General features: G+C 38.5%; 2 protein-coding genes and 1 pseudogene across 7 annotated transcripts; 2 read left to right on the forward strand and 1 right to left on the reverse strand.

The window, feature by feature from the left end:
• Window positions 1–11,554: 11,554 nt before the first annotated feature.
• LOC149154129 (small RNA degrading nuclease 1 pseudogene) lies at window positions 11,555–12,532 on the forward strand (annotated as a pseudogene).
• Window positions 12,533–26,643: 14,111 nt separating this feature from the next.
• LOC149154130 (uncharacterized) lies at window positions 26,644–27,825 on the forward strand. Its single transcript, XM_089444056.1, has 2 exons — window positions 26,644–27,320; window positions 27,750–27,825. The coding sequence occupies exons 1-2, from the start codon at window positions 26,644–26,646 to the stop codon at window positions 27,823–27,825; spliced, it is 753 nt and encodes a 250-aa protein (XP_089300182.1).
• Window positions 27,826–33,362: 5,537 nt separating this feature from the next.
• On the reverse strand, window positions 33,363–81,960 carry LOC149154131 (thioredoxin-like 3-2, chloroplastic). Of its 6 annotated transcripts, none has more exons than XM_089439008.1 (6): window positions 81,455–81,959; window positions 80,287–80,361; window positions 80,067–80,133; window positions 34,326–34,343; window positions 33,991–34,116; window positions 33,363–33,754 (listed from the first exon to the last, which is right to left on the reverse strand). In XM_089439008.1, the coding sequence occupies exons 1-5, from the start codon at window positions 81,808–81,810 to the stop codon at window positions 34,015–34,017; spliced, it is 618 nt and encodes a 205-aa protein (XP_089295134.1). In that variant the 5' UTR covers window positions 81,811–81,959; the 3' UTR covers window positions 33,363–33,754; window positions 33,991–34,014. The 6 variants fall into 6 exon arrangements, with proteins under 6 accessions (XP_089295134.1, XP_089295135.1, XP_089295133.1 ...); XM_089439009.1 differs by having other exon boundaries at window positions 33,363–33,804; XM_089439007.1 differs by having other exon boundaries at window positions 33,363–33,749; window positions 81,455–81,957.
• Window positions 81,961–119,006: the final 37,046 nt, after the last annotated feature.

Below are 119,006 nucleotides of genomic sequence, written 5' to 3' on the forward strand. Positions count from 1 at the left end.
TGAGGGCACACCATTAGACCAAGATGGAAGTTAGTCTCACTAAATAGATAACACTCAAATAGGTAGGCTTTCAACAACCTATAAAACATTAGGGAGGGTTAAATAAATAAGCTCAAGTTTAGCCTTCAACCATAACTTTCCAACAATTACATTCATGGAGTAGGAGGTGGAAACTTTTTCTAGATGTTAGGCCCACTAGAAAGTGTACCCTCTAAGGCTAAAAATATTACTTGAACTAATTTTATCTAGGAACTAAGAATAGTGCACCCTTTCCTTCTTAGGGGCAAGGTTGAATTCAAAAATATCAATTTGGTGGGGCCCAATAAGAGAACATTACATTGAGAATACTCTGTGTGAGGCCCTTAAAAGTGCACCCCCATTTATCTTGATTTTAATATATTACATGAAATGTGTGGGGTCCATGAGAGCAACATATATTCTCATATATTAAGGTTTTTCAAGAATATGGTGGAGCCATTCAAAACTTTGCACATTAGATCTATATACAATACATTACAAAAGAATTGTGAATCCCATGATAACTGCAACCCACCCCCCCACAATAAAACAGCCTATGGCTGAAATAAAATTTATTATATACAACATGTAAGGTAGGAGGATGGGTTCCCATTTCTTTGACTTGGTGAACTTATCCCACATATGATGGATTTCCCATGTGGGCCCAATATTGTTAATTTATGAAACTAGAGTCAAATTCCACCTTGGACAGCTCATATGATGGAGATGATGTTTGAATTTAATTCCTCTTTTCAAGAGGACCAAAATTGACCTAAAGATCACCTCATTTGGACAAACAGAAGTTGGTTTTTGAATTTATGTACCCACACATGTACAATTGGACAGGGTGGCCTCAACACCAAATGGACCCCCATGGAAGCCTATAAATACAAGAGACCTCAACCTCATTTGATCATCATCGTGAATCATCTTCTCTTTTTTTATTGTTTGGTTTGCACATGTCCGATGGAGGAAGCTTGCGCAACCTCCGAAATTACAGGTCTGAGGCTCGCACATGTTTGGGGTTTCTATTTTTCGATCGCACGCTTGTCTCAAGTCAAGTATGACTGTAGTCGCATGCTCATGGTTCCTCGGAGAGTGACTGGGAAGCCACAGTCACTAGCATTACATCTTGAAGGGTGCGACCGAGGCTCTGAGATAATTCGGGGCAGATCTGACCATAGTAGCTCGCTTACAGTGCTTCAGAGAGCAACCAAGAAGTCATAGTCGCTCGCTCACAGTGTCTCGGGGATTTACTGGGAACACACAGTGGCTTATGAAATAACTTGATGAGTGTGACCAGGGTTCTCAACTAGGGTTTGATAGTTGACCGCAATTGACCATAGATGTTTGAAGGCTGGAAGGTTTCTCTCTACTGTAAAGTGATTCTGGAAGTTTGTTTCTGACTTGTATTGGGTAAACCTTTGTTGGATGCTTATCTATTGGGATCCTTGTACTCTCTGTTGAAAAATTTTATGACAATCTAATAAGAAGAATATTTGAAAGGTTTTCCACCTAGTGGGGTGTTTTCCCTAGTTTTTGATCAATCTGGTGTCTCTTGTGGTTGTGTTATTGTCTCCTTTGTCATTGCATCTATTATTCTATCTTAAATTATTATTTGTGATTGAAAACATTATTAATAATTGGATGCATTGCTAAATGAAGAATTGATTTGGGATGAAGTAATTGAAACAACATAGAACAATCTGAAAAATTAACATGGTTTCAGAGCTAAGGTGAAGGACAAGCCCAAAAGGAGACAAGCATTGAATCCATTACCCTTGGAAAGTTGAAGGAGCTTATCTAGTCAAAGTCAAGATGTCTTCCTCTACCTTCAAGGAGCATGAGAAGTTGGGTGACTCATCAAACTTTGTTGCATGGAAATTCAGGTTGGAGATCATAGCTGACAACAATGATGTATTGGAGTACATTCAAGGAAGAGTGCCCGAGCCTCTAGAAAATGCTTCTTCTTCCATCAAAAATAGGTACAAGAAAGGTGAGTCCAAAGCAAAGAAAATTATAGTTGATGGTTTACAAGATCATTTACTTGCATATGTTGGGAATTTAAGGAATTCCAAAGACATGTATGATAAGATAGTTGGCATGTATGAAATCAACAATTTGAATGAGATCATCTCTTTAAAATATCAACTCAAAGACACCAAGATGAACAAAGGAGAAGTTGTACAATCCTATATCATGAGGATATCTCGCCTTAGAGATCAATTGCAAAGAGTTGGAGAATATGTGCCTGACAGGGAATTAGTGATTGTGACTCTTAGAGGTCTCCCTCCTATTTGGGAAACCTTCATTACTATTATAAGCAACAACAATGTCCTTTTGTCATTTGATGAAATTGTTGGAAATCTTACACAAGAAGAATCAAGGATGGTATCAAGAGGTAGAATTTAAAAACATGAAGAGGGAGAGCTCGTTGCATATATCACTCATGACAAAAAGAAGAAGAAAGGAAAAGGAGTTCTATCAAGAAATTATCCTCCTCAAAATGAAAAAATAAAGAATGATAGAACATCATCTCATATTGAATGTTATAATTGTCACAAGAAGAGTCATTATGAACAATATTGTCCTGTGAAGAACAAAGGACCACACTACAACACTAGAAGCGACAACTATAAATATAATAATCAGAGGAGAAAATATGATCAAAGGAATGACCACCATAGAAGATATGGAGGAAGAATAAGAGATACCTCAAGTGACCGTGAATAATATTTTCATCCTCAAAATAAGTCAAGATTTCCTAGGTATGAAATTAATGTTGTAAATAAAATTGAATATATTCTCGTTTCTTCCCTTACTAGTTCTTTTCCTCTAGATTTGTGGGATAGTTGGTTGGTTGATAGTGGGGCCACTCATCACTTCTCTGGATATAAGGAAGTTCTATCTAATCTAGTAGAGAGGGAGACTAAGCTAAAGATTATCCTTGGAGACAACTCCACTCATCCCATGAAAGGTTATGGATTCGTCAAATTTCATTTGAATTTTAGGGAATCAGTTTTATTGCATGATGTTATGTATGTGCCAGGATTAAAGAATAATTTGGCATCTATATCTGCTTTGGAAGATAAAGGGATGAGGGTTTCCTTAATCGAGGGAAACATTACGTCACGGTCTACTAGTTCACTTATGAGAGATGCATTCACATTGGGATCAAGATTTGAAGGACTCTATAGAGTCACTAGAAGACCACTTCTACCATTGGTTCATAATACTAATCATATAAGTGAGTTATGGCACCAAATATTGGCTCATCTACATTATGATGCTCTTTTGAAATTAAAGAAATTGGTATCTGGTATTCCCGATGTTCAAGCCCAACATGATGGAGTATGTCTAGGTTGTGTGAGTGGAAAGAAGACAAGGGGACCATTCCCCTCTAGTGAGAACAAGACAAATGACATCCTCCATCTCATTCATTTTGATATATGTGGTTTGATGTCTATCCATTCTATTGGTGGTCATCTCTACTACATCACCTTCATTTATGACTTCTCAAGAAATACATGGATATACTATGTGAAGCACAAGGATGAGGCCTTAGAAATTTTCAAGGAGTTCAAAGATTTGATCGAAAATCAAACAGGGAAGATAATCAAAGTACTCAAGTCTGACAATGGTGGGGAATACAAGTCAAATGAGTTCATAGCATTTTGCATTAAAGAAGGAATCAAAAGGGACATAATTGTGCCCTATATACCTTAACAAAATGGATTAGTGGAATGGAAGAACAGGTCTATATTAGAATTTTCCCATGCCATGCTCCATGATCAAAAGTTTCCAAAGTTCCTTTTGGTAGAAGCAATGCATGTTGTTGTATATGTTCAAAACAATGTGCCTCCTCAAGAATTGGAAAACAAGACCCATAAATAAGTGTTCACAGGTGTGAAGCCCAACATTAGCCATCTTTGTATCTTTGGGTGCTCCATATTTTTTCATGTACCGAAGGACAAAAGGAATAATTTAGAAGCTACATGAAGGAAATGTATGTTTGTTGGTCGCTGTGAAAATTCTAAAGAATATAGAATATATATTCATGGTCAAAGGAAGGTTGAAATTAGCAAGGATGTAGTATTCGATGAAAATGCAGCTCTTGGAAAGTAAGAGGCCTTCCTCCACCTCCTCCGAAGAAGAAGAGGAATGATGATAGGGATATTCTAGATGGTCCTTCTGTGCCCGAGTCTGAGACTGATATTGTTGATGATCCCATGGAGCCTATGGATCCCTTAGATCCTCCTCCAAGTGATCCTCCTACTAGGAAGAGACCACTTTGGCTTTGTGACACTCTACAGGATGTTGAGAGACATGTTCTCGTTCGAAGATCATTTAGAGAAAGGAAGCAGCCATGCAAGTACCAAGGATATGTTGCAGCCATGAGCACTATGATTCAAGCCAAACCTTCCACATTTGAAGAAGTCGTAAAAGAACAAGTTTGGAAAGATGTTATGGCCGAGGAATATGAATCAATTATGAAGAATGATGTATGGTATGTTGTGATGAGACTAAAGGGGAAATATGTGGTGACTTCAAAATGGCTATTCAAGATCAAGCATGGAATTGATAGTAGTATTGAGAAATACAAAGTTCGTGGCTCGAGGATTCTCACAGAAAGAGGGAGAGGATTATGATGATATATTTACACTTGTGGCTAGATACACAACCATTCGTTCGATAATAGCCCTAGTCGCAAGTCAAGGATGGACTCTTCATCAGATGAACATAAAGACTGCATTCCTTCATGGCATGTTATAAGAAGTGTTAGAAATAATACTGAGAGGGGAGGCAAATCAGTAATTGTAATTCAATAACTTTTCAATTCCCAAACATATTTATATACGCTACTTCATTGAAGTGAACTTGTGTGTGTACGCAATTGTGATTGAAGAAAACCAACGTATACCTAGAGAACTTATGATTTAGTAAAATTATCATGTGTTGATCTTTAATCAGTGCATCAGTATCTTATTATACAGTAACTATGTGCAATAATAAAATAATAAACCATCACACATAAAAAACACACATGAACACCAAGATTTAAGGTGGAAACCCAATGCGGGAGAAAAACCACCTGCTGCTATCATCTCTGTCATCTTTTAATATAAAGAAAAATTGTTTACAATCTTATATTGGTGCAAACTCATACTAGTACGCAGGCACCCACCTATAGAAGGCTACAACCTTCTCTCGTTTTCCAACTTCTACTAGAAGGGAGCTACAACCCCCTAGCTCTTGCACTAGCCGATGTGTTTACTAGTACATAGGTGCCGGCCTACAGAAGGCTACAACCTTCTCTCTTCCTCCAGGGACCATGTTTCATTAATTTTCAAACTGGATGCTCCTGGTACACAAAAATACAATATGAAGGCCTCGTTTCATCAAATTTTCATACTGGACCCATCAAAAACTTTGAAACTCAAACTGCATCAACCAAAAATCAGTTAATCTGAACAATCAGATCACTGTCACTAGAACACTGTGCTGAACCTAAAAACCTGCATCATCATTCAGAACCAGCTGCAACCTCAAAAATCATACATCAGAATGCATACACTACTTTAATAAACCCAACCTACGTGTATACTTCCTTTAACAAAACCTGCATATACCTTCAGAACTACTAAATCATAACAACTTCTAAATTAGATGTGTACCAACCAATAATATTCTGAACATCTAGTGCCAAGTTGCAGAGATCTAGACAGCCAACATCAAAGGTAACCCTTCTCACTTAATCAATAAATCAATCAGACACAAATTCCTTATGCATTCAGTTTTACATTCAGATCTAAGAAGACTTCATTGACAGATAGCAGTAAAATAGCAGCACTGATCAGATAGATCAATCATTTTTGAACAATAGGCTTTTCCTTTTCATACGCTACTTGGAAGAGTCGAACCTGCATGTACAAGCGCCTTTACCAAGGCGAACCAGCGTATAGATCTACAAATATTATGTAAGGACCACGATTCAGACTATTTACATTTTTTTTATTTTTTTTTTTAGTTAACAGCAAATACAACCATAAATGAAACGCATTGAAATTTCAAATTTATTTAGCACACACATTTCTGACACTCATTTCAGGAAAACATATCATAACATACATTTACATATGTTTAACTAAGATCAATAGTAATGAAATACATGTGTATCGTTCACCAGAAGGCGAGACTCTGCTTGCTCTGCTGTTACTGGTATTCCCTTGTAGTCGGTCACCTCCGCGAGTGAATGATGACGCACTTGATCCAAATGCGAAGACCCACCGGTTAACCTCCCAGCCTACTCCTTGGGTACTCTTCTTCCCCGCGGACCCCTGAGCTGCAATGGGGTTGTACAATGGAGGAAAGCACTAGCTGGTAGAGGAGAGCACACCTTGGCTCAAGAGTCCCCTCTCTAAAATCTTCTATCTCACCAAACTCACTATAGCTTCGTAATAACTGCTCTGACATCATCTCCTCCACTCAACCATAGGGTTCCAAAAGTCCCTTCTCCCATGGCTTGCCCCTTCTTTTATAGGAGTCCTCATAGGTGACACTTGTCATGTCATGCATAATTAATTATTTTTTTATAATTCAATAGCTTGATTATTCACCCACCCATGTGTCATTCTCACATCAAGGGTCTCCCAAAATTATTTACTTAAATTTTTATTTAAAACTAATATTTTCCTCACCTCAACAAGATTCTTATTTCTTCTCCTAGTTGTCTCTTTATTCCCCCCCCCCTTTTATTCCTTAATTTGTGTTCATTACTTGAAGTCAATTAATGAGTCAAGATTTTATCCCCAATCTACTCCCTAATTTAAATCAGGTTATCTCCTAGATGGATATTCTTATGTTGTTTGTTGACACATGGAGCTTCTCTACATTTCTCTAAATTTAATTTATTATTCTCATTTTAATTCACCTTCCTCCTTTCTTAATTAGGTTTAAATTAGTTTAGGATTAATCTTTATCCTTACCATTATGTTTGTCTTTCCCCTTTTTCCTAATTAAACCACATAACCTTCCTAGTATTTTCCAAAATGGGAAGGGTAGAGTTTTTAAGGTACTCTATTTTAATTCTTCCTATGATCCTCCTTATTCCAAGTTTTATTTTTTATTTAATTACATTGGTTTCTAATCATCATTTACCCTTGATGTAAATTTACCTAGTTTTCATTCCTTGCTTATATTTATTTATTATTATTTATTTTTAATGATTCCAGGGATGCCAAGTTTGGTTGTGCCCTTCAAGAACTTCCCTAGAAGTTCCAAGGGTGCCACACCTAATAGCTTATTTGTGATGTCAAGGGTGCCAGTTTGGTTGTGCCCTTCAAGAACTTCCCTAGAAGTTCCAAGGGTGCCACACCTAATAGTTTATTTGTGATGCCAAGGGTGCCAAGTTGGTCGTGCCCTTCAAGAAATTCCCCTGAAGTTCCAAGGGTGCCACACCACTTGCCCTTCAAGCATCCAGTGATTACGAGGGGAAAGTATAGTGCAACGTCATAGACCACTATCATCTCTTATGTTGCCTGCTATAGTGAGACTAATGGTGTCGGGGATCAAGGAATCCGCTTTCATGCGCGCCCCCCGGTAAAGTCCTCATGAGCGACCCAACTTTGGAACCTGCCCTCATGGCATCGTGATCTTCAAGGCGAAGGTGTTTCAACCCTTCCAGCCCAAGTCACGGCGGGAGTGCTAGTGGGTGAGATCAGTGACTCTGTCCCACCCCTCCCATGTAGTTCCATCCACTTGTACAACCCCATCACCCATATGTGAGTCATTCGGTCAAGCAACTAATCTGTGCCTGCAACCATTAATATATCATCAGAATATAGTTAAACGTGTATGGCAGATTCCAAGATCGTCTTAGACTTTCAAAGATAAAGTAATATAAATTTTCATCAAACCAGGTGTCATCGACATGTCATATGTGAGTGCCTCTGATGGTTTCCTGCCATACTCAATAATCATCAGTAACAAGGTTTCTCAATGTTAGTCAATTATCATAATAGCATCATTAACAATTCCTGGTCATTCACATCATTGTCCATTGTAAGTCTGAACTAAAGGAAGTAGGTAACATAGGGGACACATCCCTCATGGCTATCATCAATAATCATCAATGGAAACATACATATTCATTAAGCTATCAACATTGTAACATCGTAGAAATATACCTATCCATAAAATTTATCCTCATTATGCTTTTAGTAGAGCGCATACATATTCTTTACTACCCTTGTCATAATTTCAAATAGAGACCAACTTAACTATTTAATATTGCAATCATCAGAATACTAATAGATAAGATACATAACCATTCATGCTACCATAATATCAATGGAAAGCATTCATAACATCACAACCATGAATATCTCAATCGCTAATAATAGTGTCATGGGTCCAGATCCTCAACCTGAGGTCCTCGAAGAATAGAGTGTCTAAGATAATGTCGTATTAGGGTCAGGAAACTAGAGTGGGCACTACATACTCCCCCTCTTAACAATGGACTTCGTCCCGAAGTCCTTAGAACGTAAAGGAGAAACGGCGACACATAATCTTAGGAACCCTTCCTGAAACTCTTGCCAACCTTCTAGTGGGCAGGTTAAAATTTTCCCAAGGTATCTATGACACGAATTTCATTATAACTGAAGGACTATATGTGGGGAACATTGCAACCCACTTTTTGTATAAATGTACAAAACATACATTATAGATATTATTAAAATTAATAGTTAAAGGAAGCATCATACATAAACTTTTCCAACAAAATCATCATAATCAAAATCACAACTATTTAAAGCAACAATTAATAACACCCACCTTCCTTCAAATGACAAATTGACTAATTTAGGAGAAATCTCTCTAGTTTTATTCATTCAATCATGCAATTAAGATAGCAATAATTTTGCATTAACTCAAATTCATAGGGGATGCTTATGCCTTTTTCATAGGAGGAACTACCCACCTTAAGCTTGGACTTCAATATTTGTAATGGTCAATAATAATTGTGTTAATTATTGTTTGATATTTCACCTATGACGTAATCCACCTTTGTTTACCATGTTCTAAATCTTCAATTTTGTTAGGAACTACAATTAGTACTTTGAAAATAAATGTATGCCACTGCTTGCTAGGGGGACCTAACAATGCCTACTACACCTTCTTAGAGACTTGATTTACCTTCGTGATCCATGTTCTGAAAGTTCAATGTTGTACAACTACCATTTGCACTTTAAAATAAATGCATACCACTCCTTTCTAGTGGATACCTAATGGTACACACTATCTAGAGATAAAAAGATGTTAACTACATAGAACGTAATCATCACTTGCAATGAATGAGTAGTCCAAACCTTCATCCCTTCAAACCCAGCTACCCTACTTCCTTTCGCTAAGGTAAGCGAGTGAGGTTATCTGGGGCCTATCTTCATTTAATCCTACTGAATCTAATGATAAGGAGTGCAATATTGTTGCAATCTTTAAAGGTGTTGTGATTATTAAGGCTCTTAATTTTCTCCAAACCCTAGAGTTTTTTTTTTTTTTTTCAAAATAACGAATTCATAATGTTCTCTCTTCTCAGAAAACGTGTTGAATGTCATGTGCTAGACCATGGAAGTAAAGCTATAACCTTGTCCTCCAAACCTATTGGAGTTCATCGACAAGAACATCCTTAAAAAACAAAACCATGTGAGCAAAAGCAAGAAGGATTTAAAGCAGAACAAAACCGTTTTTAATATCTAAGGGTAAGATGAATGCAGCATATATTCAGATGCCCTCAAAATTCTGGAAGGCTCACCAATTCAAAAGCCACCTCAAGTTCACAAAGCACAATGTGCAAAGTTTATATGAAATTCTCGAGATCATCTAGGACAAATATACTGAAACAAATAATGAGGAATGAAAACTTTAAAAGAATATTAATGTTCAAGAGGAAAAATTAATTGTGTTTCATATGCTCTGCCATCTTGATCCATGGACTGCTAGACGACAGTTGTATGTAAAGGTGTGTAAAATCTCTTCTAATTGATCTAAATCCACAAAAATCTTCTCTTTCCATAATTCATGCATCCCCTCACAGAAAAGCATCTCTTCCAACCCAAAATAACTGCATATAGGCGCATTTGAAAAGGCATTCCCAACCTTTCAGTTGTCCATGTCCCATAAAGTTCATAGTGATACACTTTTCCAGCATGCAACAAATTTCCAAGCCAATCAATGTAATCGGGAAGAGGGAAGCCTCTAAAATTAGAGCTAGGACATGAAAACAAAACTGCAGCATTTTGGGACCCATGAGGAGTTAACAGAACATCTGCCTCTGCTACCAGCCTAACTTGCTGACAGACCTCGAGTGGTCCAGGTTCAATTACTTTTACTGCTAGATGCATTTCTTTTTCAAGCAACTCCTGCATTTCTTTAAAATTAGCTATATTTCTTGAAGAATTAGGCCGATTGCATATGATAACATCCAACAAAGGCCTTCTAGCATTCATACAAGGAGTTTTTACAGTGTGCCAAGACTTTCTGTCTCAACCAATCATGGGCAACTTCATTAGGAATGTAGGCAGCATTAGTCAATCCAGCAAAGGTTATGGATCCTTAAAGCAGATTGGAAATTCATCTGCAACCATGGGATGAAGATACTCCACCTCCATTTGCGATGCAAAACCTTAAGCAGGCCCTTAGGCCACATGCTAATGGATGTTGGGTCATAGGGGTCTGTAAACCAGCAAAAGGTAGAATTTTTCAGTGAGTATAGCTGAGACATGAGAATGGCAGGGATGACCTTCTCAGACTCATGATGTGGATTGGGTCCAGCATTCCCATGAGGCATCAAAGTGAGATCTGCTACCATTTGCAATCCATGAATCCACCAAGCATGCTTTATTTTCGGATACCCACTTGTCCCTGGTTTGTCTTTTCTAGGGGCCTCTACAACCTTATTATTTCTACAACGTTTCAATCAGCGTCTTTGAAACTGTGGCTACAGACGGTGTGGCCTTCTCATTATTTTGAGGAAAGGGGCACTGCAGGTCCGCGCTACCCTAATTTTATTTTAAGGACAACAATGGCGGAATGCGCTGTCAACTTTACAGAGGAAGACAAAGAGATTCTTGTGAAAATTGTCAAAGTGGCTCAAGCACTTCAGATCAAAGGCTCGAAAGGAGATTGGCAGGAATTTTTAAATTTACATGATAGTAAATTTGGTTCATCAGTTTGTGACCCTGGAAAAATCATGGGATGTTCTGGCAGGTTTTGTGAAGACATTTACTACCAAGGAAGACCTTAAGGTGGTTACTAGAATCATGAGGTGGAAAAAGCGCAAACTTAAGCGATCACGTGTGAAGGAGTCTTTAGACACTTCTCCTGAGCAGAGCAGGATCTTGTACGTCTAACTTATAATAAACAGCGAAATTTTGAAAGGCTATATTCATTTCCTTCCTATCATAAGGAATGGTTGGTAACAAAACTAGGGAAGGTATCAAATTCGAGCAGTCCAGACAGGCTAATATCTATAGATTGTGAGATGGTCCGATGTGAAGATGGATCAGAAGAGGTGGTGAAAGGTTGTGCGGTCGATCAAAATTTAGAGACTGTGATGGATCTGCTTGTGAAACCATCAAAACCTGTAGTTAACTACCTGACAGAAATAACAGGAGTTACTGCTGAGGATCTCGAGTGTGTAACCTGTAATTTGAAAGATGTACAGAAAAAACTCAAGAAATTACTCACGCCAAAAACAATTGTAATAGGACACAGTTTGCATCACGACCTAAGAGTATTGAAGGTAGACCATGCTAGGGTTATTGATACAGCATTCATATTCCAGTATCAGGATAAGCCTAGTTGTTACACCCCTAGTTTAAGCAAATTGTGTAAGGTTGTGCTAGGATATGACTTACGAGAGGAAGGAAAGCCACACAATTGTTTGGATGATGCCATTGCTGCAATGAGATTGACCCTTTCCAAACTAGAACGTGGACTTAATGATCCTCTTGACATGGGTGATTTTGAAGTAAACGAAGCAGACTTTTCAAAGCTTTGTATTCATAAAATACCCATTGGTACTTCTCGGGATAAACTACAGAATCTTTTTCCAGAGAAATATTCTGTTGAAATCCAGGCATTCTCTCGTGTCAAGAACAAACATTGCACAACATTTGTTGTTTTCAAGACTATGAAAGATGCAGATGAAGCATTTGAAAATTTAAAGGGGGAGTTGGAAAAGGACTCATATGGGCGTCCTCAGAAATGTGTCTCATTTTGTGCAGGTGGTTCAAAGAAAGGATCAAACATTGATATCATTGTACGAAAAATGCATGTCTTAAAATATGAAGCTCCGGATTCTCAGTTAGATGAGCGCAAAAATGATTTAGTTCTTTTGACAAGGAAGAGGCCTAGTGAAAGCATTGACTATATATGTAGCGCAGACACAGAAGAAGAGGCATTACAAAATAGCAAAGCAATGTCTCGGCTCTTTAGGATGTATAGTCATTCCGTATAAAGCAATGAGCCATACTAATGTGAGTCATGTCATATTATAGGCGGCCACAAGAGCGAGTTTTTCCAGAAGTCATAGGGGCCACTTTTTGTTATAGCAAGCCATCGTTTGATTCATATCAAATAAAAGTGTTGATACGTGAGCCATTGCAAAGTGATGCAACAAAAGACAGAGAGCCTATGTGGGTTTGTTTGGACCACCAAAGGATGTTGAGTAGTGTACCATAAATTACAGTAGTCCAAACTATGTGTTACCACTAAACAATACTTTTGAACCATATGATCTCAATAATATGTATAATGCGAGCTTCTGAGAATTATACAATCCACAGATCATGTGATCTACAAAGATATGTCGTAGATTCCAAAATTATGAGAGCTACTACAGGTGTGAGCCAAGAGTGAGCCCATAAACATATATGACCTGAAATATGGTCAAAGTAAAGAGTCTTTTACAGATGCGAGTCTTCGAATAGACTGAGCCATCGAGACATATAACAAAGTTGCAAGCCAACTCTCCGAGACAGATGCCAGAATTTATTCCGAGACATATATAATTATATGTAAGCCAGAGATGCATCAATGAGATACCACTGCACCTCTGTCAATGTGATACAGACAATGAACGGACTTCTTGAGTGTTATCACAAAATTTTCCAGCCCAGAATACGAATTGTCCCTAATTTCAACAGAACGAGAATCTCCAAGGTTTTTCGATCCAATTGAGTGTGATCTTTAGCTATTTCAGAATTTAGCAATAAGCACCCAGTAATAAAATTTCAACATTGGGATATCAATGTTTACATTTTAATCCAATGGTGAACATTCCAGCATTTTTTTTTAATTTGTGTTCATTTTCCTTTCACGGTTCGCTACAGTCATGACCCGTGTCATCTTGATGGAACGTTGAGGGCGGCCACGAAATGTGTTAAAACGAACAGGGCAGACTTCTTGTTCCTGAGATATCTTGTTAACTCACGTTCTAAACCTTAAGAAAGTTTACAATTCAGCCATGTTGTCTCAGTCGAATTGCCAGAAAGTCGGCTCGTTTTTCTAATATCTACGGGTATGCCAGAGAAAATTCAGGCCTTCTAAAATAGGGGTTTATGCCTTGGAGGGAACTGTGAAGTTTTTATCATACCCGTCTATCAGAAGATCGAGGGAAAGTCCATGGAGATTCTGCAGTTCGCAGATAAAAAGATGGGTAATGTGATCAATAAGCTTGACAGTTGTGTGCCTCCGGCACTGAAATCACGGTCTAGTGAATTTTACGGGGCGGCAAAAGGGCGCCCGAAGTTACCAGGTCCGTCGTCACTGAATTTCGACAAGTTGGGCCAGTGGAAAAGGTCAAAGAAGTGGGGAAAACTCTGTATGCCAAATCTGAACCCTCCGCCAAGAACTTGTATAATAATTACGAGCCTGTTGTAGAGAAATGGTAAAGAGGATTTTGTATGAGCTGCACAGCAGCCCAGTTTTACTTGAAGATACTGGTCTAGGCCTTGCAGAAGAGTGCTCAACACTAGGTGACTGTCGGACAGGGACAGCTAAAGTCACTAATGTTTATGACCTACCTGCTAAGAGAATGATACACAGTTGGCCCCAAAATATGCTTTAAAATACCATATTGTTACAGAAACCCAATTTTTTAATAATGAATACAATTTAATTGAAAAGCACATACTAACATCATTTTCCTAGGTCCGAGAGTTTGAACTTGGCTCTGATACCAAGTGTAAGGACCACGATTCAGACTATTTACTTTTTTTTTTTAGTTAACAGCAAATACAACCAGAAATGAAACGCATTGAAATTTCAAATTTATTTAGCACACACATTTCTGACACTCATTTCAGGAAAACATATCATAACATACATTTACATATGTTTAACTAAGATCAATAGTAATGAAATACATGTGTACCGTTCACCAAAAAGCGAGACTCCGCTTGCTCTGCTGTTACTGGTATTTCCTTGTAGCCGTTCACCTCCGCGAGTGAATGATGACGCACTTGATTCGAATGCGAAGACCCACCGGTTAACCTCCCAGCCTACTCCTTGGGTACTCTTCTTCCTTGTGGACCCCCGAGCTGCAATGGGGTTGTACAATGGAGGAAAGCACTAGTTGGTAGAGGAGAGCACACCTTGGCTCAAGAGTCCCCTCTCTAAAATCCTCTACCTCACCAAACTCACTATAGCTTCGTAATCACTGCTCTGACATCATCTCCTCCACTCAACCATAGGGTTCCAAAAGTCCCTTCTCCCATGGCTTGCCCCTTCTTTTATAGGAGTCCTCATAGGTGACACTTGTCATGTCATGCACAATTAATTATTTTTTTATAATTCAATAGCTTGATTATTCACCCACCCATGTGTCATTCTCACATCAAGGGTCTCCCAAAATTATTTACTTAAATTTTTATTTAAAACTAATATTTTCCTCACCTCAACAAGATTCCTATTTCTTCTCCTAGTTGTCTCTTTATTCCCCCCCTTTTATTCCTTAATTTGTGTTCATTACTTGAAGTCAATTAATGAGTCAAGATTTTATCCCCAATCTACTCCCTAATTTAACTCAGGTTATCTCCTAGATGGATATTCTTATGTTGGTTGTTGACACATGGAGCTTCTCTACATTTCTCTAAATTTAATTTATTATTCTCATTTTAATTCACCTTCCTCTTTTCTTAATTAGGTTTAAATTAGTTTAGGATTAATCTTTATCCTTACCATTATGTTTGTCTTTCCCCTTTTTCCTAATTAAACCACATAACCTTCCTAGTATTTTCCAAAATGGGAAGGGTAGAGTTTTTAAGGTACTCTATTTTAATTCTTCCTATGATCCTCCTTATTCCAAGTTTTATTTTTTATTTAATTACATTGGTTTCTAATCATCATTTACCCTTGATGTAAATTTACCTAGTTTTCATTCCTTGCTTATATTTATTTATTATTATTTATTTTTAATGATTCCAGGGATGCCAAGTTTGGTTGTGCCCTTCAAGAACTTCCCTAGAAGTTCCAAGGGTGCCACACCTAATAGCTTATTTGTGATGTCAAGGGTGCCAGTTTGGTTGTGCCCTTCAAGAACTTCCCTAGAAGTTCCAAGGGTGCCACACCTAATAGTTTATTTGTGATGCCAAGGGTGCCAAGTTGGTCGTGCCCTTCAAGAAATTCCCCTGAAGTTCCAAGGGTGCCACACCACTTGCCCTTCAAGCATCCAGTGATTACGAGGGGAAAGTATAGTGCAACGTCATAGACCACTATCATCTCTTATGTTGCCTGCTATAGTGAGACTAATGGTGTCGGGGATCAAGGAATCCGCCTTGATGCGCGCCCCCCGGTAAAGTCCTCATGAGCGACCCAACTTTGGAACCTGCCCTCATGGCATCGTGATCTTCAAGGCGAAGGTGTTTCAACCCTTCCAGCCCAAGTCACGGCTTGAGTGCTAGTGGGTGAGATCAGGGACTCTGTCCCACCCCTCCCATGTACTTCCATCCACTTGTACAACCCCATCACCCATATGTGAGTCATTCGGTCAAGCAACTAATTTGTGCCTGCAACCATTAATATATCATCAGAATATAGTTAAACATATATGGCAGATTCCAAGATCGTCTTAGTCTTTCAAAGATAAAGTAATATAAATTTTCATCAAACCAGGTGTCATCGACATGTCATATGCGAGTGCCTCTGATGGTTTCCTGCCATACTCAATAATCATCAGTAACAAGGTTTCTCAATTTTAGTCAATTATCATAATAGCATCATTAACAATTCCTGGTCATTCACATCATTGTCCATTGTAAGTCTGAACTAAAGGAAGTAGGTAACATAGGGGACACATCCCTCATGGCTATCATCAATAATCATCAATGGAAACATACATATTCATTAAGCTATCAACATCGTAACATCGTAGAAATATACCTATCCATAAAATTTATCCTCATTATGCTTTTAGTAGAGCGCATACATATTCTTTACTACCCTTGTCATAATTTCAAATAGAGACCAACTTAACTATTTAATATTGCAATCATCAGAATACTAATAGATAAGATACATAACCATTCATGCTACCATAATATCAATGGAAAGCATTCATAACATCACAACCATGAATATCTCAATCGCTAATAATAGTGTCATGGGTCCAGATCCTCAACCTGAGGTCCTCGAAGAATAGAGTGTCTAAGATAATGTCGTATTAGGGTCAGGAAACTAGAGTGGGCACTACATATTAACTCACAACTTCATAGCTATTCCAAACTTTAGACATACCTAGATCATGACATTTAAAGAATAAAACATGTGTAAGCAATCAAATCTAGCCCAACCAATATCAAATCGTTCAATGATAAGTCATTTCAGGTCTCATGATCCTGATCCAACATTGAATTCAAGGTGCACAAAATATTTCAAATTATATCATAATCATATCCCATGCAACATCAAATATACTTCAGATAGAAGTATTCCTGAGAAACCCTTTCACTTGCACACTTGGCCTTTTATCTTCTCCTCCTTATATAGTTTTGGCCTTCCTCAATACCTGGGACCAAAACCACACTTAGGACCTATGGTATTCTTGGACGGGATCAAATAGTCATTACTTCGCCCAATATTGTTTGCTAATACCATGGTATTGACCCTTGGTATCCTTTACTCTTGAATTTCCTAGATTTTCCAACCCATACGCGCTTTTCCTCTTGTAAAAGTGTGTGCATACGTATAAGCTCCTTTTGTTGTGTGAACTTGCGTGTATATGTTGTTTTTACAAGGTGAACCTGCATATACAGCTTAAACTATCTGAAAACATCATTTTCCTTCAACTTCTTGATTCTGATCAATAGACCTTTGTTCCAACTTCCTGTTCTTTTGTACCAATGCCCTATTACCTCTGAATTGACCTATTACACCGTGAGTTTCCTTTTATCAAATCTGAGCGGGTTTGTGAGAGATTTTCCATCAAGGACAACACTTGTATCATAATGCCAACAAGAAGTGTCTGTTACGTAGCCACGGGGATTTGAAGTGGAGGATTGAAAGACTCGTGTTTGCATGTTGAAGAAGGAATTGTATGGTTTGAAGCAATCCCCCATAGCATGGTACGCATACATAAACAGTTATTTGGTGAAGTTGGGACTCACAACAAGAAATTTTGATCCCAACCTCTAATTCAAGGTAGTCCAAGATATGTCGTTTATTTCGTTTTATATGTTGATGATATATTCTTGATAGGTAGTGAGCCTTTGATGATCAATTGCAAGAGGGAGATAGCCTCTGATTTTGAGATGAAGGACCTTGGACTCTTGCACTACTTCATAGGCCTTGAGGTGTGGCAAAGACCCCGTGAGATTTTCCTTTCACAAGGAAAATATGTTGCGAAGTTGTTAGAGAGATTTGGAATGACAGAATGCAATTCCATGGCCACACCAATGGAAATGAACTTCAAGATGTTATGCGGAGAAGTTGCAGGACCCAATTTGGTGAATCCATCCGAGTATAGACAATTGATTAGGGCTCTGATGTTCCTTGTGAACACTCATCCAGACATATTTTATGTAGTGAAAACGTTGATTCAATTCATGACTCACCCTGTCCATGAAAATTGGATCACTTCCAAACACATTTTGAGATATTTGTATGGGACGATCACACTTGGTCTGAGATATCCTACCAGAGATGTTCGACTTCATGATGGATATATTGATACTGACTAGGAAGGAAATGTTATCGACAGGAAGATTAAGTTTGTATGTTGTTTTAGTCTTGGATCTTCCACCGTCGAGGCAGAATATATTGCTGCTAGCATGGCTAGCTGTGAAGTAGTTTGGTTAAGGAATATTTTTGGAGAGCCATTTGAGCGGGTCCTAGATACTACAGTGATATATTGCTAAAACAAGAGTGGGATCTGTCTAGCATAGAATCTTGTATTTCATAACAAGGCCATGAACATAGAGATCCAATATCACTTCATTAGAGACATGGTGCATAGAGGAGTCGTTAGACTCCATCACATATTGACTGATGAGAATATTGCATATATCTTTGTTGAAAGGGAATTTCTTGGTCTTCGGAGAGCAACATGGACTGATGGACATGACCGCTCCTGATAATGGGCAGTGTTGATTGAGGACACTGAGCCTGCTCTTCTCCCCTGTTGAGATCCCAAGGTGAGAAATTGAGATAGAGGAATCCTAGGGTTAAGGGATCTCTGGACAATGAGGCATCATACCTATCTGTTACCCATAGGGTTGATATGCTTCTCCTCTATCTACTTATAGGGTTGGAGATGTTGATAAATCTAGGGTATTAGCATTAAGTGATTTCTGTTCAATAAGTAACTGCTTGTGAATGATTTTTAATTTCCTTATATTAGAATCTTATTCTTCTTAGATTATTAGTGTTCTTCTTCATCAAACAATAACTAATACATGAACATAAATATACAAGAGACACTCAATGTAGGCTATCATCTAGGGCCAAAATTGTTGAAGAAAAGTGTAACTAGGTTTGGTTTTCATCACAAATTGTAATTATAAAGAAGAAACAAATATTTATATTATTCCTTGAATCATGGGTTTCATGAGAAAGATGTGCTTGCCATAGGTCAAAGACTTCTTCTTGATGTCTTTAGGATTTATTAATATAATTACAAAGTGATGTTACACATGTCAAACCCCTACTCCAAGACATTGTCACTATCTCACATACAGTCAGCTCAACAAACACATTTATCTTCATAAGGATATGTCGGCTCAATTCAAAGGCCTCATGTAGGCCTACTAGACACACATAAGTCACTATAACCATGAACGTGATATCACCTCATAATGACAAGAAGGCTCTCGAGTATCTTTGTAATTTATGTACGAATCTCAGTGAGGAAGATAAGTCTTAAATACATCCATCACAGTTTTGTACTAAGGTTATCTTTGTCTCATATATATCCATCAAGATTTCGAATCAAGGTTATTTCAATCCCATCATTTGTGCGAAGAACCAGTCACTATCCTAGGACAAGACTCTTATAGAAATAAGTCTTGTTAAGCTTGGATCTGAGATAGAGAAGAATTGAAGATAAAGGAGTTATGTTGTCATGCGAAGAAGATTATCAGTAGCCTTGGACTGTGGATTGTATTGCGAGGAAGGAGACAAAGGCTCTCCTTAAGGACTATGTCAAGGTAACAAAAGGAGACCGAGACTCTCCTTACAACAGTGCTACGACAGTAAGAAAGAAGAAGAATCTCAGAGACATGCGAAGAAGGATGATTGTGAATGAATGAGATAGTGACAAGTCTTGAAAGTAAGTTTGAGTTAAGGAATTTTATCAAGCGTCTTGGTATTCTTCAAATAGATATCTATAAGAAGAGATTGAAGGGATTTCCTCTCAAGAGCAGAGGTTTTTCCCCGGCTTAGAGGCTACATCTTGTGCACTTGTATTTTGTTGTTTTTCTTGTTTTGATAAGTTGTTTGATGATTGAAGAACACACTAACATAAATAAGTTAATTCTAATCAAAAGACATCACAAGCAGTTATCTCAGAAAGAAGAATCATTAATGTTAAAATTTCCCTAGATTCTTCAACATGGAATCAAAGCTATGGTTCATACAGGGCATGAAGAAGATCAACTATACCATGAATAGGCTTGTAAAGAAGTGCTCATCATTAAAATTTAAGTGGAACTTATTCAATTTGTAGGCTATCCTCAGTCTTGGATTCGTCTACATTGTTGGTAAAGTATTACCTCAGTCTAGTAACATATACCAACTCAGTGCCACATGACCAATTTAGGAATTTTGGAGTTGATCTCATTATACAAAGGATCTCAAATATCTCTGAAATCCTTGGTAGTAATCACAGTGAGTAAGTTCAAAAAGATATCACAATCTCAGAAGGTCTTTGTTCTTTGATGAATAATATAATGAGGATCTCGGTGCAGGCATACTAAACACAGTCTCAACATAATAAACGCACTCTTGGCATCCTAGACGCAATCTCTATCTCATCTTAACATAATGAAAAATATAAGGAGCACATCACATTCTCAGCATCCAGTCTTGATCTCGGTGATACTCTCTCAGCGTACTTTGTTCCGGCATAACTGAGACCACACAGTAATACATGCTCAGCATACCTTGTCTCGACATAAATGTGATTCCACATAATCATACTCTTGGTGCATACTTTGTCTCGACATATTGAACAGATGCCGCATATCCATCATGATGAAGACCTTAATGGAGGAATAAAATCATAGTCTTGGCCTTGGCATTCTGAATGCACAACTGTAATCACAGTCTCACTGTCTTGGCATTGTTTGATGAGGATCACACAGAAGTACACAGTCTCAACATATGTATTATGAAGAGGATCATATACTCTCGACATAATTATGATGATAAGGGTCTCGGTGATATCCTCTGTCTCGACATACAAGAAATCGTGTAAACGCAGTCATGATCTTAATAAAGGCAGAGCTACAAATCTCAGTACGGCTCTCATGGATAGATAAATATCTCAATATAGATTTTGTTGGTATAATGGTGATCTCAATGACTCCAGTGAAGGTGTAGCAACTCTCAGTGAAGCATGAAGTCCTGGTGATAACACAATATGCTAAGTGTTGCATACCACTTCATGCTAGGTCTCAGTGCCATGTCAAGCATATCATAAAGAACTGATAAGGAGTCAAAATACCTTAGGAGTTAAGATGATAAAGCAGTTTCGAAAACCATAATAACATACAATCTGGAGTAGTTTTTGTCATGCTTGGTGTTGGACAGTGCAGGAAGGATACTAGTGATGGGAAGCTCAAGAAAAAGAAGCATCAAGGTGAAAATCTCCTCTTCACATGCCAAGTAAGTATCTTTCATGTTTAACCAATTTTTGGTTTAATGACTTTATTTTTCAAGGAAAATGAAAAATGGAGGAAAGTCATAGTCCTCGTGAAAAAGGTCCTTGCATAGAATAAGGAGGATTGCCATAATCCTCATAGAAAAGAGAAGTTGTTGATGTCTATGGAAAGGTCTCTAAAGGTCAAGAAGTTCTTGAATGCATCAATATACTCGTAGGATTCATATGAAATCACTCAAAGGTCCTCCCATGCCTATGTAGCAAGAAGGGGAGACACAAAGAGATATATGAAATGCTAGAAGATATATTCTCTGAAATTATATCAAAGAAGGTCACATCACTTATACCTACACAAAAGAAATGGTATCTAAGAACAAAGGAATATCTTCATGAGATCTCAATTGCGAGATCTGGGAAAGATGATAAGAAAAAGGGTACCTCATTCAACAATCTGTGGCCTCAAAGCTAGATAGAGAAAGACAGTATAAGATTCAATACTATGAAAAGAATGTAAATAGAAGCTCATATCATTGGAAATATGGAGGAAGATAAATAAAAGGGCCAAAGAAAGAGGGAGCAACAAATCTCTCATAAAAAGGGATCCTATTATAAGTTCCTAAATCTTTTGATATAACCATAAGATTAAGATGCATCGTAACATCATGAAAGTATTAGGAGCAAGAGCTCGTGGCATCACCATGGGAATCATGAAGGAAAAAATCCATGGCATTCCAACATAAAGGATATAGATCTGGGGAACCTCATTGGACATTGAAGGAAAGAATGAAGTCATCTAGGACAAGGTTCATCATACATCAAGTCAAAAAGGAAACATCTACCAGATGAGGATATGCAAGTTCCTCAAGATTCTCTGATGGAATCCTCATCATAGGGCTCACTAATATAGAGAGGAAGCAAGTGTTTCAACAAGAAGCCCAATTTATGGAATCCATGAGATGATGATATGATGACAAAAAGCAGATCAGGGGATTGAAGATCTTTTCAATCAAGGGATCTGCTAGAATAAGCCTCGATGACCTAAAGGTACAATAATATATGTATGTTTGTGTTTAATATTATAATGACATGTCATATGGTTTCAGGTAACATAGATCATTACTTCTATCTTGAGAAGCATGATCAAGAGAAAAAGGATCTCCTCATATGAAAGGATGCAAGAAGATATAAGACACACCAGATGAAATCAACATAATGTGTCCTCATATGAAGTATGAGGTGGCTGATCACAACTAAGAAACTCTGATTAAAATCACCTAGGAATGGAACGTGTAAGGAAGGAAGAGATCATGAGATATGCAACCCTGATGAAGGCAATCAAAATCCAAAATATCAAGAAGATTTGACTAGGAAATCTCCCAGAAATATATGAAGACTCTGATGAAAGTCTAAAAAAGATGAAGACCATTGACAATGGATATCTTTGGGAGATGTGTCAGTATGTGTGCATGATTTTGATACCTACAAGAAGATGTCATGATGAAGAGCCATCTCGTAAGGTATGATATAATTTAATATGATGTTTGCTTTCTCGAATAATATTTGGATGAGTTCATGCAGGGCTACTAGAATAAGACTTGTAAGTACAAGTACAACCAGCATTCATGCGGTGGATGGAAACCCTGGAAAGAAGCATGAAGAAAAAAGAAGTAGCCATATGAAGAAGGTTCCAAATATGTAACAAGAAGGCCACTCTCCATGAAGAAAGGAATGACATGACGGAATAAGGAGGAAAGTGATCTATGGTTGTTTCCCTACAAGGAAGAGGCTCAACTAAATTTCACGACATCAAGGAGAGAAGTTGATCAAGCCGTTGAAGGACCCATGAAGAATAACTTTCTTATGTGTGGAATAGTCCCTAGCTAAGAGGGAGATCTGACAAGTTCCGGATTAAAAGGGATCTTGGGCAAGTTTTTGATCAGAGGAAACTTAGGCATATCTTCCCCAGTTGAGAGGGAGAGATAGACACAACATTCTTGCCTTCACTTGGGAAGAAAGAATGGATGATTGGGTAATCAACTGACATCTGATGCTCTTTGAGGATGTGTAGGGAATCCAAGATAAGAGTAGGAAAGAGGACTGATATTATTTGAGGGTTGGGAACCCAAGATAAGAATAGTCCTAGAAGGTCATACTCAGTGAACACTCGGGTGGGTATGTACCTTGAGAGACAATGATGAAAGTGTCTATAGTGATTGGTTTGGCCAACATTGTGCGTTGATCTAATGAGAGATAGAGATGTCAGCCAAGGCCTTGTTGTGGAAACAATGTTGGTTACTATGATACTGTTATGAAACCAGCTCACAAAAAGATAGAAAAGATAGATCAACGCCTTAGAAATAAGCCTCTTCGAGGGGGCAACCTCATTTACATTACACAAATGAACAACTCTTAGATGATACAAATGACAAGACCTCCTTTTTATATATAGGAGTCTAAGGAGTCATAATATAATCAAAGTTGACATAACAATAATGATGTAAGGGTATAATAATAACAATAATGGGCTTCTATGGGGCACAATAATAACAATATGGGGACTACATGGGCACAACAATATAATAAAGGGGTTGTACTAATAATAATAAGGGGTTACACTAGTAGTATAGGGACCTAACATGCCCCTCTTCTTCAAAAAGTGTTGTCCTCAACGCTTGAGTAGTTCTTGATGCTTCTGTATAAAATTCTTGTCCTCCCATGTGGAATCTTCAGCGGGTAAGTTCTTCCTCTTAATGAGATACTCTGAAATTGATCGATTTCGTAGCTGTCAGGTTCTTGTTTCTGTGACTGCTCCAGGTTCCAATATGATTTTTCCTTCCTGGTCAAGTTCTGGCAATATTGTTTGAACTGGGATCTTCTACAACTTTTGAATGAGTGGCCACACTTCTTCGTCCTTCCTCCATTCATCCCTTGCTTCGTTTATCCAATCTTGTTGGATAATAGAAATAGCACAAAATAATGCTTCCACATCCTCATCCTTTCTTGAGAGTGCATCTGCAACAACATTTTTCTTCATGTTTTTCTAGATGATTTCAAAGTCATAACCCAACATATTTGTGACCCATTTTTTTGTTGTTCTAAAGATAATATTTGTTCTAAAAATTATTTAAGAATATCATGATCCATTTTTACCTTGAAGTGTCTTCCCATTAGGTAAGGTCGCCATTTCTTAATTGCATGTAGTATTGCCAACATTTCCTTCTCATAAATAGATTGCTTGAGATGTAGCCGTAAAAATACCCAATCGCCTACATCAAAACTTCTTTCACTGTGATGTTGATATGCCTGTTGTTTCATTCGATTCTGCAACAAAGTGGCGTTATCCTTTAAAAGTTGGAGAACTTTTTGTTGATGCTCGATGTGATCTTTCACTGCTTGAATCTTTTTCTTCTTGATATGTCCTTCCATCTTGAGAGTTTGAGGAGTGGTAATTTCTTCCAATGCATTACAAGATATGGTCGGATTCATTCCTTGATGCTCGATGTGATCTTTCACTTCTTGAACATTTTTATTCTTGATATGTCATTTTATCTTAATAGTTTGAGGAGGGGTAATTCTAGCCAATGCATTACAAGATATGGTCGGATTCATTTCTTCTTTCCCGATGTGATCGTTCACTTATTGAACCTTTTTCTTCTTGATATTTCCTTCTATCTTGAGAGTTTGAGGAGTGGTAATTCTTGCCAATGCTTTACAAGATATGGTTGGATTCATTTCTTCTCTCTCTGGGGTTGGTTCCTAGTGTATATCCTCTTCTTTTGACATTTCTTGATCATTTTCTTCCTCCTCTTCACAATCAATGTAAAATAATTTCTTCTCAGCACACTTATGACATTTAATGTATTTGTTATCACAATTGTAACAAAGCCCTTTTGCTCTCTTTTTTCCAATTGTTGTGGTGTCAACCTTGTAGGTTCTAGAAGGCTAGGAGAAATAACGCTTCCATCTTTATAGTTGTGAGTGGTAGGCTTCTTGGTTGCCATAATTTTGCTTTCCATTTTTCTTGCTAACCTGAATGCCTTCTCCAATGAATCAGGTTCCCTAATGCCTTCTCCAATGAATCAGGTTCCCAAAGGCGAACCTCATGTTGGATATTATCCTTTAAAGTCCCTATGAACACATCAATCCTATGTTCCTTTGTAATATCTTTTACCCTTATGTTCAATTTTTGGAAGTCCTCAATGTGCTCCATCATTGAACCCTTTTGTTTGAGATTTATCAATTAGCTAAAAAAGGTGTTACTTTTTGTATCTTCATAATGTGCTATCATTTCTTTCGTAAAAATTGTCTAAGTGACAATTTGTTTACGAGAGTAAAGCCATCGATACCATACAAACTGATTTGGCTCCAAATATAAAGTTGCAATATGTACCTTTTGTGTGTTTTGCACATTATGGAGATCGAAAAATTATGAACAAAATGGCGGAGAAAACCAAGGAGAACAAAGCAGAGAAGAATAAGGAAGCCTTTGTGTGACCAAATGCAAGACAAAGAGCAAACAAAAAACGACAAAACAAAGCAAGCACTTCCCTCAGAAACACAAGCAACGCCTTTGAGGTGTTAGAATCAGACATGGAGTCAGAGGACAACATCCAGAGATTGATTTATTGAAAAAATGCCAACCCATAGCCACAACAGGAACAAAAGAACCTATTTCTAAGCCAACAAGCAACATACCACAAACTCAGGGACCAACGGAAGGTTTAGAAGAAGATGCAGAGATGATAACCAACGAAATAGGGCTTGAGGATATGGAACTAAGCGATATGCTCGAACAAGAAGGTATGGATCTACCAAACATGGTAGAAGACTGGAAAAAGAAAGGTATGGAACATATTTCGGAAGAGGAGGTAAACAGAATCAACAACTTATTCATAGCAAGACAACAAGCAAAGATGGAGTCGCAGAGAAAGAGCCTGGGTACAGCAAAAGAGCTAGGGGTAAGAATGCAAGGACTACATCAAAACTCCACCAACTCAAAGCACCGGAAAAAAAGAGGAAGAAGGACTAACAATGAGGTGTTACAAGAGCTGGGACAGATGCTCCTAAATTCAGGTAAGATGAAAGCCCTTGAGGCGTTCACATGAACCTCCTAAATTGTTTTCATTATGAAAGTACTTTCATGGAATGCTAGAGGGCTAAATAGCCTAAAAAAACAGCGTTTATTAAAGAAGAAAGTCCAAAAGGAACAACCAGACATAGTGTTTCTGCAAGAAACTAAATGTTCCAGCAAAACAATGGCCAACATTAGTAAAAAACTGGGTAAACGAATGGACTACCTAGAAACAGCAAGTAGTGGATGGGAAGGGGGCATGGCCATTCTTTGGAATCCACAGGTTATACAACTCGTTTCCTCTGAAGCGGCCAGATCTCATATTTCAATAGAAGTCCAAATAGTAGGGAATCCAGAAACATATATATGCACAAATGTCTATGGCCCTCAGAAACTAGAGGCCAAATTACTATGGCTTAGCACTCTATCCAATTTGCAGCTAAGATATCCTCAGGCAAAAGCTATCTTCGGAGGAGATTTTAACATGATCACTGCGCTCACGGAAAAGAAAGGAGGTATTAGAATGCTCAACAGGGATACTGAAGCTTTCAAAGACTTCATTAACTCGGCCAAGCTGGTAGACGTCTTCCCCAAGAGTGGAGCTTTTACTTGGAACAACAAAAGAGGAGGTGATAGGCAAATCGCCTCTCGACTAGACAGATTCTTAGTAACAGAAACCATTCTCCTAGAAGGGATCACTGTGGAGTCGGACATACTGCCGAGTGGAGGTTCAGACCACTGGCCCATAACAATGATTGCGGCTATCCAAGGCACACCTAGGAATAAGCCATTTAGATTTGAAAAGTTTTGGCTCAGTCATCCGGAGTTCATTCCGAAAATTGAACAATGGTGGAATGAACCGTTAGGCATAAGAGGAACAAAAATGTTCATTCTACAAGCTAAACTGAAATCATGGAATCAGGAAGTCTTTGGTAACATATTTAAAGAAAAAAAGAAACTGGAGGAGCAAATGGAACAAATTCACAAGGAATGGATCCAAGGAAATATTAACCAAGATTCGATGAATATAGAACAAAAACTAATGCAAGACTGGCAGGCCAGATGCCAACAGGAGGAAGTGCTATGGAAGCAAAAATCCAGGATACAATGGCTTAAGGAAGGTGAACAGAACACTAAATTTTTCCATAGATCAGCCATTGATCACAGAGGGGCTAATAGAATATTAAGCATTAAAGATGAACAGGGAACCTCAGTTCAGACTCATCAGGAAATCTCGAGCCTTCTAATAAATCATTTCAGCTAGATTGCTAGGGAACCTGAGATTGACAGAGAGGAAGCTATTAAAGAACTTGTAACTGCTATCCCCAAGCTCATCAATGAGGATCAAAACAAGGCTTTAAATTGAGAAATTACCATGGAAGAAGTAGAAGAGGTTGTGAAAGATATGCCAAATGGTAAGGCACTAGGGCCGGATGGCTTCACCATCGACTTCTATAAAGCGTGTTGGGAAATCATCAAGACAGAGGTTTGGGAAGTGGTAGAGGATTCCCGTCGATCCTCTTCCATCCTCAAATCCCTCAATTCTACGTTCCTCACACTTATTCCTAAGGAGGAGGAAGCCAATACTCCGTCGAAGTTTAGGCCAATTACACTGTGCAATGTTTTGTACAAGATTATTTCTAAAGTCATAGCCAACAGACTAAAGCCAATTCTTCCAGGAATCATTTCGGAAGAACAATCAGGCTATGTAGAAGGGAGACAGATTATGGACAACATCTTGCTCGCTCAAGAGATGATTCACACTCTCCGAACTCAGAAAAAAGCAGGCATGCTAATGCAGTTGGACCTATCAAAGGCTTATGATAAAGTAAACTGGAACTATCTGGAGGCTATTCTAGAAGCCTTCGGCTTTGGAAAACAATGGGTAATCTGGATCTTAGCCCTGGTTAAATCTACCAGATTTTCAATCCTGGTTAATGGAGCTCCGACAGCCCAGTTTACACCCTCCCGAGGTTTACGACAAGGGGACCCCCTTTCTCCCTTTTTGTTTGTTATTCTAATGGAAGGGCTAAGCCGGCTAATCAGCAAAGCAAAAGAGGAGGGAATTATTCAGGGACTCCAACCCTTGCCCTCAAGCCCTGCAACTACACATCAGCAGTTTGTCGATGACACAATGCTGCATGGGGCGCCCTCGGTCAAAGAAGCTCTTGGCTTCAAAAATATACTCAATCGCTTTAGTATGGCCTCAGGTATGGAGCTTAATCTAGCTAAATCTTCTATTTTCTTTTTCAATACGCACCTTGCTGTCCAGAAGAATCTCTCTAACATCCTAGGTTTCAAAAGATGCAATCTTCCTTCAAGATACCTCGGCATTCCACTGACTGACAAACCCTGGCAAAAATTGCATTGGGAAAGAATTATTGCTAGCCTAGAGAAAAGATGTCATCATTGGACGCACAGATCCCTTAACTTTGCAGGCCGTCTAGTCCTCACCAAATCAGTCCTTCAGGCTGTGCCGCATTACATGCTCTCCATTCTCCCGGCACCTAAAGGTGTTCTTCAGAAAATCCGTTTCATCCAAAGAGAGTTTCTTTGGTCGGGCAATTCAGGGAAGCAGAAGTGGTCTCTAATGGCATGGGATAAGATATGCAAACCCAAACACCTGGGTGGGTTAAATCTGCAGGACCCCCTCACAGTCAACCGTGCATGTGGAGCCAAATTATGGTGGAGGTGGCTAAAGGAACCCAATTTACCCTGGGCCAAACATTGGAAAGCTAAATATGCTAATAACTACAGCCTGCAAAATTTGATTAGGATGCAAGAAACCCCTGACGGCTCTCCAATTTGGAACCTTGCTAGAACTAATCGACACATAATTCAGGAACAGAGCTTTTGGGAAATCCGAGATGGAAAGAAGGCCCTGTTCTGGGAAGATGCTTGGCAACAATTACCTAAGCTGGAAAGCCCTGAATTCTTAAACATTCAAAGAAGAAGCCAGGAGCTAGGGAGAACAACAGTAAACCATTACTGGAAACCAAATGAGAATGACCAAGCATGGAGAATGTGGTTATTCAGTGATACAGGACCGTCAGAAGGGGAAAATAACAATATAAGAGCACTGAAAACAGAGCTGGACAAAAGAAAGATAAGAAATGCACTGGATGTTGATACACTACGTTGGGGAAAGCTCGAGGGGGGCAACTTCTCACTCAAAGAAGCAAGAGTCTACATAGAAGGAAATGAACATAAGGAAACAGTCAAGTGGTACAGTAAGGTGTGGGATGCACAACTTTGGCCGAAGATTAAAACCTTCCTCTGGCTCTTGATGCACCGAAGAACGCTTACCTGGGAGAACCTTCGGAAAAAAGGTTTCATAGGCCCCTCACGTTGTCCCCTATGTGGAAATGAGGAGGAAACCATGAATCACCTCCTCAACACTTGTGAATGGATAGATAGCCTCTGGAATTGGATGGAAACCATATTTAAAAAGACGGACAGGGTAAGAATCTCAATTCAGGAGAGTATAGAGAATTGGAGAGGCAATTTCTCCAAAACCCATATGGTTAATACAATTTGGAAACTTATCCCAGGGTTTATAGTATGGACGGCATGGAAAGAAAGAAACAGAAGAGTATTCCAAAATGAAACCAAAAACATTGAACTTATTAAAGGAACAATTCTGCAAAACGTAAGAGAAACAGTTCTCACCAGAGGGAAAGCTGAACAGAACAAGGATTTCTCAGTCGATGACTTGCAGATTCTGAAGGCGTTTGGCATTGAGATAGGAACCATAACTGTATCTTCAAATCAGCTACAACAACAAGGCACCATCATGAATGCCTGGATTCCTCCACCGATAGGATTTCTTAAACTCAACTTTGATGGGGCTTCTCGGGGGAATCCGGGACCTGCAGGTATAGGAGGGGTTCTGCGGGATCACAAAGGGGAAATACAACATATTTTCAGCCAAGCGCTGGGGGAAGGAACTAATAATGAAATGGAATTTGCAGCATTAGAGCAAGGATTAAGAATTCTCAGGCGCCTGAAAACAGGAGCCACCGTGGTGGAAGGGGATTCGCAATTGGCTATCACAACAGCAAGGAGAATGCAGGCAGGAGCGAAACCGAGCAAGGTCACGAAGCATTGGAGACTGGCCAAGGTGACAGAGCTCATAGCAGAGCACCTCTCCTGCCTTGACGGAATCATACTACAAGCAGTGAGAAGAAAGGCAAATGCAGTGGCGGATCATCTGGCCAACTACGGGATTGAAAACCACTTTACCTACCTGGACACATGTTGGCATGAGGTCACATGCACCGAACTTCGGAGTAAGTGCACACTTCTCTCGAGACAAGACATAAGTTAATGGAAGAAGTGGTGCAGGGGTACGAAGAATTTCGCCTTAATTGCGAATGAAGATAACCAATCGAAGGAAATCAGGCAACAGACCCATGAAGGACATGAGGAGTGAGAAATCATCCACACGGACATAATCCATCAACCGAGGCGGACAACCAACAAAAATTATTATCAGCGCCGTCAGCAAATCACAGGGCAGGACACATGGCATTCAACTAATAGGTTTAAGCGTGGCAGAGTTAAGACTAAGGATACTCATGATGAACAGAAATTGGGAATTTACAACAGTAGTTATTATGGTAGGATCAGCAAACTTGCGATGGCGAAGTGGGAGACCTGGGGCTAGACCTGGCCACCATCTACTATATCTACAGCCTCCCACCAGAAGAACAGCACACAGTTCTCTCACATCTTGCAACATAGCAATCGTTGTGCCATCAGAAGTTTAAGTGTTTCTGCGTTTTGCAATAGCAGTATGGTGCGTGAAGGTAGTCGTAATACTTCGGCTAACAGAGACCTGATGAAGGCACGAGAGGCCTATGAAACTCGGACTACCCAAAGAGAGAAGCAGAAAATTGAAGAGATAGAAGCGGCGGTAATAGAAGAGGAAGAGCATTTGGAAGAGCAGGATCTGGAGAAGGAAATAGAATGGCTTCATGACCCGGGCACTACAACCACTAGAGCAACCCAATTTGTTCGTACTAAGGCTGAATTGTGGAGAATGAAAACCATGCTAGCCAAGGCGCTTAGCATGCAGAGTGAAGAAATCAAAAAAGTTCATCAGTCAACCTCTTGCGGTTTGACAGAGCACATGGCTAGACTGGATGCTGTGGAATTCAATCTAAGTGCCCTGTCTCAGGAAGTCGGAGTTCTATCGAAGAAAATGACTATCCTCATCAGTCTTCTCAGGAATTCCATACATCAGGGATCATCAGTTGCGATGGAGAGCATGAAGGAAGCAACTGATACCAGTCAGGGAAAGCAAACCACTCATCAGCGGAATCCTCAGCCTGAGAAAATGACTGAAAAGGCAGGACCGAGTAATCCCAGTAAAGATTATGTAATCCTAAAGCTGTAATGGCTTCTCTGTTTCAGTTCTCTCTTCTTGTTTTGGCATGTTTTGTTCCTGGTTTCTAGATTACTGGTTTCTTGTTACTGAGGAGAGCATCCTGGTCCTCCTATTTTTTGGTACCATTGTCCAGTCACCCAGGGTGATGAACTGTTTTGCTGTTTCAAGCCCCTCTCTAGGCAATCCTGCGTGGTTAGCCTCGGGGTCAGGAAATCTTGTTTTTGCGGCTCATAGACATTTCGAGCGGGCAAGGAAGTTTTAGTTATGTCTGTGCGTGCAGACCATTTTGTATATTATGTATTTGATGAATTAATATAAAACTGCTGATTTACAAAAAGAAATAAAGATAAAACTTAAGAAAGTTAATAAGAACTCAACGATATCACAAGTAATCTATCAACATAGGAAAATATTTCTGCCTTTCTTATTTTCTAACAAGGCTAACTTGGTGGAGGGAGGTCTTTTGGTTTAGGTCTAAGGTCTTGTTCTATCTCAATTTGATTAGTGGAAGAGTTTGATTGGGTTTTCCACTAGAGAGGGGTTTTAGCCCTGGCTGAGTGCCTACATTTGGTGTCGTTGATCTTCATGTTTTTTATTTGATGATTGCTTGATGAAAAAAAGATAAAAGAAGAACATAAAGAAGATAATAAGAATACAAGAATAACACGAGTAATTATCAACATAAGAAAATCTTTTTGCCTTTCTGATTTTCTAACACCAAGTGGATGGCACATCAGCTGTCAATACTCACACATATAGTAGTCAAATATGGACTTTCAAGGAGATTCTAGAGGGTCCAAAACCCTAACCATAATAACCCTAGATGATTATGGGGCCATGTTAAAAATTACATTGCAAGGAAAGGGAATGGTTTCATTCCTATTGTAATGATTTATTGCACGCTAGTTGAGTAGAGAAAAGGAGTGGGACGTTTGAATACAACATAGGAAGAATCCCGACTCAGTGCTCATTTTCTTGCTAGGTTTTCCCATATGGAGTTTCTGAGGTACATATTGTGTTCAACGTGGAAATTGTGTGCTCTACTTTAATTGTTGTAGTTTTTCCCTTATATTCTCAGCGAAGTAAATATTTCAATATTTTGAGTGCTATGCTTAGTATTAGGTTTTAATTATAAGCAATTATTGCATAAGAGAGTATAACCTTACTGTATATAGTATTTAATATCTGTTGTTTTAAACCATCTAGTGAGATATCCATAGCAAGTTTACAAATCATGGAATGAAAAAAGTCAACAAAAAAAAATTGTGATAATTTTAGTATTTTTTATTAGTTGAGTTTTATGCTAAGTATTTTACGAAGTATTTCTCAAGTCCAATTGCTCTTGCTCTTTGTCTTGTCAAGCCAATCCTAAGTTCAAAACATGTGACCTTGCTTAGTGTCAGGATGCATGTCTTGTCCTAATCCCTATGTCTACTCTATTGATCTTTTGGCAAATCATTGCTGCAGATCAAGTTCTCTAATGTCAGGGAGCAAACCTTTTTATCTCATAACCATAAAACTCAAAAACCTTTGACGTGCTATTTCTAATAATGTTGAATATATATTGCACCATTCCAAAGATAACCTTGGCAACATCAATTGTCAGGTGTCACCAAAAGCAACTGAGTAATTTTGCATCATATACTAAAGATGGCAAACAAATCTTTCAAAAATAAAGCAGGGATACAAATCATAAATACACGAGTCACTATGCATGCTATGAGGTTTTTCTGCTCACAGAAAAACTCATGGGATCCCTCCATCTTACCCAGAAAATCCATATTTTTGATAGTTCAACTGCCAGCCACAATGGCAGCCGGTAACCCATCAGGACTCAGCAAACTCGAACCTCAGCTACGCTAGAACTGGAGACCTCACAGCGAACTCCATATTGAAAGAGTCTGTGCTATAAAGTTACGGATATCCATATGATCATTATTGTTTCTAACATGATATCTGAATGTCAAATAAGTTTAAAGAACTTGTTTAAACATGAATATGATAGATCATAGTAGCTATATTCACATTTGAGTTGTAGTATTAAATTACAAAGAATTATTACAAAAGAGACGCACTCTAGTATGGATGCCTCAAGTGCAAGACAGTATAAACAAAGAAGAAGTACTAATTTACAAAACGTACCAGGAAGGTCAGATAACATGTTAGTCAATGGGAATTTTCAATCATTTCACGAGTATCATCAACCACCAACCATGCCTTACTGTGGCCTCCAATCAACTCAGCTTGCTTCTTTCTATCTTTCCATAGCTACAATATATAAATGTAACTGTAAATCAGTATCAGTGGCATTCAAGCTCTTCTAGAACTCGTGAAATTCTTTGTGATTCATTTCCAAATATTTTGAGAAAGATTCCAGCTAGCTGAATTCGTTAGAGAATCAGCCCAGAAACAACTACATTGCAAATGTCTGCAGTAAAGATAAGAACATCAAATAAAATACCATATTTCAATTATACCTGAATTGTTGGCATTTTCTGATGGCACCAGCCCGCATCCATTCATGTCAAAGATCCGAGAACAGTTAAATATCTAAGATGAAATTAAAAAATCGTATTCCTTTCCCAAAACGACTAAAAAAGTTCTCAAAGTCTTGCCAGTGAATGATCCCAACGCTCTGCTAAATATAAAAAATGACAATAGATATCTAAAGTCTCACGGTAACTAAAATGTGACTTCTGCTATATGTAAAAAAATATTTAAATAAAGATTCCGAATTATAATAATAAATACCATGTTCATTTTGTCATAAGATGAATTCCTAAAGATCACAAGCAGTGACTCATCCAGGTAAATGTCTCGGGCTGGACGAAGTCCACAATCACAGCCTACCTTAAAAACTTTCTTCCGAGAACAAAGCCATAGGATCCGTGGCATCTCCCTAGCAAATAAGTTGATCTAAGAAATCTGCCAAAATACTATCCGTAAAGAATAACAAATAAATATACAAATAAATCCAGCATTGGCGCACTCCAGTAATAAAATGTGCATCGGAAATCTCATATTCCAGCACTGTTAATAAACTAGTAAGGCATCCCTTCTTGAGGATAAAAATGCAGAAAAAGATAGAATCAGTCTTCATTAGTGATCACAGTAACGTTATATTTAACCGTAAGCTTTGGTTAGATCAAATTAGGTTTGGAAGTTTGAAGAGGCTTTATGGTACGTTTAGAAAGAGAAAAAAGGGAACCAAATCATGTGAGGACTTTAGTACTAAAATATTTTTTAAAAATAAGAAGAAGATCCTGAAGGCAAGTGAAGTTCCTGAAGGAACCTCACAGATCGCTGTAGTGTCCAGACGCAAGTTTAGTTCCCAAGGATATCTCATAACAAGAGTTTCAGTTCCAAAGCTCAGCACAGGTCTCATTTCAGTGCTCAACACATGCCAATTGCTCCACCCCCCACCTCAGGATGCTAGTCTATCATCACCGGGATTTTCGGGAAACCTCATGTTAGGGAAGTCTAGGGAGATCATTCCCAACTTCCTCCTATGGTTTCACAGTCAGGCCCCTTCAGACCTGGGCTCTTCTCTGTTGACATCATCAAACAATGTATTGGTTCCTTCTGTGTGATCAGTCGATCCCTAAGGATGTTTTCATTTTCTTCCTCATATACTTCCACCTATATTTATGATGTGGGTGTAGAGGCTATTACCCACCAAAAAAGTGGATAACCCCTGGGAGAAAAGAATTCTCCTCTTTGGAGAGCCAGCCAGCCAACAGTTCTATATGATCAGCACATAACATTATGCCAGGATACTCCACCTATTGCTCAAGTCAGATCTCCCTCCCAGCTCGCATTTTTTTCTTAAAGGAAGGTGGGTCATCTATCGGCATGTACTTTAACCATTTTGGTAATCATGTGCTTTCATTTAATGTTATGAGCATACTAATATGGATCAGAGGGCAAACTGGATGATTGACCAATCTTGATTGTATTCTTGTTCCCACACATCACCTAAGAGGTTAGTCTTTGACCCTAGTCTAGTGGGACCTCCTCTGATGCCTTATGGTTTAAGAAGGGCACTACTAGGAAAGCATTGATTGATGGAGCATGTCCAAGGTAGTTCATACTTACCACTCTCCATCTCTCCCTGTTATCCATCTCCATTCTTCATGCTGGTAGTCATTGGTCATTGCAATTAGCACCTTTCATCCACATCCTTGAGTCAAGGCCCAGAAACTTAGCCCCAAAGGTTGATGCAGTGAAAAAGAAAGTTAAAAGCATATAAAGCCACAATGAAAGAAACATGTAAAATGCGAAAGATAGATGGGACATTATTTAATGTGTGGGCAAAGCTTGGCAAGAGCTCTACCCCCTTCATAAGCCATCACCCAATTCCTCAAGAATTTAACGCTTCATTCAAAGAAAGGAACATTTGAAAGTCCCAACCCTAATGACTAATAAATTGCCTCATCTTAAAGGGGTATTGAAAAACACAAAAGCAAGCTTGGGTTCCTAAGATGTGCACCCAAATAAAGACAAATAATAAAAAGTAAAAAGCACACCAGATGGGTAGAAAAAGCAGGCCAAGGAAAGGGGTAACTCATGCCACCACGATTGCTCTCTCCTTACATCTATAAATTCAGGATGTTGGACCCCCATTAGCTAGTCACATGGCTATGGCACTTGCCTTGAAGTAATTCCACTTCGTAACCATCGTTATCACACACACCTATGGATGGATGGGCTAACCTGGGATACATCACCACTTCCCTTGGGGGCTGCAAATACCTAATAGAGTTACTGACCTAATCATCCCTAATATAAGTGAGGTAGCTTATTTACATGTCTTGATTTAGTTAGACATTTGAAGGTGAGTTTTATGTGAAGTATTCTTGTCCCCTTAGAATTAGATATGGCCCACTATGATGTTTTAATGGTTATTGTCCCTAATGATTATTGATCTCACTTGATCTTGAGAAGTTTTGAAAGGTGGTGTTATGTAGCAGGTATCCCTTGAGAGATGGGCTTGACCCCTTTCAATAGTAATTTAGAGGTCATTTTACCCCATCCAAAGAGCAATTCTAACCTTGATGATACAACGTTGTCCATCCATATATGAGCATTAGGCTATGAGATGATTCCATGTGGTGCTTGACCCTCATATGTACCCCCAGATGCTGAATTGTTAAGCCGATGAGGTTATGTGTTGGACTATTACATGATGTGCCCAGATGAACCCAAGATGCCCTTAGGCTAGCCTTAACATTGTTTGATCGACATTGCTTGTTCTAGGGCGACCCAAATGATGATTGATTATCCTTGAAATGACATGGGAGGGCTTGCACATCACCCTTGGACCCCAATGCTTGAGCATGATGATGCCATATCACTCCTTTTGCCCTTAGAAGGGTGATGTTGGGCATAATTGTGATGACATCATGGTTTTGGAGGCACTTTATGGAGGCATACCCATGCACTTTGAGACTTTCTTGGAGTGAGGAGCACTCATGATCCATTTTGTCACTTGCTTGTGGCACCTTGAGCATTTATGGAGGATGATGTCATGGTGGAGGTCATTATTTCCCACACATGTGGGCTATTTTTGGCATTTATGTTATGTTTTTAAGCTATATTGAGGTCAACTTGTGACCTCACTCTTGTTGAATGCTTAAGCAAATTTGTTTTAGGCTTTGCTTGTAAAAATTATGGAAATAAGGCAAGTTAGACCTCATATAAATAGAGGTCTTATTTAATTTTGTCATCATCACTCACTCATCACACTCCTCTCTCTTCAAGAGTGTGCATTAGTCTTCTTGTCTCTAATGGGCCAAAATGTGATCTTTTATGGTGCAAGTTTCTCTTGGAGATGGTTTTTGCTTGGAGATGATTTCCTGGGATTGATTGAAGTAATTCTTGTGGAAACTTTTGTAAGTTTACCACATACACTCTATTTTGCATGTTGTATTTGTGTAGTAGGGTTTCTAATTGTGCCATGATATAAATTGCTAAATTTATCTTGAAAACTTGCTCCTTTATGATATTTGAAATTGTTCCCCAAGAATTCTATAAGAACTCCAAGTTCGCATCTCTTAAATTTAAAATCTCGCCTCACAAGGAATTTGTTAGGGTTTAATAGTGGATGCCCTAGTCATCCCCCTACTGCAACAAGGTCGTTCTCATTAGAATTGCCCTAGAAGACTCCATTAACCCATTTAGAACAAGGCACTAGTCTTAGTAGTGTTGATTGAACCCTCTAATAAACTTGTCCTCCTCCTTTCTAATTCCTAGAGATTTAGGGTTAGGCTAGGGTTTTGTGTGAATATTGCTAAAAAGTAATTTATGTTTGATGTATTATTGTTCTCAAAGTAGGAAATGCATTTAATAATTATATAAAAGAAAAATCTAGGATTATTTGCACACATCCCTCTAGGGGTGACGTCATCATCTTTTTTGTTGTTTATACATAGTTTCAGCAATAAAACCATATTACAAACCCCACATCCTAGATATCTATTTGATGGTCTTTCCCCTTTGTTGATTAATCATTAAAATACATTTTCTTTTGGCTGTTATAACTTATATGACATCGCTTGCCTTGTTATTGAAAATCTGCAAAACCCTAACATATAACAACCCTATAATTGGTCTAGGAATAGAGTACTCGTACTTTGACAAAGATTACTTAGGTCCCCTAGGCTCCACCAATACTATATCCCGATCTTTAGACCTCATCTGATCACCTTGAGCCATTCTTTTTTAATATCTTTTAAGTGATCCTTTAGGGAGGCCTCCCTTGTGGTATAAGTATAACAACCACTAAATAGCTAAAGAAAGGCTATTGAGGTGATAGTGGTAGCCTTTTTCCTGTTGCCCTGAGGTCTAGATCTGCCTAGTGAGGCTTTACACTAAGCCTGCCACATTTTCTAGCAACAAGGACTTCATCCTCCCACTCTCGTTGTGCACTTCTAACGATGTGTAGCCTTTTATCTTTTCATATCTAGGGTTATAATTTTGGTTACTTTTCTCATAGAATAGTTTAGCTTCTTTTATTTCATGCTTTACCTTTTAGCTTATAGTTGCTTTCGCAGTTATACAGTATATCACTACTGACTTGTATGTTTGAGCCCCATTGAGCTACCTTTTTGGTCGTGGGTGGACATTAGTAAAATTATCTTGATCATAACTAGCATCAACTACTGTGCCCGTTTTCTAAGGCATCCCTTAGCTTCTATTGAATACATAGACAGTCAATTTGTGCTTATGAAGAAGGGATGAAAAAAGGAAGACAATCCCATGTGCAGAATTAACATTTTGAAATTTCTAAAATACTTTCTTAATCTTTGGTTTGACCAGATGCTTGTTATATCTAGATCGAATACAAAAAGCATAGGCCAACACTAACCTAGTGTAAATCTCAAATTTCCATGGTTATTTATGGGATAAAATAGAAGGCAAGTAAAATTCCATTGGGAAGATGGGTATTTATGAAATGGGCAGACAGTAAATGGATAACTCCTAATTGGGACCATTAAAAGGCATTCAATTAGGGGCATCCCTAGGGGAACATGGAATGCCATAGTTGAAATGTAGACTGAAAAGGACAAAAGCTCAAATCCCTCTCAATGGTGGCCCAAGGTCATATGCAATGCACATATGTTGGGAATGACATTGCATGGGTACATCTGGGTGCAAGTATGGATATGACAAGGATGAAAAATTTAAAACGATAGATGCAGAGCTAAGGCAATTTTATGTAGCATACCCAATCCTCATTATATCTCAATGGGGTATCCAGACCCAACTAAGATGACCTCATTATATCATACCCAATCCTCCTTATATCCAGACCAAACTAACACACTAAGTCCATTTTACTAGAAAGGTTGAATCCTAGATCTCGGATCCACATCACTTTCCATAGTGGATTGCCACCTCAACCTTCCACATCACCTTGACCTATCATTGTGTTATATCCAGCATGACACGCCATCCCGCCATATTAGCATGACACGTCAACCTACCACATCATGTGACACATCATGCCTCTGCTCATCTGCACAATCTGGGGTTTGCTTAGGTGGACTCCACGCATCCCATCCACTTGTCATCCAAAGTTGGGTTTACTTTTTTGGTTCAAATCTTGTTTTCCAGATATTGTTGGATCTTGGATAAGCCACATAACTCTGTCGTCATGATTAATATGTGTGCCAAGTTCCAACATCACAAGGTTCCGCCCAATTGAACCATCCACCATCCGAAGATTAAAAAGGGTAATCATTGAAATGGAACCCTATATACCCAAATATTTGAATATCTGGATATCCAACATTCAATCTCTGTTAGACATCTGACCCTTTAGCCCCTTTTTCCTTTGCACTACTTCTCGGTCACGACCTCAACTAGCCCATGTGACCAAGGGCTATGGCTAAGCACTAGATACCAAACTTAAACAGTTTTTGCAAGCTTTCCAATTTTAGAATTGATGCCTCCTCTTGACCAAATCCAATTCAGAAGGGGCAATTACTTTGCCCAGATCTCTCTAAGGGTATTGAGCCCTACCCCAACTTGTAAAGACATCCAAAACTCCTTCATCCATAGCCATTAATCAGGCCTTTTCCAAGGAGTCAAAATGAGGCCACATGCCACTTATTCACTTTTTCCCATCTAAGTAAAGCCACTCACCCATTCTCAATTCATGCACACAGGACTTCAAGCCTAATACAATATCAGCTAAAGGGGCCATCAACCAAGCCCTATCCCTGAGAGATCAACACTCTCATGGTTTCCCTCAAGCATAAATACAAGAAGGCCTCCAAGTATTCTTATCCCAAAACAGGGATACATTCTAGCTGATCAACGATGCAATTGTCTCCACAGGGCTTCTTAGAATTCATATTCATTCTAAAGGCTTTGCAAATCCTAATCAAGCCTTTCCACAAATTATGACATGCTTCATTAGTTTATCAGTGAAGTCTTTAACAATTTATGGCAGATGTTCTATGAAGACTCCTTCCTCTGAGTCTTCACTTTAAAACCAAGGCATTTTCTCTTGTATTTAGGTCCACATCATCAATGGGACCACTACTCATAAGCAGTAGATTCAATGCTTCTTTTGACTATCTGGAGCAAACATAGTTCCCATGGTTGAAACTCACTAAGAGTCCTCCACAACCATTTAGCCATCATGGTTGTTCAAGGGGCTGAGGGGCTAACATAGCCTACCCTCCAACCATCAATATCATTTCCACATTCCCACAATCAGCGTTCCAACTCATGCCATAAAGATAGATCACAAAAACACATTCAATTCAGCAAGCAGTCATATAGAGTCTAGACACTATACAACCAAAAATATCTGTTAAAATGGCAACTAGGGCCAAACTCCATGTGGGTCATCTTATTTATGGCAGTTGATATTTTTATTGGATCCCTCTCATCGAGAGTTGTAGGATTGATCTAAAGATCATCCGATTCCGTCAAGTGTTCATGGAGTTATGAATTTATTTTGATTATGAAAGTATTATCAAGTCGGCCAGCAACTTGAGTAGGATTAGAAGCCCAATAGACGTGTCTATTCATCACCTACATTTTTAGTATAAATAGGTGAGGACTTGAAGTCATTTGTGACACACTTACATTCCAGGTGATCTTCTCCTCTCCACGTCTTTGGGTTTTGGTGAAGGAGAGGCAGCAAGTGTAATACGCTGGCCTACAAATGAAGCCCTAAACGCAGTGCAGGTGAAGGCCTTATATGCAGCTACAATCACGTGACCCTAAACGCAATGAAGATCAAAACGCAGTTGGCAAAGGATCCTAGCCGCAGTTAAGGGAGATCTTGCCATACCCTAGCCGCAGTAAAAAGGTCAATTATGCAGCTGAAGGAGAAGCCCTAGTTGTTGTCCAAAGGTACTCTTGTCGTACGTCTAAAGAAAGTCTTAGACGTAGTTGTGAAGGTGCTTCAGAAGCCCTACACGCAGTAATAAGGAGCCCTTGATCCATCGTTCAGATATGCTCCTATCTGCCGCTAGCCGCAGTCAAATAGAGGCTGCTATACACAGTCAAAGTTGGCCTCATTTCCTTAATATTACTCGCTATCAAGAGGAATGTTAATTCACTGTTCTAAGTAGTCCAAAATCCGTAGTTAAGGGTGGACCCAATGTGCCCTAATCATAGCAAGTTGTCAGCGTGAAAGTGGCATGGTGTGACAATAAAAGGTTAGTTTCTTCTTGCAAGAGAACCAAGCTAAAGGAGCACAGTATCAGACCTGTTGAGGTGTCCAAGGCAGCTTCATACGCTGCTCTAATTTGTAGCCTAAGAAGTCCCATCTGCTGCAGTCATCTAATCGGTATAAACTTGGATTGTTGTAGGTGACAGCATAATAATTTAGGTCTGCTGGAAGGTGGAACTATAGCTTAGCTGCTTTGCTAGGCTACAAGCCATAGCAAGCAGCTAAGGCTGATATACTTATTGCTGCACAATGTAACAACAAGTGACAAATGCTTGATGTATGAGCAGCATTATGAGCAGCATAATGTATGGGCGGTGTTATGAGCAGTATAATGAAATCATGAGCAGCATGATGTATGGGCAGCATTATGAGCAGCATGATGTATGGGCAGCGTTATGAGCAGCATGATGATATGAGCATGGGCAGTATAACGATGCATGATGATATAAGCATGGGCAGCATGATGATGAATGAGATCATGAGCATGGACAGCTTAATGATGAATAAAACCATGGAAGATGCAACATGATGAGCACCATGAAGATGACAGCAGCTCAGTCATCAAGGTTCAACACATGTGACAATACAGCATGGTGTCACACAGTTATGTGCAGCAAATGGACGAGATGCAGCACTATGATAGGTGAAGGAGTCACCTTAGAGAATTAGTTGAAGCAATATGTCTTCAACTGATCTCTGCAGATATCAAAATTCAAAGTGTTGACTTCTATTGTAAATGTACTATCTCTCTCACTTTCTCTGCTGAACTTTGAAGAACATAAAAGAAGAATTGATCAAGGGTTTCCCCACATTGTGGGGTTTGTCCCTGGCTAGCGCCACATCTTGTGTCCTCTTGTCTTGTCTTGTCTTCTGCGATTTATATTTACATTCTATCTGTAGTTTACTTTAATGCTGATGTGATTGCTAATCTGGAAAAGATATTTGAGCTAACTGTGAAAATTGAAATAAATTGCTCTAGCATAGAACATACCTAAAATTAACATGGAATCAGAGCTGAGGTGAAGACAATGCCCAAGAAAGAGTGAAGGAGCAATCACCAAAGACAGTTGGGACAAGACAAAAGGATCAATGGGTTCCTCATAATTCACCCAGGGTGAAGTCGACGCAGAGAATGTTATCAGAATGGCACAACGGAAGTTTCTGATGGCCCATCTAAAGATCACTTCATTGGGAAGTTCGGATCTAAGGGTGGAAGGAAAGGCAGATGCCTTGGTTGCAATAAGTTCAGTCGTTATGCGAAGGAGTGTCCGAATGGCAGAGACACATCTCTTGATGAAGATAACAATCATTCCAGGGACATCTTCAATGATCAAAGGAATGACTGGTAATGCAGGTCATCAAGGAAATGGTCGACTCTTCAAAGAAAGCAAGGAACCCCAGAATCTCTTTTATGTACCTGATCGCAAGAAGAACCTGGTGTCCATCTCGGAAATGGAAGTCAAAGGTTTCAGGATGGCACTCATCGATGGAAAGGTACGTGTTTGAAAATAGATTTTTCAAAGATGTTTTTGAGTTCAAGGTTGTATCATGTCCACTGGGGACCATGTCCATTGACTCAGCACCGGAGGTCTGTGAGTCAGATGGTGACCGGGATGCCTGAATTCAAAAAGAGCATGAAGGTACATGTCTGAGATGTACCAAAGGAAAATCTTACAAGGGGACCATTCCCCTCATGTAGCAGGGCCACAGGTTTGAAAAACCCGTGGAGTTTGAGATTCATGATCAGGAATCTCATGTATGCAGGTGGTAGAAAGCCCTCTATGGCTTGAAGCAAAACACCCCGGGCATAGTATGAGAGAATCAACAGCTGTCTGATGAAGCTGAGATTCACTAGGAGTGAAATCGATCCAAACCATCCGAAGGTTGTGGATGACAGACCTCTCATACCGGCACCTATGTCTGACAGGTGCAGACCCTCTCATTTGTAGAAGACAGAGGGAGTTGGATTCCGAATGTGGAAAGATAAACTGCAAGCCTGTGACTACCTCGAGGATCTTAACTTTCAAGAAGTTATATGGTAGTGATGTCGGACCAGATTTGGGAAATGCCTCTGAGTTTCATAAACTCATTCGCGTTGATGTTCTTGGAGAACCTCTGTCCAGACATATGTGTTGCAGTTAGCATGGTGAGCTCATATTTGGTTGAGCCTCACTGGATTGGTGCCAAGAATCTTCTGAGATATCTTCAGGGCACAATCTCTCATGGATTGAGATACACTGCCGGAAATATGAAAACTGCATGATTATTCGAATGCAGACTAGTCAGTGAGTACACATGATGAATACCACTGTGATTCTCTGTGACAACCAGAGGTGGGATTCGATTATTGAGGAATCCCGTATTCGACGATTGCTCCAACAGATAGACATCAGATACTGCCTTATCTGGGATATGGTAAGTCGATGAGCAAGGAGGCTCCATTGCATTAAGATGATGTACAGGTCGATACACTTTGTCAACCCCGAGGAAAGATCAAATTTGTGATTTTCTCGAACTTGGAGTCGTCGAGAGACCCTTGTACAAGGGTCCTGTATGTTGCATAGATTGAGCTCTGGGAGCTCTGGGGGCTTGCGGTTCTTACTGGAGCAACATACGACCACAGGGTGACTCACCCTCCCCTGGTGGTGCGCACTGGACAAGATGATTCGCTCTCTTGTGGGACAGGATGATTCACTCTCCTGTGGACAGGATGATTCGCTCTCTTGTGTAGCAAGATGATTAGTTCTCCTGTGAGGTCTGGATGATGTGTTCTCCATGATGATTATATAGCAGGATGATTAGTTCTCCTGTGAAGTCTGGATGATGTGTTCTCCATGACGATTATGTAGCAGGATGATTAGCTCTCCTATGAGGCCTGGATGATGTGTTCTCCATGGCGATTTTGTAGCAGGATGATTAGTTCTCCTGTGAGGACAGGATTGATTAAGTTCTCCTGTCGAGGCATCCTACCCAGGTAGTCTGGGACTCATGGGAAGTACCTCTCATCTGATCAATGAGCAGGGAAATGAGGATAGGGGCCATAGTAGTACCGATGGACGCATCGCCATATCTATTGTACTCCCTATGCTAGGATGACCTTCATTGATCTGGGATCAATGATACTGGTCTGGGACCAGTGGTAGGAGTTGTACCTACTATGATGCTGACTTCAGGTCGGTTGAGACTAGTCTAAGACCAGTGGTACATACTCTGAGACTGACCTCGGGTCAGTGAAGGACTGGTCTGGGACCAATGAGAGTGGTACATACTATGACGCTGACTTCGGGTCGGTTGAGACTGGTCTGGGACCAGTGGTACACTCTCTGAGACTAATGATACTGGTCTGGGACCAGTGGTAGGACTGGTACCCACTATGACGTTGACTTTGGGTCGGTTGAGACTGGTCTGGGACCAGTGGTACACACTCTGAGATTGACTTCGGGTCAATGGAGAATGGTATGAGACATTCTTGATCAATTCTTCTTCTTCATGGTTCAACAGAGCAGAGCTGAGCCAACAGAGTTGAGCAGAGCCAGCAGCGCTGAGCAGAGCAGAGCTGAGCAGAGCTGAGCTGAGCAGAGCTAAGCAGAGCCAGCAGAGCTAGCAGAGCTAAGCAGAGCCAGCAGAGTTGAGCAGAGCCAGCAGTGTTGAGCAGAGCTGAGCTGAGTAGTGCAGGGCACTGATGGCAGCGATAGTACAGTCGGACATATGGATTAGCGGATGGAGTTCTCCCTAGTTGAGAGAGAGTGTTAAAATTGGCAACTAGGGACAAACTCCATGTGGGCCATCTTATTTATGGCAACTGATATTTTTATTGGATCCCTTTCATCGAGAGGTGTAGGATTGATCTAAAGATCATCCGATTCCGTCAAGTATTGATGGAGTTGTGAATTTATTTTGATTATGAAAGTATTATCAAGTCGGCCAACAACTTGAGTAGGCTCAGAAGCCCAATAGACGTGTCTATTCATCACCTACGTTTTTAGTATAAATAGGTGAGGACTTGAAGTCATTTGTGACACACTTACACTCCAGGTGATCTTCTCCTCTCCACGTCTTTGGGTTTTGGTGAAGGAGAGACACCAAGTGTAATACACTGGCCTACAAATGAAGCCCTAAACGCAGTGCAAGTGAAGGCCTTATACGCAGCTACAGTCATGTGACCCTAAACACAGTGAAGATCAAAACGCAGTTGGCAGAGGATCCTAGCCGCAGTTAAGGGAGATCTTGCCATACCCTAGCCACAGTAAAGAGGTCGATTATGCAGCTGAAGGAGAAGCCCTAGCTGCTGTCCAGAGGTACTCTTGCCGCAGGTCTAAAGGAAGTCTTAGACGCAGTTGTGAAGGTGCTTCAGAAGCCCTACACGCAGTAATAAGGAGCCCTTGATCCACCGTTCAGATATGCTCCTATCTGCCACTAGCCGCAGTCAAATAGAGGCTGCTATACACAGTCAAAGCTGGCCTCATTTCCTTGTTATTACTCGCTGTCAAGAGGAATGTTAATTCACTGTTCTAAGTGGTCCAAAATCCGCAGTTAAGGGTGGACCCAATGTGCCCTAATCACAGCAAGTTGTCAGCATGAAAGTGGCATGGTGTGATAATATAAGGTTGGTTTCTTCTTGCAAGAGAACCAAGCTAAAGGAGCACAGTATCAGACCTATTGAGGTGTCCAAGGCAGCTTCATACGCTGCTCTAATCCGTAGCCTAAGAAGTCCCATCTGCTGCAGTCATCTAATCGGTATAAACTTGGATTGCTGTAGGTGACAGCATGATAATTTAGGTCTGCTGGAAGGTGGAACTATAGCCTAGCTGCTTTGCTAGGCTGCAAGCCATAGCAAGCAGCTAAGGCTGATATACTTATAGCTGCACAATGTAACAACAGGTGACAAATGCAGGATGTATGAGCAGCATTATGAGCAGCATAATGAAATCATGAGCAGCATGATGTATGGGCAGCATTATGAGCAGCATGATGATATGAGCATGGGCAGTATAATGATGCATGATGATAAGCATGGGCAGCATGATGAGCAGCATGAAGATGACAGCAGCTCAGTCATCAAGGTTCAACACATGTGACAATACAGCATGGTGTCACACGGTTATGTGCAGCAAATGGGCAAGATGCAGCACTATGATAGGTGAAGGAGTCACCTTAGAGAATCAGTTGAAGCAATATGTCTTCAACTGATCTCTGCAGATATCAAAAGTCAAAGTGTTGACTTCTATTGTAAATGTACTATCTTTCTCACTTTCTCTGCTGAACTTTGAAGAACATAAAAGAAGAATTGATCAAGGGTTTCCCCACATTGTGGGGTTTGTCCCTGGCTAGCGCCACATCTTGTGTCCTCTTGTCTTCTGCGATTTATATTTACATTCTATCTGCAGTTTACTTTAATGTTGATGTGATTGCTAATCTGGAAAAGATATTTGAGCTAACTGTGAAAATTGAAATAAATTGCTCAGGGCAAGCCACTTTCCAGCCAATAATAGGCTCAACTGACTATTCTATCCTTTGAACCCCATTAAGCCCAAATCCTGCACATATCTTATGGGTGGTCTCTTAGTTGTCATCTTAGTTGTCATGCATGGCACAAGGTAGCCCCTTCACTAGCCACCAGTCCCACGGTGCCCTTCCTTTTCTCAATGCTCAGTGCCCTGCCCAGCAAACACCCAAAATGCAGCTCTCTCTTAGGCTACAAGTGGTGAAAGGATGAAGCCACTCTCCTTTATCCACATAAAACCAGCAAGTTCCCTTCCCATTTTGAGCTAAGAACCTACACATACTGTGGGTAGTTTCTCAGCTATATTGCACAGAACAAAGGAGCCCCCTCACTATTTCATCAGTGCCTTAGTGGCCTCTCTTAGTGCTCAATGCCCTGACCAGCAAGCACCCAAAATGCAAATCTACACAGCAGCTCAAGTTTGGGCCACTTGCACTAGATTTTCTCAGTCCAAAATGGATCTATCAGATCCCTTAGTGCAATGCCACCCAATAGAAACCTTTCTGGCTCTATTTTTCTGTCAGTTTTGGTCCTTGGACCATCTACCTACAACCCAATTCTATGCACACAAGAACCTTCATTCTATTCTCTCCCTCCATGCAGGAACCACTCTCTGTTCCCTGGCACATGAGAGCAATCTCTACATCACCATTCGTGGGTGATTGACTCTCTGCCCCAAGTGCCCCTCTATTCTCCTTCTGTGGGTTTCTTCTACTCCTCAGACACCAACTCGTGGTCTGACCAAAAGCTTCTTTTTCCGATCCAAAACTTTTGGAGGTACTTTTCCATTCCTTGGATGAGACAGTTGGGTGCATATGCCAACTACCTTCATACATATGGGAGTTGTAGCTCAACTATCCACTCCTCCCCCATTAACTGTTTTCTTAGGGAAAGAATATTTCTAAATTGGGTTTTAAATATTTGACTCAGAAAAACAATTTATTGGCATGGGTCAATTTAATAGGTCAGGCTTGCTACCATATCCCCCTTGCCATCTCCTTCTCATGGCTTTCCATGGTCTATATCAGGCTCCACCTCTTCATCAGTTGTTTGCCATTTTATATTAAAAAAATAATTACAATCGTTATGGGTCCTTAACCCATTTCACATTACATTCCAGCACAAGCATCATTAACATACTTAATTTAATTAATTACATTATTAGCAGCGAATTAAGACTAGGGTGTTACATTTTCCTTGGTAAAGGGGGAGGTAGAAAGTATGAGTACAGCTAGGTGTGGAATAGAATTACCCATGCAACTATTATTTTGAACTATAATGAATACAACTATTTCTATAAGACTTCCTTCAGCTCCCAATGAAAAATACAATCTTTCATCCTCTAAGATAAGAAATCATGTACATTTTTTACATCCCATTATTTCGTTCATGCAATCCACAAGAGTTACAACTCCCAATTCTTTGAACAAGCCTCCCGAGTCCCATTAACTCAATTCTAAAACTTCATTGTATTGCAAGTGTTCATACTTTGTAGAGGTTGCCTCTCCACTATTACAAGCAAGTGATCTCACACAATGATGAGAAGGTGATAATGGACATCGCTTATCATATCATCACCTAAGGGGAAAAATAGGAAAGCTTTGTTGTAGCTAAGTCTACCCAAATTAAGAGCTAATTATCTTCATTACATGGAACTTTTTACAGGAGTCAGGAACCTATGAGATTCCAAAAAAACTATGTATTCCTCCTAAATGGTATACGTGCAAATGAGGGTTACACTCTTACTAAAAGAGAATGATCTTTGGAATATTGTCAAGGATGTTGTGACTCCGCCTATAAATCCAAGGGACTTGACAGCTCACAACAAAGAGGAAGTGAAGACCAAGCGAATGATCTTTGATGCCATAGAGGACCATCTAATACCTCATGTATTCAAGAAGAATACAGCGAAGGAGATGCTTGATGCCCTAGTTAGTCTTTTCCAGAGTTAAAACATAAACAAAAATATGATATTGCAAAACAAACCCAAATCCATAGAGATGACCAAATCAGACATAATCACTAGTTACCTTATGAAGATCATATAGATTCATGATCAACTTGCAGTGGTAGAAGGTTGCAGATGCAGAATTAGTGAACATAGCACTGGTCAGTTTACCAGCTTCATGGGAACCATTTGTCAAAGGTATTTGTGCTCATGGAAACCTTCCAGAATTTGAGAGGCTTTGGGAAGACTATATCCAAGAAAAGACTTAGATGGAGTTAAAGGCTAGCAAGAAGGATGGGGATGACCTAGCTCTATCTGGTTAGTCAAATAAGGGAAAAGGTAAAGGACCCAACAAGGATAAGGGAAAGAGTGAAGAATCAACCCCAAAGCCGGGAAAAAGGACCCGAGTAAAATCAAGTGTTTAATTTGTCATAAGTACAGTCATTATGGATCACAATATCCAAAGAAAAAAAAGCGGGTAAAGGAAAGCAACTGCAGAAGCAAGTAGTAGTCTTTGTAGAAACTCAAATGAACGAGTTTGTTGCCAAGTTTGAAAAGGATTTCTCGATGATATCTTGCCTTTCTACCAATGTGATTCCAAGGAACGGGTGTTATGTGGGTAGTGGAGCATATCAACATATAACATCACCTTGACAATTGTTTTCCAGTCTGAAGAAGCGGGACTTGGGAATACAAGTTGAGCTTGGTGATGATGCCAAGTACCCATAGCAGAAGTTGGCATTATTTCCTTATAGCTCGAGTCAGGTAATTCTTTATATTTTGACACTGTCTTGTTTGTTCCAAGTCCCAAGAAGAATTTGCTTTTAGTTTCAGTCATGGAGGATAAGGACCTTGCAGTCAAGTTCAAGAACTACAAAGTCCTTATTCAACTTGTTACCACGTACTTGGCATTGGGCCCACAAGGGAATTTTTTCATAATGTGGCTAGTTCACTAAGTCAAAGTAGGCACCTCTCCAAGGCCATACATGATGCATTTCAACCATTCTAGCAAAGGAAAGGGTGCAAAGATCTTGCAACCCACAAAAATGAAAATAATTTTTTTGTAATGTAATGTTTATCTAAGGAAGAGGGGCTCACATTTTTTGATGGGGGTACCAGCATGCATGCAATCTATCCTTTGAACCTTAATGTGGAAAACATCCAACTAAAAAAAGGAGTGGCCCCTAAAAAAATGATTTAAATGAAATATTTTCAGTGTTGCGAACATTCTGATTTTATCGAGAAAAAATCGTGAAATTGCGATTTTATGGCCTAACCGATGTTTGCCAATTTTTACCGATATTTTCATGGTATCTTAATTTAGCCAATGTTTGCTGATTTTTATCGATATTATCTCGAATTTTATGATTTTTTGGTTTTCTGCACCCTTGCCAATTTTATTCTGATGCCGATGTTTGCAACATTGTATATTTTCAGTAGAAAAGGGTGCACTTTCAGGTGGGCCCAGCTTCTAGAAGAAGTAGGAAGCCCCCTTCTCCATGAAAATAACCATTACAAGTGACTGTTGTGAGGATGAACTTGGGCCTATTTATTTAGCTTGCCCAACAATTGTAAAGGTTGTTAGAGGAATGTATACTTGAGGCTTTGTCGTATTTCTGAGAAGGGTTTCTGGCTGGTTGTTAAAGTGCACTCTGGAGGTTGAAACTGCTGCTACTGTTCATAAACCTCAAATCTAAAACTTCTTCAGCATGTGTTATGGAATTTCTTTGTCCTGGTAAAATTGTTTCATCACTTGAGAAAGCTATCATTGGAAGTAATTTCTCAGATGTCTTTTCTCTCTATTGATGGTGAAAATTCAATTAGAAATGTATATTGATAGTTTATAGCTTTCATAACCTAGCACTCTTGGTAAGAAAATACAAAGATGATTTCTGGGTTTTATCATCAATCAAAGGTAGGACTGTATTGCATTTGTATATCTCAGCCAATGCACCGTCTTTCTTTTCCCTAAAGTGGTTTTCCTCAATAAGCTCTGGACCCCATTAACCCAAAGGACCCGAGACACTGGTAATTGCTTCTTCAACCAGAAATTGTTACCATTTAACTCAAGTTTTCCTGGACACAGATTTGAAGCTGGCCCAGCTTGCAAAATCCTAGAAAAATTGTTGTCCTGAAGCCTAGCCTGCACCCTATCATAGTTACAAAACTAAAAGCTTGGCACCCTTAACCCTGGCACTGATCTGAGAATCCAATACCATACTAAGAGCAGATTCATGCCAAGAGAGTTCACCCTGCAATTACAGACACATTTTCTCTGAAGGGCGAAAGTGGTTCTTTGTCTCCTAACTCTGTTTTAAGGACAATATCCATATCATACAACAGAGGCAAACTTGAAATGCTTGTTCTATAGTTGAAAGTATTGTTACGACATTGTTAACACACCTGCACTAAGAATGCAACTTATTGTGTGCATACTCAGAGATGTTTGAGATTGCATTTGAATAAATGCATGTATAAAACTTTTATATCAGCATAATAACCATCAATTATTTATCTTCTTGCATTTTGGTTTGAATTCACAATAGTATGCTGGAAAGTGTCATTTTAATATCTGAAAACTAAGATATATTAATGCGAGATATATGCTCTACATCTTTAGATTACTGCCTTTTCAAATCTGAGTTTGTTTAGGGTTGCATGCTAACTGTTCGAAGAAATTCATGAATGGATTTCTTTGTGTATGCATAGCAGCCTTAGGTTTTATTTCTTGAATGATGATCATAGTCCATAGCTAGCAGCTGGGGAGTTTTCTTAATGCCTGGAAATCATGATTTATCACCACAAGACTAATACTTTGAATGTTGGCTTGTAATTTAGTGAATCTGAAGTTGTTTTTGAGTTTAAATGCAAACCATTTGACAAAATTCCTATGTGATATTTTTCATTTTTGCATGACAGCTGTTGTGAAAGTGTTTGATCGTTGATATTTCGAGTGAAATAGGGAGTTGGAAATCCAAAACTCTCTTTTCTGTGTATGAAAATCCACAGTGATCATCTGCTGAAAGGAATATAGTCTTACACTCAAAATTGCCCAAAAAAGCATTACATCATCACTATCACAAGGTTTCTGAACCTGGCTGTAGCATAGCAGTTGTTGACAAACAGATATGAGTGAATTCATGTGGGACTAATGTTGAATTTTCAATACAAAAACTGATTTTCTAATCTTGATGATTACTTCTAATGATTTATAATTAAACTATCTTATGTCACATTAATCATTAAGCAATTATACATAGAAAATATCAACAATAGAACAATGATAATAGTAGGATCATAAAGAGACAACCCAACACAAGAGACAAATTTACCCTGGGAAAACCCAACCTTGGGAAGAACCCAGCAAACTTTTCTTCAAAGGAGAATTCAATTCTTCAGCAAAAGTTACAATAAATATTGTCTAGAAATATGTGCCAATTCTCAAGCCCAAATACCAGTCAAACCTGGTCAAAATAATTCCAAACTGCAGTAGCTGGTCAAACTCTTCAAAACAGCGAAGTCAATGCAGGTCGACACTGGTCAATAGCAGTCAACACTCAACAGGGCTGAATTTCGGCCTCCTGAGATCTTCGGTCCTGAGGTCAAAGTTCAGAGATGATTTCGTCCTATAGTCAACATCCTGGTCAAAATTTGAGCAGCAGAAAATATTTGGTCAAGAGTCAATCTTGGTCAAACTTCAATTCTGGTCAACTTCATCCTGCTACTGTCCACTCATGCATCTACTTCAAATGATTTGTTGTTTGTCGTTAGTTGGCCGAATTGGATGTCTTATTGTGTTTATATATTGATCAAATGGGTGCCATTTTGTGCCAAGGGTCACCTCTATTGGTGGGTCCGACTTAGGCTTCTTGGAGCCTACATGATCAATTATAAAAATTGATTTTCCCTTTAATATTCATAATTTCTTATGCTACAAAAAATCAACCATCCCTCTTAGCAAGTGAGGTATTCTACTGCAACAGATTCCCTTTAGCTGAGAATTCTCATTCATAAGAAAAGTTTCATAATCATGTTGATTCCTATAGATTCAAATGGAGTAGACAATGGGACTTGTTTTTACATGCACGATTTCTTTAAGTCGCTCCATGTTTAAACATCCAGGGCTCTTTTGTCAAGGTCCTTTATGACATTAATGGCAAATGAATTATGGTCAAAGTCCTTTGTGACCTAGCCAAGTCCTTTTGGCATTTTTAGAAAAGAGTTTTCCTTTGGACCATTCACCTAGCCAAGGTCCTTTATGGATTTCAAGGTGAACTACATCTATCTCCTTTGTTCAAGTCCCTTATAATCTAGCCAAGTCCTTCTGGCTTCAAGTAGTAGATCTGTCCAATTTTTCCCTATGATCATCCACCTCTAGTCAAAGTCCTTTATGACACTGGCCAAATCCTTCTGGCTTTGGTGAATGAATCCATCTCCCCATTGATCAAGGTCCTTCATGATCCATCCAAGTCCTTCTGGTTCTAGGAGATGGTCTATCTAATTTAATAAAGACATCAATCCTCCCTCTCAACAAGAATGGTATTCTGAACTACGCCAAAATTTTCTCTGAAGTATACAAACTTGACTCTAGATAGAGGCTTAGTAAGAATATATGCAATTTGTTCATTAGTGAATATATAGTATATACTTAGCTCCACTGCTCCTTTTTGTACCAGGTCTCGAATAAAATGATATTTGATTTCAATATGCTTAGACCTATCATGAAAAACTGGATTTTCTAAAAGCTTTACACAACTTTGGTTATCAGAAAATATCATAGTTGGTTCAAGTTCTTGGTCAAATAAACCAGCAAGTAGTTTTCAAAGCCATATTGCTTCTTGACTTACTGAACTAGCTGAGATGTATTATGCCTCTACTGTGCTAAGTGTAACTGAAGTTTGTTTTCTGCTAAACCAAGATATCATAGCAGATCCCAAAGTGAAACAAAACCCTGATGTACTCTTTCTGTCTTCTACATTTCCAGCCCAATCTGAATCAGAGAATCCTTGTAGTTCTATTTTATTGTTGGAGACATATCTTAATCCATATTCAATGGTGCCACACAAATATCTCAAAATATGTTTTGCTGCAATCCAATGTATTTGTCTCAGCTTCACCATATACTAACTCAAGGTGTTAAATGCAAAACAGATGTCTGCCCTAGTGTTAACTGGGAACATCAAGGATCCAATCAGTTTTTCGTACAACGTGGGTTCCTCAAAATCTGTTGAAGAATCATTTAGCTTCTTTAGATTAGATACCATGGGTGTGGCCATTGACTTACAGTCCATCATGCCAAATTTCTTCAAAAGTTGGACAACATACTTTCCTTGTCCAAGAAAGATTTCATCAGATTGTTTCCATACCTCCAATCCCAAGAAATAGTGCATTAGACCAAGATCCTTCTATTGGAAATTGTAACTAGTTTCGGTCTTCATAATTGTCACTTGTTGTTATATATATAATTCATATAATAATAATAAATATAAATATAGATATAATAATAATTAATTAACTAATAGTTAGTTAGTTAGTTAGCAATGAAGAGGCATGTCTTAGAGACATGACCATTCATGAAAGGGCACCTGCCTAGGATATATAAGCAGGCCCTCATTCTCATTTGTAATCATCTCATATCTCATATCAATTCTTATACAATATTCAATATACAATTACATGTCTTATAATGGACATTTATGTCTTTGAAGTATTTTAAAGATTTCTGTTGCATATACGACTTTTGGTCGTTACATTGGTATCAAAGCATTCTTATGAGTATACACACATTGTTCGTTACAAGCTGAAGTTGCAGCTAAAAGAAATGCTTGACAAAGGCTACATAAGGCCAAGTGTGTGCCCATGGGAAGCGCATGTATTGTTCGCGAATAAGAAAGATGGAACCCTTAGACTATGCATCAATTACAGGAAGTTAAACAAAGTAACCATTAAGAACAGGTACCCATTGTCAAGAATCGATGACATCTTTGATCAATTAAGGGGGGCAGTAGTTTTCTCCAAGATTGACCCGAGGTCAAGATAGTATCAGATGAGAATCAAGGAGGAGGACATTCATAAAACTGCTTTCAAAACAAGATATGGGCACTATGAGTTTGTAGTGGTACCCTTTGGTCTTACCAATGCCCCTGCTACGTTCATATGCCTGATGAATAGTGTGTTGCGTCCTTATTTGGACAAGTATGTCATTGTGTTTGTCGATGACATATTGGTGTACTCAAAGTCAGAAGAAGAACATGAAAAACATCTGGCTGCAGTATTACAATTGTTGAGAGAGCATAAGCTCTATGCAAAGCTTAGCAAGTGTGATTTCTTCCAGTCACAGATACATTATTTAGGGCATATCGTCTTTGAGGAAGGAATCTCAGTTGACCCCGAAAAGATCAAAGCCATAAGAGAGTGGCCAACTCCAAAGAATGTGGATGAGGTTAGATCATTCATGGGATTGGCAGGATATTACCGAAGATTTATTCGGAATTTCTCCGAGGTAGGTCATCCCAATACAACCTTGCAGAGAAAAGGGAAAAGATTTGAATGGACTGCACAATGTGCAGAGAGCTTTGAGCAGTTAAAATTGTTGCTCACCAATGCACCAATGTTGAGAATTGCAAATCCTGACAAGGATTTTGTGGTGTGTATAGATGCCTGCAAAGAAGGACTTGGTGGAGTCTTGATGCAGGAAGGGCAAGTCGTATGCTATGAGTCCAGAAAGTTAAATGAACATGAGGTGAATTATGTGACTCATGATTTAGAATTGGCTGCCATCATTCATGCCTTAAAGATGTGGAGGCATTACCTCCTTGGCAGGAAATTCACACTCATGATAGACCATAGTGGACTCAAGTATTTGTTTGGACAACTGAAGCTGAATGTGAGGCAAGCAAGATGGTTGGCCACGCTCAGCGAATTCGACTTTGAAATCAAGTACATAAATGGTAAAGAAAACAAGGTCGTTGATGCCCTAAGCAGAAGAATTCAGGTAAACCACTTAGCAGTTGTAAGTTTGTACATTTCGAATCTGATAGAAAAAGTCAAAAGTGTTGGACTTCAAGACAAGAAATATCAGCAAGTGAGACAAAAGTTGTTGCAACGAGGTGAGGATGAAGAATATCGCCTCACTGAGGATGGCCTAATCAGGTTCAAAGGAAGAATTTATGTGCCTAACAGTGATGAAATGAAAAGACTGATAATGAAAGAATTCCATGTTAAGCCTTATTCAGGCCATCTGGGGTATCAAAGGACCCTTACAGCCATTGAAAAGTCCTATTATTGGACGAATCTGAAAAAGGAAGTGGTTGATTTCGTGGCAAGATGCATAGAATGCCAGCAGGTAAAGGTCGAGTGCAAACATCTGGCAGGATTGTTGCAGCCTATCCCCATTCTGGAATGGAAGTGGGAGGTAATTTCTATGGATTTCATTACAGGATTGCCCAAAACGTCTAAGTAGCATGATGCAATCATGGTAGTGGTGGATAAGTTGAGCAAGGTAGCTCATTTTGTAGTAGTCAAGTCCACTAACTCTGCCAGTGACATTGCACAAATCTTCATAAAGGAGATTGTGAGGCTACATGGCATCCCCAAGAAGATTGTGTCAGACAGAGATGCTAGATTCACTTCCAGGTTTTGGAAGGAACTGTTTGCAAGATTGGGAACAAAATTGGCATTTAGCACGGGCTATCACCCACAAACAGAGAGGATTAACAAAATCCTTGAGGACATGTAAAGGATGTACGTGATGCATCAGCCCAAGCAGTGGGAAGAATATCTTCCACTTGTGGAATTTGCGTACAACAATGGATACCAATAGTCCATTAAGATGAGCCCATTTAAGGCGTTGTATGGCAAGAGTTGCAATACTCCTATTAGCTAGAGTGACCCAGTTAACAAGGTCCATGTAGGACCTGATATGCTCAAGGATATGGAAGCGCGGGTTCAGATCATAAAGCAAAATTTGAAGGTGGCACAGGATAGGCAGAAAAGCTATGAAGATCAGCATAGGGTGCACAAAGAGTTCCAAGTTGGGGAACATGTTTACCTAAGAGTTAAACCCAAGAAGAGTTCCCTAAGAATTGGGACATGTGCCAAGTTGGCACCATGGTATTGTGGGCCATTTGAAATCCTTGAGAGGATTGGACCAGTGGCGTATAGACTAGCTTTACCTCCGTCAGCTAGAGTTCATGATGTTTTCCATGTTTCTTTACTTAAAAGATACGTACCAAACTCTAATTGTGTGATTGATTGGTCTATGCTACAAGTGGAACCGGAAGGAGATTTCCAGCCAGAACCAATTTGCATTCTAGACCAGAGGAGTATCATACTCTAGAATCGAGCCATAGAACCAGTCAAGGTGCAGTGGAAGCACTTTGGGCCAGAGGAGGGCAGGTGGGAAATGGTTGATGCCATGAAAACAAATTTTCCCTTCTTGTTTGTTGATTGAAGCAAGTGTGTATATGATTGTAAATGTTGTATAGAGCTATGTATATAAAGCTCCATGAAGCAATGTGTGTTACATTTTAAAATTTTGATATTGCTTATGGTGAAAGAACACCGAGGACAGTGTTCCCGCAAGGGGGAGGGGACTGTGACAACACCGCCCACGGTTCTCTTATAAAATGCATTGTAAATATGTTATAGATATATGAAATGAAAAGAAAAAAAGTGGGGTTGAGTCAAGGGACACAAATTTCAGAGTTGGGGAAGGGGATGGCTTACTTGGGATGTTATGGTTTCTTGTGCAGAGAAAGAAACCTAAATTGCTTGGACAGCCATTAAAGACTGTTGGTGCATGAATTTAATGAACCAACTCTCAAAATTGAATGAGCTGCAACAAAAAGTACACAACCCATGTTGCTTGAGAAGTAGTAACAAGAAAAAGAGGACAAAAGGTCCAGCAAGGAAGACTGTGAATTCCAAGGCAGCAAGCATGAGGAGGAAGAAATTATAGGAGACAGAGAAAGGGGACCCAGTCGAACTCATGCATGCTGGAGGCATGCAGAGAAGGCACCGAATCAAGTATTCAAAGAGGGTAATCAGCAGGTAGCGCTGAAGAGAAGAGAAGAGGATTGGTTCTCGGGTTCCCTGGAGGCTATGGGTTGAGCTGCTAGTCTCTGAAACCCTGTAACAGCTTGGGGTCCCTAGAGGTTGTGGGTTGAGATAGGATCCCCGGAGCCTTGTAATGGCTTGGGTCCCTAGAGGTTGTGGGTTGTAATAGAGGTCACTAGAGCCCTGTCACAACTTGGGTTCCTCGAGGCTATGGGTTGGGATGGAATCTCTTAAGCTCTGTAACAGCTTGGATCCCCTAGAGTCTGTGGGTTGAGATAGCAGACTCTAGAGCCCTGTAACAGCTTGGGAAGAGGTTATCCCAAAGCAGCACTAAAGAAGACCTGATTGAATACTGTGGCTACAGTGGATTCTAGACTCCCTAGAAGGGGGTGAATCACTGTGTGTGCACTCAGGGTGAGGTAGAGCACCTCTAGACCCTCTGTGTTGACAAAAGAAGTAACAGCCAGCTGGTGGGATTAAGGAAGGAGGTCCTCTGGAGTCCCTGTTGTTTTGTTGGCAGTTGGTGTTTAATCCCTTAAGCAAGCATCCCCCTCAGACTCTGGAATCTGGCTCGGGGGTGACAGCAACAAGTAAATGTGGCTTGAGTTGTCTATGGTTGGGTGGAGAGTCCTTGTCCCATACTCAGTTGCCTTGCAACATCAAAGATAAGTATCTACTCATACTTGTTTATCTGTTGATGAATCATGATGCATTCTAATTGTAATAGTTTTGGACTTGCGTTTGCATTTGTGTTGATTATTGCTTGAACATGTGGTTACATCCTTATGGGAATATGACTGTGATGGGCATGTTAGGCATGTTAGGCATAGTAGTGCACGTGTTATTTATTGAAATGAGTGACACTGATAAATAAACCAAGTAAGCACAAGCTTCTGAACTGGAAGCAGAAGTGTTGATCACAGAGCATCTCATGCACTTAAGTATAATAAACCACATGATAATAAAGACTAAGCTGCAACTCTGAGTTGAACGTCATTCTGAATTAAATGCTTAACTTTACTGAAAACAACACATAATTAAACACAGAAAAGTAGCAGGTCACGTTAGGGGTCGTAGTGAAGGGCCCAAGAGTCTGGATTAAACTTTAAAAGAAAACAGAGGGCTCAAAGACCCCTTCTTTTTTAATGTAAAAGGTCACATGTAGACTACCTATATTGGAAGGGTCTGAGTGTTCTTGTCCACTCTTAATGTCCTGGCTTCTAGCCTATGCTACTGCACAAAGAACGTCGCGTGGGCGTTGAAGGAGCTATTTCTTCTTCTAAGTGTGAGGGTAGCTCGAGCCCTTGCAGGAACGCTTAGCCAGCCTTGCATCCTCAGCAGACTGGTTATCTTCTGCTAACGTCCTCGCATTGCTAGTCGAGCACCAGAAGGTTCTGCACAACGCCATGGAGTTGCTTGCAACCTCGAGAAGGATTCTAGCACTAACGGTATGTGGCAGGAGAGGTGGAACCCCTTCAGGAGTTCATGCCAAACCCGTGGGGGGTAATGGTCGGTAAAGCACCTAAGCCGCCATGCCTGGAATTCCCTATCCAAGTTCGAGGAATGCAAGAGGGGTCAGAACCCATTAAGGAATCTATCACCCAAGCTCAGGACAGGTAGCACCACGGAACGTCCTAAATACCAATTGTTGTTGGTACCAAGCACTGACATCGATCTGGGGGTCTGCGGAACCTTTGAGGCAGAGCCATGGTCTAGGAGACCAGCTCAAGATGATCAATGTAGAGCTAAGACTTGTCTCCACGGTGACCCTAAAGGCCCTCCTCTAATGCATTGCAGATGGCAGGGACAGGATCCCTTATTCGAATCATGATGAAGGCAGAGAGATGTGAAAATTCGAGAACCCTGAATCCTACTGCAGCAACTGATTAAGTTTCTTCTATTTGTTTAAATAACTTGAACAAATTATTCACTGCATTCTATGGTAAATATCGAAACTAATACATTGCAGCCTTCACAAATACAATATTGCGGAAGAAATAAAAACTCAGGAAGAATAGATGCACACACACAATAATACACCGATAGTTTCTGACCAATATCCCCGAAAAAACCCAACTTGTGAAAACCAATGTAGCAGCTGAGGGTTTTATTATTATGCAGTAGTAAATCTACGTACAAATCTATGGAAGCCCAAACCTAGCTTTCCATACAGAGAAAATGACTGACAGAAGTCTAGTGAGAAAAATCTCAATTCCACTGGTGATCTGACACTGACCTTAGCTCAAGATGAGTTGCCCCTTGTTGGCTCTGCCCTCTGCGTCAACCTACGCAGATATGCATCACCCTGCTGCGACCAACATCTCTCTCACTCTGTTGATCAGTTGTTGCTCTGGAAACTCGATCTTCTGGACTCCAGGCTCCCACTTCGGCTCCTGCCTCTGAATTTCGACTTCTCCTCAGCAAAATATGGATCTCCCTCTAAAGCTCTACGTTGCCTGTCTGCACTGCGTCAACCTCTTTGTGGAGTACGTTGTCCTCTCTGCTATGTACTCATCGGACTGGAAAAACTTCCTTCCGATCTTACTATCCCTGCCCCTTTCTCACTGCTTCGAAACTACTGAATCACCTCCGACAACACACAGCGGCTACTTTGGAGTTCGATTTCCCAGCAATATCGAATTCCTTGCTCCTCAAGTGTATTCTCTAACCCCCATCGAATTTCTTCTTATAATCTCTCGTTGAGGCTTCAATGGCCAAGATTAAAACATAATCGATGGCTAAGATTAACTAGAAATCGATCCATGTCTTCTTCTAGAAGATTCTCACCATGACTTAATTAATACCCTTTAATTAATCAATTTTCCTAAGTTTAGACTTAGGCACCATTAAAAAAAGATTAATTATTTTAATTAAGTCGTCTCTAGGTGGAATTTCCAGAAACGATTTCTGGGTTTTGGAGAATACATGTATTCTAGCCTCTCCACAAAGTTTCGTGGCTAGAACACATCCGATGCTACAAAAATCAACACTCCCTCTTAGCAAGGAATGTGTTCTAGCGCTGCAGCCTATTGAAGCAACACCCTGTTTCTGCACCACCTCCTATTACGCTACTGATGTCTGGCTGCTGCTGCCCACCAACTACTGCACAACTCTGATAAATGTTGCATTCGTGTTGCTGCTGGCCCTATTGAACTGCTGCCAACACTGCATTTGCATTGCAACTCCCTCTCCATCTGTTGTTGCTGCAACTGCAACCACTGCAATGGAAAAGCATCCAAAATATTGAACCAATTGTGGTCAGTATGATGCTTCTATCACCTGAGTCCTCACTGCTGCTAAACTATGTGTTGTCATTGAAGTCTTTGCGTTGTTGCCGACTCTGCTTTGTGCTATCTGCACTGCGCTGCCCAATATCTGACCTGCTACTAGCTACTGCATCTATCACTTTGGCACCTGACTGCACCAACTGCCACTGATCCATCCTGTTATTGCATTTTTTGGGCTCTTGTAGCAAGGTATTGATTCATGAGGTGGACCTCCTCAAGAATCTTGCCCATCTTGTAGCACTCTGGGGCTACAAAACCAAATCCCCACCTCTCTCCTAGAGGTATAGCTATCATCATCGCAAAATCTAATCTACTCATACTGTTGTTGTTACTGCTTTGTTGATGCTTCTGCAGTGCTGCTACAACTACTGCAATAATGAGTCTGATCTCCCCAGATCTTGAAGTACTAGACTTCATAGGGCTACTCCCTATGAAACTAGACTCCCTCCGAGTCTCAATCTCCCTATGGGAAATCTCTCTACTCCCTCCTGGCAACTCACACAGTCCTCCTGCACTAAAAACTGGACTGCGAAGCTCTGCACTAGAAATCTCCTGGCTAGAACTGCACCTGCATAGTGCAACTAGGCAATTCACACAATCCTCCTGCATTAAAAACTAGACTACGAAGCTTTGCATTGGAAATCTCCTGGCTAGAACTGCACCTGTATACTGCAACTAGGCAATTCACACTACATGTGTCAATGCAACTAGTTCTGCAACTATCTTCCAGAAACTTACTGCAACTAGCTATGCAACTGTCATTTGAATGACTAGCTGCGTCTGCTAACACTGTGATCCTCCTGCTACTGATTTTGTTGGGCTCCTGTAGCAAGGATACTAATCCATGAGAGAAATCTATAGCAATTGGATCTAATCTGCTACTCTTCCATGGATCCTACTCATTTGTGGCCATCTCAACAAAAAGTCGAATTCCTCCTCTTCCCCTCTGCGCAGCAGCTGACTGGCTCTACGCACTCCCTGTTGAGTGGGCAAATTTGCTCACAGCTACTGCTTTGCTTTGCTAGAAAAAAGAATTCCCTCAATGTGTGCTCTTCCTTCCTCTTGGCGTTATTTTGCACTAGCAAGCTACTGCAAAATAACTACATCCCAACTGAAGATCTACTCTGCAAGGAAAACACTGCATCTCCCTTTGTCTATGGTAAGCTCTGATCTGGAAAATCTAATTTCTTTGTCGACTCTCTCAAAGAAATAAATTTTCCTCAAAACCTGACCCTCCTGGCCCAAGGACTACGCTGCCTCTTGAGGGTTTCGAACTGCTGCCTACGCAGAAATTCGAACCTCCTTCTCCTCTGCTGCTATTGAGCTCTCTGACTTCTATCTGTGCTCTGATACCATGTGAAAATTCAGAGACCCCGAATCATACTGCAACAACTGATTAAGTTTCTTCTATTTGTTTAAATAACTTCAACAAATTATTTACTACATTCTACGATAAATATCAAAACTAATACACTGCAACCTTCACAAATACAATACTATAAAAGAAATAAAAACTCTGGAAGAATAGATGCACACACACAATAATACACCATTATTTTTAAACCAATGTCCTCGGAAAAACCCAAATTGGGAAAACCGGTGCATCAGCTAAGGGTTTTATTATTATGCAGTAGTAAATCTGAGTACAAATCTATGGAAGCTCAAATCTAGCTTTCCATACAGAGAAAATTACTGACAGAAGTCTAGTGAGAAAAATCTCACTTCCACCGATGATCCGACACTGACCTTAGCCCAAGATGAGTTGGCCCTTGCTAGCTCTACGTTGCCTCTGCGTCAACCTACACAGATCTGCGTCACCCTGCTAGGACCAGCGTCTCTCTCACTTTGTTGATCAGCTGCTGCTCTGGAAACTTGATCTTCTGGCCTCCGGGCTCCCACTCCAACTCCTGCCTCTAAATTTTGACTTCTCCTCAGCAAAATACGGATCTCCCTCTGAAGCTCTACACTACGTCAGCCTCTCTGTGGAGTACGCTATCTCTCTGCTATGCACTCACCAGATTGGAAAAACTTCCTTCCGGCCTTACTATCCCTACCCCTCTCTCACTGCTTCGAAACTACTGAATCACCTCCGGCAACACACAGCTGCTACTCTAGAGTTCGATTTCCCAACAATATCGAATTCCTTGCTCCTCAAGTGTATTCTCCAACCCCCATCGAATTTCTTCTTATAATCTCTCGTTGAGGCTTCAATGACCAAGATTAAAACATAATCGATGGCTAAGCTTAACTAGAAATCAATCCATGTCTTCTTCTAAAAGATTCTCACCATGACTTAATTAATACCCTTTAATTAATCAGTTTTCCTAAGTTTAGACTTAGGCACCATTAAAAAAAAGGATTAATTATTTTAATTAAGTCGTCTCTAGGTGGAATTTCCAGAAACGATTTATGGGTTTTAGAGAATACATGTATTCTAGCCTCTCCACAAAGTTTCGTAGCTAGAACACATCCGATGCTACAAAAATCAACAAGATCCACTTCAATGCGGCGCAGAGAGGAGTGCTTTAACCTTATAGCACAGATTTCTTAAACCTCATCCTACCTCAAAGAGGTAAACCTTACACATGGCAACCCCAGACCGGTTGTTGAGATCGCACAGCATGGTGGTTGGTTAGAAATGGACCCCTTGCCAAGTTAGGCGGTTAGGCTCAGGTCGAAGGTCAGAAGTCGAGACTGGCCGACCTCGACTAGGCCGAAGGACTGAGAGCAGGACCCTAGGAGGTCGGGTACCAAACCAAGTCAAAAGTCAGGAGTCGGGCCATTGTGAGAAGGTTTATCACACAGGTTGTAAGACTGACTCCAATAAGGTCAGAGATCGGGGGTCGAGCCGAGAGAAGCAAGAGCGTGTTGGGCAAGTTAGATTAGCCCCAACCGTTCCACACACCCGACTGACATGCAGGCATATGGCAGACTTACACGTGGCAGATGGGAAATGTGGTTGAGAAGATTAGTTTGTCCTCTGAGAAGCAAGATCTCCCAATCCGAAGGCTCGGTCAAGGCGAAGTTCATATCACCGGGTTCGTCTCGACGAGACAGGCGTAATGGCGAGGGTCACTCTGAGTCTAAGGGTCACTCTGAGTCTAAGGGAACTTGTACAAAAGAAAAAGAAAAAAAGAAGTCCAAAATTTATAAGTCTCATTCCCATAACTATACCCTAGGAGCTAGACTTACATAGTAGCTACTCCCCCCTGCTATGGGTTAGTGGGGTTGGGCACATCACATCTTGTCTCACCAACTTTTGACAATATTCTCAAAGTATTACTTCAGATTGGTGGCAGTTGGTGTTGAATTTGATTATCTCCCTTCCTTGTCTTGTGAGTTCCTTAATCCATGGAACTTTAATGCCAATCTCTTCTAATATTAGAAATAAAATTATGGACAATGCAAAAAGTTCAAAAAATGTGATCATACCTACTCTTGACAATCAAACATGTGGCGTTGCAAACCAATGCATTATTTGTGATGACTTGCACAACCTTAGCAGGACCTATTTGCTCAATAGTTTTGATTAAAATATCAACGATGAATTATCATTTACCTCCCCTTAATAATATTCAACCTTCAAAACATTGCTCCTTCTGGTAAAGTGGCAATGATATTGATCAATGGCCTACCCCTAGTGTTTGTCTGTCCATACAAGACAATAGTAACCCTGGAGCTACTCCATGAAGCATATCCTCAAAAAGCTCATTCTCCTTTTCAGTAGATCAGTTCAAAGTTTTTCATAGTTTGGGCCCTTCAACCCTTGAGGAGTTGTGTAGATTTCTCTCACCATATCTTGACAATACGAAGATCAAACCACATGAAAAGGGATACCACAAGCAAAGATGGCCCTTGCAACTCTTTGAACTTCTTGTATCCCTTGAACATTCACCATTTTAGCTATTCTATACTCTTCAATTGCAAAAAATGAACCTTTAGAATTTTTTATGCTTGTAGTTATCGTTGTCACTAAGTTGCTTTCATATTCCTTGCTTCATGCACAATCCTTGACTCAATGTTTGGAGTCTAAAGAGTAGGATTAGCAAGTTATTCATGTCCTTTTTTAATCCTATCAACCTCTTCTTGCTTACTCTGGTATTTCCTGTTCTCTGTTGTGTCACTTGTTTTGGGCAACAATCAACACCTTTTCCTCATTTTTACAAAAGATGTGCCATCACTCTTGGTTAAGATCCCTTATACGAGTTATTACAGATACCACACTGCCATTCTCATGAACCACCAACAAGTATTCTCGCAATCTTTGTGACATGAAATGATGAAACCAAACAGAAAAAGTAAGCAATCCTTTTATTGGGCTTAGGCACTAGAATAAAATTAGCTTGGTTGGAAACCATTGTTGTTGCATACAAAACAAAAAAGGATCTGCAAGAATAAAATGAATAATCGAAGCATAAACCCTACGAATACACTAAATAACTAGCAAGAAACTTCAAGAAATCTTGTTGCTCACATAAACACACAGGAAATGGTCATTAAAGTTGCCCAAAACACCACAAAATGCATGGTGTAGCTGAACCTGCTCAAAAACATCACAAAAGAGCACACAATAATGGTTGTAGCTACCAAAAACACCACAAAATAGCACACAAAGATGGTTGTAGCTGCCCAAAACACTAACGAAATTCTAAATGCTTGTTGTAGCAGCCTAAAAGACTGAACTCCCTCTTGCTTGAAACACCCTTCCACGAGTTCCCTCTCAAATTTGTTGAGAAATCAATAGGGCTACAATTGAAGTGATTTCTCTTAGACTTGATAATTGCTTGTGATGTTCTTTTACTTTTCTTGATTATTAGCTTCTTCTTCTCTTATTATTATGTTGTTCTTATCATCAAACAGCTACCAAAACATGAAGATCAATAGTACACAAGGACACAAGATGTAGGCTGCTAGCCAGGGCCAAAACCTCTCCTAGAGAGGAAAACCCACAAAAATCTCTTCTCTTCTTATAGATTCTTCAAATGACGAATTCCAAGACCAAGTCAGACCTTATGGAGGATGTGTTGCTTCTTCCCAAGTCAAATCTCTTCCAATTTCAGAACTTCGACCCCCAACTTCAGATTTTTGGCCCTCACTACAGGTCTGAAATTTCCGGCCCCTACAACAGCACCAATTTTCACACATGTGGGAGAAATTAGGGCTTTTAGGGCTTCCTCTTTCTTTTGCTTGGGTTGCTTCCTCTTCTAGGACTTGTAGGAGACCAAATTGACTTATCTTCTACCAATTTCGACTTTTCCCTTGCAACTTCAAAAACTTCAGCCTTGATGTTGCAGAAACCCTACCTTACCTTCGCACGTGAGAGAGAGAGTGTGTGTAAAAACCCAAAAATTCATCTTCCTTCTTCCTTCTAGTTCTTCGCTTGCCTTCTTCTTCTGCTTGTCCTTCGCTTGATTGATGAGTGAATGAGAAAGTGAGCAAATGAGGTTGAATGGTCTCTTATTTATAGCCCTTCCAGGAGTATGAATTGCCCTAATTAGGTTGACTTCTCCTCTGCCAAGCCGACTTGGTCTTGGAGGGGTAATTTGACACTTTTGACTCAAAAATAATTCTTTTGACATGTTACAAGATGCCCAATGGGGTCTTTTACATATGACAATGACTCTTTGACTTCTTGACTCTATGACAAAACCTAGAAGCACTCAATGGGTGCTTTGACCTAAAATAAATTGACCTTGAGCATGAAACCCATGCTACAAAAAATAATAATAATAATTTTCTTTTTCATTTTACAATATACAAGAATCAAGAGTACATATGAAGACCAAACCTAGTTACATATTTCAACACTCCCTCTTAACTAGGGAGGTATTCATAATGGTACAAGGGCATTCTCATACTGAAGAGATCTCATAAGAAGAGTCGGATTGGTAAGCCATCTCATAAGCTATCTTTTCAACTTATCTCATTGCATCTATACCAACCAGCATTGTCAATGGTCATATAGCAAGGCCTTGACTAACAGCTCTATCTCTTCACAAGATTAGAGCACAATTATTGGGGAGAGAATAACTTATAAACACCATCATCATTGTCTCTCAAGGCACATACCCCATCTGGATGTTCACAAAGTATGTCCTTTTAGGACCATTCTTGTCTTGGATTAATACATCCTCAAGGAATTGACTCTTCGACTACTCTTACCTATTGGATGCCCTACCTCATCCTCAAAGAGTATAGGAAATTAGATGCTTACCCAATCCTCCATTCTTTCTTCACAAAGTGAAGACAAGAATGATGTGTCTATCTCTCCCTCTCAACTAGGGAGGAGATATCAATCAATCCAAGCTTGTGTATTTAAGCTTCTTATTAGGAAGATATTTTGTCAAAATATCAGCTACCTGTTCATCAGTGGAGATATACTGTAGCTGCACCACCCCATCTTGCACCAATTTTCGTATGTAATGATACTTGTTGTTTATGTGCTTCGTCTTTCCATGGAATACGAGGTCTTCAGACAAACTTATGCAACTGGTGTTGTCACAATGTATAATTGTAGGGTCCATTGGTCCTTCAAACAAATCAGAAAACAACTTCCTTAACCAAACAACTTCTCTACTAGCTTCACATGTTGCAATGTATTCAGCTTCACCACTACTTAATGCAACTAATTCTTGTGACCTAGCATGAGTGTCATAATTATTATGTTTGCTCCCAAATTCATATCATAATTAATCATAGGGGTAGGAAGTATGATGTTGATCTGATGATATGTTGGTTACATTGGTTGTATGACTATACTTAGCACTAGCATAACATAGCATGCATGATAGTGTAGGATGCATTGCATGCTTATTTTGCATAGCTAACATCATCATAATATGCTCTCATGATAGCTTAGATTGCATTGTAGATTAGACTTGCATCTTAGTATAGATTTATTTTTCTATATGGATTTATAATTTTATTATTTGATGAAAATCATGGGCAATAAAAGTACGCCCAACGCACATGCTTCCAATTGTTGTATTGTGATATGCAGGGTACAGATCTACGTCCTAGAAGATTGTTGGAGTTCTCATGACTTCCTCGTTCGAGTACATGGATCATGTGCATGATTACTTGGGAGTGGGAGCAGAAGTGGGGAACGGAAGTGGTAGCGGTGAGCGACATTTTCAAAAGCTCCCAGTTTGGGAGCAAATCAGGAGCAAATTTTTATATAATATATATTTTGATGCATATATGTCAACAAAAGCATGTATAATGATGAATTAGATATAAAAAACATGGATTGAAAAATATAACATCAATCATCTAGAAGTTATAATCTTCATCAACCACGTCCACAAGTTAGTAACATACAACATATCGAGTCTCATGATTCATCAATCTTAAAGTTTCAAGCTTTCAAAATTCAATATATAACATCATTGATCACTAAAGTTATAACTTGTACTTGTAACTATTACCATTACTAAGTAACCAAACGATAACAAAGAATATCTAACATGAAATGAAATGTTTCAACTTTCACGAAGCATCATATTCATAATTCATTACCAATGAGTTATAAATGCCAACTTCAAACTTCAAACTTAAATTGTCATATATTGTTTACAAAAAATACCATAATAAATATGAAAGAGTCAATAGTTATAAAAAGTACTAGAAACTAGAAAAGACAAGTAAATCTATTATCTATTGCTTGACCCTCTTGCCACGAGAAATTTCTAATTTCTTGTCTCGTGCTTTATTGGGAGTCTCCTCCTACATAGTCAAATGACCTTGGTGTTCTTGATTAAATACAAATTCCATACCTTAGTACCCTAGATGCTCTTGATTATTAGGAGTCTCCCCCCCATAAAGGGCTAGGTGCTCTTGATTAAATGAAAGTTCCATACCCTAGTACATGACAAAATCCAATGGAAACATTGCAATCCCCCCAATCCTGAAAAAATGATAAGTCTGTTGGATTTTGAGTGAGATCTAAAATTCTACTTTCTCCATATGAAATTCAATGAGGTCGAAACCACTCTAAAACATCCTGAGTCATTTCATGGTAATGTTAAAAATTTAAGTAAAAGGATGAAAATGAAAGATGTCACTTTTACTTTAAGAATTTAACATTACCATGAACTACATATCAACACTAGGGCCATAGGCTTGAACGTTTCACTGCCCCACTCAAAAAAAATTGTTTCCAATCTTCAATAGCTCCCTATATCACTCCTGAATTGGCATGGAGCGGATATTTTTTTACGGAGCGCGCCCCCGGGGTCGCTCCCGCTCGGAGTGCGCTCCAGGAGTAGGTTCGAGGGGGGGAGCTGCTCCCCCACAACCCTGATCATGCACTCTACGGTGAGCTCAAGTCCCAGTTAGAGCCAAATGTTACACACCAAAAGTGGGTACCCCTAGGAGAAATTTTCTCTTATTCATCTTCTTCCAACAGGCAACCAGTAGCCCCTAACAGCCATCTTGTAACCAATGTGACGAGCCACTTTATCTCGACCACTGACATCAGTCATATGTTTCCTGAATCCTCGCCCATTTTTCAAGAGCACTTGTTATAAGGTGGGCAATCCAACCCAAAAAGTATGTTATTCATTGTGCAATCGAGTGCTTATGTTTGTTTTTCATTTGGGCATTTGGCATGGATTGTTGGGTGACTTGGAAGAAGGAAGGGTTTTGACCGTGATTTTGTTCCCTCACCTTAAATGGGGGATTAATCTTCAATCCTATTCCTGTGGGATCTCCCCTATTGGCCTATGGCTTTAGGAAGGGCACTACTTGGGAAACCCCAATTTAGGTAGTGTGGTTTCGTTTTCCCGTCCCATATTTATCACTTCCCTCCACACATTACAAGCCCTATTCACTATTTCCCTTCTCCGGGTCCACATGATCATTGGGTCCATAGGTCACTAGCACACCCCCTCCCCTTATCCACATATCTGGGTCGGGCCTAGAAATGTTGCCCCAGAGGTTGATGTAGCTAAAATAAAGTTAAAAGCATATCATGGCCACAAGCAAGAAACAAAAGAAAAAGAAAATCACAGAATGCAAAAGATGGCCAAGACATTAATAATAGAACACGGGCAAAAGTCAGGCATGAGATTTTATTCTTTATTATTATGGCCATCACCCTAGTTTCTAGGGCCATTGATCTCCCCATGCATGTCCCAACCCTTGGTGGGCGATAAACTGCCCCACCTTCAAGGGGGCAATAACTACGATGCATCATTCACAACATGCTCTCATTTCCTAGAGCTTCGAGCAGTAATACAAAGAAAAATCAAGAAAAAGAAAAAGGCGAATAAGAGGGGTGGAAAAACAAAGGCTAAGGTAACTCATGCAACCATGATTGCTCCCTCCTCACATCTGTACACCCAATATGTGGACTTCCTCATTATTGCTACCCCTTTGCCCGTGGCATTTGGCCCTGAGACCCCTTCATATCCATTTTGTTCCATCATTATTCACATGCCACCTATTGATTGAAGGATGTACCAAGGACATGTCTTTACCCTTAGGGGCTGGGAATACCTAATAGGGTTGTCTATTAGCCACTCCTACCTAGGGAGGTAACACTATTACGTGATCAAAACCCCAAAATTTTGAAGAGAAGTCCTATATGAAGTCTCAATTCGCCCTCGATTAACAAGCTTGGTTCACTTAGATGCACTAATGATTAATTGTACCTAATGGTCAAGATGCAGCACTGGACAATTTGTGATTGGCAGGTGGTTTTCATCATGGGCTAGGCAACTTAACTAGGGTCCAAGCCCACTAGAGGAGCATTATGACACCTTACAGGTGAAGCATTAAGAGCCATGGGACTCCTATCACTTACCGAGCATCATTCCATTCCATGGGCACCTATAGCACCCCAGCAGTCTATGCTTTGCCCCACATTATTCATGAGATGATGCATTTGAACCACTTCGCAGTATGTATGTGGTTTCGCAACTGATCTAAGGCCCATATGAGGTTTGTTTCACCCCTTAAGGCATGGGAGGGCTAGCCCTCAACGTTGGAGCAGAACTAGTCTATTCTATCACTAAAAGACCCATGAGACCCATTTTGTGCCCCTAACACAAAATTGGGGTCCACATGATGATTTGCATGGAAATTTAGGGGCCAACCCCTACATCCGGATTTTTGGAGCCCTCTATACACGACTTGGCACTAGAAGAACCCAACACATGCCCTAGAAGGGCCTACGCATGCATGATGTTAGCATTTTAGCCTCTTGTGTGGGTTAATTGTTATGTTTTGCATTGGCGATGAGGTTGGCTCGTAATCTCATCCAGTTTTGCCCATTATTTTACAACTTGAGGGGTTTTAGGCTAAATTAGAGATCATTTGACATGTATAAATTGGAGAGAGATCATTCTATTCTCTCATCATCATCACTTGGAGAATTCGAACCTCATAAGAGAATTCACACTTGTTCCTTCTTGGCTATTGGAGATTTCTTGGATGCATTTCAATGTTTGGAAGCTATTTTGGATTGTCTTTGGAGCTATTTCTTTGGTGAATGGATGGATATACTACATGTTGTCTTGTAAGTTCTTCTTGTTGATGAATTTTATCTAATTTGTCTAATGTATGAAATCACTGCTTTTAGATGATGCTTATTTGTGCCCTAATTGTTGAAAATTAATTTTTGAAAAGGTTATCTAGTTGAGAATTGCATATGTTACTCATTGTATAACATGTAATGAATGTTCCTAGTGGAGGAATTCTTATAACTCTCCATCAAATTCCATTTTCCTTAGAAGTGGGTAAATGCTAGAAGTTGATACCTAGGGCATCAATTTTTAGCCTACTTAGAAAAGATTTAGGTTATCTTGAGCATCCTTGAATCCATATACCTAAAGGACAAGGCACTAGTCCAAGTCTTTGTGATCATCACAAAATTTCCTCCTTAAATTCAATCCTTTTAAGCCTAGAGAGAAAAAATAGGGCTTGGACCAAAATTTTAGGGAGGGGACTTTTTGGTGGTTTGAGAGCCTAAACATCAAGATGTAGGTCTTGGCTACATGACCTATCATTTTGGTGGGCATCCACTCAAATTTCATTCACAAAATATCTTGCCCTAGGTGTTGCCCTAAGAGGGAAACCCTAGTTTCTTCTCCCTCAACTTGAGGACTTTCTTTAAGGTTTCATGAGCCTTGGAATAGTTGATTATCTTTGCAAGAAACCATTTCTCTTTGTTCTTGACCTTGTGAATACCTATCACCATCGAAAAACCTCAAAACCCTAGGTCTTGAACCTTGATTTCTAGGGCTTTTCTTAGAGAGCATTTTGCTTCCTTGAAGCCTTGAACCATTATTGAGCCTCTCTCTTGAATGAGCTCTAGCTTGATCACTTTGTGCCTTATACCTAGCATATCTATTTTAAGTGATCTCCCTCCTACCGAGACTCCTCCCATCGGTGAAAGTCTGTAAAGAGCAAGGGGTTTTGGCTGAGGTGACATTGGGCCTCTACCCCATTGTTAACACTTTGTCTAGCTCTTGTCTTGTAAGGTTTCCCTCTCCAAGGCCTGCTAGATTTTGAGGTAACATGCCCTAAAAATATTTCCCACCTCCGGGATACAGTTGTTCAGCCATTTACATCGGTCTCCTTAAAAAAATTATGCTCGTACACCTTAAGATCGATTCTCAAAGATCAAGCTTTGATACCATGTTAATTTTTCTTTGAACCTAGCACCCGACACTTCATTGACCTAGCATACTACAAATCTACTGAATAAAGGCACAACTAAGTTCAACATTCAGCAAAAGCAAAAATATAACAACCACTCTCATAAAATGACACAAATATATTATGCCCAATCAAATCAGTTCATCATTAACAATGACTCAAAACCTACTTGGGCTCCCGTCCTGGGATAATGATCCAACTAAGAAAATACAAAATACAAATAAAACTAGATCTAATCCTGCAGATCTACCCTAGATCGGTGCTCAATCTTTTCTACAAATCTGGATCTCTAGCCTCCTTGTGCTCCCTCAGACCCAGCACACTGCTCATTGAGATGCCTCTCTCAATCTTATGTTGGTGTAGTATGTCTTTCTCCTCTCCTTAACCTTCCTTTTATAACTTTACATTGAGCTAAATCCCTAATCTTAACCCTAATCTCAAAATGATTAACGACCGAAATTAGATCTTGCCTCACTTGAAATCAATTGCTGAGAATAAAACATAATAACTAAAGTAAATTATTTACTTTTCCTAAATTTCTTTTAGCATAATAAACCAACATAATAATATGTGTTTTTTTCCTAAGTTAGACTTAGGCTAAGTTACATTAGTAACTTGCTCACACTTGAGCAGGTGCTCTAAGGAGATCTTGGGCAACTTCTACATGCCTAGACACATAGGCCTGTGCAGAAGTACCTACCCGAGCTACTAACACAACATGGACAAGTAACATAAGGGGAAAAAATCTAAGAAGTCTGTAGGTTATTGATGGTTTATATTTTCGTTAGTGTTCAAGAAGATTAGTTATTTTAAACTTTGGTTTTTTCCTTGGAGATGTAAAGGGAAAAAATCTAAGAAGTCTGTAGGTTATTGATGGTTTATATTTTCGTTAGTGTTCAGGCAGATTAGTTATTTTAAACTTTGGTTTTTTCCTTGGACATGTATATATAAAAAATTAGATTGGATTTGAGGAGAGGAAGACAGGGACATCCCCCAGCTGCCTCTAAGTTAGTGGAAACATGGAGAAAAGCACTGCATTCAAATATGAAACGAAAAATGAAATTCCTTAAACATGAAGAAAAGCACTGCATTCAAATATGAAAAGAAAAATGAAATTCCTTACCTAAATCTACTATGTTTTTTGTATAGAAGGTAATTGAGACTAAAAGAAATTTAAAAAAGGTAATATTTTGAATTGTCAATTGGGTTTATCTCAGGTGGTTGGGAGGAACGATTGATCTTCCCCACCAAAGGTCAAATCTCACAAGTGACATGATGAGCTATGATGTAATGGCTTCCAGCGTAATTATTGAAAATGATAGTCCCTCGGGGACTGAAACATATATATTCCTCATATAGAATATAAAAATATGTTCCATGTGAAAAAAATATTTTGAGTTCATCTAGTGGTAAGATCTAGTAAGAAGTAAAATCTTGGCATAGGAGCCACGTTGTAAGGACCTGCGGTCCAAGGCACGACTGCCACGCGAAGTGCGATGAGTTTGGCGAGCAAACGAGCGCACGGTTGGACGAGTTAACAAATGGCAAAGCGAACACTTGATGCGTGCGTGCGAAAGTGAAGAGCGAGTCATGTATATTTATAGAGGACGAGCTGGTGGGTTCGTTCGAACAAGCCGACAACAAAGGAATGTAACTTGGGGCGTTGGTCGATGGGCCGACCCATCAAATAGGCATACAAAGGCGTCGGTTGAACATAGAAGCGCAGGTCGGCCATGGGTGGCATGACCATGCGTGAAGCATATATATTGTTGAACGTTGGAGAATTGAAAGGAATCATTCGAACTTGGTCATTCGCTCTACATCAAAGGAGCAATGCGAAAAAGTGTAGGAGGTCGAGCGGAGGCGCAGGTCTATGCGCCCGCTCCACGGGCAAAGCTACACGGAGAATAGCACGCAAGTTTGGTGAAGGGTGGAAGGCGCGGGTGAAGGCGCCCGTCGTTCGGACGAGAAGCGCAGGTGGTGACTCGGGTGGGTCGCCCGCCCGCCGTGCAGAAGTAAACGGAGGTGTCTTCGGGTGACTTGGGTAAGTCGCCCGCCCGCCGTGCAGAAGTAAACGGAGGTGTCTTCGGGTGACTTGGGTAAGTCGCCCGCCCGCCGTGCGAAGTGTGAAGGGTGACTTGGGTGAGGTCGCCCGCCCGTCGAAACAAAGTTCGGTTGAGGAGCGGTTGGCAGCTCGTGTGAGGGCGCGCCCGCCCAGCTCGGGCAAGGAACTTTGGTTGGCACACGGAGGTGTTGCCTTGATGTAAAATTGGCTAAGTATGAAACTTGGTGTTTCCCAAGTATACTTGTAAAGCTTTGTAAACATTGTAAAGTTGAATAATATATTGATATCGGGCAAACTCATTGTTCAGGGAGTTGCCCCTCCCTTTATACTGTGCAATTGTGTTCTCTTGTATAATTGTTGATGATAATGAATGTGTATGGGTGTTCATTGGTATAAAGGAAACATAATAATACTTGGTTGCAAAAAACAAACTAAGTAGACTAATGGTTAGGCGTAGTCCATGAACATAAGTATTGATAAAAAGAAAGTGTTCGATGATGCCGCACCTCGCCAAGTACAGTTGAAAGACTACCGTAGGCCTAGGGGCTTGACAGTTGGTATCAGAGCTAGTTTGAAGACTTGGAGAAGTCTTGCAAAAAGCTGGGAGAAGCAAGTGCATATACACTTGACAATTGATGACAGTGGAAGCAGGGACTTGCACGTGAAGGAAGCTGGTTTCACATACAAGTGGAACAAGGGCTGGTTCATGGTTGCAGGGAACTTGGTAAACTGAGTCAAGGAGTTGATTCTACGAAGACCGAAGACTTGAAATTAAGTTCAAGCTTTGCAGGTGACAGGTGGAATATCAGGGTGATTCAGGTGAATGGTGAAACGGGTTTAGCAGAGGTGAAGCTTAGTGCTTGGACCAAGCTGAACGATAAGACATGGCAGGTTTGGAAGAATGCGAAGGGAAGCTCTTGCTTACCTTATACATGTTGAAGCGATTGAAAGAAGAGAACCCCCGGATTCGAGATAAACTTGAAGTCTTGGAAAAGAATGTTGAAGACGAATTTCTTCAACTTGGTTGGACAATGGAGCAGGATGAAGTTGCAGATTGTGCTAACAAGGAAGAGGAAGCCGTGATGATTGAGGATGTTGCAGATGTGACAACGATGGAGGATGAACTTGAGGTTGATCAAGTTGGGTCAGGATCGTGCAGTTTGCAGACATGGATGGATGAGGATACTCACATGGAGGAGCCTCATGATGATGATGATGTAAGTACTATTGATACTTGTGTTTCATTTGAGCATTTGGTGGATGGACCGTATGCAGGGAAGAGCAAAGTCAGTTTGCCGATGCAAGGGAGGATCTTACCATGGATGTCTATGATGAGACCTTGTATGGAGAAGCAAGGATTGTTGACTGTTGCAGGACTTGTTGGGGTTGTTTGTGACCTTATGGTAGAAGGTACAAAGGCCCGTGACAAGGGAGGAACATGATGATCGTTGTGGAAGAATGGGTCATGCTTTAGCCACATGGAGAATTGGCTAAGTGCCCGGCATGACTCATGGACAGATTGGAGAAGGGCACACACTTGAGTTGCTTGGGTGGACTTCTCATGGCCGAGACCAAGAGCAAGTCTTGGTGGAACCTTTAGTGGGGGAGCTATGATGGAGAGACTCATGTGATGATGATATGGTTGGGTGACCGAGTTCACTAGACCAAAGATTGCAGACTTGGATGAGGATGACCGATTGTTGTGATGGGTCTACTTGGTTGGACTACATGGGCAACTTAGTCATGGACATCAGGTTGGAGACATTGAGCATGGCAGTGTTATGTAGGGACATTGTGCAGGAGCACTTGTAGAGATGTCATTTATGGGCATCCAATGAGGAATGCCAAGGCAAGGATGTTGTGCAGGTAGATCGTTGGTAGGACATGGAGACTTATTATTTATGAGCCGATGGAGAGGTTGTGCACTCTTGTACAACAAGGCCATGGACTTGGATGAAGTTGTGAGCAGACTATGGAGCATTCCTACTACATAGAGAGCTGAGGCATCTTGCAGAGACCTTTGGGCCAAGACTTGTATGCTTGCTAGAGTGTTGGTTGGAGATGACTCATGGAGCTCATGATGACATGAGGTTGTGACTTTTGGGGACTTCATATATGGTGGACTTGGAGGATCTGATGCATTGAGGAGCTGAGGTCAGAGACTTTGATGCAGAATGGGATGCATAATTTCGAGTACATGTATGGGTGTAGCTTGGAAGAGTGACTTGATGTGGAGGATCAATATGAGACACTTTGGAGTGATGGAGTTACAACGATGATGATGCCTTGGTGGCAACACTTGGGCATGGGTTGAGCCGAGACTTAACCACTTTTGACACATGGGAGCTGATTGATCTATGATCATGGGCAGCACATGGATAGATGAGATAGGTGTATACTTGTTTCTATGGCAAACTTGAGGGATGGTACATTACAGATGTGATGGAGGTTGCTTCATGGACTTGGATGTGGCACATCGAGAGTCAAAGTTTGATGAGACGATCTCTTCACTTTGAGGAGATGGATGTTTTGCAGATAGATGATGATGTTGGGGTAGATGTGGCTGATTTCATGCAGCACATTAGTACCAAACATCATGGACAGCATGTTGCAAATGAGATGGAGATTACTTCATGGACCTGAGCATGGCTTACACTTGTATGGAGATGGATTCTTGATCGAGCTGAGGATGTGACGGGATGTTCAAAGAAACGACTGGTGATGGCATGAGGATGTACATTCTCATGGTTTTAGCGTGACAGTTGGACTGATCACCCAACTAGTTCGAGTCATGAGGGCATGCGGTGTGCAGAGATGTGTTAGCATTATGTTGGAGTATCATGGTAGCAGTTCACACGAAGACGACACATGATGAGATCGACACGATATGTCGCAGAAAGCATGTAGCTTGAGATGGAGGGGCCAGCCTTCCACGATGGAGAGCAGCATGTGGAGATTGTGACAGGGTGGTTGATGATCATGGATTGAGATGGTTTCCGATGTATGACATACCGATGGGGTGTATGCATTGGTATGGATAGCTTGGTGACAGATGGTTGCCGGGACAAGATATTGTCGAGGACAACAATGATTTCAAGTGGGGGAGGATGTAAGGACCTGCGGTCCAAGGCACGACCGCCACGCGAAGTGTGATGAATTTGGCGAGCAAACGAGCGCACGGTTGGACGAGTTAACAAATGGCAAAGCAAACACTTGATGCACGCGTGCGAAAGTGAAAAGCGAGTCATGTATATTTATAGAGGACGAGTTGGTGGGTTCATTCGAACAAGCCGACAACAAAGGAATGTAACTTGGGGCGTTGGTCGATGGGCCGACCCATCAAATAGGCATACAAAGGCGTCGGTTGAACATAGAAGCGCAGGTCGGCCATGGGTGGCACGACCATGCGTGAAGCATATATATTGTTGAACGTTGGAGAATTGAAAGGAATCATTTGAACTTGGTCATTCGCTCTACATCAAAGGAGCAATGCGAAAAAGTGCAGGAGGTCGAGCGGAGGCGCAGTTCTATGCGCCCGCTCCACAGGCAAAGCTACACGGAGAATAGCACACAGGTTTGGTGAAGGGTGGAAGGCGCGAGTGAAGGCGCCCGTCGTTCGGACGAGGAGCGCAGGTGGTGACTCGGGTGGGTCGCCCGCTTGCCGTGCAGAAGTAAACGAAGGTGTCTTCGGGTGACTTGGGTAAGTCGCCCGCCCGCCGTGCGAAGTGTGAAGAGGGTGACTTGGGTGAGGTCACCCGCCCGTCGAAACAAAGTTCAGTTGAGGAGCGATTGGCAGCTCGTGTGAGGGCGCGCCCGCCCAACTCAGGCAAGGAACTTTGGTTGGCACACGGAGGTGTTGCCTTGATGTAAAATTGGCTAAGTATGAAACTTGGTGTTTCCCAAGTATACTTGTAAAGCTTTGTAAACATTGTAAAGTTGAATAATATATTGATATCGGGCAAACTCATTGTTCAGGGAGTTGCCCCTCCCTTTATACTGTGCAATTGTGTTCTCTTGTATAATTGTTGATGATAATGAATGTGTATGGGTGTTCATTGGTATAAAGAAAACATAATAATACTTGGTTGCGAAAAACAAACTAAGTAGACTAATGGTTAGGCGTAGTCCATGAACATAAGTATTGGTAAAAAGAAAGTGTTCGGTGATGCCGCACCTCGCCAAGTACGGTTAAAAGACTATCGTAGGCCTGGGGGCGTGACACACGTGCTTGGTATATACTATAAATATGCTTTACAAAGATCAAATTCAGTCATATGAAAGAAAATTAAAATGAAGATTTTGAATAAAGACAGGAGACAATAACCATTAAAATGGACATTTTGAATCAAGAATGGAGACAATCTTCAGAACCATTAAAATGGACATTTTGAATCAAGCATGTAAGACAGTCTGCAGAGCAACCATTTGCAGGATTTATTTCAACCCCCTCTCCCCTTTGAAAAACAAAAGAGAGATTATTCAGAAATGTCTAGAGAGAAACTTACAACTACTTCGGCACGGTCTACAAGTGATTGTGGAACTGCATTAACATTTACACAGTAGAACCTAACTCTGCACCAAGTCACAACAACTGAGTTCAGCAGCAATGATAATCATCTCAATTAACTTCCACGAGGAGTTTGAGCAATGTAATCGAGCTTAAGAATGTATGCACATAATCCTAAAGATTATAACCACACCAAATACGATACAAAACAGGCATACCTCGGATAGAATTCCGCTGCAAGCCTCTCCAATTTAGGCTTTAAAAATATACATTTCCTGCACCATGATGCCATCCTGGACAAAGAATCAAAAGGTTTAGCAGTTATGGCCTAGAAGATCCTGGACAAAGAAACAAAAGGTTTAGCAGTTATGGCCTAGAAAACTTAGCAATCAAACACCTCCAACCTTCTGATAACATTTGGTCCAATCTGATTCATAAAATCTCCTCAAGGCAGGAAACGTAACACAAGGAGAGCACACTAAGTCCATGTGGGTTACCAGTTGTCACTGGAGCTGGAAACCCCAGGTAAAATGACTCCATGGGATTTTAGCTAGACACCACTAATTCACAGTTGACATTCCAGCAGTCCCTAAACAAAAACCTATTTTTTATTCTTTTTCTTTATAGCAACTCACCGGTTTCGCCCAGAGTGGGGTCAGTATCCTGCAACATGTCACGTGTGGGATTCACAGGTAGATGGAAGGGGGTGCAAGCACCAAGATACTGGGAACTGAACCAACAGACAAAACTCTCTTTCTTTATCTTAGCACAGGAAAATATCATAATTTGCCAACAGGGAATTAGTTCACTGATGAGCATTGAGGTGGAGGGAGTGTTAAGCGTTCATCGGGGTCCTATCCTTGCTGCGGTCTGCTGCCCCACCCATATGGTATGAGTTTCGCAGGGATAAGCCAGTTCCGGGCGTTTTTTGCGGAATGGTTACTCCTCAGAAAGAAGTCGACAAGCTTAAGGAATAGCTACTCGTCAGGGCATGTTTCTGGAAGCACCTCCGATATGTGCTTATAATTCTCATTCCATCCTTATTGTCCATTCTCAGATGGTGAGACCATGTTATAATAAGTTTTTAGGCAATCTTGCTCTATAATAAACCCTTACTGTTATTGAATCTCCCAATTCGGCCCAATTATTGTCTTCCAAGTCGTTGCGATATAGTATATGTCTGTCCCCTCTCTAACTCGATGTGAATGTGTATTGCCCCAATTCATAAGTCAATTCTCCTGCATGGACCGTATCCCTGGTTTAAATTTATTATGGCTCCATGGAGATTGATCTTGTGACCACTGAATGGCATACAGGCTTCGTAGAAAATCTAGACAAATTGTTTCAGATTAGAACAAACTACTAAAAAGGGGAGCTTGAAGTTACCACTCAATTATTACAGGCTCTGAACGCTGCTGGGCTTCCGCTAGGATTTGATCGAATTGCTCCTCGGAGGTGATGGGTTCGAGCTCCAGTGAGGTTGGCATATCAAAATCTTGTTGGTACATGGCTGCAACCTTCCTCACTCCTCTTCCAGAACGTCCCGATAATGTCGTGAGCCTCTTTTGCAGTCCAGAGCCAAAGCCCAACATATCATGTCTTAATAATGGCCGATGGACTCTCCTGTCAATATTAATCCCAAAACCAGTCATTGAGAGCCTCCCGATTGGTGCCAATTGCTCATCATCAGAAACCTTGCAACATGGTAGTATATGACGATAATTTGTGGCATTAATCGCCATAACTAGACAGCTCTCAGCAATCAGCCTGCGACATATATTGTAGAAATGAATGTTTCTCTAGTCACAAATTACTAGATGATTTCAGAGTCACGTTGGCCATAATGATCCTTAAAATGTCTTTGCGTGGGTTTCATACGTCAGATCTAGCGTGCAGGTGGGGTGCAATAAAAGACATTTAGCTTTTAGCTCCTTACCTCAAGAGAGGCTAATAGTTTTGTTTAGCTCATCGTAGTGGTACACGGGTGGGACTAGGACTAGGACTAGGACTGTTGCCAAATCGATTCTAAATACTAAATTTTATAGATAAAGAGGTTTGTTTAACCATAATTATTTGTAAATAGACTTCAAACACCAAAATTTTAAAGATCTCCTAAAAATCTCTGATAAAGATTTTTACCTAACAAGGACCAAAAGCATAGGGTAGACTTGGTTAAAGTGATGCCTGTGATGGTGAAACGAGGACCAAAAGCATAGAGTAGACTTCGTTACAGTGATGGTGATAGGTATTTTGGTTGAGAGTACTCTAGGTTATAATTTTGTGAATAATGGAAATTCTGGTAAGATTTTGAAAAAAAATTGGAAACATGTTATAGATTGTTATAGATTTTAAACTTTACGATTTTTTGTCTCATTGTTTTTTATAGTTTTTTAATATATAAATAAATTTAGAGTTAATAAATTTTATTGTTGCGTCGAGAGGTGCTTTACAGCCCAGTATGGGGTAGATCTCACATAAAACGTAAACATGTGAATGTAAATGTAAACAACCCAGTATGGGGGTAGATGCCACATAAAAATGTAAACATGTAAATGTAAATGTAAACATAATGTTTAACATTTAACATTTTTAATCTAATGTCGGCCCTATTTAAAAATCAATCTAACCAGCCTAAATTCATCTTAACTCCGGATCTATCAAGCGCTGAGAGGGATCAAATCTCTTGAGGTGCAAACCTATTTTTTTAGTGCAAAACTTGAGGAAAGGTTTGCACCTCGAGAGATTTGATCCCTCTCGGTGCTTGATAGGTTCGAAGTTAAGATGGATCTAGGTTAGTATAAATAAATTTAGTGTTAATAAATATTTAAGATATTTAGATTAGGTAAATTATATAACTCAAATTTAAATTTTAATAAGTTTTTATTATATTTTGGATAAAATTAATAAGAAAATATATTTTAAAAAATTAAAATCTGAAATTGTTAAATTATTCTGATATTTTTAGGATAAGGTATCTCAATAGAATATTATGGTTGCAATATGAATATGATATTAATATAGGTATAATTTGGTAAATATGATACAAAAGCATATATATTAGAAAAATTATATGTAAAAAAAAATAATTATAAATATGATAAGAATTTTATAAAAAATTGTATAAAATGTTAAAAAATATTTAAAATTTGATATTGAAATAATTTTATTATAAAATGAGATTATTTTACTTGAAATTTTAGCTCTTTAGTTTTTTTACGTTTCATTTCAAACTTTATTTATGACTGAATACAAAATATAGAACTTTGTTAACTTTCAAGATCTACTACTTGAAAACGTGAAAACTTAGCTCTTCAGTGCTTTCTACATTTCATTACAGAGTTTATCTCTAATTGAATACAAATTACATAAATTTTCTTTAGATCCCAAAGATCACTTGCAGGTGTGGTGGGAGAGGATATGTAGTTATCTCGCCCCTGGCATGTTATCTTGTCCCTTGTTGGTCTTTCGACATATGTGGACCCTAATCATAATTAATTCATACTAACAACTCAATACAATGTGGAGCTATATATAAAGGGTGGTCCAGTGTGCGAAAAGACTTATTACACATTTTTCATAAATCTTATTAGACATTATTTATATCCTACAAGGATATGAATTGGAGAATGGGAAGGGTCCACCATGCTCATAGATTATCATTAAAACAAGCAAATTCTAGTTTACCACATGTACAATCAATTGGTTTAGCATTATCATCCTCTGGGATCTCCTAGTCTTAAAGGAATTTTGGTAATAGCTACTTTGGTTATATTATATTTTTTCATTGTTTAAATTGGGCGTAGTCTAACTTATAGACGAAATAGTTTTTTTCATTGGAATCCAATGATACAATTTCAAGCAAGATTGTGATTTTATATTGTTTAAAATACCATTTTGAATGCACAAATGGATTAAGCACCTGAAAAAACTCTAGGGCACTCAAATTTTACAGATTAAACAACTTAAACTCAAGTTTTTAAAAATCTTTGACGAAATTTGGTTAAAATTAGCCAGGAAAAATGCCCTAAAAAAGGTTATTTCATCTATAAGTTAGACTATGCCTTCAAATTGTGTTTTTTAATGTATAAATAGATTTAGTGATAATAAATTCTTGAGGTATTTGGATTAAGTAAATTACATAGCTCAAATTTTAATTCCAATAAATCCTTACTACATTTTGGATAAAATTGATGAGAAAATATATCCAAAAAAGACCAAAATGTAGAATAGTTAGACTACTCTTATACTTTTGGGATTAAGGTATCTCAACATGTTAGTATGGTTCCACTTTTGGGGTTAAGGTATCTCAACATGATACTATGGTTCCAGTATGAATTTGATATTAATATGAGTATAATTTGGTAAATGTGGTAAAAAAACATATATAATGGGAAAATTCACAGGAAATTTTTTTTTATAAAAATATGATAGGAATTTTATAAAATCTGTGTAAAGTGTTAAAAATTATTTAAATTTTAACATTGAAATAATTTTATTATAAAATTAGATGATTTTACTTGAAATTTCAGTTATTTAGCTCTTTTTACATTTGATTACAAACTTCATTTATCACTGAATTACATAATTCTACTAACTCTCAAGATATACCACTTGAAAACATGAAAACTTAGCTCTTCAGTGCTTTCTACATTTCATTATAGACTTCATTTCTGATTGAATACAAATTACAAAAATTTGCTTTACATCCCAAATATCACTTGCAGGTGTGGTGGGAGAGCATGTGTAGTTATCACACCCCTTACATGTTTTTTCACAAGGGGGAGAATCCCCGCTGAAGAAGCAACATATACATTATATACAGAATATGTACAATCGAAATTCTTACAATCATTGCATCATCTGACGTCAACCTAGCATAGTAAACATATGATGCGTAGCATCCAGCATATTTAGATATGTACAGAAGCTCGAAATGAATCACAATGGCTGCCGAGCAGCACGATCATACGACAAGGTTCGAACACGGTTGGGAAGCAGGAAAGCCATCCGTCCCGACCACGTGAGTTGTGCGCCCATGCGCAAACCCCCCCTTCCTGGTTGATCTTTCGACATATGGGGACCCTAATCATAATTGACTCAGAGTGACAACTCAATACAATGTAGAGCTATTTGTACAGTACAACCCAATATGCAAAAAGACTTTACTACACATTTTTAGTCTTAATATTAGAGATTATTTATATCCTACAAGGATATGAATTGGAGAACGAGAAGCGTCCACCATGCTCATAGATTATCATTAAAACAAGCAAATTCTAGTTTCCCACATGTATAATGAGTTGGTTTGGCATTATCATCATTTTGGATGTCCTAGTCATCAAGGAAATTTGGTAATAGGTACTTTGATTAGATTATAATTTTTCATTATTTAAATTGTGCTTTTGAATGTATAAATAGACTTAGTGTTAATAAATTCTTGAGGGATCATGAAAATTACATAGCCCAAATTTTAATTCCAATAAATCCTTACTATATTTTGGATAAAATTGATGAGAAAATATATCTAAAAAAGTTCGTACAAAAATATATATAATGGGAAAAATCATACGTATTTTTTTTTTTATATAAATATGATAGGAATTTTACAAAAAAATTGTGTGAAGTGTTAAAAATTAAACAAAGTCTTTCGGTAGAAATCACATGAGAGAATTTTTTGGCCGACGCGTTTCGAACCAACAAGTGTGGTTCATCATCAGGACCAGATGAAGAGGCAGACCATGGCAAAGGCTTAAATAGAGAGCAATGTAGAGACATAATTTCAAGTAACAGCTATATTAAACGGCTAGTTTTTGAAAAAAAATATTTAAATAATGATATTATTTCATTAATTTATTAAAAATATTAATAGGTAACGGCTATATTAAACGGCTAGTTTTTGAAAAATAATATTTAAATTAATTTATTAAAACCAAATATTACTAGTTCTTGAAAAATAATATTTAAATAATGATATTAGTTTATTAATTTATTAAAATATTAATAAGTAACAGCTAGTTTTTGAAAAACAATATTTGAATAATGATATTATTTCATTAATTTATTAACAATATTAATAGGTAAAGGCCATATTAAACGGCTAGTTTTTGAAAAATAATATTTAAATAATGATATTAATTTATTAATTTATTAAAATATTAATATTTAACGGCTATATTAAACGGCTAGTTTTTGAAAAATAAGATTTAAATTAATTTATTAAAATCAAATATTACTAGTTTTTGAAAAATAATATTTAAACTGTGATATTAGTTTAGTAATTTATTAAAAACAAATATTAATAAGTAACCGCTATATTAAACAGCTAGTTTTCAAAATAAATAAATAATCAAAGTCAAACTTTAAAGGAGGGGAATCAAAAATTATAAAAACGAGTGAAGTCCCTAATCGAGCTAAGATCATTTGATAAATAAAATAACTAATGGAAATAAAATAAATTAAATTAAAAATAATTAATGAAAAAATAAATAAAATAAAACAAAAATATACACAAGTCAAAATAAATATATATATAAATTAATTAATTAAAACAGAAATACACACACACACACACATATATATATATATATATATATATATCCAAAGAAAAAATAATCAATAAATAAAACGAGGTCAACAATAAAATGTGGGGCTTAGGCCCATTAAACAAATAACAAAAATAATTAAAGGAGTTAAGAACGAATAGGATGATAAAATACATAAAAAACATGAAGGATCAAGAAAATAAACTCTAATGAAGAATAAATCAACAACAAATACTATAAAAAAGATGCTAATACCTACATAGATAGATTAAAAAAACAAAAAACAAAACAAAACAAAAAAACTAGAAGGACAAGACAGGGACCCAACTTCTACTAATATTCCAACCATCATCTCTATTCAAATTATTGGGTCTTTTTTCAATTTCTAGGGCCTCCCTCAATTTACGATGATGGAAATGACTAACCTTAGCAACGACTTGGGCCTCTTCAATGCAAATGTGATGCTTAGATTTATTTGCATGCTCCGCCAAAGCAGAGGAGCGGGTCCTGCCATGCTTGATGTCAGTAGCATGCTCACGAATCCTTTGATTAATCGAGCGACCAGTCTCACCAATGTAGGGAGTCCCACAAGAGCATGGGATAACGTAAACACCCTTCATATTCTTGGGGTCCACTGGGTCTTTTACAGATCTAAGGGAGCTCTGGATGGTATTTAAAGGCCGAAAGGTTGAAGCCACCTTATGCTTCCTTAGGATCCTTGCAATCTTGTCAGTGGTCCCTTGGATAAAAGGAAGATGAACACCAGAAAATCGATCCTTGGTATCTTTCTTAACATTAGGACCTTTTTTAGCTTTGAGGAAAGCCTTATTACATTGGTGTCTACTATACCCATTATTAAAGAAAATACTTAGGAGATGTGATTTCTCTTCTTTGAGATGGTTCTCATAAGAAACTCTTAAAGCTCTAGTTGCTAGTGTTGAGAACACCAAGCTTTTGAGCTGGGAAATGATGAGAATTAGCATGAAGATATTATACCGTATGAGTTTTCTTACGATATACCTGATGAGAGAAAGAGCCATTATCATTCCTCGAGAGGAGGACGTCAAGGAAGGGAAGATTACCGTTACATTCAAATTCCATGGTGAACTTTATAGAACTAGATTGATTGTTAAGATGGAGGAAAAATAGTTCCAACTTTTCTTTACCATGGGACCAGATGACACAAGTGTCATCCACAAACCTCTTCCACAACTTAGGCAGAAAACGAGACGAGGCTAAGGCCTTTGATTCAAAATCCTCCATGAATAGATTAGCTACCACAAGGGTAAGGGGGGAACCCATGGTGACACCGCAAGTTTGCTCATAGAATTCCCCATAAAATGTTAAAAATTATTTAAAATTTGATATTGAAATAATTTTATTATAAAATTAGATGATTTTACTTGAAACTTCGGCTCTTTAGCACTTTTTACATTTCATTACAAACTTCATTTATGACTTAATACTATATACAAAATTCTGCTAACTTTCAAGATCTACCACTTGAAAACGTGAAACTTAGCTCTTCAACTCTTTCTACATTTCATTATAGACTTTATTTCTAATTGGATACAAAATACAGAACTATGCTTTATATCCCAAAGATCACTTGCAGGTGTGGGGGGAGAGCATATGTATTTATCTCGTCCCTTACATGTTATCCCGTCCCTTTACTAGTCTTTCGACATACAGGGACCCGAATCATAAGTGACTCGGATTGACAACCCGATACAATGTGGAGTTATTTGTAAAGCTTGATCCATTATGCAAAAAGACTTGGTTAGAAATCTTTCTTAAATCTTTATAGACATTATTTATATCCTACAAATATATGAATTGGAGAAAGAGAAGGGTCCACCATGCTCATAGATTATCATTAAAAAAAACAAATTCTAGTTTGCCACATGTACAACTAGTTGGTCTAGCATTATCATCGTATGGGATATCCTAGTCTTCAAGGAATTATGGTAATGGATATAGATAGTCACTGAAACATTGTTTTGTATTTTACCCTTTAAGTTGTTGACACATAGAATTACAAACGAAACCTTCAAATTGGGATCTTATTTTGAGATTTAACTCAACTTCTTTCTGTAAGGTTCCCATTATTTTACCTTCCTTGTTCTTAACAATTAGTACATATTGGATGAATTCAGGAGGGTCAAGTTTTTCAATGCTATTTCCAGCAGCTCTTAGTTTAAATTTGAATGAGAGGCATTATTGTGGTGTTATGGCCATGTTTGAGTGTAGATGTAAAACAAAATTATTCTTACATAATACATTTCAACTAGTCTTTGTGGGGACAAAAATGGTCCATAAATACCTTTGTCCAGCTTGTCCATTGATGCATAGTTAAATTTTAGGGATACATACGCATAATTATTTCTCCATGTTCCTTAGCTAGTTGCAATATGAGGGAACAAGATTCCCAAGTGAGGAGCACAAAGCCAATATCACGGTAACACTTCTTATATTCACAATCAATAAAAATTGTATGCCTTTCTTTGCTTAAATTTTATTGTGCCTCGGTTAGTCCAAAAATGCACTCCTTTCTCACTTCTCAATAATCTAGATCTTGAGTGGTGATTTTTTTTATCTCTTGAATCAAAGTGATGGGCATGTGTCTTTCTGCAACATCTTTAGTAACCAAGTTGATAAGCATCTAGTGTTTTGCTAATCCCACAACAAACAATATTTTTTAAATTATCTATTCTCTCTAATTCTTTTTATTTTGGATAGTTTCTAGTATATCATACCATGTAATCATGGTAGCTTTTCCTTTCTAAGATGGTCTAGTAGATAAAATTCCTGACATTGGTTTTGTTTGTTCTCTTGTCAACATATCAACTAGATAGTTTAAGTATCATGCCTTATACTCAATGTCAAAAATCAAAATTTTCAAGCCACATAGCCCATCTCTAGACTGTAGCATGGTTATCTATTAACTCCTTTTCTAACTTGAACAAGCCAAGAAAAATCCTTAAGTCTATTCTAATGAGGAACCTGGAAGGTTTAAGATACAATCTCAAATGATATATAACATTTTTTTTAATGTTGATAGCTCCTTATGACTCAATGGGTACTTCATCTCTACTCACATGAAAGAACCATAAGCATATCCATAGATTTCTTCTATACCATCTATTTTTTCAATTAGCATCCCTCCCTAGGCTTTATTTGATGCATCAATCTCTACAACATAGGTGCATTTTTATGTAGGAAGAGAGAGAGTCGGGAGAGCCTTTACCTTAGCTTTTATGTACTTGACTACTTCAGTCATTGATTTGTTCCATGGCGGAGGAGAAGTTTTCAACCAATGTTGTAGAATGAATATATGATATTCATATCCTCTATAGAAGGGCCTAACATAGCTACGACTTAAGCATGAAGATTTCTACAGATCACTCGAAACATTGGACATTTCAAACCCAGATACGCAATTTAATCCAAAATATTTTAAACAACATAGTTAAGGCTACCTAAGAATCTCTGCAACTAAGTTTTGTCAATGATAACATTAGAATTTTTTTCAAAAATCTTTAGAATATGATCTTGTAGTAGTACTTGCCCTTTGTATATTTTGTATCCGATAAATTCAATCGTAGATTTTCTAATATCCATTTTGGATGTAAACAATACTAGTCCATGGGAAAGACTATTTAATAAAACTTTTGGAGATGCCTTAAATGATCTTGAATGTTTATCAATCATACCATAATGTCTTCTATGTAAATGATGAGCCCAATGGACAATTTTTTATAACATCCTTCATCATTTTTTGAATATCCCTAGGAATGTCTTCAAACCAAAGGGCATAGCTTCCACTAGCAATGTCCAAGTGTTACTACAAAGATAGTTATGTCTTTGTCTTTAGGAACTATACCTATCTAGTAAAAACCAAAAATTGAATCAAACTTGTTAAATATGGTTTTTCCTCTTATCTTTGTATAGCAATGATGCTTTATTTGGAAGGGGATATTTGATGGGTTATAAAACCTTGTTTAAGGGCTTATAATTAACTGCAAGCCTTGGTTTTCCCCAAATCTATTCAAAAAAATTATTCCTGTAGAACCCCCGACAAGACCATAAGCTTTTGGATGGCTCAATTAGTCCCTGTTTTTAACAAATACTAAATTTCTTCTTAGAATTCTTGTCTTTTAGATGGGCTCACCATAGCCATTTAATATTTCTATGAAGCAACCTACTTTAATGGATCGTATGAAAGAGAGAGAAAATACTTTTCTCTATGCCAGAAGGCATTGGAGGCCTCAATTGTACAATCTTTTATCAATCTTTCTTATAGGACTAAGCATATTGTCATGGTGCATCTCTACATAGTGGATGTTTCTCTCCATTTTGTTTATTTCATTAATAGACAATTCATTTTGTACATAGTCTCTTATCTTTACACTTTTCCCGGATTTACAAATTCCTTCATAGAAGAGAGGAATTTCTACCTCCTCGCCTCTTATATGTACAATAAGCATTTTCTCTACAAAATTTATAGATACTGATGAAACTAATTATAAGAATTCTAAACTTAACATACAATCATCCTTAATGTCATCTAATCCATGGAAGGATAATTGAAAAGAATGACTTTTGATATAGAGGGGAAAATTTTGAGTTTACATAAATACGTTTACTAAAAGACCATCTATAACTTTCCCTTTGTGAGTAGTTTTTTTTAACAGGAACCATGAATATTTTGTATTATAAAGTTTTGAGCATAGAGCTCAAGTTGTACATGTTGATATTGGTTAGAGAGATTTTCTCCAAAATTTCTATTTGGATTCATACAATCTCTAATTTCTAAATGCTTCATTTTTACATAGCCATTTATAATTGTCCCATTACAAGGCTTGTAACAATGACAAAAGTGGTCAATCAGAAAATAAATAAATAAATTACATTTCATCCCCTGAACTTATTTGTGAGTCTGATAACCCTTGGAGATGCTTTCTTCTTCAAAATTTTCCTATGGAAGATTTTCCATTTGCATATTCACCTCATCCGGATGGGAGACCAAAACATTCCCTTGTATTTTCAGATTATATGTGTAATTTTGCTTGAGTTGAAGTCCTATAGAGAAGAAGAAGCTCTTATGTTGGATAGTCTTCATATTGTTGTAATATTCATTTGATTTTTCCCTGGGAGTCATATTCATCTGCATAGCCACTGAAACTTGAATGCAATACACATAAAAAATACAAAGCCTAGATTCCAATACCTTCTTTAACAGGATATTGTCCTGATGGAATTCAATTTTAAAATTCAATAAGGGGACCATCGTTGTCCCTTCTCCATCCATGAGGATACGAAGCAACATAAACAAAGATTTCAAAAAGACCATGATACAACTGCATCCAAAATATCCAGCAGGTAGGAAAAATAAGGCCACAACAGAATGATGCCTAGAAGATATGGAGCACAAAGAATAATGAACATACCACCGTAGGGATACTTCGGGCAACAATAGACAGGCAACCTTAATGCCAAGCAAAATATACCAAACTAAGAGGATAAAGAACATAGATGATGCAGTGAGAGAAATAAATATGATATATTTTCTCTTAATGAAAGCTAGAAATCCCATAATTAAATATGATAGTGCCACAAATAAGGTTGAAACAAATGCTTTATAAACCGAGCAAGACAACTAGGTGAAGCTCACAATCATCAACCTCCATGGAAAGGAATGATTTTCCCCTGTACATTCCCCTGCAATTGATATTATGAATTGGACATTAGGCCTCTCAGGAGTTTCTTCCAACCTCACCTAGAGGTACACACACTTCCACTAGAATGCCATTTTCTAGAGCTTCTTCATAGGCTTCAATTGATTACTCATCATAGAGAAAAGCAAGGGAATGAAAATTCTAGAACCACCCATGAGCATGATTAGGATATGTCTTATGAATATCAATTTGAGGATTCTAGAAGAAATTAGGTACTAAAGGTACATGTCCTCCTCATGGGGATGGAATGAGAGCATGGAGGTGAAATCCTCCAAAATTATTTCATTGAAAGAATTAAAACTTATTATGCAGTTCATGTGGGATATTAGGGGAGGGGCTCTTTTCTGAGCCATCCTTGACAAGCTAAGTCTCCCTTGGGAGAGAAGATCCCATGTTGGTCATCTTGTTTTATTTCAAGTTGTTCACCCTTAAAACATCTAATAATTGATTTCTAGGGATGGGGTTCATAATATATGTTGAATGATCTATCCGTCCCTGACTAGTTTGATGCCAATAATATGAATGGATTGTATTTTTTTTAAGGAAATTTAATTGAATACCAAAATCAATTATACTTGATATGGGGAAGTCCTACGAGGACAAAACAAAACTTTGATATAGAACTTAGTACTCGAGAAAGCAAGTAAATTTCTTTGAGGTCCATTATATTTTTCTCTTTCTACTTCCTCTTCTTATACTATCTGCTCTTGTTCTATCCTCTTCTTTTGTTTCTATCCTCCACTAGTTGGTTCCACTTCCTATGCTTCTTCAAAGACCTTAACCATCTCTTCGTCTAAAGAATTCTCTCTCTCAATTCTTATAGTTTCTAGTATTCCTTTAAGCTCTTTGATCTTTTCCATTGTTTGTTTATTACTATATGTTGTTCATTGATTTGAAGAAATAACATGGTTTCTTTATCTATTATGAACTATTGTATGTCTATATGGCTATTAAGATGTGCTTAGTATATCTCAACTGAACAATTATCGCTAGAGCTAGCCTTGGATGGTGATGTTGCTAGGAATTTTTGTTCTTTTACTATTTTTGGATTTGAAATTTGCCTTTTCATTTCTTCTTTTTCCACTCTCAAATCATGTCTCTTTACATAGTGCCACATTAGGGTTTCTTCTAATAACTATTCAATTTCTATTAATCTAAATTTTGGTTCCTTTTTAATTCTATAAGGAAAATTCATGCAGAAATCAAATGTGGGACAAATGTCTAGGGCCCCAATCTAGTGGGATAGAAGGAAACTCATAAAATTCAGAAGTAAAGTCATCATCAAATTCTTCATCTGAGGAGAATTCAAAGGAGTTACGAAAATGGATTTCTCCATTTGGTCATTCTTCAAGTGAATAATAGTGGAGGTCCCACCACTCTAGTTATAATTCTTCAATGATTAAGGATGAAATCTCAGGCTTCCTTTTCTTTTGAGAGCAATTATTGGCCCAATGGCTATACTTATGGTAATTATCGTATACCACACTTTTAGAAGGAGAATTAATTTTTTTCATATAAGGAATGCATTTTGGTTTTCTAGTTCTATACTTACCATAATATCTTGCTTTGTTTGTTTCCCTTATGGATTTGAAGTTATAATATCTTTTCTTGCTATTTTTCTTCTTGTAATTGCATCTAACCAACTAGGGGATCTTTATTGTAGGCATTGTATCCCTAATAAGGCATTTCACCATCATCACTATAGAGGGATGGGGTGAACATATGCTTGAACCTTTGAAGTCATTGTTGACCCATTTTTGTAAACAATGCTATTATATGACTAACTTTATGTGCCACTCATCCATGGAAAGAGATATACCTTGGATATTAATGTATTTTTCTTTAAAATGTTGTTTTAGTATGGAAATATACATATATAATATTTCACATAAGTGGGTCATTCATCTTTCCAGACTAGATGAGTAATTTTTGCATGCAGAAATACTCTTTGTACAAGGCAAGAATGCCTAATCATGGACTCATGAAGAGTGATGTAAGATGATATCCATTAAATACTACATCATACTAATAAAACTACTTCCCTAGTTATTGCAAAAATGTCATCCTCTATTATTGGGGAATTGAGAAATTTATCTTTGACATTTTTGGGAAGCCACTTCCATCGGTCCCAAGCCATGCCTATAAATCTTTCAATTAATAGGCCTACCATATATTTTGGAGTTAAAGAGTCATTGGCTCCTTTCTTTGTAACCAACAATTCACAATGAGCTACAAAGCATCCTTGATTTTTTCTGGATTATGACACCCCAGATTAATGATTCAGTCTTCTAGCGTTGTGTTAATGACTTTATTGATTCCATTTATCCAAATAGAAGGAATGTTAGCACCTAGAGTTTGGGATGTTGAAGATATCAAGGTGTCACCATTAGGATTTGACTTAACAATTCAGGCTTGCAAATATTTTTCTTTTTCTTCTTATTTTAAGGCCTTTGGCCATTGTTTCATAGTTTGAATTTCCACTTGAGCCTTCCCGAAGAGGGATTTACATTGCCCAAAATCTCATTTGGGCCTTATGTCTTCTACCAACAATATCTCAATGGACTTTTTTCTTTTGTGTCCCTTCTGATTGAATTCTAACTATCATCCTTTACTTGTTGGGTATGTGTTATATTCTTTCCATGACTAGCCCCAAGTGCAACACCCCAAGATTTTTTATTTTATTTTTTATGTGGACCCAATAACAGTTGGGCAGAGCTAAGAATAGGGGGAGGACCCAAGGATGGTGGGCGGACCTACCCATTGTTTTTCACATGGTTTTTGTGCATTGTTATACAAAATTTTCACTATTGCAGACAAAGGTGAATTCCCTAGATCTAGTGGTCTAATCTAGAACAATAGAAGACAAAATATTTGAGTTTCCTTAGAGAATTAGAAAATGGGAAAGAAGCCTACCTGGAATCTGTAGCAATCCTTCCTTTCCTCCTTGCTTGTAAGCTCCAACTCTAGCTCCAAGTGTTATAATTAGAACTTGCACACATGACTAAAACAAGCAAAGGAACCACAATCCACATAGCATAATCTAAAATCTCTATTCAATGAGTTAGCATGGCATTGAAATACATGAGTGAAAACATAACACAACAAATATAGGAAAACAAGATGCTCTTTGTATTAATAAATATAGGAGAGAGTTATAACCATAAATAGAAGTTTGACTTTGTAGATGTCTCCCCATACTAACTTGTCCTTCCTTGTCACAAAACACACCTCAACATCAAACCTAATTCATGAATGTGATGATTCCTTAGGCTCAAAGTAGTAGCATGAGGGCACTATCCGTCTCCAAAAGCCAACCTTGAGGTAATGAAAGGTAGTAAATATATAGAGTAAGAGTGGTAGTTTAGGATTTACCATTCTAGGCTTGAGATCCACATATGATGGGAGGATGAGCTCAAGGGATAAGAGATAGGTCCATTAGAGTAGGATCAGATAGGAATTTAAGATCTCTATCCATGGTAAATAGTTAAAACCACCTTGGAAGCTTCTGGAAGAGGAAGCTTTGGAGATATTTTTTTATTTTTCCCGAATTTCTAGAATCAGTGCACTTGAAAAAGGGAGCAACATGTGCTAACTAGCGTTGGTGCTCAAGTAAGCAACACGTGTTGAGCGCAGGTGGCCAAGTATGCAAGGAGCATTGGGGCTAAAAACAATGTTTTTGAGCTAATTTTCCTAGAAACTCGATTTTTTTGGAGAAGTGATGCTTAGGGCTTTGTGAAGGGATTATGACAAAGTGTTCAAGGATGTTGATTGATCCAATTTGCAGGCCTATTGAATAGATGTGACAAAATGGTCTATAACAGATTGCCCCCTAAAGTACAAAGTTAGAAGCAATGATTGATGACTGAAGTGCTTTACCTTGTGACAAGTTTGGATCAAGAACAATTGGTCGAGATCATCATCTGTTACAATACATTTTCATCATGATATCACTGCTAAGGGAGGCATACCCATACTCAATATATAAGCCATATTACATGTACAATGATAAAAAAGTTTCATCCACTGATGATAAAGTGTGGACCCATGTTTGGATAATCTTATGTATGATCATAGTAACCATACTTATGATTTGGTATGATTCCTGAAAACACATGCCAGATGGATGAAACTAGATCCGGGGTCTTCTATCTCGTTCACTCGATCGCTTAATGTATGAGTCTAACCATGTGATTAAATGAGCTAGACTCGAACATGGTAGACACCATTTGATTACTAGCTGATGATGTAAGATGTTAACAGACGCGAGAGAAACCATTGATAATGATAATGGTTCTCAATGTATTGCAGTACAATCCATATGGTGTGAATAGATGAGTTGAAGTCGAACACCACACAAAATCTTCCGGTTGGGGGCCAATGATGTAAACCTGTTGCTGAAAGCGATGAAAATTTCCATTGATTTATGCAAGTTCCAAGGCACTGAAGAGAGTTTCTAAGTCAAATTGTTGGATAATGTGATGATGTCAGCAGGAAGTGACCCATCACAAGAGGGCCTTGATGTATCCCCCATCAACAACATGAAATGAGTATCAAGATTTGAGACAAAATGATGCTGATGTCGAACTAGTTCAGGAAAGTCAGACATGAAATGAAGTTTTAGGAGTATCGTAACAGATATAAACTAAGGAACTTATCTTGAACATACTGGTGACACTAAATGGAGTTAGTAGCATTAACCCAAAACCGATTATGGAGGCTTTTGATATGGTGTGATTAACCAAAGAGGCAAGCAGATTTCCCAACCCAACAATCATGGAGATGAAGTGAAAGAGTGTCATGTTCAAGAGCGGCTTGCTACCATTAATAGGTTAAGTACCCTATTTTCCCATTTTCCCCAACCATTTTTGGTCAGTACCTCTTTATTTTTTATAATCTTGAGGAGGATAAAATATGCTTGATTTATAAGTTCATCCTTCGGATGAATCCTTTTGAGTATTTTTAAAGAACCTTGAGGAGGAGTGGTTAGGTCCCGTCATGCTTGACAAGTCCATCAATGTCTAATGCTTTTATGAGTCTAGCAAAGGTGTAACTCAACTTCTTTTTCATATTTAGAGAGTTTGAAAAAGAGGCGAAAAAGAAAACTCTAAAGGTTCATTTTTCATAAAATTATCTCTTGGGTCCAAAAAGGCAGAAAACGATACTTAGGAGAACTTCCTAGCCATGTTCAATTAAGGTATTCCTTTTTCGTAAATATTTTATTCCAGTACATAATAGGGTTAAACTTATATTGGGCAAACATATTTTCATTTACTTTAATGAGTTCGAAAAGACAAGTGTTGGATGACCTTTTCATGTTTAGGGAGTCTGAAAAGAGCTGAAAGAGAACTCCAGGGGGTTCCTTTTTCGTGAGTTTACGGAGCTCGAAAAAGTGATAAAAATATGATCCTTTGTCAAAATGACATGTTTTCAATTCAAAGACATCATTAAATCCTTCAAACAACCTTTAACTTGCTCAGAACATCATCAAAAGATTAAAAATATATGTAATTATGATAAAATTGGGTCAAAATAATAAAAATATAATAAAATAATAATAAAATTGGCCATAAATAGGCAAAAAGTAAATTTATTTTGACCATTTTCATTTTTACCTCTTGTGAATGAGCTTTGAGTGCTTTTTGCCCCCAAACTTCAGTAGTTGATTGCAACCAATCAAGTGGACCATTTCTAGTGCCGTTAGTTCCAAGTAGGGGATCTTACCTTTCTCTTTCTCTTCACTATTTCCATTTTTCATTTCATGCATTTTTTTGGAGTTTTGAGTGCATTTAGGATTTAGTTTGCACCCTACCTCTAATGCACCCTTTCTATTTTGAAAGGTGCATTGGGATAGACTAATTAACACTAGGAAGAGCACTTCAATGCACCTCCCAAGGATGATAAGGTGTGTTACGACGCTTTGTCCTCTTAAGGAAGGGTGCACTAGGCACGTTTCAAAAAAGGGATTTATATTTTTAACTCAAATTTCTCTCAAAATTTTGCATGAAATTTCTCCTAATTGTTTTTCTTTTGATATTGCAACTTTCTATCGGAGAAAAATGGATTTGATTTGGAGAGAAAGAGAACATGCGTCCCATGACTTAGATGCTACCAATAATCCAACAACTATTCCGACTTTGAGAAATTGTGGAATTCTCAAGTTCTTTTGGCTTCCTGGCATGAGAGCCTAGCTCGAATTATTGGAATAACTAGTCAAGGTATGGAATATTTAAGCACAATGTTTCAGGCTTGGAGCACATATGCTCTATATACAGGTGAAGAACATTTATTTTTTGATAGATTTATTAAGGAGAGAAGCCCCTATCTCCTTATCTGACATGAGAAGGGATGGTGAGACTTTCAAAGATTATATTATTGCACATTGTAGACCTCGTTCTAAGCCAACAAAAGGGGAAATATAGAATAAGGATGTGGTATGAATGCCTCTTAGGACAATCCTTTTCATCATTATTAGATTGGATGGCAATGCTACTTTGCATTTGGTTAATAGGTTCCAAATTCAATATGCATTAGAATGCATAGAACCGACCATGTTCAATTTGAGTAAGGGGGTGTTGGAAAATATGAAGGAACAACTCAATAAGGCAAAGGATGGGTGACTAAAGAACTTTGGATACGATTCCATCCTGATATCATTTGCTTTAGAGAGGATTCTACTACTTCGTCCTCAACATATTGCACTTGAGCTTTCAGATCCTAGGGTTCCACGGATGAGGCGATTGGTAAACCTCATTCTTCCACAGATGAGGCGATTGGTAAACCTCATTTCTCGTCATGCAGGTCCTTCTTCCATGAGTTTCACACCTGCTTTCTTTCAATGGTTGTGAATGAAGTTTATTATGATTGATGACTACCCATATGTCAGAGCAGAATTTCGAGGAGACCCAAAGCTCGTTTTACCTGAAAGCGAGAAATGGGGTGACATAGGTAATACAAAATCATTTTGAATTTATTTTTTTTTGGTCTTTTGGGTTTTACAATTTTCTGTTGTTTTTAATGCATCAGAGACTAAATATTAATTCCATATGCAGATGTTGGACCTGTTCGACTAATGGGTACATCCTATCTTCGACAACGAGGAGAGTTGCTACTTGCACAAATTAGAGCATAGGTACCTGTAGGAGCAGAGGAAATGTTGGATCTCAACATAACTGAAACCCTTGCAGAGTTTGAGTGCCACATTGAGGGATTGACCCATATCATACCAGAGACCAAGGTCAATCAGATCCCTATGAGATTGCAACGATGGAACAGTACACCATTGGAGTGTTAGACTGCATAAGTTAGTTGTTGTGCAAGGTTTCCCACGTGGTTGTCTACTACCGTGATCACCATTAGGACTAGTCTACTAGGAGGCCTTATAACCGTATTTTTACTACATGTATTTTTTGATATGATTGGTCATGCGACCATATGTGTCCTAGACACAAGTTTTTGTAAAACCAAACTTTATATACAATTATCTATCTATCAATGTTTCTTATTTATTCTATTATCTTGTTCAATATGTGATGCGGATTGAATTTGGTTTGCAAGCCTATTGAACAGATGTGACAAAATGGCCTGTAACAGGCGTGATGGTTTTTTCCCATGGTATTTTGTGTATCCAGTCAAGGGAACTATGATTATGTTCTAATCTAGGGTTAATGGATTGGGGATTATGAATGCTTCAACATGTATATAATGTATTGTAACATTGAAAATAATATAATGAAAAATTAATCTAGTTTTCTTGGTTTTGGGTTCCAGGAGAAAATCTTTGTGCATATTTTTATACTCTCGCCATTTTTTATTTTTATTTTTTTGTTTTAAGAATTCGTTTGAAGGTAATTTTTGTACAGGGTTAAAACCTATAGTTGGTATCAAAGTTGCTTCGACTTCAATGGGACACATTTGTTGCTGAGGGGTTTTGCTCGAGCCTATGGTAGACCCTGTTACAGTGGGAGATTTGGGGGATCGATTCTTGTGGTGAAAGAAGATGGCGAATAGTGCAAACATAGAGATCGAGAAATTCAATAGACAAAGTTTTGAGCTGTGGAAGTTCAAGATGGAGGATTTGTTGGTGGACAAAGATCAGTGGATCATTGTAGATCCAGGTATGACACCAACAAGAATGTTGGTAGAAGACAGGGTAAATTTAGATCGGAAGGCCAAGAGCACAATATGTTTGTGTCTCTCAGATTCAACATAGTTGAATGTATTAGGGCAAACTATGGCAAAGGCTTTGTGGGACAAGTTAGGGACTTTGTATCAATCTAAGTCTCTGGTGAACAAACTGTTCCTGCAGAAAGAGTTGTATATCCTAAGGATGAAGGATGGAGACTAGGTGACAGAGCATTTAAACATCTTCAATATTGTGGTAAGTCAGTCGTTATCTGTTGATATTAAAATTTCATATGAAGATAAGTGCATCAGTATGTTGTGTTCTCTACCAAACTCATGGGATAGTCTGGTTGTTTCTATAGGTAGCAATACAACTACCTTGAAGTTTGATGAAACAATATCATCCTTGTTGTCCGGGGAGATGAGACAGAAAAATATGGAGAGCCAGAATGGAGATGCTTTGCCTGTAAGAGGATGGTACCATAGAAAAAACAAAAATAAGTCCTCAAGTAGGTGATCTAAATCTAGAGGGAGATTTAACTCTCCAGGAATGCCTGTAAAGGTATGCTAGAAATGTGGAAAAGAAGGGCACTACAAAAAGGATTGTAAATCTAAAACTCCTAAGAAAGGAAAGGCATCTGATGATGCTCCTTCTGTAGAGGCGAAAACAACCTCAGATGAAGGTGGGATGTGTACTTGGCTTCTTATTCAAGTACACACGTAGGTCATGAGGCATGGTTGATTGACTCAAGTGCATCCTTTCACTTCACTCCCCATAGGGAGTGGTTTTATGAGTACGAGAAATATGATGGTGGTGATGTCTTCCTGGGGGATGGTAGGAAGGCCAGAATCATAGGACGTGAAAAATTCAAACTAAAGTTGCAAGGTGGAAGGATTAGAACACTTCCTGGTGTTTTGCACATTCCTGCATTGGCCAGAAATTTAATTTTTGTAAGCAAGATGGATGATGCGAGTGTAAAAACAGTGTTCGAGAAAGATACTTGTAAGGTGGTTTGGGGAGCATTGGTATTGATGCGGGGAGTTCAGATTGGAACTTTGTACAATCTTCTGGATAACATTGTTATTGATGGGTGCAATAGTTTTGTGGTTCTTGGAAGTGGAGTAGAAAATCTAATGGCCTCAGGAGAAAAGACTATGTTGTGGAACCAAAGACTTGGACATATTGGAGAGAATGTCCTTTGAATACTACATGGAAATGGTACGGTAGAAGGTATGTCTAATTAATCTCTGAATTTTGATTTCTGTGAACATTGTGTATATGGGAAGCAAAATCGGGTAAGTTTCCCCTTTAATTCTAAGAGGGTGAAAGGGATATTAGAGCTTGTTCATATTGATGTGTTTGGACCTAAGTCAGTTCTATCATTGGGTAAGTATGTGTACTATGTCACATTTATAGATGACTTCTTGAGGAATACATGGATATATAGTCTTTGACATGTTTAAACAATTTAAGGCTCTGGTGGAAAAGCAAACAAAGAAGAATATTAAGGCGTTGAGGACATATAATGGTGGAGAGTTCTACAAGAAGGAATTTGAAGAGTTCTGTAAGAAGTGTGGTATAACACAACAGAAGACTCTCCATACACACCTCAACATAATGGAGTTGCAGAAAGAATGAATAGCACATTTATGGAAAAGGAAAGAAGCATGCTCAGTGGTGTTGAGTTAGGACAATAATTCTAGGTGGAGGCAATGGCTACTACATGTTACTAGTTTAACAGATCACCTTCATGAATGTTGGAGGATAAGACACCACATGAGGTATGGACTGGTATGAAACTCTCTCTCTCACATCTCAGGGCATTTGGTTGTGATGCATATGTACATGTTCCAAAGGAGAAAAGAAACAAGTTGGATAGTAAATCTAAAAAGTTCATATTTATTGGGTATAAGGATGGTTTAAAAGGTTATAAGATTTGGAACCCAGAAACAAGGAAGGTTGTGTATAATCGAGATGTGGTGTTTAAAGAGGTGAAAGATGTTATTAAACATGTAGTCCTACCAAAGGAACTTGAAAAGATAGAATTTGAACTAAAGGAGTAAGAATCAGACTCTACAGCAAAACATGAATCAGAAGAGGAAGAGACACACACTCCAGTTTTGAGGAGACCAGTTCGAGAGAGAAGGAAACCAGAGAGGTATAGTCCATCTTATTTCTATTCAAATTTTAATTTATCTATTACTATTGATGATCCAAAAATTGTCAGGGAGGTAGTGGATTCATGGGATGAAAAACTTTGGAAGGAGGCCATGGTTGAAGAAATGACGTCTTTAGACAAAAATGAGGCTTGGGATCTAGTGTAGTTTTCGACTGGAAGGAAACCCATTGGCAGAAAATGGATGTTTAAGAAGAAGATGAATGCAAAAGGAAAGGTGGAGAAATACAAAGCTCAGTTGGTAGCAAAAGGTTATTACCAAGTGTTGGGAATTGATTTTGGTGATATTTTTTCTCATGTTCCAAGTTAGCTTCTATTAGATTACTTTTATTTGTTGTTGTTGCTTTTGATTTTGAGGTAGAATAGATGGATGTGAAGACATCATTTCTTCACGGGGATCTGGAAGAAAAGATCTACATGAAGCAACCAGAAAGCTTTATAGTGAAGGGTAAGAAAGAACTGGTATGCAGGTTAAAAACATCTCTGTATGGGTTAAAATAGTCACCAAGGATGTGGTATCACAAATTTGACACCTATATATGGGGGACTTGGCTTCACAAGGAGCAAAGTGATCATTGTGTGTATTTTAAAATAATTGGTGATTGTGATATTTATTTGGTCTTGTATGTGGACGATATGTTGTTGATTGGAAATGACAAAAAAATTATCTCGGATTTGAAGACCCAATTATCTTCTAAATTCGACATGAAGGATCTTGGTGTTGCAAACTATACTTTTGGCATGGAAATTAAATGAGATCAGGCAAAGAGGAAGCTCTAGTTAAACCATAAGAAGTATATTGAGGCAATATTGTAGAGGTTTAATATACATGATAGTAAACTGGTGAAGGTTATTTTTCCTATAGGTGTTAAGTTATGTGCAGAACAATGTCCCAAGACATAAGAGGAAGAGGACATGTCTCGTGTTCCATATTCAAGTGAAGTTGGTAGCCTGACGTATGCAATGGTTTGTTTTAGACCATACATTGCACATGTAGTGGGAGTATTGAGCATGTTTATGTCAAAACTAGGGAAAGAGAATTGGACAATAGTGAAGTGGGTTTTCAGGTATTTGTGTGGCGCTAGTGATTATGGTTTGTGCTACCAAGGAAGACCGTGATTGGACAAAGTTTTGGACATACGTGGCTTTGTTGATGCATAATAAGCTACAAGCCTGGATCAGAGAAGATCTACAAGTGGGTATGTGTTTAACCTATTTGTAGGAGCAGTCAGTTGGATGAGCACGAGATAGTCTATAGTGGCACTTTCAACTATAGAGGTTGAATACATGACAACCACTCATGCAAGCAAGCAAGCAGTCTGGTTATAGAGATTATGTTCAAGTATGGGGTTGGTACAATGAGCTATAAGGATAGACTGTGATAGCCAAAGTGCAATTTTCTTGGACAAGAACCATGCTCATTAGAAGACAAAGAATATTGATGTTCAATATGACTTTGTGAGGCATATGGTTGAAGAGAAAAAGGTGATGTTGGTAAAGGTGGACACTTTGAAGAATGTTGTTAGTGCATTGACAAAGTCTATGAGCACTGAGAAGTTTTCTTGGTGTAGAGAAACAATGGGTGTTGCAGCTCGGGACCATTGACTATACACTCTTGCGGCCCCTTATGTGGAAAGAAAACAACAAGTGGGAGAATGTTAGGTATGCGTTATATTCTTCCCACGACTAACCCCAAGCACATCGGCTTAAGATTTCTTTTATACAAACTTAATAATAGTTGGGCGGACCCAAGGATGGGGGGCGAACCCAAGGATGGTGGGCATACCTACCCATGGTTTTGCACATGGTTTTTATGCATGGTTTTGGGCATGATTTTTTTTCCCATGGTATTTTGTAGATCCGGTAAAGGGAACTACAATTATGTTCTAATCCAGGGTTAATGGATTGGGGTTTATGAATGCTTCAACATGTATATAATGTATTGTAACATTGAAAGAAATATAATGAAAAATAAATATGGTTTTCTTGGTTTTGGGTTCAAGGAGAAAATATCTATGTATATTTTTATGTTCTCGCCATTGTTTATTTTTTTGTTTTAAGAATTCATTTGCAGGTAATTTCTATACAGGATTAAAACCTACATTCCTCAGAACTTCAAATGTTGAGGGGTTCCTAGTAGATCCATTTATTGCCTTCTGTATGTCATGGATTTTGAAAAAATTCAATGCATTAACTATAGCCTTGCATCCAAATTGTTTATTAGCAACTTTTAGAGTTGTAGTATCTGCCAAAACATGAGATATTACTTCAAGCTTGTCATTATTTCTTTTTAGATCTGTTTTCTCTTGTTTAACTACTTCTGCAAATTTCGATACATCTTTGTGTAGATCATCTAGACTTATTCTAGTGAGTTGGGTCTGCAAGTTTTCCTAATTAACGATTTTATACCTCGTTAATGATGATGAGTGAGAAAATGATGTTTCGATCAAGTTTATTTATAGGTTTCAGTTGAAATGTTTACATCCTTTCGTTTGAGACAGTCACACTGTGCTATTTTCACGGCCAATGGAAAAAAATTATTTTATTTTATTTTATTTTAATTTTTAATTTTATTTATCTATATATATATATTATTTATTATTTACTTATTTTATTTTATTTTATTATTTTATTATTTATTTATTTTTATTTTATTTATTTATTTTCTGTTAACTTTAACTTTCAGCCGAAATAAAATTATTACTTTTGGCCGAAAACTTGCTAGAGCTAGCTCACATATCTTCACCCTTCTCCAATTTTGAAGTGGTTAAACTCCATCAAATATGGTAAATTTACTTTCAGAACCAACACCAACATTTGCAAAATTGAATCTAATTTCACTAGATATAAATTTTATGGAATTTCATAGATATTTGCTATTTTCAACTAATTTTCTAGCAAAATGTCATTATGATTCAGTGAAATCAAAATTATGTATCTTCTAAAATACATTGTGAAAAAATATAGAAGTTTTATGGTGCATTACATTGGTCCGCCCTCTTTAATGGGTAGTTTTTAGACTTTTATAGTTTTTAACTAATATGATGAGAAATATGGTGCTTTGTTAAACATCTTAAAAATATGCATTTTTTTCATATTGTTTCGATTCAAAAAAATCTAGAAATTATGATATGCATCAGTTGGCTTCGTAAATATAGCTATGCCAAAGTAGAGTCTGTCAAGATTGTTGCAACGTATTTTTTTTTCAAAAACACAAGGTTAACTAGAAATACATTGGGGCCAAAAAACATGACTTTTTATCGATCTCTTGATTTTTAAAGAACACACAATCAAACAATTACTAAGTTTAGATATCAAATGTGAATAAAAAAATTCTAAAAAATAAGTAATAGAAAATTAATAAAATTTCTAGAAAGTTTTCTTTTCACTGTAAAATGAAATTCTAAACACACACACACACACACACACACACACACACATATATATATATATGTATATTTTTTTTTCTTATCGAAAGTTGAAAAACTTCTAAAAATGATATTTTTTTTCTTAGAAAAGGGACAAAACCCAACTTCACATTTGATGCATATGATTTCATAGGGAGATATTCACTTTCAGTTTCTAAATTCTATGAATATTGTTGAAAATGGAAAGTAAGCAGATTTATCCCAAGGAGGTAATACTCTTTTATGGATGAATGCTTTTTAGTAGTCCTAATCGCTCATTTGGAAGGGAAAGCATCATCAAGTTTGTGGATGCCTTTAAATATCTTTAGCCATAAATCTTACTGTACTTTTCTTGACAAGTAGGACAATCCAAGTATTCTCCACAAAGTTTTGATTCTTTTTATTTAGTCTATTGCTAATCAATGGAAGAAATTGCAAATGTATGTTGTATTTCATTTGCAGTTGAATACAATTCTGGAGATTTGAAGGGCAAAGACCTTTGTGAGATCTATATATAAATAGACCTATTAACTCTGTTTTGCATGAGTTTCTGCTAAATCGTGTGTTTTTTAAAACCTTCGTACTTGTCTTCCCACACAATGGGGTATGAGATTCCATTCTTAGAAATATATAAATCTAAAAGCAATCATCTTATGAATATATATTTCATTTTAAATTTTAAAATTTATTAATTATTTAAAATTTAAAAATAATATTCATCCTAATTTAATTTAATTTGAAATATAACAATGTGGTATATTTGATGTGATCATTTCAATTTATCTACAACAACATTAAAAAATAACAAGTGATGCATGGCAGTTTAGTCCTTGCCTGAAAGTTAGAAAAAAATATAACAAATAGTGAAACTTAATATGACTAAGTACTCTTTGTCAAAAGATAATTATTTATATTCATAATTAAAGAAAAAATATATTTAAATCTTATGAAAAAAACGTTCATGGGAATATTTATCAATTATAAATTAGGTATTGACATCATTATAATACTTGGATTTATTCATCCTTGGTGGGGTGTTTTTGAGGCAAAAGCCGAGGGATGGGTTGTCATCACCCCTCTTGGTCAAGTGAATGAGGGACATGTTAGCATTCCCCCATAAGAGAATAAATGATTTTCAAGCTATTAACACCTCACCTATGGTGGGGGGGGGGGGGGGGGGGGGGAGAGGGGAGACAAGCTACCTTCACCACTTCTAGCCAAGTGGCTAGGGGGCATCGCAACACACACCCACAAGAGAATAAATGACTGTCAAGCTATAACACCTCTCCTTCGATGAACAATACGTTGGATCCTCGATCCCAAGATCATTCATCACAGATTCCTTGAGGAGAAGTTGTTATATCATACCTTCACCCCTCCTAGCCAAGTGGCTAGGGGACATGGCAACACACACCCACAAGAGAATAAATGACTGTCAAGCTATAACACCTCTCCTTCGACGAACAATACATTGGATCCTCGATCCCAAGATCATGCATCATAGATTCCTTGAGGAGAAGTTGTTATACCAGGATGTTCACGTCTTCACATGGGAAATGAATAACACATGCATTGTTATAAATTTGGTCATTCTCTTGGTGTAGGCCTACCATAATTCAAATAACAAGCATATTTCCTTGCAAGCTTTCACTCCATCTTTTCCTCCAAGCTTTCTCCATGTGGGGTTCTAGTCGACCCACCTAAGTGAAACCTGTTTAAGCCCTGTCATAATTTCCATTCTTATCCTTGGTAGTTGGAGTCTTAGTCGCATTATTTGACATCCTTGGCATCATAGGGTTACTTTATTCTCATCCCCCTGGCTTGCAATTTAGAGATTGTTGTTTTTTTGTTTCTAGGATTATCTACTCGGCATGTAGGTTGGAATATTGGGTTGGGTGCAGGCAACATTAGCATGGTCAACACAACCATCCGTAGTAGTCAAACTCTTGTAACATTCCTAGGCCCGACAATTTTAGGTATACATGTGTTTTTTTATTTAATTTATGTCCCTATATACAGAATTGGAGTCAATTCATTATTAGCCCACTCTTTCTATGATATTCTACTCATTTGTCCCTTCTCGTCCTTAAAGCTCCATACCCCTCTCCGTCTCCACTAGTAGTCATGTATTATCCTTTACTCCTTAGCCAGCGGTTGCTTTCCTCTTAGTGTCGTCTTCCTTGTTTGCTCGTCATTTGCTCATATCCATGTCCATGCCCTTTGTGATCCCTCATGGTTGGCTAGTGGATTTTCAATCCCCCCTCTTCTACTTCATTGTACCTTCTTTCTCACATGTTCCCTCCCCTTGCTTACGTGGCTCTTTCCCCTACGGTCAATGGACACCTATCTGCCTTTTCTCTTTTCCTTCCCAGTCTTAGATTCTGGTTTAGAGTCATGCCTCGACAACAAGGTTGCATCTGATGAGTGGTTGTCTACTATCAGGAGTGTTCCTCTTGGGGACATACACGTGCTCATCATAGACTTTAATAATATGCCGATCAGTTTTGAAACCTCACCCCTCAACCCATCTATGAGGAAATTTCTATCATGGAAAAGGAAGGAGCCTCCCATCGACAATAACTTTCAGAGATAAAAGTTCTAGAGGATTTGGCTAGCTGGATGCCTAGTGCTAGGCACACCTATAGATGGTTAAATTAATACGTGCATATCATTGATTTGTATTAGAATCTGAAGTTTCTTCTAGGGAAAATTTTGTTGGATTGTTCTGAGCATAATATTGGCATGCTACACTCTCTAGAGAAACTCCAACAACATTCAAGGAGCATTGATCAATGTATGAGCCATATTGAGCACCATTTGGGCATTCCTCCACTAGTTGTTCGCACCCTTGGAAACATGGAAGATCTAATTCAGGTTGTTGCTACAGATTCTGGCTCCTAGGCTTAGTCTTGCTTGCTCATGGCCATTTGTTTTAGAATCAGATAGTTCTATCTCCAGGGTTGTCTGACTAGTTTTTTTGTATGTTTATTCTCTACTCATTTTTATAAAGCATGATCTCACTTGTCTCTCTGCAAAGAGTACAATGGTATGGTATTCCTAGTGAAAGACTGACCTAACATCGCTAGAATATCCATGTAAATCTTTGTTTGGAAGGAAATACAATATTTCCCCCACAAAAAGAAAGATTGGATCTATTCATATTATCCTATATATTAGTTATTATTATTATGAAACTAGAAATAATATATATATATATATATATATAGAGAGAGAGAGAGAGAGAGAGAGAGAGAGAGAGAGATGTCAAAAAAATATTCACAAAATCATTAATTATAAAGAAATAATAATTGAAAAAGATTTTTCGATTAATTATAATTTTTTTTCCTTATTTTTTGTTTCAAGTTTATTACCTTTGAATTTTGACTTTTCTATTTTTTTAATCTTTCCTTTTTTTACCTAGAACACTCCAACAAGTTACCAATCCACCATGGTTAAAAAAAATCATAGCCACCATTAATATTGGTATATGTTAATATAATATTTAGCTAATATCTGTTAAGATTATATACTATTATATAGTTAACACTAATTAATTAACTATATAATATAATATATAGTTTTTTTTTTAAAGAAACAAGTAGTTTTTGTATTAATCCAACTGGAAAACAGGCTCGTGCCATTAAATTTGGGAATTGTTCTTCTTCATCAACATTCAAAAATTGTTTAGAAAACATCATATTTCTACCTTACCTTTTCCTTACTAATTTTCTAACTACCCTTATTTTATACAACCTCCAGAAGACTCCATTATATATCGCAAACTTACAAAACATTTTAAACAAAGCAGGTATAGCTAACCATTGTCGTCCTTCTCAACTTGAGGTCTTCCATCTTGCTCGTTTTATTCTGCTTCCATCTGTTGCGGAAGTGCCGAATCCAAAGTATGGTCCAAATGAGCTTTAAGTTGAGGAGTGGCTTGCTCACTAGGAGGGGAGATTTCAGAGATCCTGAACACTTCTTTAAGAACACCCAGAGTTATTGTTTCCACTTTTATCTTAATACCTTCCACTTTCAGATTCAAATTATCCACCTTGGTTGAAAAGTTTTCCATTGTCAGTTGAAGACATTCCACGTCCTCATGGAACTCTTCCAACTGCGTTTGTGATAAGAGTGAAGTGGGAGTGGGCTTCCAGAGCCACATGATCACCAAGCTTGGCTACAAGGGCTGAAAGGTCTGCCAATTTCGCTATAAACTGATCCTTACCATGATCTCCGCAATTGTCCCTGCTTGAAGACATCATTCTGCACTTCATTCGAATTCTTACACAGACCATTGTGTATTTCGTTTCCAGCAGACTCCACTTATATTCCTTAGCTCGGTCTCTTCCCTCTCCAACCTCAGTCTCATCACATTGAATGCCATTGTCCCTACCTTGCATACTCCTAACACAAAATTCCATCATTCAATCCTTCGCCCAACATCCAAGCTCATGCGATTTTAACTTCCCCAAAGCTAGTGAGTACCAGTATGCATTCCCTTGATGCGAGGTATAAATGTGATGGGGATTAGACTCCATCTATCTTTGAACATGGTGTTTCTCCCTTTGCTATCACAACTAGTTACTCTTCCTCCACGGCTCAATTTGCTAGGGTGAAATCTGCCAAAGATATTTTCTCTCAGGAGATTAGAGCTTTCATTATTAGGCCTGACGGGCCATAATTCCCATCTAATCATACCCCCAGGGTGGTTACTTGGTTCATATTGGATTCAACATATATATAGTTATTAATAGTTACTGTACACTACAATAATAATTATTATTTTATATATATATTATATTAGAATTATTATAATATATGCTTGTTGTATAGTTAGTTATATTTTTATTAGTTAAAGTAATATATATATATATAGAGAGAGAGAGAGAGAGGATACTATAATATTAATTATAAATAAATTTGATCAATATTTGATTATTTTTATTAATTAATTACAAATTAATTGATTAGTAATATTATAATTAATATTATATTACACAAGATCTTAATATTAGTTAATAGAGTAGCCTAACAAATAGAAAAAATGGCCCTTTTCTAGGCATTTTTTCGTGGCCAATTTTGCCAAAATTTGGTAGATATTTTTTTGTTTTGTAAATTAATTATATTACCTCTGAAAATTAGATTACATCAGTGTTGAGCCAGTTGTCAAAAATATTGGCCTCACTCTGCCACAACAAGAAACCATAGTTGTCGGTCAGTATTAAGAGTACAAAAAGTCTACATAGAAAACCAAAAAAAACTACTAAAAAAAAGACCAGATAACATAAAAGAGCCTACAGGAACATAAGCAGAACATAATAAGTAGATTAGGTATTTGATGATTATAATAGAGCTAGATTCTTCACACTTGAAATAGGTGGAATAGAGGGACTAAACTCATATTGGACGTGTCTCTCAATGTGAGTTAAGCGAGCTTTTAATCTATCCAGACAAGCCTGTTATTTCCACTGATTGTGTTGGATATCATTAAGAAAGGAGATAATGTTGTTCCTATCTTCATGTTTTTCCCTTAAGACTAGTCCCAGTAGGGTCTTTAACTACCAATGAAGTGTAATCGAATACACATATTGGCTCCTTCTTCCCTTGTAATGACCAGGGTTAGGAAGCAAATATGACACCTCCTTTAAGAGTTCTGAATTAGAATAAGCTTGCCAGTCTTGTGCAAATTGGGTCTCAAGTATCTAAATCTCCGCTTGAGTACTATAAAAGGTTGTTGAGAAATAATTAGCCACTGCCTCTTGTGCTTGTGACTAAGCATGCTACCTATTGGGTTGGCTGTGTCCAACAACCCACAACCACCTAGACACAATCTAATGAGGTAAAATGACTACCACAATAACATACCAACACAATTTCAGAGAACGAAATCCCACCAGTCCTAAAATTCACACCCCATCAACCCCTCCTTCAAGCAAAATACTAAAATCAGAGGTGCTTGAGAAACTACCCCCCACTACAATTTCCAACCACAGACGTTCCAACCTACTACAAGCACGCCCGAACTGGCTGGATAACGAACTATAATTCTGCACTCTAAAATGACCCTAGTAGAGATTTTAAGAAACATAAGTTTAACTTGATTAATTCTGAAGTTTAAGTTCCCCGAGTTTTTTTAGAGTGCTAAATCCATTTATGCATTCAAAATCACATTTTAAACAACAAGAAATCACAAACTCGTCTGAAATTGTATTGCCAGATTCTGAGGGAAAAAGCTAATTTGCCTATTAGTTAAATTATGCCTTAGATAATTAGGATGATATTTAAATATGTATATTATTTTTTAATATATAGTTACTCATATATTATGATTTATTATAAATATATATTATCAATCTAAGTTAATTAGGTTAAAATATATTAAATGTTTTTGTATTTTTCGGCTTTAAAAATTAGTTAGCCTACCTTTATAGAGTCATAAAGTTAGAACAACTAGGAAACTCAACAAAAGCTAAAAAAATTTGGGTCCTATTCAATACATGAAATTCAATAATTAAAAAAAATATATATACATTTTGTTAATGTAAAACAATATAAAAATACCAAAAAATAGTCAAAAGATTAATTACATAGCATGTATATATTGGAATAGAGCTTCCAAAATTTCAATTTAATTATTGACTAGTCTAGCCTTGTAAATTAAATGGTTAGTAAATGCGGATAGGTATCAATCCATGATAAGCATAAAAACACTTCATGATACATCTCACATTGCACAAGTTAAAAAAAAATAATAGAGCTTCTATAATTTAATTATTGACTAGCCTAGCCTTATTATCCCTCTTAGCCTTATTATCCTTAGGATTGGTTGACTTTTGTGTACTCTATTATTAATTACTATGTACCATATCACAAATGGTTTGTAATTAAATTAAAAAATTCCATTTTCTCATTGGTGTAAAGTATTGCATAGACAATTTTTATGGGTTTTATTTTTTAATTTACAAAAAAATAATTTTAAAAATATAAATTTGAAAAAAAAATGTAAAAATAACCTTGTACAATTCTCATTATATCAATCTATACTTTAATGACATGACATGTGTATTACAATATGAGCATTATATAAAAAAAATGTCATCATTCAATATTAAATAAATAATTATTAACTTGTTATAATTCTATTCAATGTCAATTATATATATATATATATATATATAACCTTTACCTACCAAAAAAATGTTTAATTATATTAAAAATATTGATAAAAAAAGTTAAACAAATATTCATATAACTCATTTTACAATTTTATTATTGTTTGGAGTACATAGAACACATCATGACATTAAAATATTTTATTAAACTAAGCAACAGAGAACGCTAGCTATGTGGCCTTGTTAATTAAATGGCTAGTAAATAGTTGAATTTATATTAGTTATGCTTTAACTATATATATATATATACTCAGAGTCAAATTAATCACATAGCATGTCTATTTTGGAATAGACCTTTCAGAGATTTAATTTAATTATTGACTAGCCCAACGTTATAAATTAAATGGCTAGTAAATAATTGAATTTATATTAGTTATGTTTTGAATATATATATATATATATATATATATATATATATATATATATTCAAAACATAACTAATTTAAATTCAATTATATATATATATATATACATTTTTTTTTTTTGTTCGGATTTAGATTTTGGGCATTGGGTACTGCTCAAAGGCAAGAGAGATATTGTTGGTACTAGGTCAACCCTTAATATAGATTCACTTAAGAGCGCAATAAGTTACTCTCTTCTAGAGCCTCAACATGTCAATACGTGAGGCTTGAACTTGGGTGGGTGTGGGGAGAATAACAACTAGTACACCCGAGCTAAACTCAATTAACTACTATAAATATTTATCTATATTTTAAATAAAACATTAGGTATATATATAGCGCAATAAGTTACTCTCTTTTAGAGCCTCAGCATGTCAATACGTAAGGCTTGAACTTGGGTGGGTGTGGGGAGAATAACAACTATTGCACCCGAGCTAAACTCAATTAACTACTATAAATATTTATCTATTTTTTTTTACCAGATCGGATAGTGGATATATTACCAAAAGTTGTGATGGAGCAAGCTCCTATTACAATCAACTGTAGCATAAGTGGAAACTAAGCCGCGAGAATGTGCTGGGAACGCAGTCCCTTCTCCTGTGCTTATATTCAAAAATTCATAGATTTCTATAGCTATTCTTGAATACTGTCTAACATATTGTCCTACTAATAAAACAAATTTACATAACATTGATTCTCTGGCATTTTTTCATGGTTTGTAGACTGACTACTCCTGAGAGGGTTGATTCTTCTTGTCTTGAATTTCATTTGGTTTGCTTCCTTCTTTTTCCCATTGGGCTGCTTGCTGTTCCTTCTGCTTGTTGTTCCTTCCGTTGTTGTGCTGTTCCTTCTGCTTGTTGTTTTTTCTGTTGTTGTGTTGTTCCTTCTGTTGTTGTGATGTTCCTTCTGCTTGTTGTTCCTTCTGTTGTTGTGCTATTCCTTCTGCTTGTTGTTCCTTCTGTTGTTGTTATGTTCCTTCTGTTAGCTGCGGTTGTTCCTTCTGTTGTTTTGCATTCCTTCTGCTTGCTATTCCTTCTGTTGTTGTGCTGTTCCTTCTGTTGTTGTGATGTTCTGTCTGCTTATTGTTCCTTCTGCTTGCTGCTTGGCGTTCTTGAGTGTGACTGACAGGGAGGAGAGGCGCTGATGGGGGGAGGTAAAGAGGCAGAAATGGTTGCTAGAGGGGGAGAGAGGTTGGTGGCTGGAGGTTTGCACAACGCAGATGGTTGGAAGCTTGACATCTCTCTAGAGAGCCCTGAAATGAAGATCTCCTTCGTGTCTGGGTTTTATTTCAAAATTCCGAGTACAACACTCAATCTGAGTGTTGAGGCCAATGAATGCAGATCTGCCTGCTGTAGCTTGGTTAAGGCAGAGGATGAAGCGAGCAGGGTCCTCCATTGAGACTAAGGTTTCCTTGAGGCAACAGACAACCTTTATTTGCCAGAGAGTCTGCTTACTTGTTTAAATCCCATAGAATGTGGTAAGAGTCAACTTTGTCAAAATCTTTCAAAGTGTTTCAGATTCGCTGTAGAGTTTTGTTTAATGCAGGATTACAAAAATGATCTTCGGAGTTTAAAAGTTTAATCAGAAGCTCCGAGTCTCCGAAAATTTGAATTATTTTATAACCTAGCTCCTTCGCAATCTGACAAGCTTTTAAGAGACTGTAACTCTCTGCTTGATTGTTCGAGCTAGTGCCTAGGCCCCAACTGAAGCCAGTTTCACTTGATCTATCTAGGGAAAGAATCAAACCCCCTGCACTTGCAGTTCCTGGGTTCCCCTTAGACGCTCCATCAAAGAATATCGTAGCTTTTGAGGTCCCCTACCACCACGTGTGAAAGTCACCTTCAGTGAGTTGCAAGCGCCAAGAAGGAGCATTCAACAGTTTGTTGACTAAATCGTTCCTCTCTCCTGTTGAGCAGGATCCCAGCCACGCAGAAGCTTCTGAAGGTAAAGAGGAGGCGGGAGCTGATTTACCTACAATTTCCAGCAAGAGGGCTTTCACTTTGGCCGCCACTACCACTGAATTCGGAAGCCTGTTGTTGAAAACATAGTCGTTTCTAGCCAACCACACTTTCCACCAAAGGCATTTTGGAATAGCTTGCCAGATGTTGTTCCAGACTGCGTTTTTAGCTTTTTTCTTAGGATTTTGGTCTGTCTAGGAGATGTAAAGAGAAACGACAGATGTTTGGGAGGGGGAGGGAGCACTAAGACCATGAAGGACCAAATTCCAGACTGCTTGTGTGAAATCGCAGTCAACCAGTAAATGATCAGAGGTTTCAGCAACAGAGTTGCATAAGCAACATCTAAAGGGGCCGTGGAACCCTCTTTTGTTCATATTTTCACCTGTTAGTGCCTTTCTATGCATGAGTAACCATGTGAATAAATTCACCTTTGGTAGGCTAAAGGGGGACCAAACTGATTTCCAGAGCTTCGGTGTCAATGAAGGGGCATGAGTAGATTGTAAAGAGGAGAAACCTTGAGATGTTGTGTCAATTCCTATTCTTCCCCACCCCCATTTGTCCTTGGATGAGTGGTGGACAGGGGCGAGGCTAGAGAGAGCTGTATACAACAAGTTTTTTTTAGCGTGAAGAGGTTCTAGGAACCCTGGAAAGGTCCATCCTGCCCAATTCCCTTTGCTGTCCCAAGAGAAAATGTCTACAAGCCAGAGGAGACCTTTGTTCACTAGCCAGATCTTTAACTCGTTCCAGGAATTTAGGGAGGCCAAAGGGGCATTCCCTTGAATAGTATCCTCCCACAGTAAGGTTCTTAGGCCATTGCCCGAGATTTTGTATAGATGCTACTGTAAGTGATCGATGCATCTTCTGCTTAAATTCCAAATTGTTGTTCTTGTTGGAGTAGATGTTGTTGTAAGGTTTCTCAAGGAGCCTCCCTTTAGGTATTTCATCCAGAGGATCTTGCTGACAGGATGTTTTTTGTCTGCATACAACTACCATATGATTTTTCCACCAAGAGCCAAATTTGCCAGGCCTGGATCCTGAATTTGTAACCCACCTTCCTGGAGTGGTCTTTTAAGGATATCCCATCTTACCAGATGTAACTTGCTCTGGTTTCCCTTACCCCCGTTCCATAGAAAATCCTAAAGGAGCTTGGAGATCTGTTCCGTGATAGACTTGGGTGCTAGTAGGAGGGAAGACTGGAAGATGGGGAGGGCGGAGGACTGCCTTTATCAAAACCAGCTTGCCAGCCTTTGTTAGCCATTGGCTTCCCCAATATGCTATTTTTGCTTTTATCTTGCTAATTAATTTGATCTAGAGGGAGGGAGGGCTTTGTCCCAAGGTTAAGGGAAGGCCTAGGTATTTGATCTTTTCCCATTTGTCATACCTAAGGAATCCCAAGGAGCAAGTGATTCAAAGGATAGTTGGATGATCTACATTCCAACCGTAGATAACACTTTTTCTTTTCTTGATCAAGGTTCATGTAATTAAGCAGAAGTGTTGAAGAATTTCATTGAAAGCCCTTGCTATCTTTATCGAGGTCCCTCCCAAGAGGAGAGAGTCATCTGCAAAGAGGGCATGATTTATAGGATCCACACCTCTTGCTGCCTTAATGCCTGGGATAGAGCCTACTTCCCTTTCAACTGTTAGCTTTTTGCTTAGGGATTCTGCCAACATGATATAAAGAAAGGGTAATAATGGGCACCCTTGGCGGAGCCCTCTTGTAGCTTGGAAGAAATCAGTAGGTCTGCCATTGACCAGGGGCACAATCCAAAGTCTATATGTGTGGGCTTTTATCAAGTTGACAAACTCAACATTGAAACCAAAAGAGAGAAGGATTTTATAGAGGAATGAGAGTTTAACCCGGTCAAAAGCATTTGACTTATCAAACTTGATGAGCAAGCCTTTTTCCTTCCTAATGTGGCTACAGTGGAGGGCTTCTTGCACTTGGATCACATTGTCTATGAGGTGCCTTCCTTTGACAAAACCGCCCTGAAGAGGGGAGATCAGATTCGCTACCGGTGGCTTGAGTCTATTGGCTAAGAGTTTGGCGAGAATCTTGTATGAGGCATTACAGAGTGAGATAGGCCGGAACCTGTCAAACGTCTTTGGGTTAACTTCTTTCGGGATTAAAGCAAGGAAGGTGGAGTGGGTGCACCCTCCCACTTTAGCTTTCTTTTGGAAGGCTTTTATCATTAAGAGGAGATCGAGTTTTATTACATTCTAGCAAGCTCTGTAAAAATGGATGGTGAAGCCATCCGGCCCAGGGGCTTTATCTGGCTCCATTGACCATATGACTTCCACTATCTCTTTTTTAGTAAAAGGCTTCAATAACCCAGCGTTTAAATTTGCAGTGACAAGTGAAGGGATGTTTGACAAAAAGTCAGCAGCTAGATCATCATCAGAAGAACCATCCTCCTGAAACAGTTGCTGAAAATGAGATGTGGCGGCCTATTTTAAAAGAGGTTGTCCTTTGATGACTTCCCCCTCCCTGGTGGATATTTCCGAGATGTGATTCCGAGAGAGACGAGCTCTGCATTGTCTATGAAAGAATGATGTGTTTCTATCTCCAGCTTGCAGCCAAAGGCTGCGAGACTTGAGGCACCAGTACTCCTCTTCCTGGCGAAAGGAGAGAAAAGAGTTGAACTGGGCATTCTGTTCGATGAGTAGCTGAGCTTTGGTGGTTTCAGTTTCTTCCATGCCTAGCTGAATCTCGACTAAAGCCTGCACAGTCTTTTGTCTATTGCTCGTTGGAGTGGAGAGGGTTTTTTTTTTTCCCAGGTTTTTAAGGCATACTTAGTGTACTTAAGTTTCTGCTCCCACACAAAGCTGGGGGATCCTTCAACTGGTTGCGACCAAGCTTGAGCCACTATGTCCATAAAGCCCTCTCTCGCTACCCAAAGAGGACTGAATCTAAAGGGAATAGGGCCTAAGTCTTCCTCTTTTTCTAGCAGCAACGAGATGGGGTTATGGTCAGATGTTATCTTGGGCAGAATTTTTGAAGAGATTAAATGCTTCCCCTCCATCAAAGAACTTTGAACTAGAAACTGGTCTAGACGAGTAGCAATGTTGGCATTACCAACTCTATTGTTGGTCCAGGTATAACGACCTTTCTTAGGTTTGAGGTCAAGGAGGTCCCAAGCAAGAAACAGAGACTCCACCGAGACATGGAAGGGATCTTTACCCCAAACTCCACCTTTTTTCTCTTTCAAATCTAAATTGATGTTAAGATCCCTCGCTAGTATGATGTTTGGGGGAGTGTAGATTTCTAGGAAGTCTGTGAGAGAATTCTAGCAGTCCTTCTTTTCCAGGAAATTAACACGGACATAAATATTGAAGAGAGCCAAAGAAATATTACTTGGAAGATGTTGAAGTTTTGTGTATATCCAGTGTTAGGTCGCGAAAGAGCTTTTCAGCTGAAACATATC

Source organism: Pinus tabuliformis, chromosome 9, assembly GCF_031772625.1.
Source record: "Pinus tabuliformis cultivar Carrire ecotype Pingquan chromosome 9, CPIR1, whole genome shotgun sequence".
In the NCBI taxonomy this organism is placed as follows: domain Eukaryota; kingdom Viridiplantae; phylum Streptophyta; class Pinopsida; order Pinales; family Pinaceae; genus Pinus; species Pinus tabuliformis.

Coding starts and splice junctions, on each gene's coding strand:
- LOC149154130 (XM_089444056.1), top strand. CDS start 26,644: ATGGCCAACATTAGTAAAAAACTGGGTAAACGAATGGACTACCTAGAA. Junction 27,321..27,749: donor GAACAATGGTGGAATGAACC/GTTAGGCATAAG, acceptor TGAGATTGACAG/AGAGGAAGCTATTAAAGAAC.
- LOC149154131 (XM_089439008.1), bottom strand. CDS start 81,810: ATGGCGATTAATGCCACAAATTATCGTCATATACTACCATGTTGCAAG. Junction 80,362..81,454: donor GAGCCTGTAATAATTGAGTG/GTAACTTCAAGC, acceptor TTCTTTGTCCAG/GATGGCATCATGGTGCAGGA. Junction 80,134..80,286: donor GCAGCGGAATTCTATCCGAG/GTATGCCTGTTT, acceptor GACTTGGTGCAG/AGTTAGGTTCTACTGTGTAA.